Source organism: Elgaria multicarinata, chromosome 14 (assembly GCF_023053635.1).
Source record: "Elgaria multicarinata webbii isolate HBS135686 ecotype San Diego chromosome 14, rElgMul1.1.pri, whole genome shotgun sequence".
NCBI lineage: Eukaryota > Metazoa > Chordata > Lepidosauria > Squamata > Anguidae > Elgaria > Elgaria multicarinata.
The window spans coordinates 5,219,583-5,363,761 of NC_086184.1; the positions used below are offsets into that span (position 1 = coordinate 5,219,583).

The 144,179-nt window shown below is 45.0% G+C and overlaps 2 protein-coding genes across 5 annotated transcripts; one reads left to right on the forward strand and one right to left on the reverse strand.

Annotated features, from left to right (window-relative positions):
• Window positions 1-14,350: 14,350 nt before the first annotated feature.
• Window positions 14,351-40,824, forward strand: ZDHHC7 (zinc finger DHHC-type palmitoyltransferase 7). 2 transcript variants are annotated; one of them, XM_063141037.1, is made up of 10 exons: window positions 14,351-14,502; window positions 17,449-17,594; window positions 22,619-22,700; window positions 23,559-23,632; window positions 28,544-28,866; window positions 31,296-31,420; window positions 35,133-35,229; window positions 36,241-36,322; window positions 37,725-37,855; window positions 38,041-40,824. In XM_063141037.1, the coding sequence occupies exons 5-10, from the start codon at window positions 28,561-28,563 to the stop codon at window positions 38,215-38,217; spliced, it is 918 nt and encodes a 305-aa protein (XP_062997107.1). In that variant the 5' UTR covers window positions 14,351-14,502; window positions 17,449-17,594; window positions 22,619-22,700; window positions 23,559-23,632; window positions 28,544-28,560; the 3' UTR covers window positions 38,218-40,824. The 2 variants fall into 2 exon arrangements, with proteins under 2 accessions (XP_062997107.1, XP_062997105.1); XM_063141035.1 differs by lacking the exon at window positions 23,559-23,632 and having other exon boundaries at window positions 14,352-14,502.
• Window positions 40,825-42,724: 1,900 nt separating this feature from the next.
• On the reverse strand, window positions 42,725-85,964 carry LOC134408589 (hepatocyte nuclear factor 4-beta-like). 3 transcript variants are annotated; one of them, XM_063140927.1, is made up of 12 exons: window positions 85,729-85,817; window positions 68,251-68,328; window positions 66,537-66,708; window positions 65,239-65,333; window positions 61,145-61,315; window positions 57,740-57,846; window positions 53,337-53,492; window positions 52,853-52,940; window positions 51,312-51,464; window positions 48,542-48,778; window positions 46,513-46,632; window positions 42,725-44,563 (listed from the first exon to the last, which is right to left on the reverse strand). In XM_063140927.1, the coding sequence occupies exons 2-12, from the start codon at window positions 68,294-68,296 to the stop codon at window positions 44,427-44,429; spliced, it is 1,482 nt and encodes a 493-aa protein (XP_062996997.1). In that variant the 5' UTR covers window positions 68,297-68,328; window positions 85,729-85,817; the 3' UTR covers window positions 42,725-44,426. The 3 variants fall into 3 exon arrangements, with proteins under 3 accessions (XP_062996997.1, XP_062996996.1, XP_062996998.1); XM_063140926.1 differs by lacking the exon at window positions 68,251-68,328 and having other exon boundaries at window positions 85,729-85,964; XM_063140928.1 differs by lacking the exons at window positions 61,145-61,315; window positions 68,251-68,328 and having other exon boundaries at window positions 85,729-85,959.
• Between the last annotated feature and the right edge of the window lie 58,215 nt (window positions 85,965-144,179).

Sequence of the window (144,179 nt, forward strand, 5' to 3'; positions counted from 1 at the left end):
TTAAAAGCAGTAAAAGCAGTTAAAAAAATGTGCCGGTGAGTTTAACCATCAAAGGCTTTGTTAAAAAGCCATATTTTTACTTGGCGTCGAAATGCAATCAGCGTTGGCGCCAATCGGGCATCCAAGAGGAGGACATTCCACAGTCGGGGTGCCACCGCAGAGAAAGCCCTCTCCCTTATTTATTTTATTTTATTTATTACATTTTTATACCGTCCAAAAGCCGAAGCTTACTGGGCAGTTCACAAAAATTAAAACTATAACAAAACAACCAACAATCTAAAAACACAATTACAAAATACAGTATAAAAAGCACAACCAGGACAAAACCACGCAGCAGAAATCGATATAAGATTAAAATACAGAGTTAAAACAGTGAAATTTAAATTTAAGTTAAAATTAAGTGTTAAAATATTGAGAGAATAAAAAGGTCTTCAGCTGGCGACGAAAGGAGTACAGTGTAGGCGCCAGGCGGACTTCTCTGGGGAGCTCATTCCACAGTCGGGGTGCCACAGCGGAGAAAGACCTCCTCCTAGTAGCCACCTGCCTCACTTCCTTTGGCAGGGGCTTACGGAGAAGGGCCCCTGTAGATGATCTTAAGGTCCAGGCAGGTACATATGGGAGGAGGCGTTCCTTCAAATAACCTGGCCCCAAACCGTTTAGGGCTTTAAATGCTACATACCATAACTTTGAATCGGGCCCAGACCTGGACTGGCAGCCAATGAAGTTGTAAAAGGACAGGCATAATGTGGTCTCCCTTGTCCCATCCCATGTTGCATTGGTGGGATGCAGAGAAGAGCTCCTCCAACAGATCTCAGGTCTCAGGCGGGCATATATAAGGAGAGGCGCTCTCTCGAGGTCCCAAGCTGTTTAGGGCTTTAAACGTCATTACCAACACCTTGAATTCCGACCAGAAGTGTATAGGCAGCATGTATTGCCCAACACGGTATTTCCCCACCACCGTTGCCTGGACCAGAGCAAGAGGCAGGTGAACAAGCAGGTTTAAACCATCAAGAGAAGGAGCAACTCCAGGAGGCGATGCCTGCTCATGCCTACTCTTTGACACCAGCCGTGGCTGCCACTGTGGCTCTGGGGCAGATGGCGTCAGCCGAGATGTTGGAAATCTCCAAGCTGCATTCTCGCGGCAGAGCAAACCTTGAGAAGCCCTTACCCAGCTAACCCGAGAATTTACTCTCCCCTTAACGAAAGGGAAAAGAGCATTTGTCAACAATGTGTACTTTCAAAATCCCCCCATAAATGGCTTCCCCTGTTCTGCCATCATTTACGACGGGATTTTAAACGTTTGTTACATCGATGGGCCCCGAGGGAAGGGCTGCTCCGGTAAGAAAGCTTGACAGGTTCAGAGCTTTGCGGCAGACGGAGCAGCTCTGACTCCTCCGTGATTTAATGTGCATCGTGAAACTTTACTGCTGCATTAGAATGAACTTCAGTTGCACTGGATTTGGGCGGACGGCTTTCCCCCTTGCAAATATGTTAAAAATGGCACTAGAAGGAGAAAGAGAGCGCACCAAGCAGAACATATTCCCCAAATGCGGAGCCTCAAAATGCTTCTTATTAGTGCTAACAGCAGATGGATAAATGCTCCCTATCCTTTTAGCTCTTTATTTGTTTAAAGAAAAGAAAACCGTGGGTGTGCATCAGATAAAGAGGCTAGGCAACCTGGTATCTTCCAGATGTTTTAGACTACAGTTCCCATAATCCTTGATCATTGACAGACCAAACATTTGACACCTTGACCTATATGAACCCAGTCCATAAAAGGTTTTACTGTACACCAAAGGGCTGTCTTGACGTCATCTTTGCCCCAGGGTGGCTCCAAATCTGTGCTGCGTTGGTTATATGATGCAGCTGCAGATTCGAAGGCACCCCAAGGTCAAGATGCACGGCTGAAAAGTCGGAGACTTACCATGACTTTTTCAGCCAGAGTGAGGACAGCCCAGCTCTTCCTCCAGTCTCTCCTCGCTCGGAGCCACTCCAGGGATGTTCCCGGATGGAAGGCATCCTCCTGTTGGTCGCCAGAAGCCACGGGAGGGGGCAGGCCCATCGAGCTAACAGTTGCCAGAAAGCCCACGCTGACTCCCCTTGTAAAGACAACTTGCCGCCGCCGTGCAGCGCGGGGTTTGGTGGTGGTGCGGTGTCAACCTGGCTCCGGGAAGACAGCACCCAGATGAGATTAAGCACATTATATTATTGTTGTTGTTGCATTTATATGCTGCCTTTTTCCCTCCAAGGAACCCAAGGCAGCGTACATAATCCTCCTCTCCATTTTATCCTCACAACAACAACTCTGTGAGGTAGGCTGGTTTGAGTCTGTGACTGGCCCAAAGTCACCTAGTGGGTTTCCATGGCTGAGTGGGGACTAGAACCCGGATCTCCCGACTCCCAGTCTGACACTTTAGCCACTGCACCACACTGGCTCATGCATGAGCAAGCTTGTTAATAGTAGGGATGTGCTCCGCTTCTAATCGGACCGGCGAATTAGAAGCGGAGCGGGGGGCTTCGCCTGCCCTTAAGGCGGAGGCGAAGAGGATTGGGGGGCCGGTGGAGCGTGGCGAAGAAAATGGAGGTGAAGGCAGATCCTTCGCCTCGATCCGGAGCTCCGCGGGAAAGGTAAGTGGGGTTACCGGGCCCTGCCGCTGTCGCTGTCACCCATGCGGCGACAGTGGCAGGGCCCGGTAACCCCCCCCCCCGCCCTCCTCTCCCTTACCTGCCTCCGTCCGCGGTCCGTCGGCGTCTTCAATTGAGCTCGCGGTTCAACCAGGAAGCCCCCCTCTCCCTTGGTCCCTTACCGGGCTCTGCCGCCGTCGCCACATGGGCGGCGATGGCGGCAGGGCCCGGTAAACCTCCCGCCCTCCTCTCCCGGCCTTACCTGGCGCCACTCCCCTCCACTGCGGAGCTCCGATTCGGAGCCGGAGCTCCACGGCGAAGAGGAGTGGAGTATGGGCGGAGCGGCATGGAGCAGAGCGGGCCGACCCAAAATTTTCGGATTGGCCCGCAGGGCGGAGCGGGGGGTCCGTGCACACCCCTAGTTAATAGGCACTCACAGTCAGGTCAACAAACCGAACCTGAGAGCCAGTGGCCCCATCTACAACAAGCAGGATATTGCGCTATGAAAATGGTATATAAAAGGCAGGAGCCACACTACTGTTTTATAGCAGTATCGAAGTGCACTGACAACGTTTGGGGCCCATTGACACCTACCTTATACCGCTTTTATACCACTATATCCGGCTTGGTGTGGCTCCTGCCTTTTATATAATGCTTTCATGCTACTTTCATAGTGCAATCTCCTGCTTGGTGTAGATGAGGCCAGTGTGGTGTAGTGGCTAAAGTGTCAGACTGGGAGTCGGGAGATCTGGGTTCTAGTCCCCCCTCAGCCATGGAAACCCATTGGGTGACTTTGGGCCAGCCACAGACTCTCAGCCCAACCCACCTCACAGGGTTGTTGTTGTGAGGATAACATGGAGAGGAGGAAGGTTATGTACGCCGCCTTGGGTTCCTTGGAGGGAAAAAGGCGGCCTATAAATGCAATAATAAATAAATAAATAAAATAAAATAAACCTCAGAGGTAATAAACCGATTGCTTGAAGCTGGAGGCAAGACACCCTCAATAGCCCTCCTCTCTCCGTGAGCTGGCTTTCTCACTGCCATGGTCACCAGCCACTATTGCTTCTCTTCCTCTTCCTCATCATGGCTGCCACTTGTTTGCTGGACAGGCAGAGAGCCAGTGCGCAAGTCAGACATGGCATCACCTGCCCCTTCTCACCCCTACCACTGTCTGGGCCAAAGCAAGAGGCAGGTGAACAAGCAGGTTGCAACGGAATAGAGGAGGAGGCCCCACTGGGGCCCTCAGTAGCTGCCCAACCGTGCCGACCCTTTAGGCTGCCCCTGCTTATCACTCCGTCTGAATGGAGTTGGGTTCTTCTGCATAATATAAAGCAACGTTGGCTGTGGAGGCAGCGAGGGGGGAGCAGCGGCACTTTGACATCACATGTTACCCTGCACTTTACCAGGAAAGGGGGAGGAAGAAGTACGGATTTAAAGCCGCTCTGGCTTTCATAATGTCTAGACATCCATTAAGAGCTTTCTCCGGGCTTTTCTCTTTCGGAGTAAATAAATGGGCACTTGTGCTGCTTTCTGCCACTAGAGGTCACTCTGCATCTTCCCAAAACACTAGCAAGAAATTAAGAGTGCAATTCTCGGTGTGTCTACTCAGAAGTAAGCACCGTGGCGTGCCATATCGCACACTGCTCAGAAGGTCCCCAGCCCTCAAGAGCAGCTGTTCCGGGAGCACAGGCAGGTGTACTGGGTAGAGGAGATATTAGCAAAAATTGAGTGGCCGCCACCATATGCTGTTGGGGGTGTTTTCTGCTGGAGGAAAGCCAAAAGCCACCATTACGTACAACATAAGGATCCTGTTCAGACGACACGCTAAGCCACGGTGGTTAAGCATTTTGAGCTAAACTTTACGCCTTGGCATGTCGTGTGAACCATGAGATGGAAAGACCCTGGTTTGAATCTCCAAGTGGCCTTAGGCAAGCCACTCTCTCTTAGCCTCAGGCCCTCATCTGCAATATGGGGATAAAACATACCTTACAGGGTGGTTGTAAAGATTGTTGAGAAAATTAATGGGATGCACTTTGGACACTATAAAAAAATAGCATGCAAATTATTATTATTATTATTATTATTATTATTATTATTATTATTATTATTATTATTATTTATTACATTTATATACCGCCCCATAGCTGAACCTCTCTGGCAGTTTACAAAAGTTAAAAACAGTGAACATTAAAAAGTATACAAAATTTGAAACCATCAAAACCATAAAAAAACAACGCTATCCATTTAAAAACAATAGTTCTGGGGTCCGTTAAAAATAAACAACCTTAGTGTTGTTAAATGCTGTTAAATGCCTGGTAAAAAAAGTCTTGACCTGGTGCTGAAAAGATAACAGTGTTGGTGCCAGGTGAGCCTCATCAGGGAGATCATTCCATAATTGGGGGGCCACCACTGAAAAGGCCCTCTCCCTTGTTGCCACCACCGAAAAGGCCCTCTTTCTTGTTGCCACCACTGAAAAGGCCCTCTCCCTTATTAGCAAGACTGCAGACTTGAAATGCGTTGAACTGATTCATTGACTCATTATCTTGTTGTACCTAATAGGGGGAGGCAACACTAGTGCAAAGCCACTATCAGGTGCCATCCAAATATTTTGGACTTCAACTGCCATTAGCTGTTAACACTTCCACTCATGCGAAGCACCCAGTTTTCCCCAGGGGCAGGAGACTTGCCGTGGGGTGGGTAGAAATTAGCCAAAATCAAGTGCTCCGTGCTGCACCATCAGTAGTATTTTCCACTAGTGAAAAGCCGCCATTGAATACAACCTATTTACTGTTGCTATCGTTGATATTATTATTATTCTCATCGAAGCATGCCATCAAACAGGAAATGCTTATCCGAATAAGAAAGGTGGAAACAAACCCTACCCAGCCTTTCTCCAAAGTTGGCGTCCTCCAGATGGGTTGGACTGCAGCTCCCATTGTTCTCAGCCAGCATGACCAATGGCTGGACATGATAGGAGATGTAGTCCGACACATCTGGAGGGAACCAGGCTGGGGAAGGCTGTCCCTCAAAATGAGCCTGTTCACACAACCAAGGAGGGGGAAATCATAGAATCATAGAATAGCAGAGTTGGAAGGGGCCTACAAGGCCATATTGTCCAACCCCCTGCTCAATGCAGGAATCCACCCTAAAGCATCCCTGACAGATGGTTGTCCAGCTGCCTCTTGAAGGCCTCTAGTGTAGCCCACAACCTCCCTAGGTAACTGGTTCCACCGTCGCACTGCTCTAACAGTTAGGAAGTTTTTCCTGATGTCCAGCCGGAATCTGGCTTCCTTTAACTTGAGCCCGTTATTCCGTGTCCTGCACTCTGGGAGGATCGAGAAGAGATCCTGGCCCTCCTCTGTGTGACAACCTTTTAAGTATTTGAAGAGTGCCATCATGTCTCCCCTCAATCTTCTCTTCTCTTCTCCAGGCTAAACATGCCCAGTTCTTTCAGTCTCTCTTCATCCTGGTTGCCCTATGAGCCGTAGTGGCTTATTTTTCCTGCAGTGCATGCTGGGGGATTTGCATAATTACCCTCGCCAGCGTGGCTTGCCATGTTGTGCAAACCTGGTGATGGTGGTTTGTTCAAAAAAGAACCCTAAAGGGAACCAACATAGAAATAAATTCAACACATTGAATTAAATAATAAGTAATTTGTGATGTCCTTATCTTGTGAACCGGTAAGAAGAAAAAGGACTGAAAATAAGAACTGTTACCGTGGAGTAACTTTAAACAAATATGGTTATTTGGTATTATTATGTCTTACAGAGTACAAGGACCAGTGTTTTGGAAGAAGATATTTCGAAACAAGGAATAGCATGAACCTTGTTAAACAAATAATTTTGGCCTTGTTATAATGAATGATTTAGATTCAAGTGTTAAATGTGTTTGAATGTTGATGGGTCTGGATACCAAATGCAAATGTTATATGAGGAAATGCTACACAGGTGTTGAATATCATGGATATGTAATGAAATGTTATACATGTGCTAGTAGCATTGTATTGTAAAGAGGTTACTTTAGTAAAAAATTTGCCTTTTCTGGTATAGCTATTCATTTTGATGGTGGTTTGTTGCCATGATTAGCAAGTCATCCCAGAACCTTAAAATAGTCCCCCCCGTGGCTTATTTGCCCCTCCGTGATCATGCGAACCCCAAACCGAATTTGGAATCTGGGCAAGAGTGGTTTGGCCACTCCAAGGCAAACAGCTCAAGTCTGGGATGGTTTTGTCAATCCAAGTCTTGACTCAAGCACTAGGAGCACAGTATTACAAAAAATCAAAGGGCAGCAGCCTGCCGCAAGAGCGATGACAAAGCTTCAGGCGGGGAAAGGCAGCAAAAGAATCAAAACCAATTTGAAAGCGGCCAGTGATGAGGTGAGAAAAATGTAGTTTCACGCCTCCCATCTCTTCTCGATCCAGAAAAATCTGGGGGGAAACCATGTGCGAGGGAGTATTTGGAAGGACATGCCGAACCTCCAGAGCTGCTTCCTTTTAAAAAATAAATAAATTAGGAGCTCTGACTTTGGAGAACTTAACATTCCCCCCCCTCCCCACTGAAGAGGTGTGAGTTGGATACAATTTTTTGTGCCATTTTGAGCAAGAATGACAGGTGCTGCCAAAGGAAACACCGAAAGATGGAATTAGTCCTCGGGGCCAACTTATACCAAGCAAAAACAGTTTAGGTACCTGGCGTGGGAGAAACAGATTTAAAAAAAACTGGGTGGGGGAGGGAAAAACCATCTCTGCCCCGGGGAAGGGGGAGAAACTTCAGACTTCAGGTTTAATGTTCTCCATTTACCAAGCACTCCCCCCTCTTTTCTGATCCTTGTCTCTCTGGCAAGTCACTGACCCTTTTTTGTTGTTGGAGTATTAAAGAGGCAGGCAGATTGATTGATTGATTGATTGATTGCACTTTTATACTGCCCAATAGCCGAAGCTCTCTATTGGTGATTTGTAGAAGACCTGCAAGGTTAAGTGACTCCCGACATCTGAAGAATAGCAAGTCAACATGCAATATCAATATCATCATCATCATCATCATCATCTGTGATAATTGGCTGGGGGGACAGGGGGAATAATCAGTCTTGCACACAGGACATATACTTGTCTCCCTGCCCCACCTCACTTTGGCTGCCTAAGTCAACTTGCTCAACATCACTATGCAACGGGCAAAAATTATTCCAGTAGCTTCAGTAGCTAGCTGTTGCTGGGATCCCTCTTGGGTCCGTTCCCTGTGCAGCCCCCAACCGTAATTTAGGATTGTGAAGTGGGGAAAAAAAGCCAGCCAAGAGTAGGAGAGGCCAACAAAGTATACAGACTGTCATCATTACCAACAAACCCTAATATTCCCCAGCCAATCAGGCTGGGAAATTCTCCACGCTGGCTGGAGAACGCTGGGAGACATTTCTGTCTAAACATGCATAGGGTTGTGCCCTAAGTCGATCAGGGGCCACTAGTGATGATGGCTATATATTATCGCCAGTGTCGAAGACGTTATGCCTCTGTATTGCCATGTTTCTCACCTGCCCAAGGGTCTCTACTTCCCTTGCTCGGCTTCGTCCATTTTCTTCCGCTGCCCCTTACGCCTGGAACGCTCTTCCAGAACATTTGAGAACTACAAGTTCAATCGCAGCTTTTAAAGCTCAGCTAAAAACTTTTCTTTTTTCAAAAGCTTTTAGAACTTGGTCTTGATCTGACTTTTATACTGTTAGTTTTACTCTACCCTGTGCCTGTTTGGTGCATTCTCTTCCCCTTCTTACTGTTTTATTACGATTCTATCAGAATGTTAGCCTATGCGGCAGGGTTTTGCAATTTTATTGTTTTACTCTGTACAGCACCATGTACACTGATGGTGGTAATATAAATAATAATATCAACTGGTGGAGAGCATAAGCAGGACAGTGCTACTGTACTCATAGTCAGCCACCGTGCAAACAGAATCATGGACCAAATAACCCTTCAATCTGATCCAGCACAGCTCCAAAGACTTCTGCTTTACACATTTTTCAATTTCCTCAACCAATGTTCCCCATATCGCCATATTTGTGGGGGGGGGGGGAGAGAGAAAGAGGGCTGGGAGAGTATTTTCATTTATATTATCTTGCCAGGCAAGGGAGAGACCAATTCTAAAGTAACAGATGTAAAGAGCTTTGGGAACATCTGGATCCCAGCTGAGCCATACAGCTGCACTCTGTCAGACTCAAATTGCTGAACTTTACCAGTTTTGTTAGAAGCAAGGCAATAAAGGAGTTATCCATCCTGGAAATATGACGGTCCAGATCCCATCCCACAACAATTTCTCCTTATCCTGCCTCAGAGAAGCTACTGTCCAGTGGCTTCCACTTAAAGGCAGCCTAAGCCTCTATTCCAACATACAGCTAATTCAGCTTAAAAATGTCAATGTCCTCTGTGGTTCCCTAAAACCCTCGCACCAGGGCAGAAACTGAGCTTATTTATGCAGACGTCTTTGAAATAAAGGGAAGCACAGATGGTCATTGTCAGCTGTCAACCTGGAGGTTATTCCCCCCCCCCCTCCAAAGCTTAGCTTTCTCCCTGGCATGCTAGCCTTCCACATGCAGGGAGTAATTTATAAATGAGAGCATACAAACATACAACTCCCCTAAATGCAGTCGAAAGTAGTGCAGTCCACAAGCAACTATACCATGCGTTATCAATACACGCTTTGAGACTGCTTCGAGAAGCCTGCAATAACACATCTAAAGTTTGCCTTTCCGGGATGTTTCTGTATGTAGATTCAATGCACCACCTGGTGGTCATGTGCAAATCAATGGATCACTTTGAAGACTGTACCAGTGAAATCTTTAAGCCTGCAATCCTATGCATATTATATACTGGTTTTAACTTAATTGTTTAATTTGTTTTTAGCGATGTATATTTATTGTTTTATATTGTATGATTTTATCTGTACACCACCCTGAGATCCTAGTGATATAGGGCGGGATACAAATGTTTTAAATAATAATAATAATAATGACTTGAGAGTATTGCCCTTTGAACAATGCAGGACTTGCCTCCAATTAAACAAGCATCAGAACAAACTACAAACTATCTTTGGAAAACAAACATACAGTCAGATTTCTATGGATCTTTTGACACTCGAATGCCAGGCTCCTTTCTTGCCAAGAATTGTAGGAAAGGTTTCTCATTTATTTATTTAATTTCTTGAGAACCAGTGCAGTGGTTAGTGTGTCACACTAGGAGTAGGGAGACCCAGTTTGGCTCCCCGCTCAGCTGTGGGCCAGTCATTTTTGCTTGGCCTACCCTACCTCACAAGGTTGTTGTATGGATCACATGTGCATGTGGGCGTATATTACCCTGAGCTACTCGAAGGGACAGAAACTTAACTAATAAGAAATAATAATTTCTAGCCATGCATCATAATTGTACATGTGTGTTTACGAAATGATAGCTTTCATATGTATCTTTCTGGAGATCATGGGTATTTCACACATTTACTCAGGAAAAAAAAACCTGGATTTGTCACAGAGCATATTTATATTCAATAGGGAGCTGAAGCTAATTACGTTTATAAATTTATTTATGACACCTTTCCACCAAGGAAATGGGGTTCAAGGTGATAAGAACCTTGATAAGAACCAAAATTTAAAATTAAGATAAAAACATAGTTTAAATAAACATAAAACAAAAACATTAAAACCTTTCAGTAATAAAAGAATAAAAACATCAGTCAAACCAACAGAACTTACATGCCAAAGGCCCTCAATAAATAAATAAAAAGTCTTTGCCTGCAGGGGGAAGGAAAACAGAGAGAAAGCCAACCTAGCTCCCATCAGCAGGAACTTCCAGAGCCAAGGAGGGAGCCACCACTGAGAAGACCCTCTTTCGCGTCCTGACGAAACATTCCTCTGATGGTAGCAGGACCAAGAGAAATGCCTCTCCCAAAGGTCTTAAAACCTGGGCAGGCTTCTATAGGAGGTGGCGGTCTTTCAGGAGACATACTGAAAGGCCATCCTAAGGCGACATGCAGTTTTTAAAACTTTTAAAATCATATCATGTAAACAAATTAAGGCCCATTTCTGCTCTCTGACAAGCAAACATCTGTCTGTGGCAAGAAAAATAATAGTAGAGGAAGCGGTGAAAAAACACAGGATTATAAGTGCCAGATGTTGTTGCTGCCTGGAGGATCATCCAGAAAACTCTGTGAATAGGGCTGAGCAATGGCCAGACAGAAGCCTCCTCTGGAAGCAGCCTTAAACATAGAAATCTGAGAAATGCAAACAGCAAATATTTGCTTTTATTTTATTAATTGCATTTGAATACCACCCCATAGCCAAAGTGCTCTGGGCGGTTCAGATAAGTTAAAAACACTTAAAAACTAGGGGTGTGCACGGACCCCCCGCTCCGCCCCGCGGGCCGATCCGAAAAGGACTTCCTGGTTGAACCGCGGGCTCAATTGAAGACGCCGACGGACCGCGGACGGAGGCAGGTAAGGGAGAGGAGGGCAGGGGGGGGGGTTACCGGGCCCTGCTGCTGTCGCCGCATGGGCGACAGCGACAGCGGCAGGGCCCGGTAAACCCCACTTACCTTTCCGGCGGAGCTCCGGATCGAGGCGAAGGATCCGCCTTCACCTCGATCTTCTTCGCCACGCTCCGCCGGCCCCCCAATCCTCTTCGCCTCCGCCTTAAGGGCAGGCGAAGCCCCCCGCTCCGCTTCTGCTTCTCCGGTCCGATTAGAAGCGGAGCACATCCCTATTAAAAACAATATACAAAAATTAAAAACCACAAATATCCACTCAGAAGTAAAGTTACATTATGAACAGCTCAATAGGATTCACTCTCACATAAATGCATATTTTATTTCTTTGTAGAAAAGGGGCTTATGGGGTGGATCCTGGTTTTGGAAGGGGGAAGTTGCGTCCATGGGCAGGGCCGGTGCTACCATAGAGGCCACTCAGGCGGCCGCCTAGAGCGCCAAGGTAAGGGGGGCGCCGAACGCCGCACCCGGAAGCTGCTCTCCCACAGCGGCTCTCAGAGGGCGGCTTCCGGGTGTGCTATTCCGAAGCCGCCCGCCCCAGCGTCCTGACTTCACTTCGGCTGGGCGCCCAGCCAGCCGAATCGAAGTCAGGACGCTGGGGTGGGCAGGCGGTTTTGGAACGGCGCGCCTGGAAGTCGCTTTCCCAGATTAATTAGTTTTTTTAATGAGACCCATTATTTGTTGAAGATGTGGCGGTGGCGGCAGCAGCAGCAGCCAGCCAGTTTGGTCCTTCCCCACCGACTTCACCCTGGCCAGATCAAGAGAAAAATTGTGTGAGGGCTCTCAGATCTGGAAGACAAAACACACACAACACGGGTTAAGCTCCTCTGTGACCTATCCCAGCACCACCCACAACAGGACTGAGTGGAGAGTATGGGCAGAGGGGAATTGGGGGGTGGGGGGGGCACATTTAAAGCTGGAATCCCCCTGTCTTCTGTACTCCAGCTACAACTTACAGTACGCAATATATATATCAGCAGGACTAAAATGCAGGCCCTATATATGTAGAGCCAAGTGTTGCCGGTTTCTACCACCCTTGAGGGCTGGGCTCTGGTGCGGCGAGATGGCCTGCGCCATCTTGAACCACAACGGTTGCTGTTATTATTATTATTTATTTATCTAGCACCATCAGTGTACATGTTGCTGTACAGAGTAAAACAATAAAATAGCAAAACCCTGCAGCATAGGCTTACAGGGGGGCTCTCGCTACCTGCCTCTCCTCAGCTGAAATGAGAAAGAAACCAGATACAAAATGGTTAATGTTGGAATTTATTTATTTTATTTATTTGGAGTATTTTTATCCCGCACCTCAGCCAAAAGGCTCTCGGAGCGGCTTACAATGTATCAATAAAGAAGACAGTCCCTACCCTCAGGCTTACATTCTAAAAGAAGACATGACACACAAGGAAAAGTGGATGGGGAGGGAAGAGGGAGAAAATAAAAAGGAATTAAGGAGGCTGTTTAGGCTGGTGGGAAGGCCCTGCTCCGTCCTCTCATCTCCCAATGGAGGGGCAAACCAACAGCTCCTTCTTCTTCCCCACAACGTGAAGATGTTAGCCCTGGGGGGTGGGGGGGTGGGTCCAACTGAAGCAGGCTGTGATGGTCCCTGCCTGCTCCAGTCTCCCATTGGAATTACCTGTGTAGAATCGGAGCAAGGGAGGCCGCCCTTCTGAACATGGGACCAAGAATACAATACAGGATTTTAGCTCTGGGAGTCTGTTGACAGATGCCATAGGGGAAAAAAATCAATAAAGTGGGTCGGAGCCCATGTTTGCTTTTCCCTTCAGCTGTTCTCATCTGTGCTGGAACTGGCACCAATACAGCAAGCAGCACTCCTTCCTGTGCGGAGTTATTCGCTGCCCTCTCTCTCTCTGTCCCCTTTCCGCGATTTGCACTGGAAAAGTATTTTAGAGTTTCAGTTCTGTTTTGCAAGCCAATTTTTTTTTTTAATCCAGATAAAGGCCTTTTTCTCCAAAAGCAGGCACCGACGCCACCCCTTCTCCCATGTCGGCACTTTACGAGGCCCAGTATTGGGCAAAATATAATATAAAAATGAATGTAAAATTAATCATAGCAGAATTCCTCATGTTGAAAGCTGTCTGCTATTAGGGTGACCCTATGAAAAGGAGGACAGGTGTCTTGTATCTTTAACAGTTGTATTGAAAAGGGAATTTCAGCAGGTGCCATTTTTATATATGGGGAACCTGGTGAAATTCCCTCTTCATCACAACAGTTAAAGCTGCAGGAGCCCTGCCCTCTTTTAAATCTGGTCACTCTGGTATAGCTCCTGCAGCTTTAACTGTTGTGATGAAGAGGGAATTTCACCAGGTGCTGCATGTATACAAATGACACCTGCTGAAATCCCCTTTTCTATGCAACAGTTAAAGCTGCAGGAGCCCTGCCTCTTTTAAATCTGGTCACTCTGGTATAGCTCCTGCAGCTTTAACTGTTGTGATGAAATGACACCTGCTGAAATCCCCTTTTCTATGCAACTGTTAAAGATGCAGGAGCCCTGCCCTCTTTTAAATGTGGTCACTCTGGTATAGCTCCTGCAGCTTTAACTGTTGTGATGAAATGACACCTGCTGAAATCCCCTTTTCTATGCAACTGTTAATGACGCAGGAGCCCTGTCCTCCTTTTCATAGGGTCACCCTACCTGCTCTCCCACTTCCACAGCCCTGTTTGTATCCCTTGTTATATAGGAGAAAGATTAGCAACCATTATTAAAACACAATTGGGAGGGATGACCATGGATTGAAAAACCTCCAAGAAAGGAAGCAGCAAGAGATGGGAGAGGAGGAGAGGGGGGGGCGTTTCTGCAGAGCGAGCATAGAGACTAAGTGAAACACACGCGTCGCACTCGGTTACCACTTCCGGTTTCCAGTTGACTGCCGCTCCTTGCGGGGCAACAGCACACTGACGAATGGGGGAGGAAGGAAACGCTCCAGACCTCTACGCTGTTGCTTCCCGTTGGCCGCCCCCGAGATTTAGAATAAAAAACCGGGTAAATCCACCCCTCCCTACTGTCCGTCGTTAGGATGCCGTAGTTTTATCGCCGCTGCCCTGCTTTACTGCTGCCCTTTGGGGCCCGGCGCGAGGCGCACGCGCGGCCGTCCCCGTCGCCTCCCAACGGCTCCGCCTCCTTCTCCTCCGAGCCGCGCGACCGGGCGCATGCGCAGCGCTGGCTTCCTGAGCTCGCGCTGGCTCGGTCCCTCACGGCGGCGGCGGCTCCTCACACGGCCCAACGGCCTCCCTGCGGGCCCCGAGCGGACGGGCTGCTCCACCCGGGATGGGCCAGGCCCCGGCATGCGACGCCGCCCTTCCCGCTGCCGTCGGCAGAGCCTTGAAGGGACCGAACTGAGGTAAACCTGTGAGGGGAAAGACGGCCGAGGGGAGGAGTCGGCTTGGCCACGCCCATCGGAGCGACCGCGCCCTCTAGCCCCCCCCCGTCCCCAAGCCACGCCCCCGCGGCCCTTCTTCTCTCCTCCCCTTTCAGCGCAGGCTTTCCTGGCTCCGCCCCCTTTAGGCCACGCCTGCCTGCCAAGCCCTCCTTCCCTCCCCACTGTTGCCCCCTTGCTATACCTCCCCCAGCCCCACTTTCCCCTGCTTCTCCCAGAGCAGGGTGGAGTAGTGGTTAGAGCAGCCTTTTCCAACTCCCCTCCCTCTAATCTGAAGCCCCCCCCAGATATTTGGGACTACAGCTCCCACCACCCTAGCCAGCAGGGATGTTGGGAGTTGGAGTCCAAAGCATCTGGAGGGCACACCAGATTGGAGGGAGGGTTGCTCTAACCACTACGCCATACTCCTCTGGGGGAAAGTGGGACTGAGGTAGGCATAGAAGGGGGGCAGCAGTGGGGTGGGGGGCAGGAAGGAGGACTTGGCAGGCAGGTTTAGAACTAGAACTCCCACCACCCCAGCCAGCAGGGGCCCATGGGCAGGGATGTTGGGAGTTGTAGTCCGAACGATGTAAAGGTGCTAGTTTGAAGAAGACTGGCTGAGTGTTGGACTTGGACCAGGGAGGACCCAGGTTTGAATCCACACTCACTTAGTGAGGCTCACACACTGGGGGACCAGGGCCAGATCTACCCCAAGTGGGATATAATACTTTGAATATGGTATTTGTGTCCTGGGCCCAAACAGTTGTCAAATCCATTATAAAGCGTTAGTGTAGATCCTGCCTGGGGTGTGTGTGAGCGGTTGCTCTCTCTCGCCTGATCCTACCTTGCAGTGTTGTAGTGAGGATAAAGGCGGCGATTCAGGGGGAAGGAAGAGAAAGTCTCCCTGTGCCGCCCTGCTTGCTTATTTATTCGTTTATTTATTTGCATCCAAAGAGCTCAACGTGATGTGCATAGTTTTCTCACCTGCCCCAGTCTCCTACCACCGTTTTTATCGTCTCAATAACCCTGTGAGGTAGGTTAGGTTGAGAGGTAGTGACTGGCCCAGGGTCACCTGCCCAGTGAGCTCCATGACAGAGTGGGGATTTGGACCTGGGTCTTCCCTGCCCTCCTCTGACACTCAGCTGCCCCTGCTCTCCTGCCCCAGCTCTTTCACAAAACTTTCTGCCTGACAGTACACTTGCTTCCTGAGTAAACCCACTTCACTACTCTTGCTTCACTTCCCACCTGCCCCTTTTCAATTTTCTTCCCTGCTGCCCAGTCCTGTGCACGTTCACTCAGAAACAAGTCCCACAGAGTCAATGGGACCTACTCCCAAAGTGTGTGTTTATGGGATGGGGCAGGGGGCTGCTGTACTGTCACCTCAGCCTAGTCCTCACAGAGGTTATTATTATTATTATTTATTTATTTATTTAGCACCATCAATGTACATGGTGCTGTACAGAGTAAAACAATAAACAGCAAACCCTGCCGCATAGGCTTACATTCTAATAAAATCATAATTAAACAATAAGGAGGGGAAGAGAATGCACCAAGCAGGCAGTATAAAAGTCAGAGCAAAATCAAGTTTTAAAAGCTTTAGGAAAAAGAAAAGTTTTTAGCTGAGCTTTAAAAGCTGCGATTGAACTTGTAGTTCTCAGATGTTCTGGAAGAGCGTTCCAGGCGTAAGAGGCAGCCGAAGAAAATGGACGAAGCCGAGCAAGGGAAGTAGAGACCCTTGGGCAGGCGAGAAACATGGCATCAGAGGAGCGAAGAGCACGAGCGGGGCAATAGTGTGAGATGAGAGAGGAAAGATAGGAAGGAGCTAGACAGTGAAAAGCTTTGTAGGTCAACAGGAGAAGTTTATATTGGATTCTGAAGTGATTTAGTTGTGTCTGCACTGTACAACCTCACACTTGGTGTAGAAAACTAGCCAGTCAGGAAGAAGGATTCTGTCTTACCTTTCTCCCTGACATGCTGGGATGTTATTGTTTTTGTTTGTTTGTTTGTTTAAATGTGGCTTTTTATTGTTATTGCTTGTTTTCATTAAAACATGTGAGCCGCACCTTCAATCTGAATTGGTACAGCCTAGACAAAGGCTTATCATCTCAGAGAGAAATAGCCCCAGTCTCTCTGTAGACCAGGGATGTTCCCATCATGCTGTTATCCCAACACAATATAAAGGTTTAAATTCTGCCATCTGGCATAGAGATGCCCCCACACTGGTTTGGAAAAATAATGTTTCCAACTCTTAGGGACCGGCATCAAATTTCCAGGAGTCCCAGTGATCAGGTCCTGCAAATACGAATAACAAGTCTTTCTCCAGCTGTGCGGCTGTGTGCCATCTGTATTCATGAGACCCAGTTTGGAAGAAAACTGTGTTTAAATCAATGCATGATCATGGCGGAGGAATAAATCCATGGACTGTTTTGGGGTTCTGGGTGGCTTGTTCACCATGGGTTCACACGACATGGCGAGGGTAATTATGCACATAGCCCCAGCACGCACAGCGGGGGAAACAAACCGCCGTGTCTTATTTCCCCCTCCCTGATTGCTCAAACAGCTTGGGACAGTGCCTGGGACAATAGGCTTTGTGGTCTGAGAAGTCTTCGCTAAAATCATTTATTCACCTTGTACAGAAACAAAACACAACGCTGTTGTTGAGAGCCAGGAACTGATGCCTTTCTTGGCTGCGGTCTTTCCAGAAGAGAAACTAAGGAACATTGTCATTGATTTCATTAATTAGTCTCAATGTTAAGAGACACAACTCTCCAAGTCCCTTTGTACTGAGTCAGACCAAAGAGATGGTCCATCTAGCCTAGTACTGTCAGCTCTGACTGGCAGTGATTCTCTAGCGAATGACGCAGAAAGAGATCGTTTCCAGCTCAGCAATCTCTGATCTTTTTGTTTGTTTCTTTCTTTCTTTTTCACCAGGGATTGAACCTGGGATCTCCTACACATAAAGCATGTGTTCTACTGCTGAGCTCTTCAATTGCCACCAAATCACTACCACTGCTCAAGACAATCTTTCTCTTCAAGACACTATGATCTGAGATGATTTAAGCAAATGAGATTTTGAAGTAAGCATTGACCATCGATTTTGGGGAGCTTTGTGTGTGTATGGGGTGGGGTTCATACATGGCTGCTGATGTACCTGTGTGCAGCCCTTGGACTCTTGTTAGATTTTTAAATATGTTTCAAATCCTTTGGAGTGTAGGGAGAATCTGAAGGCATGAGGGCAGAGAGGTTTCGTCACAAGATGCAAAGCCTGTAGTTTTTCCTTGCTTGTTTGGCATTATTAATCCATTACCACATGGGGAGAGAGAATTGCTATAGGCAGTTCTTGCAGCAAAACTTTCCCATGGAGGAATGACAGAAAGGTTGCACTTTGTGGAAACTTTTCCCGGTGGAGCTGATGGTGTAAGCTCTTAAAACTGTAACATCCCCATGGAAGTTAACAGGACTCTTCATATGCATCATCATCATCATCATCATCATCATCTATTTATTTCTTACCCGCCTCTCCCTTTGGATCGAGGCGGGGAACAACATTAGAACAGGAATCAATACATCTTAAAAATTCATGATTTAACATTGATCTGGATAGGCCTGCCGGAAAAGGCTAGCCTTTAAAGTTGCCTTAAAATCACACAGAGAGTTAATTTTACGAATCTCCTCCGGCAGGCCATTCCACAATCCGGGGGCGACAGAAGAAAAGGTCCTCTGGGAAACTGATGTCAGCCTAGTTTTAGCTGACTGAAGTAAGTTCACCCCAGAGGACCTGAGTGTGCAGGGCGGACTATATGGGAGAAGGCGTTCCCGCAGGTAACCTGGACCCAAACCATAACCCTGGATGTGACGGAATTGACTGCGGTGGGCTTGTGGCGGTGGGGATGGAGGGGCTTTTCGCAGTAAATTCAATTACTTGACAAACGTTAGGAGTAAAATGTTCAGTTGTGATGAGTGCTCTTACTTGGACTTCGGTTCAAGTACTTCCTCAATGTTCTTTCAAGTTCTTTCCAGTGTTTTATAAAGGCGTTGATAGTGGTACATCTTAAGAATCACATGACATTTTCTTATACTGAATCACGTCCGACCATTAGTTCATCTAGTCCATAATTTTCTACCCTGATTGCAGGGCTTCAGACAAGAGTTTCTTACCAAACACTAATACCTGGTTTTGCCACAGGGTTGATCAGTGTGTGAACCAGAATGCTGGACTAGATAGACCTTTGCTTTGATTCAGCATGAGTTTCTTTATGTCCTTAAATTTGTTTTAACTGGAGACATAAGGGGTTGAACCTAGCACCTTCCCCATTTGCTTTATTGCTGAACTGTGGTCTCTGCAATCTATTCAGAAATCCAGGAAGTGGCATGGAAAAGAATGGGTAGATCTTTGTGTATACCTGGCAAATGTTTCAGTGAGAGTGATTGTTGGATGTATATATGAGATACATCAAGATATTGTAGCTTAGAGCTCTTACTGCCAGCAAGTAAGCTTTAGGAGAGGCATTTCAACTTTTCAGAATAGGAAGAAAACTAGAGAACGTGGGAAACCTTCAGACGATAGGTGGTTGGGGAAAAGGTGCTGAGGCCGGGGAAAGGTGTATGGATTGGTATTCCAGGAGGGCTGGATTTGGTCCTTCGGCCTGAGGTTTTCCACCCCTGGTGTAATGGAAGGAAAGCAGGATCACTGGATTTGCTTCTATAATGCTAACCAGAGCCAGTATGTGTTCAGTCTCAACACGTGTGGGAAGATGACGATGGTGACCCCTTCAGAATCAGTTCAACGATATCGACATAGCTGCTCTCACCATGTCGTTTGCGCATTCCAAGGCTTTTCATGTCTGTATGGTCAAGCCCTTCTAGATGTGTCCATGTCCAAAATTCTCAAATTGTGGTGGTTCTTCATCAGACCGTTAAGTGGATCTGCTTTCTTTTCCCTGCCCTTCCCACAAGGAGATTGGAGGTGACTGGGCTCTGTGACATCACAGCTTCACACAGTGTGGCTGGGGCTTGCTGCTGAAAGGGGCTGTGGACTTCAGACAAGTAGGCCCCAAGTTTGGGCAACGCCTGCCCGCCTTCCACGATGTAATGACATCATGCACCATGGTGTGGGTTGGGCAACGCGTGGGAGGCCTACAGAATCCCCCAGCCCTCGTCACTTTTGAAGCTAGAACATCTCACCCTCCTTACTTGTGAGTAGTGAGGGCTCATCTTAAAGGGCTGGTTTATTTTGTTTTTCTGGATGGAAGGGGAGGGTGCAAGACGAAAGTGAGTCGCAACTGCGTGTTCTGAAAAAGATACACAAGATACACTGGGAGGATACGCAAAGCGGAAGCTAGCATAACAGTTTAAAGATAATTATTTGATTTTCCTAAAGCGGAGCTGGTCATCTAAAAGGGAAGCTTCCATGAACAGAGAACTTCAGGATCACTCTGAATATTTAGTTACGGGAAATCCACCATTAGCTGTAGCAGAGCAACTGTGACCTTGAGTGTGAAATACTTGGAATAAATAATCAAGAGGGTCTTAATTAGATGCTTAGAGGTAGGTTGAGCCTCCTGCAGCTGCTTTCCCACAGAAAAAACTTCCCTGGATTATAGAACGACTCTTCTTCTCAAAGAGGAGATGCTGATTCGGTGGTTAACAGACCCAGTTTCCAGTGCAATTTTTTTAAAAACAGTGTCTTAACTATGTGCGACAGCCCTGCTTATGTTGTCAATGTGAATATTTTTTATTAACATTGTCACTGGTGCCCATGTTCAGGGCCTCGTGGATTTTTCTGTTCTGTGAACATAACCTTCGGTGGGGTGGGCGGGCTGATTGGGCGGCAGGGACAAAAGTATTCCTGTTCTGCTCATGGCTGGAGAATTAGATCTATGGAAGTGCTGCAGATTAAGGTGATATCTGAAGGGATGGCTAAATATGCTGAGAGTTCTGTTATTGGCTCTTTCGTGATTTTTATTTTGTAATGCAACCATGGGAGTGTGGAAGTGGATGGTTTAACCCTCCCCCTATGCTGTTTTCTCAATGAACATCCCCCCCTCTCAAAACTGCCATTAGTATCATAGGTCCCAATTGTTCAGTTTATGAAACTCTGGGAAGAGCCAATTGCAGATATGCTAATGTTATATCTAGTTTAACCCTGAGAGCCTTCCTATTTTGTACTGCTGTTCTGATTGTTTGACTTAAAATCTGGTGCAGACATAAAGCTTAATCTTGATTAGTGATAGCCATAGTGCTTTGCATCTAACCCTGGTTAATGTCTCAAACTTGGTTAACATCTCAAAGCCGTGGTTTAGTTTGATAGGATACTCCTGGACTCCACAAGTCAGGTATAATAAAGACATCTGCAAGGCTTGTTTGTTTCCTTTCAAGCCAAGAGGTAGGAGAGGAATAGAAACTTACCCATGGTTTGATTGCTGCAACTGTAAAACTACCTCCTTCCCGCTCTAGCCTCACATTCTAGATTATGGCCAATTCCTAACCATCGTTTAAGTTTTCAGAAATAATGTATTAATCATGGTTAAGGGAGACAAACCTTGGTTTAACAACAACCCATACTCTGGGTTTTATTTATGTGTGAACCAGGCTTATGGGTTGAGTATGAGTTAGAATCATAGAATAGTAGAGTTGGAAGGAGCCTATAAGGCCATCAAGTTGTCATTGTATCATGGGTTGCTGTTGAATTTTGGATTGTCATTATGTGTGAACCCTGCACTATGGTTTAACTGTGGGTTATACCATCCTTACCCAACAAGTGCATTCCACTACCACCTATTCAGTAGTAAAGCATTTTTCTCTCTCAGTGTCTCAACATTCTGTGCCATTGAGACCTTATGGGTGTGTCTTTGGGAGATTCCCCACTTAGGGGGGTTTCCCCCCTAAATTGTGTGTGTGTATGTGTGTGTGTGCTTCTGTAAATCTTGGGTCATCCTCCCCCCGCCACCCTTGTCTGCTGATACTTCCCTCTTCTGGATAAGTGCTGTCATTTTGGATACATCATGATGACACTCTGGGTTGTACCTAATGAGTTGTATCCAGTGTTATTCTAACATAAGTTCCATTTATTTTAATGGGTCTACTCTAAATAGGACTAACATTGGATACAACCCTATGTGGTGGTGGTGATGCTACTGATACCCTGCTTTCAATTTGCTGAAATTCCCAAGAAAGCTTTTTAATTTAGACGATCACAAAAATAAGTGACAATAAAACATTAATAAATGGAAAAAACACTCATGCATAAATAGCAAAAGGGCAATGTAACAAATGGTAAAATCTAAATTCCAAAATCAAACACAAAAGTAGTAGTAAACTTAAATTACTGTTCAGTTAAAAGCATGGGAAAATAAACTCATTTTAGCCTGGCACCTAAAGCTTAACAAAATTGGTGTCAGATGAGCATCCTTGGGAGTTCAACAGTTGTGGATGGAGAGAATCCCTGGGTGGAGATTATGCTGACCAGAGATAGGTTCATATGGGAGCAAACAGTCTTTGGATACCCAGGTCCCAAGCCATTAGTGTCAACACCCAACTTTTAGAATTCTGCTGGAAACACAGAGGGAGATGTTTCAACACTGGCAAGATACTTTCCAAGTCAAACTAGCCGCCATATTTTGCACCACTTGGCGATTCCAGGCCGTCTTCAAAGGCAGCCCCACATACAATATCTGCTTGTGTTTCCCAGTTATGGAATTGCTCGTCGGATGAGGAACATGGAGGCAAGGGCAGCTAAGACAGCTGGACAACAAAATGAAACAGATGGGCAGGGCAAATGGTTTGAATCCGAGATTTCCTGAAACAGCTGATGGTCGATAAATGCCTATCATTAACAGCGACCTCTATTCAGAAAAATGAAACGCCTCTCTCCCTCCCCCTTTTTCCTAGAGGTTCAGCATTTCATCCAGAGAAGAAATGTAGACGTTTGAACTTGATAAGGGCGTCAGAGGTCAGAATGGGAGCCCTATCCAAGCGAGCACAATGTTTTCACGTTCTTCAGATGCGGCTGTACTTCCATCATAGGTGACATCGTGTTCTTGGTTATATCCTAGATGCACAACAGTTGTGACTAATGAGTGGTTTTATTATGTCTGTGCAGGTTACATCAAATATGACAACGTGCGTCTTAGAAGCCCAAAGGAACGGCAAGATGTCAGACTAACACTCACACTCCTTGTCAGGTACGTGTTCATTCTGGATTCTTAGCCAGGCCTCTCCCCAAAGGCTCATGGTGGATCGCAAATAGAAACACAAGCACTTAAATGCCTTTACTTCTCTAACGGTGATCCTTTGGGTCCAGATTCAGAATGTTAAAAACAAAGCAGTAGATGAACCTATGATGCCCTCAAACACTCCAGAACACTTCAACTTAAATGCCGCTTCAGGGGGGCAGCCCCACCTGGAAAGTGGTTTGTGTGAAGTGACCTGGCAAGTGGACATAGCACTTGCCCATGCTACTTCAGACTGGCGCTGCAGAATTTGCGTGGCAAGCTGCCACGTGCAAATGACAGCTCGGTTGTCTTTTTAGGCAGTCACAGGGCTCCAGCTTGTTTGTGTACTCTAGGTGTTTGCTTTCAGGACAGATACTTTTAACAAGCATCCATCAAAAGGTCACAATTATTGTTAGGATGTTATGTTGATCGGCGTTTCTGTACTTTCACCTTAAACTGGGCAAAATTGTGGCGTTTGCACTGCTAACACTTTAGGCTGCTGCATCTTATTGTAGCCGGACCCTGCTCCGGATCTTGTGACCTATACTATACTAATGCCTCATACAGAGTTGGTGAAATGTAGTCACTGTTAGGGTTCCGTCCTTAAAGGTAGCCTAGACATAATTTTTAATAACAATAACAGCAAGCTGAAGTCTCTGGTTCAAACCTCACTGAAGTCTCTGGTTCAAACCTCACTGAAGTCTCTGGTTCAAACCTCGCATCTGCCATTAACACAGTAGGTGGCTTTAGGCAAACCATTCCCTCTCTGCCTCAATTCCTCCCCACCTCCATGCAATAATGGGATAATAATACTGACCTACCTTTCAGGGATATTGTCAGAATTACGACAAGATAATCTGTACGAGGTGCTTTGGATGTAGGGATAAGTGTACTTTTAAGTGGTAAGTATATCTTGGCTCAGGCCTTCAGTTTGTCACCCCACAGAAAGACTCAGCTGTACAATGGTTTATAGTTTTATAAGGCTGGGATCTTATAAATTGTCTGAAGGATGTGTGGTTTGGGAGTGGTGGTTTTGTGTGATCTCTGTGCCTCCAAGGAGTGATTGCTTGAGTGGATTTTCCCCTCTAACGTTTGAAAGTCTTTCTTGGCATCCAACAAGTCACACCCACTTATGCAATCTCCCCACTCCTGCCAATTGCAAATTATGCGGTACATTCAGAAAAAACAGAACAAAACTTTTGTTATGGAGAGCTACCCAATGGATTAAACTCTGAACTGTGTGCAGCAAATGGAAGTTGACTATTTGTCTCATCCTGGCCTTTATGTTGTTGCTGTTTATAGTCAGATCATAATTAGAGTGTCATGTGAATTAATGTTAATTTTCCAAATAAAGCTAAGTTGGGGATGAAGTATTAATGTGCTGCTGTAGAGGATAGTCCTGAGTTTGGATGCCTAATGATCCAAAGCATTTAGTACTCTCTTCCTAAGGAGACTTGTCTTAATTTTGTGTGGAAGCATCTTCCCTCTAAAATCCCTTATTTCGGCCAACTCGGATAGTTTAAGTTAATATTGTTATTGGGATAAATTGATCATGATGTACAAATTGGTAAGACCAAGCATTAAAACGGCATTAAATCTTGCTTGGCTGTAGGAAGGAGGAGCTAGCCTTGGGGAACGGCGAGGCATCTGCTCAGATATCGCCAAATCAATGCAGAGCTTTCAGGTCGGTCTCCGACATGCCCCTTAACAGCACTGAATCAATAGGGATTTCGAGGCTGAAAGTGCTTCTAGGGTTTCATGCTATTCCTGGCACTTTCAGGGTTACACTGCAGGGTGTTCAGAATACTTTGATTTTCTGTACAGATAGTTGGAGGCTCTCCTTTCTTTTCCTGGTGCCATTTTGATTTAATGAGGCAATATGTGACAAAATGAAGTTCATTATAGTGCCACTCAAGAGTCCACATTTTGTTCAGTGAATGCCTGGTTCCCTCTAGCAAAGCAAAAAAAATGTGTTGGAAGAAGATGAAACAAGAGCAAACTAATAGATATAGCAAGAGCTAACAGAATAGATAAAAATCAGAACTTTTTTTGTTTTCTAAATATTAATTTTTTCTTTCTTTTTAAAAATGTAACTTAGAAACATAGAATCATAGAATAGTAGAGTTGGAAGGGGCCTATAAGGCCATCGAGTCCAACCCCTGCTCAGTAGAATCATAGAATCATAGAATAGTAGAGTTGGAAGGGGCCTACAAGGCCATCGAGTCCAACCCCCTGCTCAATGCAGGAATCCACCCTAAAGCATCCCTGACAGATGGCTGTCCAGCTGCCTCTTGAAGGCCTCTCGTGTGGGAGAGCCCACAACCTCCCTAGGTCACTGGTTCCATTGTCGTACTGCTCTAACAGTCAGGAAGTTTTTCCTGATGTCCAGCCGGAATCTGGCTTCCTGTAACTTGAGCCCATTATTCCGTGTCCTGCACTCCACATAACAAAATCATAAAACTGAGTCATGATAATCTGTTGGTCATGGCTGTAGTTATGATTTGGTTACAGTAGGGTATGGGTATGGGGGCTAGAAGGTTGTGCCAAAAGTTTCACAGAAAAGGTGTGACTAGGGGAAAACATTTGAAGGAAGGAAGAGAGGCGATCTCATGGAGGTGTTCTGGGAGACGGTTCCAAGCAAAAGGCTCGATGCTAGAACCCATGGGACAACAGCATCAATGGAACATCCACTGAGCTCACACCTCCTTATTTTTATGCCCTCCAGTTATCTGTGCTTTGCATTCTGTTCAGTTCCCAAGCTATGAATAGTCGTGACTCCCAAAAACTAAACAGCACGGTTGGTTCTTTTTCATCTCATGGAGAAACACTGTTTTGCCCAGTATCGTCCAGCCTTCGCTTCTGGAAAGTTCTGGACGCTTGGCAGCCTGATTCTGTACAACATCCATACTTATTTAGAAGCAAGTCTTGTTCCGTAAGGAACGAGAGAACCTATACTACCAAGTGCCACATTTTGGAAGGCCGAGATGTGTGAGCAAAAGAGAGGACATCTGTTCCCAAGATTAAATTGCTCGCTGAAAGCGCTGAGCACGACCCCTTGCAGAGATCTAGCTGCTGCTGCTGCTGCGATGCACGCTGCCCCCTTTTCTTGCTGAGTCACTGTGTAAATCGAGACGCATTTTTGCTGTGTGTGCTTCAGCAACTGCCTCTGCTTGCCAGCACCATATGGGATCAATTGCTCCCTCTCCCTGCTCTCACATCTACACAGAAGTATATTTTGAATTTGTGATCTGAATGTAATGACTTGCCTAGTACCTCTGAGCGTTCAAAATACTCGCCGTAGCTTCTTTTGTTGTATTGCACTGAGGTTGAGAGACTTAGGCCTTAGCTAGACGAGGGGTTATCCCGGGCTGATACCCGGGATCGCCCCTGTGCGTCCAGATAATGCACAGGGGATCCCGGGCTCAGGCAGGGATCAGCCCTCCCAGGCCCCGGGATAATGGGCACCACTTTGGGCCCGGTTTTGAAGCAGCTTCTCGCGTGTAGCTGGGAGCCACGCACGGGGCGCAGCACTCCTCAGGAGCGCTGCGCCCATCGAGGGCAGGGTGGGGGGAGCGGGGAAAGTATTTTTCTTTAAAAATACCCTCACCCTTCAGTCGCTGGAGCACTCCTGCGCTGCTTCCCCTTTAAAAATTTAAAGAAAAATGGCGGGGGCGATGGCTGTCCAGAGCTCGTCGCGCCTCGCGTGTAAACGAGGGCGAGATCCCGCGATAGTTGTATCACGGGCTCTCCCCTCGTCCATCCCGGAACAACGAGAGACTTGCATAAGGTTACTTAGTTCATGTCAGAGGTGAGAGTTGAACTGCGGACTTCCTAAATCATGGTTTAGTCTCTCCACCACTGCACTACATCGGCTCCAAAGTCCTCTCGTATGCTGCTGCTTTAGGATTTTATTATATTAAGCAGTATATAAAATAACAACTAATAAAATAAATGCAAGCACTCTCTAAATGACTTATAACTTGTGCTGACGGAGGAGAGCGGGGTCCTTTCTCTGGCCCCTGGGATCCTAAAGAAACGGCTCTAGTTCCCAGAAAAATGTATTTAGGATCAGCCTCAGGCTACATACACAAGCTTACTTTGGAATAAATCCCACTGAATCCAGTAGAACTTGGTTCGGGGTAAACACAAGAAGGCTTGAACTTGTATGGCTGTGACTTCGTTCTGCCCTGCTGAGTGGATTCATAATCTTCGAACCAATGCAGTCATCTGTCTGTGGGAACACCCTCCCTCGAAGGATAAAAAGCCATCTTGTGTAGCCCTGATTTCCTTGTCCTTTGTGAACATGTTAAAGACGCAAGCTTGGGCGTGCAAAACGTAAAGTTTGCTGACCCCTCCCTGTCTGTTTGGGGGATTGCAAACACCCACACCTTCCGGCCCTTTCCAGCAATGAGGAAGGCAGAACTCCTGATTCACAATGTCTGCATTGCCTCCCTTCCTGGATTTAGAAGCACACAGTAGAGTTTGCACCAGTTGTTGAGCTAATTTGCCGCCAAGTAATTTGCCGGTGGCTACTAGGAGGAGGGCTTTCTCCGCTGTGGCACCCCGGCTCTGGAATGAGCTCCCCAGAAAGGTCCGCCTGGCGCCTACACTGTACTCCTTTCGTCGCCAGCTGAAGACCTTTTTATTCTCACAGTATTTTAACACTTAATTTTAACTTAAATTTAAATTTTACTGTTCTAACTCTGTATTTTAATCTTATATCAATTTTGCTGGGTGTTTTTATCCCGGTTGTGCTTTTTATACTGTATTTTGTAATTGTGCTTTTAACCTGTTGGTTGGTTTATTATGGTTTTAACTTTTGTGAACCGCCCAGAGAGCTTCGGCTATTGGGCGGTATAACAATGTAATAAATAAATAAATAAATAAATAAGTCAGTCATACTGCACAGCCCATTTCTCTAATCATGTGTAGGTGCGATAACGTGGAGTTTGTTGGGACTTTCTTCCTAGTAAATTTGCATAAGATTACAGAGTAAGGCTCCTTCACTGGTGTTAATTTCTTGTGAACGCCCTGTGTGCTGTTACCACCAGTGTCAGAGAGAAGGAGCAGAGGTTAGAGACTGGAAGAGGAAAAGGAGGGACTGTAAGGTTAGCGTGCACGGAGAAAAGAGGCCCGCATGGGCTGCATTGTGACAAATGAGGTGGGGAAAGAGAAAAAAGAGGTAGCTGAGAGATGGAGGTACAGGGAGACCTGTGTATGAGGAAGGAGATAGAAGATGGGATAATAGACTTGCTGCAAATGTGTGGTGGTGCAGAGAGAAGAGAAACTACCATGGTGTATATTAAAAATGGAGTAAAACAGCAAGTTTAATACAGAGAGCCCCGAAGGGGAAAAAAGAGGGCCCACTGTAGGGCACAGAGAGGAAAGAGGGTGTAAACAGAATGGATTAAAAGGAAACCTGAGTTAAAATGTGAACAAACATGCTTCCTGCTGTTCACAGTAGTGACACAGTCCTCTCTAAAGTTAATAAAAATGTATAGAAGTCACCCTCAAAATGACTTGCCGTGCCGTGGCCCTGTGGGCCACTGGGCTGGTGACACGCATGTTCTTGCAACTGTAACAAATGTACGTGCAGGAAAGAAATGGAAGCGGAAAACGTTGGGGCAGCTCTGGTGGAAGACTTGTAAGGGAATCATCCGGAGTCCCTTGCAAAAGTCTTGCCCCTTGGGGGAAAAAAAGTGGGATGTAACCTCTATGATTAGCCGGGCTTCCGTCGTCTCACGATAATCGAACCCGACATCGGCTGTCAAAGTGCCTTGGTGCATGGCTGCCCTCTTGTTATTTTCCCTCAGGGCCAGTCCAGGAAATCATGCAGTCATCTGGGCACAGGTTCCGCGACGTCGAACACCACCCGCTGCTTGCTGAAAATGACAGCTACGATTCATCGTCGTCAGAGTCCGACACGGCCGATAGAGTCTGGTTCATCCGCGACGGGTGTGGGATGGTCTGCGTGGTGATGACCTGGCTCCTCGTCGTCTATGCGGATTTTGTCGTGACGTTCGTCATGCTGCTGCCTTCCAAAGATTTTTGGTACTCCCTCGTCAATGGGGTCCTCTTCAACTGCTTGGCGGTGCTCGCCTTGTCGTCCCACTTGAGAACGATGCTGACGGATCCCGTGAGTAGCAGGGGCTCCCACGTTTGGGCTTGCCATCTTGTGGGCATAGAATTGCATCGGGCAGCGAATTCTCTGTGGGCAGAATTGTTTGGCACCTCTGTAGCACCGCTAACAAGCCTGAAAGGGAGCAGGATCCACATTCAAATAAACAAAGCTGGAAAGGGAAACATAAGAAACCTCCGGCGCATCTGCGAAATGTCGACGTTTCTTACCATTTGTGAGGCCTCGCCTTATAGTCTGACTGATTGGCAAGCAGTGACACATTGCCTAGAGCTAGAGTTTGGAACCCCTTTTTGGCCCAAGGGCTAAATTCCATTTCAGAGAAGTTCTTGGGGGTCCAGTAGTGGGCCGGCAAAAGGAGCCAGAAATTCCAGCGTATTTTAGCATAAAGTCTGTACTGCTGTTACCTAAGCTTTACAAGGGACATTTAACCTTTTAGAATTCAGGGTGGGGTGTGGGCGTATTGTACAAAAGCTGGGAAATCATTCAGCTCTCAGTGGTTGGGAAAGGGGCATGGCTGTCTGGGGGTATCCTGGAAGGCTAGATTGGGACCCCAGGCCCGACGATCTTCACCCCTCCCCTGCAGTAACCACAGTACCGCCTCCTCTGAGTGCTAGGTGTGTCCATAGCTCAATGGTTGATCACGCGTGTTGCGGGCAGAAGATTTGTTCGCTGGCATCTCGTCTTAAATGGGCCTCAGATAGAAGGCCTGGGAAAGACCTTGTTTCTGAGACCACGAAGACCAGAGTGGACAACACTGGGCCAGATGGAACAATGGTCTAACTTGGTATTAAGGCAGTTTCATATGTCGCCGTCCCCACCAATAAAAAGGCTCCTCTAGGAGGACATGCAGGGAAGGAAAGGGAGACTCTACAGCACCCATGCCTTCCTCTTTGTCACACACCAGGCTCGTCCTATCATTGACTTGCTGCTTCTGCTTGGTCTCCATAGCTGCCACACCTAAAACTTGGGACTGCATTCCTTCCAGGTCCTAGTGCCTGCCTCTTCCACTCAGGTGTCCTGCACTCTTAAGGGCCCTTCTTTAGCATCTGATGTCAGTTTTGTGTTGTTGTTGTTGTTGTTGTTGTTGTTTTTGCTTGTTTTCCAGTTTTATTTTCATCATGAGCAGCTGCCTTTCGTATTGAGAGAGCCAGTTTGCCTACACACACACACACACACACACACACACACACACACCAACAGATGTACACACCCCTGTGTGCTCAAAAATGAGAAAAACAGCGCTGTAGTGCAGGCAGTATGTCTGTAGTTCTCTGGCTTAGCTCACAGTTGTCTTTCAGCTGCCAAAGATTGAACCATCACGAAATTAGCATTGTGGCGAGACTTCAAAGAAATGACTTCAGTGTCTGGCGTGATACGGCCTAGCCAGCTCTGCACCAAAAAAAACCCTAATATGCCTGCCTTCCTACCTGCATTGCTCATGGACGTGGTGCGTTTGTCTTAGATTTATTCTCGCAAAGAATACTCTCTGTCACTTCTTAAAGAAAGGCAAGGAGCTAATCCCTTTTACATTCCTGCTTTGGAAACATACAATTAAAATGCGGTAGCGTTTTGGTCAGAACATGAGGCTTCTTAGTTGAGTAGCTTATCAACAAGGGTGGGCATTTGAGAAAATGGTAGCCTCTGGTTTTCTAAAATGTACATTTCTGTTTATATTGGCCCCCTATCTGAAGCATTCCCCAGGCCTTGCCATGGAAGCTAACCCATGGCCACCTTGAGGCCCAGTATTGGGCAAAAGGTGGGATACAAATTAATAATAATAATAATAATAATAATAATAATAATAATAATTAATATAACCCATGGACTTGTCCCTCCATACCTGTCTGCCTGCTTATCCTGCTACATCTAGGAACATAAGAAGCTACCTTGTTCTGGGTCAGATCCTTGGCCCATCTATCCCAGTATTGTTGACACTGACTGGCAGCAATAGCCATTCAGGGTTTCAGGCAGGAGTTTTTCCTGCTCCACCTGGAGATGCTATGGATTGAACCTGAGACCTTCTGCACGCAGATCACATGCCCTGCTTGCAGCCGTCACGCTTCCAGTTCTACCACCCTCACCTGCGTGAAGGTCTCCAGTTTCCATAAATGACTTTGCTCTTTCTGCCACAAACTCCATAACAACTTCATGGTGCCTTAACGTCCCTCCTCAAAACCCACCTTTTCCATGAAACGTTTAAGTCCTCACCCCCTACAGAGAAAGTAAGCCTTCGTCTTGGCCTCATTCGCACGTGTTCTTCTTGATTTCACCTTCCTATGTCAGAACAAAGCCTAAATTCTTGCGGTGGAGATCTAGCTTATGTTACTCCGTAGAAAACCATGTCTGCCATTGACACTCTATAAACAAATATCAATATTCCCAATAATTGTGCCTTGTCTTTCTATTCTGTCTGTTCCGTGCCTTAGGGGGCTGTTCCCAAAGGAAACGCCACGAAAGAGTACATGGAGAGTTTGCAGCTGAAACCAGGCGAAGTCATCTACAAGTGTCCGAAGTGCTGCAGCATTAAACCAGAACGTGCCCACCATTGCAGGTAGGGGGTTTGTTTTGTATTTTGCTGCCTTTGAATTGTCCCCGACCTAGAATCCAAGGGCCAAACTGCACATAGCATTAAAAGCAACAACAATCGGATTGTGATTAGAGTGCAAGGGAAAGGGGGAGTAATCCTTTTTCCTTCACCCTGCAGTCCCATTGAAGATCCCCTGCCCCCACCCCCAAAGCAGCTGCCCTCTTGGGGCAAATAGCAGCATGATTTTTGTTAGGACCACAGCACAGTTGGGGAAGGGTTAGCCTAGGCCCTTGGGCTGAAAGAGGTTCGACCACCCCTTGGACCAGCCCGTCCCCAGCCTGCACCACCGTCCCAGTCTGAATCGAGGCTCCCCACAGCTGCTGCGGAGAACACAGACACACAAACGCAAACGCAAAGACGCTTCTACGTTTTTTTTTGTGTAACTTGCCCCCCAAGTGGCTTTTTAAACCTCAGAGCTCTATGGGCACATCTCCCTAGAAGCATGCATTGTGTTCGTGCCGTTGCTTTCTCAAACTGAAGCGCTGCAGCATGGCTGAGGTTGCCTGCGTTTCGCCACCGGTGGTACAAAACGGAGAGACAAGGTCATTCCTTTCAAGCGGTTTCCCTTTTGTTTGAACAAGCTGAGCTGGAGAGTAGGAAGTTGTGCTACCCTAGGAGCCAGCTAGCTTCTCCGAGCGCAGCTGCTGCTTTCATTTGGCCCAAACCTCTTTCGGTACCCTCTGCTGTAATCTGACAATCTGACTGAATGCTTAAAAGCTTGCTGAGGCTTTTTGTGGTGGAAAAGCACTTGAGCCTCCTGAAAGCGAGGACCTTTGCATTCCCAGGGCCAAGCTCTTTGGTTTTGTTTTGTGAAATGTGCCACTTGAAAGCCTGCTGTAAAAGACAAGTGACAATGCAGGGCCCCCGATCTCAGATGTAGAGTAGTTCAAGGCTGCTTGTTATGTCCTGCAGAATATTTTTATTACTTGTACAGGAGGGATCTGCCACAAAGCATTGTAGCGTATTCTCATCAAATACTTAAAAGGTTGTCACACAGGATCTCTTCTCGATCCTCCCAGAGTGCAGGACACGGAATAACGGGCTCAAGTTAAAGGAAGCCAGATTCCGGCTGGACATCAGGACAAACTTCCTGACTGTTAGAGCAGTACAACAATGGAATCAGTTACCTAGGGAGGTTGTGGGCTCTCCCACACTAGAGGCATTCAAGAGGCAGCTGGACAGCCATCTGTCAGGGATGCTTTAGGGTGGATTCCTGCATTGAGCAGGGGGTTGGCCTCGATGGCCTTGTAGGCCCCTTCCAACTCTGCTATTCTATGATTCTATGATTCTAACAGGAGTCAGACCAGCCATGCCTTCATCCAGGATTCTGTGTTCTACCACTGCCTCCCCCTGTTTTGTTTTTGTTTTGTTAGTTTTCTTTTCCAAAAGGACATTCAGTATCCCTTGGTGGTTCTGGGGGTATTGCTCCCTTATGTCTGGCTTCTTTTCCCTCCGAGGTCTGGTTTTGTTTTTGGATATGTTTTCAAATCACGGAGTTCCCAGAAGCACTCTAATGCCTTTGGCTTCATTTCCTAACAGCTATTAAACTACTATTTTAAAAAAGAACAAATATGGGATGGCAAATAACAACAAAATAACAAATAAGGAAACAGGTTGAATCAAAACAAACACCCAGCAGAAACCCAAAGAATGAATGCCAGAATGCAAGGGGTCTTCCGTTCACTCTGAAATGTCATTCATATAGCTCTCCCGTGGCAGGGAGTTCCACAGCAGAGGTGAAGTGGCAGAGAAGGCCCTACTGTGCATTCCAACCAGCTGAACTTCCAATGGAGATGGGATGCACAGGGGCTTAACTTAAGACGGGGTGGGCAACTTGAGGTTCTCCAGATGTTCTGGCTTACAACACCCATCAGCCCTAGCCAATGATGAGGCATAATGGAAATTGTAGGCCGAAACATCCGGAGGGCTACAAATTGACCACTCCAATGTAAGAGAACAAGTAAGGTCGTTGGAGGTAGAATGGGTGTGTGTGTGTGTGTGTGTGTGTGTGTGTGATGGATGTGATTCTTTAGGTACAAGGCAATAAAAGTCTTTTGCTGTTGTTATAATGGTATCCCAGACATCGCCTTAATGTGAGATTTTCACGAAGTAGTGTGATTTCTGTTAGAAAAGACGCTATAATTGAAGTAGCCACATTTGCTTGTCTTACGCAACGACGAAGCCCCACTTGTGCTATAACAGTCCCGGAAGCCATGAGCTGAACTTTGTGGATGTGTGCTCCATGAGAAAACTCTACATAAGCATAATCACAACAGCAAAGCTCACGTCATGGCTTCCGGGACAGTTATAGCACAAGTAGGGCTTCAGCGTTGCACAAGACATGCAAACATGGCTAGTTCATTTGCGTGTTTGAAAAGGAACTTTGTGATATTTTGGCTAGTCAGAGAAAATTTATCCTGTTTCTGCTAGTGTTGCTCCTAGTTTGGTTGTTTGCTTGATTTGCAGCCAAGCAGAAAAGAGCAGACTATTTATTTATTTTTTATTTATTTATTACATTTCTATACCACCCAATAGCCGAAGCTCTCTGGGCGGTTCACAAAAATTAAAATCATAGTAAAACAATCAACAGGTTAAAAGCACAAATACACAATACAATATAAAAAGCGCAACCAGAATAAAAACCACGCAGCAAAATTGATATAAAATTAAAATACAGAGTTAAAACAATAAAATTTAAATTTAAGTTAAAATTAAGTGTTAAAATACTGGGAGAATAAAAAGGTCTTCAGCTGGCGACGAAAGGAGTACAGTGTAGGAGTACAGTGTAGACTAGCTTACAAGAGAGACCCGTATATACTTTTCTTTTCCCTTTTTACTTACATAAATTTGTATATATCCATAGCAACAAATGCATATGAAATGCATCTATATAAAATACCAATTTCTAGCAATTATACGTAGGCTTCAACAAAAGTGGACTAGATATCGAAATAAATATCCATTTGACAGTGGCGTAAGATCCATACACCTGATAGATGTAGACGCCAAAGCAGCAATCCAGATGAGGAAGAATGGAACAACCTAAGTCCCTCTTCCATTCCTGCTTAAAGCCGTGTGTGTGTGTGTGTGTGTGTGTGTGTGTGTGTGTGTGTGTGTGAGTGTGTATATATTTCTTCAACATTAAAAAGTATTTATGGACATGAATCATAGGTCACTTTGCTTGACCAGCCTCAGTAAGTGCTTCCAGTAATGACAGAGACTCTGATAGCGTAAAAGTGGCTGGATCAAACTTTGGTATTAACAAACGCTGCAATTGCAAGTATCGCCATTTAACCATAGCTGGCAAGAGAAACCTAAAATTGATATGGTCTCAGGGCATTGCACTTCCGTTGTATTTAAAGCCTGAGACAATTTGTCGTCGATTGTCAGTGGGAAAGCAACATTTTTTTCACTTTAACATGCAGAAAGCAAACGTTATCAAGTTGCTTGCTTCATAAGTTACTTTGCAGATCTCTGAGTGGTTCTATGACAAAAGAGAACAAATGGCCTAAATGACAAAAGATCAAACTAGTTTTGAAACAAGCTTCCATTTACCTCCTGTGTCATGCATGACAGTGTCCTAGATTTTCAGGGAAATGGCATCTTTTCCATCACCAAGGACAAAACGTCCACAAACCGCATAACTTTCAACATTTCCCCCCTCTCTTTCTGCTAGTATTTGCAAGAGATGTATTCGGAAGATGGATCATCACTGCCCGTGGGTTAATAACTGTGTGGGGGAAAAGAACCAGAGATTTTTTGTGCTTTTTACTGTGAGTAACAAAATGTTTATTTATTACTATTATTTTTTTTAAAAAAAGTCTAGCTAAATGGATGTTGGGATTTGAATATGGAAGTCAGGATATACAGAACATATGAGGAGAGACTGAAAGAACTGGGCATGTTTTGCCTGGAGAAGAGAAGATTGAGGGGAGGCATGAGGGGATGTTTTATGTGTGTATGTTCTGTGTTTTAAATTTTTAAATTTTGTATACTTGTTTTTATCTCAATTTTAGAATTTCTGTAAACCGCCCAGAGAGCTCTGGCTATGGGGGGCGGTATGTAAGTGTAATAAATATAATAGCGCTCTTCAAATACTTGAAAGTTTGTCACACAGAGGAGGGCCAGGATCTCTTCTCGATCATCCCAGAATGCAGGACACAGAATAATGGGCTCAAGTTCCAAGAAGCCAGATTCCGGCTGGACATCAGGAAAAATTTCCTGACTGTTCAAGCAGTACGACAATGGAACCAATGACCTAGGGAGGTCGTGGGCTCTCCCATACTAGGGGCATTCAAGAGGCAGCTGGACAAGCATCTGTTAGGGATGCTTTAAGGTGGATTCCTGAGTAGGGGTTGGACTCAATGGCCTTATAGGCCCCTTCCAACTCTACTATTCTATGATTCTATTCAAGTTGATGGGTAGCCGTATGGAGCCGCACCATAGCTTTTCAGTGGCACTTGGGCATCCAGTCTTTCACATGGTGTGGTATTTAGATCTTCTGCAGTTGTGTAAAAGAAGGCACACAGTAACAGAAGGCACACAGTAACAGAAGGCATGCAGTAGTGTGCCCGACAAATGGCTATGTGCCTATATTTTGTACTGTGTACAAAATACAATACTATGTACTGTATTTTGTATTTGTGCTTTTAACCTGTTGATTGTTTTATTATGGTTTTGATTTTTGTGAACCGCCCAGAGAGCTTCGGCTATTGGGCAGTATAAAAACGTAATAAATAAATAAATAAATAAACCTGATCTCCATCTCTTCCTCTCACTTCCAGATGTACATAGCTCTGATTTCAGCCCATGCTCTCATCCTCTGTGGGTTTCAGTTCTTCTCCTGTGTCCGAGGACAGTGGATTGGTAAGCAGACAGTTCTGAAAAATGAGCTGTGATTGATTGATTGATTTTAAGTTTATCTAAGTTGTTTTTCTACCAGTGCATCCCCGTACCATATAACCATAAAAGAAACTACCGTGCACCAATTGAACTTCCACATACCAGTTGAATTCGTTACAAAAGCCAGACGCAGCCACAACTGTCAGTAAAGCAGCAGATGCAACCCAAGAACCACTAAAACCGTTTTAAAAGCAGAGTAATTATTTAAAAGCCTTGTTAAAGGTCAGGCAGGATCATTTGAGAGAAGGTGGTCTTCTTAGGTACTTGAGTCCTAAGCTGTTTAGGGCCTTGAAGGTTAAAATTAGCACTTTCTGTTGAGCCCAGAACAACGGTCAACCAGCGTAGATCTCTTTCCTTCTGGGATTAAGAAGCCCTAGAGCAGCACTGGGGGTGGCGTTCTTTCAGCCCAAGGGCTGAATCCATTTCGGAGACGCTCTCAGGTGTTGCATTCGAGAGGTGGCCAGGATCGAAGGCAAAGTGGGTGAGGCTAAAAAGGGTGGTGGGGGGGAATACCAGCATATTGTAGCTTGAAGCTCTTAACAAGTAAGCCGTTAGGAAGGGGTGGGGGAACAGCACCAAGCCAGGAAATCACAAAGCGATTGGTGGTTGTGGAAAGAGGTGTGGGGCCTCGGGGAGGGGGCGTGGCCATCTGGGGAAACCCAGAGAGCTGGATTGGGGCTCCAGGTCGGCCAAATTTGACTCCTGCGCCTGTAGTTCCCCACCCCTGCCCTGGAGTCTTTAGCTGAATTCTCCTTATTCGTTTTTCCCTCACGACGTTGTAGACTCATCATTTTGCCTCATTAAGGAAGCCTGTGCAGGTTTGAAATGAGCAATTTGCTGAGCACTGGTGGGACACCTGCCAGCAAACCATCCCTTTTGCTTTGCTTTTAAAATAATTGCCTTTCTGATCGGTGTGTGTAGGTTATGCGTAGTTTGCAAGTGCTTGGTTGATAATGAGGATGACTTGTGTATCTCCAGCACACCACAGCATACGGCGTCCAACGTTTTGCCGTTAATAACGGCACTGGCATTATTTAAAGGCAGAGTGTTTGTTCCACAACTCCCATAAGCCCCAGTAAGCATGGGCAGGGATTGTGGGAGTTATCACCTGAAATATCGGGAGAGTTGCTTCTCCTGATTTAAAGAACTGGTACACCCAAACTTGAAGCTCCTGGAAGCCACTTCAGGTTTGAAGACCTCGTGGCTCATCCGAAGCTGGGAGACATTTGTGTAACGTTGCTGCCCTGTGCAGGCCCAGTCTGCTTTTCCACATGCCGTCAACCATCGAAGGCAAACAGTCCCGCTATGGATGTGTATGCATTGATTCCTCAGCCTCGACCTCTTCCTCTTCTCCTCTGCCTCTCAGAATGCAGTGACTTTTCCCCACCCGTGACTGTGATCCTGCTGGTCTTCTTGTGCCTTGAGGGTTTTCTGTTTCTTACGTTCACGGCCGTCATGTTTGGCACCCAGATCCACTCAATATGCAACGACGAAACGGTAAGACCTGCGTGGGCTTGGGTTTCAAACCGTGCCCGCCTCTGTCTGGTGAGCTCCGTGGCTGGATTTTGAGCCTACTCTTCCCACATGCTGCTGAGATGTTGAATCATGGCTAGACCTTGCCATGCTCTCTGAATTACAGAACGACAGGTTTTAAATATTTACATCTCTATCTATATTTTCAGGAGATTGAAAGACTGAAGAGCGAGAAACCCACATGGGAACGGAGGCTACGCTGGGAGGGAATGAAATCTGTCTTCGGGGGCCAACCTTCTCTGCTATGGATAAATCCTTTTGCTGGATTTCAAATCAGACGGCTGATGCTACGAGCCAAGAAAGGAGGTCCGGAGTTTTCTGTTTGAGCCTGCCTAATCATGCTGGAACTCACAAAAAAGTAGTATATTGTATTTATTGGGCACAAGCAAAAGGGGGAAAAAAATTGCTGCCCACATGTAACCTGTGACCCACAGAGATCGACACACATGAGACGTTTTGCTTGTAGCAAGCAGAATTTTATACATTTATAGTCACAGACATCTCATTAACTCTCGGAAATGTAAACTGGATATACTACCACACATGGCTTTTGAGCAAGATAAACAAACAAACAAATCAACAACTAAGGAAAGTGGAAGGTCACACCTAAGAAGCCAAAATATCGTCTTTACTACTGTAACTTATTATTTTAGAGGATTAATTAGGCATTTATTTTCTGTCAAACCCCTTTTATTTGATGTGTGTGCTTTTTTTTTTTTTAAAGAGTTGATCTCTGCTGTTTTTATAAGACTGTGTGCCGAGAGGCAGTTGTCAGTTATGATACAAATGCTGGAAATCGCTAGCCAAAAGCAATCATTTTTGTCCTGATAATTTTCAGGCAAATTAATCAGCCACATCATGTAACTTTTTCTCTTTGTTCCAAGAGTCCCCTGAGCTGTATTCCTGCGTGTGAATATCTCAACAGGTCTGTGATTCATGACTATATAACCAAAAACACAAGGCTAATCAGTATCCAGAATTTCCTTTGCCTCAGTAGATGATTCCTTTTTAGGATTAAATTTAGAATGCTTAATATGCAGCCGTCATATTGCAGTGCTATATTCCGCCCTCCAATATTTGCACCAGTTTGCTGGTCGCAACCATTTAAGGAACTCATCTCCTGCCACGATGGCGCACCCGAGGATGGCTTTTTGTCTTTATGCAAGGAAAAAGAAGGACCGAGGACAGAAGCTTCCTACCAAATGAATGTATTGCTGATTAGAAGTTTCTTGACCCAGCCAACAATCTCTGTTTCTTGCATTTCATTGCACAAATTTGTCACAATATAGGCCAGCAGGGTGTCAAACGCTGCCCATACCCCAGGGTAGACTTTGCGAACTTGATATTCCAACATAACTATGTTAAAATACTTTAGTCATAGTGTATTGCCTGCACACACACACAAATCTTAAACAGGTGTGTATTTAAACAAGCTGACTTACACCTAGATTCTAAACACACTATTTAGAAGTCCGTCTTGCTGAATCCTGTGGGTCTTAACCACTGAACTTCACGGGTGAATTGGTGTGCTCCTGCACACGCAAGCGTCCGTGTTCATTCCAACACCTCTGGAGGCATAAACGGATGGATGCTTACCTGGCACTGGCCTCTGTGTGGAAGCTGCTAAGACTCCTCTTTGTAAATCCTGGAGCTCTCCGTGCACATTAGAGCTCACACACGAACAAGGGGTCCTCGAGAGGAACTTTGAATGTGTTTAGAATTGTGCTGCCAGTCGTTCACAGTATCTCCTTGGAGCCGGGCCAACTTGACTGCTTTATTCGTCAGAGGTGCATTTGTTTGCCATTATCAGTAAGACAGACATCTTCGCAAATGAGAAGCCCAGTGTTCGACTGGCAGGAATCTGTGTAAGGAGGATTTTAAAATCCTCGGTGGCGACAGCAAAAGGAAGCTGACGTATTGCCATACTGCAAGCACAGCTGCTTACAAGCCAGAGAAATGAATTGTACAGAAGCAGCCCCTTGTAAAAAGAAGCCACCGCCTGGTCCAAATGTGCTCTTAAAGCTGCGAGTAGTGAGTTGTCATCTGAATAGAGCAATCTGAAAATAATCCTAAACTGATCTTTCCTTATCCCCATCCCCAATTCTTCTAATGTCACCCAATAATTTAGAATGGGAGGTACATTGTAAATCTTGAGCATATGTGTGCCGGGAAGGTTAAAAGAAAATAGTACTTCCTATTGTTAAAACTTGCCTTAAACATATCAGGGCTGAGTTTTTGCCTTGCTATTGGCACCATAGTACTTACGTGCTTAAGAATCTTCCATTCCAGGTGCAGCTGGAGCTTTGACAGATTCAGTGGAACCAATGACCTAGGGAGGTCGTGGGCTGTCCCACACTAAAGGCCTTCAAGAGGCAGCTGGACAACCATCTGTCAGGGATGCTTTAGGGTGGATTCTTGCATTGAGCAGGGGACTTGATAGGCTTCTAGACCCCTTCCAACTCTATTCTAGGATCATCTGAGAACCTGAACAGTTTGCCCCCCACCATCCACCCACTAAGACTCCCTACTCCCCCAATCACATATCCACGGGCGATTTGCGTGGCGCAGCCTCGGGGACCACCCCCGGCGCTCCAGCCAGGCGGGGAGGGAGGAGGCGCCGGCCGCTGTGCGCCCCCCTCTCCTCCGCAATGCCTGGCTGAAGGGCTCCGCTGCCCACCCAGAAGGGTGGAGGCTGCTGCTGCTTCTGGGCTCCACATTTCAAGAAGGACGCAGACAAGCTGGAGCGTGTTCAGAGGAGGGCAACCAGGATGATCAGGGGTCTGGAAACAAAGCCCTCTGAGGAGAGACTGATACAACTGGGCATGTTTAGCCTGGAGAAGAGGAGATTGAGGGGAGACATGAGAGCACTCTTCACATACTTAAAAGGTTGTCACACAGAGGAGGGCCAGGATCTCTTCTCGATCCTCCCAGAGTGCAGGACACGGAATAACGGGCTCAAGTTAAAGGAAGCCAGATTCCAGCTGGACACCAGGAAAACCTTCCTGACTGTTAGAGCAGTACGACAATGGAACCAGTTACCTAGGGAGGTTGTGGGCTCTCCCACACTAGAGGCCTTCAAGAGGCAGCTGGGAAGCCATCTGTCAGGGATGCTTTAAGGTGGATTCCTGCATTGAGCAGGGGGCTGGACTTGATAGGCTTCTAGACCCCTTCCAACTCCATTATTCTACAATATGATTCTATGACCCCCAACGCGTCCCACCTCACTTAGAGTGGCTTGCCTCTTCTGTGATGAAGACAATTGCGGCGATAAAAATAAGGAAGCGTTCCACCACACGTGCAAGTTTCTCTCCATGAATATCCCGCAGTTGGATTCCAACCCACATATTTATCCTCAAGTCTTGAATACAAATGTTAATTCCCTGAAGTTTCCAGCAATGAGTGACTTGTAGGAGGGCAAGTATACAGAATGGGTGCGGCAAAAGACCCTGCAAAGTCGGAAATCTATGCAGATAATGCCTTGATGTATCTTTGTAGTCTGTTCTCAGCCCATGAACAAAACTCTGCGGTTCTTTCTGATGTATATATATTCACAGCTCTTGGGTCTGTGCACGTATTACTGGAGGAACTGTCAAATAGATGCCACAAACCGATGAATGAAACTTGATACAGACGCTTAAAAACAAGGGTAAAAATATATATATGCAGTGAGCTCAAGAAGACCCTTTACCATTTATGTTTTGCACTTTCACCTAGTTTGGGAATTGGTTATATCTGCCTTTATCACAAGACTTCATATGTACGCCATTTGATAAACTCAACTGCTGGAACTCAGCAAATCCCTTTTAAAGCAGCTGAACCTGTGTGTGACTTAGCAAGTGTGTGTGTGTGGTGTGTGTATGAAAATGGAGTATCTTGGCTTTTCAGATCCTTGTTCTGTTGTAACTTTTTTAAAAATGTAAAATAAAGTAATTAATTGAAGTCTGGTTGGATATTTAACTTCATGGTTATGAAGGAGGAGAATGGCGCACGTGCTCTAAATGTGTAAGGGCCTAGATTTAGCTCCTACCATCCTTCATGAGTTTGGGGGAAATGCCTACTTAAGACCTTAAGGAGCTGAAGGCAATCTGGGTAGTCAATTTGGAGCCAGATGAACCAATATATTATCACTTCTATCTTTGTGCTCCTATATTCCCTGTGTATTTGGCTTTTAGAATATTCCTTTTCACAAGGACAGTGCTTTTGCGTTTCTGAAGCGTTATTGTTCAAACAGACTGTTAACATACACTTGTGCTCCCTTGTTATCCAATCATGTTGTTCCTTGTAGCTTGCAAGGTTTACCTTTTTTACTTTCTCTTTGTACCCACTGCCCACCAAAAGCGATTCATAGGAGAGGAGCTGGTAACAGGGTCTGTGGATGTTCATAGCAGCCCCTTCTCTCCAGCCCACAACACTGTCCCAGGATAAGACGTAACCATCTGGGTGGGCATTTTGAAAGACATACTCTGTGTGCTGCCAAGTGGTTTTTTAAAAAAACAGGAGGGTTGCACCTATTGTAGACTATAGAGAACCTTCCTCTGCTAGTAGCTAGAGTTAAATTTATCATCTGCACTGATGAATGTATTTGAATGTGCTCTCTCACACACATACACAATGGAGAATCATTCCCAATCAAAATCCTTGGAAATTGTAGAGAAGGCTTTAAATAGTTGCCGTGACCAATACTCGTGCAAAGTCATAATGGCAAAAATGCAAATATATACATTCAGAACTTCCAGACTGATGTCTTCTTAGGTGCAATCATTTACAAAGATTACCCAACCATCCACAAAAAACACCCCGGTGAAAATGCTGCTTGCCCCATATATATATATATTTCTTTGTGACTTTTATTTACTCTAAGAACATATACCTATTTTCAAATTTCGACATCTGCCTTTTAAAATGGTAAAAACAAATCTCAAAAACATTCAGTCCTAATATGCAGATCGAACTAACAAAATGGAAGAGAAATACACAAATCACAAGAAATGACATTGGGTACATTACAATTGAATTTTTTTTTGTTTCGTTTTTTTGGTCTGTGTGGAATCTCTGTTTTGGCTCATCGCCAAACCAGTCGTGTATTCAGTTTCAACAACTACGCAACAGATGGGAATGTAACAAAATGAACCACGTAATGCAAATTTTCAATGTACAGCACACTCGCTAGCAACTGAGAAGAGCTAGTAGAAATGGCCCTTATGCTAATAACGTCAATGGGTCTTGACTGGTGGATGCTACGTGAACGAGATGCAGGATATTTTACAGATCATTGGAAGCGGGCTCTGATTATGAATTGATGCTTGCTGTCTGTCTCCTTCAGCATGCAACATATTGTTAAGTTCTCATCAGAAGCAGCAGCACTGAGCCCAATGGAAGTTCATTTCTTTTTTGAAGCATTGTGGAGTTTCCCAGGGGTTGCATGAGCAGGGGGTAGCAATATGCCCATGGTGTGAATCATCTGCTATTTTTTGTACACGTCTGTTCAGGTCTGGTGTTTGAGTCTTCCAAGCCTTGCCCAAATATGGAGAGAGCTTAGAGCACATGAACAACAGCAGGGGAAAACTGAGGACCTGCAGCAGCGATAACTTGAAATACATGTGCATACCTTCTATTTAATCTCCTTTAACCAGGGGCTTGTCTATACAGTTTGTTTACCCTGACCTAAATGCGCATATTTGCTTTTCAGGACACATGACGCAGCTATCCATTCGCCGTAGCCCCGGGTTTTTAACGCAATAACGCGCACATTCATAGTTGCGATTTACCACGACTTTGGGATCACGTTCGAGTTTGCGCCACATTATGGTTATGTGTCTTTGGGGGAGTTAAATCTCATTTTGACATTTGGGTGGAGCTTTCAGGGTAGGACAACGTGATTGGCTGATTTCCCAGTTTCTCCTCTATCGGCTGCTTCTTTCCTTTGTGCCGTTTTTAGTTTGAATTCTCTGATTCTGCGGAGCTCCGCAGAGAGAGCTTACTAAGACAAAGAGGGGGGAACAGGTATCCCCCTCTGCTGCCTCGTTCCTCCCTCCCCACCACTCTCAGTTTTTCTGTTATACAAATCTGTGGAGGTCTGCATATAAAATTTGTAGGTTCCGTCATCTCTACTCAGTAGCATCTAATCATCGTATATGCGCATGTGCGCATTTATAATTGCACTATAAAAAAAAATCAGGAAATAAATCACTGTTGCTACTGCAGTGACGCTCTTTACCTACATCCGAATCAATGAAAATTCAGGTTTATATTTAATGAGGAGCAATCATGCATATTGAATATGACGTTCTTAGGAAGTGCCTGGCCCAGACACCTTACAATGCTACCTGAAGAAACAACAGCATGAAACCCTAAGAAAGGAGACACTGTTGACAGGTAAGTTCTCATTTATTCACCAAAGGGTCACGAGTTGGTTGGGTGGAAGGCTTCTGCAAGGCTGCAAGACCAGTCGCTGCTGTGGGAACAAGGCTGGTTGAACTTTAAACATGAAGACTCAAAATGTTAACCATTGATTTCTTCGGCTTGCTGGCTTGCTTTATAGAATCTCCTGTTTGGGTATAACTGCCAAAGGCAAAAGTGGTGTAGGTACCTCAGAGCCAGGGGTTGGCCCGAGCTTGTAATCTTCACTTCCCGTACTGGTGGAAGGAGAAGGAAGGGATGTTTCGGGAGACGCTGTAGAGGAGAAAAGATTTTTAAAAGGTGTCAGGCGCCGTGGTCCATATGGGATGCAGTTCACACTCTCTCCGCATGATTGGGGAGGCCCTCGGTGGAGCCCCTCCCTGAGTGGATCTACCTTCAATTCACTGCTACTGCCTATTCTCCCTCTCCCAACCTGTCCCAATCCAGTCCAAAGAGAGAGCATTCAAACCTAGTGGTGTATGGTTCTCTCTCTCTCTCTCTCTCTCTCTCTCTCTCTCTCTCTCTCTCTCTCTCTCTCTTTCTCTTTCTACACCTAAGGATTATCCCAGGAAAATGGAGGGATTGTCCCTGCCTGCTCCCGGGATCCCCTGTGTGTCAATTGGATGCACAGGGATGATCCCGGGATGATCCCGGGGGAAAAGGCAGGTGTAGAAACTAACTAACTAACTAACTCTCTCTCTCTCTCTCTCTCTCTCTCTCTCTCTCTCCTGCTTCTGTTCTCAGAGAGGACAGGTGGACAGGCAACTCCAGCATTTTCTCTACCACCAACTCTCCCTGCTGATTTATCCTCTTTCCCCTTCTCCCAGGCATTGAACGGCATTGAACGCTAAGTTTGTTTTTTAATGGACCCAGAATTGTTGTTTTGAATGGATGCTGCTGTTTTTATACTGTTGTTTTTATGTCTCTGATGGTTTTTAAGTTTTGTATACTTTTAATGTTTACTGGTTTTAGCTTTTGTGAACCGCCCAGAGAGCTTCGGCTGTGGGGCGGTATATAAATGTAATTAGGGTGACCATATTTGGGAAACCAAAAAAGAGGACACCTAGTGTGTGTGTGGGGAAGCAGCTTTCTGAGTCCTGCAGAAAGTACGTTATTCCCCCGCCACCTTAAAGAACCCGATTGGAGTGGAGGAGGGGAAAGGATTTCATTCTGCACCACCACCATCCACTCCAATGGGGCCTTTTCTATAATGTTCACGAATGACCCACTTTCCCCTTTAAGACCTCAATTGGAGCTCGGGGTGGGGGAATGATGTGCCTCAAGAAAGCATGTCATTTCCTCTTGCCATGCTAATGGCAGCCTTAAAGAGGAAGGTGTGTCATTCCAGGACATTATTGAAAATTATAGAAAATCTCCCCTGACACCATGGAAAGAACAAAAACCAGGACAAATCCGGGGAAATCCTGACAGTTGGTCACCCTAAATGTAATAATAATAATAATAATAATAATAATAATAATAATAATAATAATCTCGGGCAGGGGTCCCGCGGAGACTTCCAACAGCGTCTGTGAAGCTCTCCACACCTTGACCCCTTCAAAAGTATATTTTTAATAACAACACCAACAACTTGAAAACCCTGAGGGCGCCAGGTCCCTGTTCCTGAACCTGCCACTGATTCCATAAACAGGAAGAGAAGGAAAGTGTGGCTTATTGGCCCCACACAAAATTCTTTCCTCCTCACAGACGTCTTTGCTCTCTCTCTCTTTCTCTCTTTCCACTCCCAGCCTTCTTATTTCTCTCCTCCTCACCCCTTTTCTTGCTGTTTCTCTTCACTCCCAGCCTCTAGCCTTGCTCTTTCTCACCCCACCTTTGACCTCGCTGTTTCTCCCCCTCCTAACCACTAATCTCTCTGTCTCTCCTACCCCTTTGTCTTGCTATTTATCCTCCTTCCCAGCCTCCCTCGCTATTTCTCTCCCACAACCTCTTTTGACTAGCCACGCGGCCCCAACAGTAGCCATTGTGTGACTAGCCACATCCTCCACGAGAAACATGTTAAGGTGATGCCCAAAAGCAATTTCTCAAATTCCCAAACGTATCCACAGGTCCAAAACAGTTGGGATCCCCTAATCTAGGGCAGGGTAGCAAAGCAAAAATATTTTGGAAATATTTGCATTTCAGATTAAGGCTTTCTTGGTCTAAACAGGCCAATGTTTCAAATTGATTTCCCTGGTGAAATAGTTAGGAAATTTGACACCTACAGACTGAAACAGTGTGAATTACAGAAGCCATGTTGCTGGGTAGCACAATGTGTCCCGGAAGAGGTTCTATGTTCAGGCTGGATGGCCCTGATTGGTATTGTGGTACATCGATGCTTGTTCCTGCAGGAGAAGAGAGAAAGCCAACATCATTCTGCTAGTAGCTGACAAGCTAAAATAATAATAATAATAATAATAATAATAATAATAATAATAATAATAATAATAACCCGCCTCTCCCTCTGGATCAAGGCGGGGTACAACACAAATGCAAACACCATATAACTAATTAAAATATTTAAAACTAATACATTATTAAAAGCAGCACATTATTAAAAAGCATATTCATTCTGCGATCTTGTAAAAAAAAATATCTATAAGGTTTCGAATTTATAATTACTTAGAAAAATAATTCATTTCGTTGTGCAGCTCCTGACGAAGAATTCACAAGATCCGAAACGTTGAGCGTTGTACAAGTTTAGTTGAAAGTTTTTAGAACATTTTTTTTATATTTCGTATAAGAAAAATAAAGAAACCTTTTTGAGATTTCATAGCACCAGAGCTAGTTCCCTCTTTTCCCTATAGCCCAAAACCAACAACAACATGCCAAAAGTTCTACTAATTTTTGCCATTGGGTGCCTTTTGGTCCCAGCCGACAGAAATTATTGAAAGATATTCCATGATACAAGGAAGCAATATTAAGTATCCTCCTTCTGTAATCACACACGTGGAGCTGTTCTGGGAACATTTGACTATCCCAAGATACATTTGAATGTGGCTTAAAATAACACCCCCCCCCACCCCCAACTAAATAGCAACAAGCAATATAAGCCAATTACTTACTTATAACTAGGGCAACAGGGGGAAAAAAAATCAAATTTTCATCACTGTTCTATGCATTTTTTAAAAAAACAACAACACTGTTATAAGGGGTAGGGGAATGCAAATGCAAAAATGTATTGAAAATGATTTTTAATCTGGAATTCCTTAAATTTAGATGGCTACAGCTATGGTACCGGTACTCTGTGATGCCCCTTTCCCTTGGTTCCGTAAGCACGTGCTTATATTGCTTAAAGGTTAATCCAGGGTTGGATGGATGGATGGATGGATGTAGGCGTCTGGCTTTCGGACACCTTGCAGCATTGCTCACATCTTTAAGGCATACAGGCAGGGCCGGTGCTATCATTAAGGCTAACTAGGCAGCTGCCTAGGGCGCAGACATCAGAGGGGCGCAGACTGCCTCCTCTCCCCACTCCTGGGGTTGGAGTTTTTTTGGGGGTGGGGGCTTGGCTTGCGTGTGCCCCCACATGGTCAGTCTTTTCCTGCAGCTGCCATCAGAGGCCCCGGAAAGGCGCTGCTCGTTTCCACTGTCTGCGTGTGTGTGTGTGTGTGTGTGTGTGTGTGTGTGTGTGTGTGTGTGTGTGTTGCTTGTTGAAAAACCCTCGGAGATGACACAGAGGAGACAGAAGAGGAGTGGGACAGGGGACAGCCGAAGGCTGTGTGGGCTGGGGAAGCAGGCGAGGAGGATGCACAGACAGGCAGCCCCGGCACACCGCCTTCCCCGTTGGGGGCTGCAGCTGCTGGAGACCGAGCGGAGACTGCAGGGCAGAGACCATCCCCACCAGCCAGCCAGGCTCATTCACAGCCCCTCCTCGCAGGGCGCGCAGAGGCACAGAAGCAGTCGCATGGTCGGGGGCAGAAGTGGCGTGCCCGGCCTTGCTGCTGGGCCCCAAAGGAGGCTCTGGCGGGCTGCCCCTCCAGAGCTGGGCGGGGGATGTTGGGGTGGCCGTCGGGGAGGTGTGGAAGAAGTGGTGCCCATGAGCTGCCCCTCAGAATAAGGGGCGGGGCTGCACCCCCTATAAGCTTTCGGGCAGCACTAGTGACACCCCCTCACACACACCACTGTGAGGTAGCCCCCGTCCACGCCCAGAGCTTGCCTTGCCTAGGGCGCAAAATAGTCTGTCGCCAGCCCCGCGTACAGGGAAGGAGCATGCATTCCCTCCCTGCCCCGCGCACGGGCGTGCTTTTGTACCTCCCAAAAGCATCTCCTGCAGCAAGCTGTCAATCCTCGCCATTCCAAAGAGCTTGATGAACTGGACTTGCTCAATCATCTGCCAGGTGATGCTTTGGAGAGGAGGCAGGAGGAGCAGAATGTCGCTAAACCTCCCTCGCGAGTCGTACTGCCGGTCGTTGATGTAATCTTCCAGGTTCACCTGCACCTGGAAACGCATGTTCTTCACCTTGCCAGGCTCACTCAGGCCTTTGCAATCTGGGAAAGGGAGAGGTGGGTAGTTAGATCAGGGTTTTGTTTTGATTGGGGTGTGTGTGTGTTTTGCTTTCATGCAGCATATTCAAGCAACTGACCACTGGTTTACTGCTTAGACTGGGGCAGAATGGATGGATGGAGGTGCGGAGGTATAGAACTTTAGCCTTGGAAGCCAAATTTGGCCTGCCTGGAATCCAAATCCAGCCTTCCGTTGTCCCCCAGTGGACTCCACCACTTCCTCCTGCCCAGTGATCATTTCATGGTTTCCTTGCTTTTGTGTAGATTCTTCCCCCCCCCCTCGCCGCCCCATTTTAAAAGGGTGAAATGACCTTCCTAAGACTTAGTTACTGGCAGTAAGAGCTTTATGCTGAAAGAAGCTGGTATTTCGGGTGCCCTTGGCCCCGTCCCACCACTGCAACGCAGCCCCTGAGAGCTTCTCCAAAATGGAATTGGGTCCTTGAGCTGAAAGAAGTTCTGGGAGTTTTGAGCTTCCATGTTCTTGATCAGCAGGAATAGGTTGTTTAAATGGCTGCGTGAACATTCACTTATTTATGCATCATCCTGGGAGGGGCAATTGCTCAGTGTGTGAGAGCACCTTCTTTGCATACAGAAGGTCCCAGGTTCGATCCCTGACTTCTCCAGGTAGGGTGAGGAAAGAATCCTGCCTGAAACCCCAGAGAGCTGCTGCCAGTCAGTGCCGACAATACTGGGCTAGATGGACCAAGGGTCTGACTCTGGAGAAGGTGGCTTCTTAGGTTCCTACCTTCATGGTTGTGGTTTCAGCAGTGCCCTCCATGTATTGTTGTTGTTTATTCATTCAGTCGCTTCCGACTCTTCGTGACTTCATGGACCAGCCCACGCCAGAGCTTTCTGTCGGCCGTCGCCACCCCTAGCTCCCCCAAGGTCAAGTCTGTCACCTCCAGAATATCATCCATCCATCTTGCTCTTGGTCGGCCCCTCTTCCTTTTGCCTTCCACTTTCCCTAGCATCAGCCTCTTGCCCAGGGTATCCTGTCTTCTCATTATGTGGCCAGAGTACTTCAGTTTTGCCTTTAATACCATTTCCTCAAGTGAGCAGTCTGGCTTTATTTCCTGGAGTATGGACCAGTTTGATCTTCTTGCAGTCCAAGGCACTCTCAGAATTTTCCTCCAGCACCACAGTTCAAAAGCATCTATCTTCCTTCGCTCAGCCTTCCTTATGGTCCAGCTCTCGCAGCCATAGGTTACTACGAGGAATACCATTGCTTTAACTATGTGGACCTTTGTTGTCAGTGTGGTGTCTCTGCTCTTAACTATTTTATCAAGATTTGTCATTGCTCTCCTCCCAAGAAGTCAACGTCTTCTGATTTCCTGGCTGCAGTCAGCGTCTGCAGTAATCTTTGCGCCCAGAAATACAAAGTCTGTCACTGCCTCCATGTTTTCTCCCTCTATTTGCCAGTTACCAAAAAGCTGGTTGCCATAATCTTGTGGTTTTTTTTTGAGGTTTAACTGCAACCCAGCTTTTGCACTTTCTTCTTTCACCTTTGTCATAAGGTGACAAAGGTGGCACTTTATTTGCTTGGTCTATTTTTATACCCCACTTTTCTGCTGAAGCCTTCAAAGTAGCTGACGACAGAAATATCAAAAGGCATCAGGACATAACATAAATTAAGATAGCGGTTAGAACAGGGATGTGGAACATGTCTCCCCCACAGATGTTTGTAGACTCCAACACCCAGAAACTTCGCAGGTGCGGATTGAGAGACTAGCTCTGGTGCCGATAAAAGTAATTAAAATCTTTAATAATTCTTCTCTGTGTCCAGAATGCTCGACGTTTCGGATAAAATATAATCCTCCTTCAGGAGCTGACGCTGAAAACCTTATTCTTATATTTTAAATATTTTCTGGAGCTTTTTTTTCCTTTTTGAGCATTCTGCTGAACTGCCTCTAATCAAAGAGTTCTGGCTCGTAGCTGCAAGTCTGGATCGTGCACTCTCTCTTTGATTAGAGGCAGTTCAGCAGAACGCTCAAAAAGGAAAAAGGATCCAGAAAATATTTAAAATATAAGAATAAGGTTTTGAGCGTCAGCTCCTGAAGGAGGATTATTTTTAATCCGAAACGTCGAGCATTCTGGACACAGGCAAGAATTATTAAAGATTTTAGTCACTTTTATCAGCACCAGAGCTAGTCTCTCAATCCGCGCCTGTACAGTGGTGCCTTCTTACCCTGCCAACTACACAACTAGAAACTTTGACCGTTGGACATGGTGTTTGGGGCTGATGGGGATTGAAGTCCAATGATGTCTGGACAGCTCCCATTTCTCCCAACCTTAGTTACAGCATCAAAAAGGCAGTTAAAGCATCCAGAAGACCACGGGGAAGAACATCTAAACCACTGGAGTAAAGAGTAGAGAAGATGGTGGTACCATATCCAGATTTCAGGAGAGATTTCCAAGCACTGGGGGGCAGAAGGAGTCAGTGGAGCCTTGCTACTAACATTCCCATCAGCCCCTGATGATGAATAGGTTTTGGAGGGTGGTATGTGAGAGAGGACCATACCTGGGTCAAAGAACACGATGGCTTTAAGGCAAGCGTATTCATTCTCATCAATCTGGATTTCTCGCAAGGGCTTTACTAGTTCGTCCAAGATCCTGGTAGCTACACGAGCTATCTCCAGCTCTGGGCACTGCATAGGGATGATGAAGTCATTTCCTGAGGAGGAGGAGGAGGAGGAGGAGGAGGAGGAGGAGGAAGAAAAAGAACATCTTGCATCAACACAAATATTTACTGCCGCTATTGAGTTTCCCCTTCTTTTTAAACAGGAAATCTTTCTAATTAAGAGTTGACAAGCTTCTACATTCCACACCAGACCCTTCACCCAACCTCTGTTGGGAAAGTTAATGTACCATTTTCATTGCCCAGTCTCCTTTACAGCAAGCAAGATATAACACTTTGAAAACGGTATATATAATGTGTCCTGGGCCCAAACCATTGTCAAAACCATTATAAACTGTTATAATAAAGCAGTCGTGTAGATCCTGCCCCAGACGTATGGAAAAAGGATGAAAAAGCTGGAAGGTTTTGTCTATGAGGATCAGCTAGAGTGGAGCCAGGCAGCTAAAACTCCCATAATCCCATTGTTGTTTTGGACTACAGCTCCCATAATCCCATTGGCTATGTCGGCTGAGGCTGATGGAAGCTGTAGTCAAAAGATCTGGAGAGTGTGAATGTCCAGGGCTTTTTAGATTAGTTAAAGGGGAGGGGAGGTGACTAAAGGTGGATGTGAACCATAGAGGTCTATAAAATTATGCATGGCATAGAGGAAGTGAATAAGGAGAGGGCGATTTTCTTATATTGGGGTGATACTTTGAGATGGGATGCATAGGATGTTTTTAAAACACCGGTTTTAAAATCTCTTCACTGGCTGCTGATTAGTTTCCGAGCAAAGTATAAAGTGTTGGTTATCACCTTTAAAGCCCTACATGGTTTGGGTCCAGGCTACCTGCGGGATCGCCTTCTCCCATACAATCCACCCCACACATTCAGGTCCTCTGGGAAGAATCCACTTCAGCTAGCAAAAACCAGATTAACGGCTGTTACCCAGAGGACCTTTTCTTCTGCTGCTCCCAGTTTGTGGAATGACCTACCGGGAGAGATTCGTCAACTTAACAGTCTTCTGGAATTTAAGAAAGCCATAAAGACTGATCTCTTCCGGCAGGCCTATCCAGTGGAATTTTAAGATGTTTTTAAAATGTTTTTAGGATGTTTTTTAGGATGTTTTAAACAATGTATATTATGTTTTAATTCAGTTTTATGTATTTTATCGTTTATTGTTGCTCCCCGCCTCGATCAAAATGGAGTGGCAGATAAGAAATAAAATTATTTATGATGATGATGATGATGATGATGATGATGAAGATGAACTTAGATAGTGTGGCCTTGGGATCTTTCCAGCACTCTGCTTCAGCAACAACATAAAAATATTTTTTTTAAAGTAACACGATAATGAATCCTAATGATCTTTCTAAAATAGCGGAGAAAGGTCTGGATTGTCAAATCTGTGAGAATCAGATGATCAGATGCATTAAATTGCTTCTTACCTAATAATAGAAAATCGGTGTATGGTATAGAACGCTTTGCAACTCCCAGGAGTAAGTGTTCTCCAGCGTGGGCTCTTAGCAGGGCAACCTGTGAATCGCAAGAGAGAGAAGAAAGGGCTATTTCCTAGTACAGGAGCTGACTGGGCTGTAGACTGTTTTCCTGCTAGTGGTATAAATGAACCAGGGCTCACAGGGATGTAACCCTGGCGCTTTTTATTAGCAGGGATGCTGGCATCTGGCATCCCCCACCCACCCTCGCCCACCCACCTCCACCTGGATTTCGAAACATCAAGCCTGGTGAAGAGATCTGCAGATCTCAAAAGCTTGCACAGTTTTGTATGTGATCTTTTGGTTGATCTAATCAAGGCATTGCTGGATTTGGGGATTTTTGTTAAGGTCCACGTGGCTACCGTTCTGCCGGGAAGTTTTGCTGTTCTTTTGTTTTGTTTGCAAAAGAAGTTGCTTGTTTTTTTTTTTTTTTCACCTGGTCATCCAAAGGAAGCTCGCAGAACGCTGGGATGTATTTTGCCCACTCGACGAGTACCAAGAGCTGCTGTTTCATTGATTCACACACGTCGTTAATGGTTGCGATCTTCTTCATGGCAAGATCAGCGCTGTGCACAGGACGGAGAGCTGAATACTAGAAGAGAAAGGGCGGGGTATACATTAACTCACCCTTTCCCGGCCTCGCGCCTTCCAAATGTGTTGGACTACAACTCCCATCATCTGCAGCCAGCGTAGCCAATGTCCCCCCTCCCCAATGTATCCCATCTTGGCCCTGTGGGGAAGAAGAAGGACCAAGGGGACAGGAGCAGGCAGAAGTAACATCGGGGCCTGCTCCTGCTGGACTCTTCCCCCCCCCCCCACAGGGCAAACTGCCATCTTGGCCCTGTGGGGAAGAAGAAGGACCAAGGGGACAGGAGCAGGCAGAAGTAACATCGAGGCCTGCTCCTGCTAGACTCTTCCCCCCCCCCACAGGGCAAACTGCCATCTTGGCCCTGTGGGGAAGAAGAAGGACCAAGGGGACAGGAGCAGGCAGAAGTAACATCGGGGCCTGCTCCTGCTGGACTCTTCCCCCCCCCCACAGGGCAAACTGCCATCTTGGCCCTGTGGGGAAGAAGAAGGACCAAGGGGACAGGAGCAGGCAGAAGTAACTTCGGGGCCTGCTCCTGCTGGACTCTTCCCCCCCCCCACAGGGCAAACTGCCATCTTGGCCCTGTGGGGAAGAAGAAGGACCAAGGGGACAGGAGCAGGCAGAAGTAACATCGAGGCCTGCTCCTGCTAGACTCTTCCCCCCCCCCCAGGGCAAACTGCCATCTTGGCCCTGTGGGGAAGAAGAAGGACCAAGGGGACAGGAGCAGGCAGAAGTAACATCGGGGCCTGCTCCTGCTGGACTCTTCCCCCCCCCACAGGGCAAACTGCCATCTTGGCCCTGTGGGGAAGAAGAAGGACCAAGGGGACAGGAGCAGGCAGAAGTAACATCGGGGCCTGCTCCTGCTGGACTCTTCCCCCCCCCCACAGGGCAAACTGCCATCTTGGCCCTGTGGGGAAGAAGAAGGACCAAGGGGACAGGAGCAGGCAGAAGTAACATCGGGGCCTGCTCCTGCTGGACTCTTCCCCCCCCCCACAGGGCAAACTGCCATCTTGGCCCTGTGGGGAAGAAGAAGGACCAAGGGGACAGGAGCAGGCAGAAGTAACATCGGGGCCTGCTCCTGCTAGACTCTTCCCCCCCCCCACAGGGCAAACTGCCATCTTGGCCCTGTGGGGAAGAAGAAGGACCAAGGGGACAGGAGCAGGCAGAAGTAACATCGGGGCCTGCTCCTGCTGGACTCTTCCCCCCCCCCACAGGGCAAACTGCCATCTTGGCCCTGTGGGGAAGAAGAAGGACCAAGGGGACAGGAGCAGGCAGAAGTAACTTCGGGGCCTGCTCCTGCTGGACTCTTCCCCCCCCCCCCCACAGGGCAAACTGCCATCTTGGCCCTGTGGGGAAGAAGAAGGACCAAGGGGACAGGAGCAGGCAGAAGTAACATCGAGGCCTGCTCCTGCTAGACTCTTCCCCCCCCCCAGGGCAAACTGCCATCTTGGCCCTGTGGGGAAGAAGAAGGACCAAGGGGACAGGAGCAGGCAGAAGTAACATCGGGGCCTGCTCCTGCTGGACTCTTCCCCCCCCCCACAGGGCAAACTGCCATCTTGGCCCTGTGGGGAAGAAGAAGGACCAAGGGGACAGGAGCAGGCAGAAGTAACATCGGGGCCTGCTCCTGCTGGACTCTTCCCCCCCCCCCACAGGGCAAACTGCCATCTTGGCCCTGTGGGGAAGAAGAAGGACCAAGGGGACAGGAGCAGGCAGAAGTAACATCGGGGCCTGCTCCTGCTGGACTCTTCCCCCCCCCCCACAGGGCAAACTGCCATCTTGGCCCTGTGGGGAAGAAGAAGGACCAAGGGGACAGGAGCAGGCAGAAGTAACATCGGGGCCTGCTCCTGCTAGACTCTTCCCCCCCCCCACAGGGCAAACTGCCATCTTGGCCCTGTGGGGAAGAAGAAAGACCAAGGGGACAGGAGCAGGCAGAAGTAACATCGGGGCCTGCTCCTGCTGGACTCTCTCTCTCTCTCTCTCTCTCTCTCTTTCTTTCTCTCTCCTCCCTCCCTCCTTGACTCCTTTTCCTTGTGTGTCATGTCTTTATTAGATTGTAAGCCTGAGGGCAGGGACTGTCTTTTTTGCTAAGTGTAAGCCGCTCCGAGAGCCTTTTTTGGCTGAGGAGCGGGGTATAAGTATGATAAATAAATAAATAAATAAATCTCCCTGATTCTCTTCTCCCCACTCTTCCATCCCTGCCACCCCTCTATCTACATCAAGTTCAGTTGACGTTTACAGTATCCAAATGGGGAACCGTCACTTGTTCCAGCAGGTGGCAATAGATCACAACTATTTCATTGCAAAGTTAAAAAAAATTCGGAATGACCCAGCTCTGGAAACAAAAACTAAAAGGAAGGATTGTGCAACAGAAGTGGACAGAAGCAGGCACTGGAGTTTTTGAGAGATGTTTTGCTCTGTACAGGTGTTTACAGGTGTCTCAGGCCATCCCTCCCATTAGGTGAAGTGAGGTGGTTGCCTCAGGTGGCGAACACTGGGACGGACAGGGCATAAGAAGCAACATGATTTGTAGCTTCATCACACCAGGGTTATACTGTGCGATCACTGCGAATTGCGTGCAAAGGACTCCGAAGTTTTCCAGTTTATAATCTGCTTTGACTGTGAAGCACTCCCATGCATCCTGCTTTAATTGTGCTATAAAGTCAAAAGACCCCACCTATTTTGGTACTACTTTTGGAGTGAATCTTTTGTTGTTCTCCGAGCGGCCACTGGGGGGCGCAGGAGCAGGATTTGATACTTTTAAGCTTCAAATTAAACAAATGCTAACATCTGCGTAGGTTTTTCAGATAAAGACATCAAAATTGGCACAGTAATAGATATTAAGGAGAGCTTTAAGGATGCCAAATTTGAATCGGATTGGGTCATCCGTTGATTTTTTGTAATGATTTTTTACATTTTCCCCCTTAGCTAGAAACAACAATGACAGCGAAATGCTGTAGGGGATAATTCAAGGGAAACAGGTATGTGGGATGAAGCTCCTGAACTAGCACTTGCTGGGGAACCACAGCTGGCTGTTCGTGGGCTTCCCCTTGGAATCTTGTGGGCCACAGAAGGGGAATGAGATGCTGAATTAGGTCTTTGATTTGATCCGGCAGGCTTCTTCGGATGTTAGGTTAGGTTTCGGAAAGCATTAAAATGTGTGTTTAAAACCGAGTAGCCTGGGAATATGAAGAGTAAAAAACAAAACAAAACTGGTGCCAAAAAGACCACAATGTAAGTGGCAGACTAATCTCTCTGGGGAGGCTATTCCACTACCAGGGTGCCACCACTGAAAAGTTCCTTCCATTAGTAATCATCCACTTTGCCTCTTTTGGCAGAGCCAACCGTATACTGATCCAGGCACTGGTCCATCTATTTTCTATTCCAGCCTTCCCCAACCTGTTGCCTTGCAGATGTGTTGGACTACAACACCCACCATTGGCCATGTTGGCTGGGAGTGATGGGAGTTGTAGTGAAGCCCATCTGCAGGGTATCATGTTGGGGTAGGCTGGTTTATTCTGCTGGTCTTCAAAATCTTCAGGTCCCAAACAGAGAGAGGGTCCACCCCACCCCCCACAGCCTTGCCGTCTGAGATCCTGAAATAGAAGATTCTCTCCCACTGACTTGCAAGCCTTCTCAAATCTCACAATATTTTAATAAGAAATGTAGTAAAACACAGGCACAATGAATCAGTTGATGGCTCCAATTTCGGCGAGACTGTGAGGTCATTCTGGGTTTTAGTCAGGACCATCCAGAACTCTAAAGAGCTATCCAAGGTGCTGAAGCCTCTCCCCAAAATAGCTTCAGCGTCTTGGATAGCTTCTTTAGAGTTCCGTCTGCTTCTGAATGAACCCCAGAATGGATCTGCAGACCCACTGAAATTGGAGCTACCAGCCTCCGTTGCAATAAATTGTAAATACTGGCATCTGAAATCTACTTTCTCTGCCCATCCTGCCACTATCACAAGATGTGGTACAGTCTGGACACAGGGCTGCTGTCGTCTCACCTGCTCTCTTGGTGAGACGTGGCCCTTAATTTTGTGTGGTCAGCACCCACTCCTTTGGGGAGACCCCTCCTTATTGTTCTACTATGATTTTATTAGATTGTAAGCCTATGCGGCAGGGTCTTGCTAGTTACTGTTTTACTCTGTACAGCACCATGTACGTTGATGGTGCTATATAAATAAATAAATAAAATAATAATAATAATAATAATAAATGACTGCAAGAAGTCAGAAGAGGTGTGTGTTTTCCTACCTGCTGTGCCATTGCCTCCGCTTGGGTCAATATAGTGATTGAGAGGGCTCCGTTGTCTTCATAGCTGCTTCGGCGGATACTGATCCTGTCGCGCTCATTCTGCACGGCTTACAAGAGAGAGAGAGAAATAGCAGCATGTCAGGAAGGGGTTGGCTTGGGTGGTCACACAATCTATTGCTTATGGATGAGTGGAGGGATAACTTGCACCATCACTAACACAATTCCACTGAATGTCCCCATCCCCGTACAAATGCAGTTGCTAAGAATCCTGAAAATTAGGGTTCTCTCCAATTTCACAATAGGATATTGGAGAGGGCAGAGTTCGAGTTAAGCAAAAAGGCTCAATATGTGCAGATTCATTCGTATTGCACAGTTTGGATAGATATCCAAATTGTGCAATATGAATGAATGAATCTGCATAAATGGAACTTTTGGAGACCCCTGCATCCGTACTGCAGGGGTCTCCAACCTTTTTGAGTCAGCGGACACTCTCACAAAATGGCTGTCACTGAGGCTTGCCCATGCAGTATGTGGCTCCCATGATGGACATGGCCAGTCACACAACAGTCATTTCCCAGAAGGCAATCTGGTGAGACTAAAAGAGAAGTAATTTCCCCAAGAACCTTAGTGCAAGGTGGAGATAGAATCTGAACTCCAAACACAAAACCGCTTTTTTAAATGCAAATAAAGATGGAGCTGGGGGGAAACACTTTGCTTTGCAACATGCCAGCATCTCAGTATGATGTTGTCGTTGTCGTTATTGTCATCGTCTTTTTTCTAGCTCATGGTGATTTTTCTAGAACGGACGTGATGGGCTTTGCCAGGCCATGTTGACTTTTACTTATCTAGGAATTCCCCGACAATTGAGCATGTTTTAAGCATGACTGCTTTCTGGATGGTGGTATGGATGTATTTTGGTAAGCCCAGTTTCTGAAGGTTTTCTGTATAGTTTTTTGATGTGATGCCAGTGACTGATGTGACTAACAGAATAACTGTGACATTTTCCTGTTGCCATAGTTCTTTAACTCCCATGGCCAGTGGTGTATATTTCTCTCTCTTTTCCTCTTCCATTTCTACAACATTTTTGTCATTAGGTATTGCTGTGTCAATGAGGTAGGTGTTTTTTTCTTTTTTGTCTGGACAATTGCAAAGTATTGTCTTGTCCGTATGAATTGTTCTGTCCCAGTATATTTTATGATCTGCACTTTCCAAGATTGTTTGGGGTGAGTATGCCTAGTATGGTATTGGTTGTTTGATGAGGTTGAATTTGATGGCCAGTTGCTGGTGAATTATTTTTGCAGCTGTATTGTGGCTGCACGTATAGTCCATTCCTGCCAGAATTTTACATCCCCTTGTTACATGGTCTATTGTTTCTTGGAATTGATGACATTTCTGACATAAATCTGTTGTGCATTATTATTATCATCATCATCATCATCATCATCATCATCATCATCTGAAGCAATAAAATAAAAATCAGGAGTTCCAAAGAACTTGGCAGTTGCTAAGAAAGTAGCCTGTAGACGCCAAACTGGAGATCCCAGCCCCTGATCCTCGTCTAAAGCATCCTGTAGAAACTGTTCTAACCATGAGGTCATTGTTCCTTTCCAGTGATGAGTCACACAGGTAGATTTCTTTTCTTTTCTTTTTCCTTTAATTTCCTGTAAAACATCTCTAAGGAAGGTGGTTTTTTTAGTTTGAAGTGCGATATTGGCTACTGTGAGCTAAACTTTACTTATAAACAAACATGATTTCATTAACAAATATAGAGTTCTAGAGGCAGCTGAACACATTCATTGTAGGCTTTTGCGGGGGAGGTCCCATTTTGTCAGGTGTATGATCACCTGAATCTGTAGGTATCAATACCCTGAGTGCAGAAAGGAGAAGAAATATTGTTTTATGACAAGGTGAGGCCAAAAGGTAATCAAATGCAAAAGATTACCGTACAGGTGTGTCTCACAAAGCACAAGTGAATAGAATATCTGATATAATAAATACAAGATCTAAGCCCAGTTGGTTTTATTAATGCTCGTATCAGACTCACACCCTTTCGAGAGCAAAATGAAGCATTGTTTATGGCCCATAGTTTAGTATTCTCCTTTTTTGTGTCGATAACAACCATCAAGCCTAACGTATGATCTTCTTGAGATGGTTTCGGCTTTATGGCAACAAGTGCATTGGAAGAAATGCCCTAACTTGCCAAGTATAGTTAATCTTTTACCTACTGTGAAAGTAAGTTATGATTAAGTGGTGAGTGTATTGCAACTTCTTTCTTGTACTGGTGGGAATGAAGGCAAAAATGAGATTGAACACTGTGGCACATCTGAAGTGCTGGATGGATGTGACATCTGGGGTCACTGCAAGTGTTGGATGATCATAGGGCAAAGTTTGGACCAGTGACTAATTTAGGCAGAATGTCTCCTATCAGAATGTCTCCTATCCCCCTCTCTCATGGAAGGCAGATCCTGGATCCAACCTTGGAGATTGTATTTACTGTTGAGCTGGAATGCATCTTGGAAGGGGAATCACCACGCACGCTTGGCTCAAAATCCACCGTTCAAAGTTTCGTGATGCAGTGGATTAAATCAGAACTGTGGTGCCTGTGTTTTCTTCTTCTTCACGGTATTTGCAACTCCCCTAAAGTAGGGGTGGGAAGAAGGTAGATGTCCAAATGTTTTGGACTTCAACTCCCAGAAGCCCCTACCAGCATGGCCAATGGGAGTTGAAGCCCCAAAGAGAGCTACTTTCTGCCCCCTCCCCCCGCCCTACAATGTCCTTGTGAAAGACAGTTCAAGTCTTCTCACATCGGAGAAGACTTGAACCTTAAGGTGGAGGTGAAGAGGATTGGGGGGGCAGCAGAGCGTCGTGGAGCAGATCGAGATGAAGGCAGATCCTTCGCCTCGATCCGGAGCTCCGCAAAAAAGGTAAGAGGGCCTTACCTGGCGCTGGTGCTGCCCGTGCGGCAATGGTGATAAAGCCAGGTAAGGGGGCAGGAGGCGGGTCTTACCTGGTCCGTCGCGGCCCATCGCCGGCTTCACTAGAGCCAGCGGCTCAACCTGGAAGTGTAGGCTACAGTTCCAGGTTAAGCCACGGGCTCTAATGAAGCCGGCGACGGGCCATGATGGACCAGGTAAGTGGTGTGCACGAGGGGGGGTTTACCTGGCTCTGCTGCCGCCGCCGCCCATGCAGCGATGGCGGCAGAACCAGGTAAGGGGGCAGGGGGGCAGGGTCTTACCTGTGTCTGTCTGCGGTCCAGCAGCGGCTTCAACTGAGCCCGAAGACTCAAACTGGAAGACCAGGCCGCTGCGGCCTGGTCTTCCTGTTTGAGTCCTCGGGCTCAGTTGAAGCAGCCGCCGGGACTGCAGACTGATGTAGGTAAGGGGGGAGGAGGGAGGGGGGCCTTACCTGGCAGTGGCGGCGGCGCTGCTGCGGAGCTCCGATTCAGATCCAGAGCTCCGCAGCGAAGCGAAGAGGACCACTGGCGGATCGGCACAGAGCGGAGCGGACCCGATCCGAAAGTTGCGGACTGGGATCCGAAGCGAATCGGGGGATCCGTGCACAGCCCTAGTCTTAAACCTAGATGCCAAAGGGGTTTTGGAGGCAAAAGGGCCTCATTTAGATTTCTCAGAGAAACGTGCAGCCAATTGTAACAACCTCAGAGGAAATCTGACCATATTATTATTATTATTATTATTATTATTATTATTATTATTATTTACATTTCTATACTGCCCCATAGCTGAAGCTCTCTGGGTGGTTTACAAAAGATTAAAACATTCAACTTTAAAAATTTATATACAAAAATATATAAAAAAAACCCAAAAAACCCAGACAGCTTACAAAGACAACATCCATTTAAAAACAACGTTAATAATTAATTAATTAAATTAATTACATTTATATACCGCCCCACAGCCGAAGCTCTCTGGGCGGTTTACAACTATTAAAAATAGTAAACATTAAAAGTTGAGCTCTCAGCCAGGCCTAAAAATAGATCTGGGGTCAATTGAAACCCAACATATGCTGCTAAATGCCTGGGAAAAGAGAAAAGTCTTGACCTGGTGCCAAAAGGATAACAATGTTGGGGAGATCATTCCATAATGGGAGGCCACCACTGAGAAGGCCCTCTCCCTTGTACAAATTGTTACACAGAATGGGCATGGTGGTGGTGGTGGGGGTACAGGTGGGGAGAGAATGTTCACCTGGTCGTCATCTACACCAAGCAGGATATTGTGCTATGAAAGCGGTATGAAAGCAGTATATAAAAGGCAGAAGCCACACTACTGCTTTATAGCAGTGTTGACGTGCACTGACAACTGTTGGGGCCCATTGGCACATACTATATACCACTTTCACACCACTATATCCTGCTTGGTGTGGCTCCTGCCTTTTACATACCACTTTCATGCTGCAATATCCTGCTTGGTGTAGATGAGGCCCTGGGTTCATGCTGAGTCAGAGGCTCACAGTCTTGTAACTACCCAGAGAAGAAAGGGCATTGCCTGGCATGCCACCAACAAACCTTGACACGGTGGATCTTTTTTAAATGCAAAGTGACTAGCAAACATGTCTCTTTTTTACAGATGTAAACAAATGGGCTGGAAAATGCCTTCATCTGTAGAGAGACACCTCATGCGTAAGCTGTCTCAAGCCCTGCTTTCTGTGAATTTTGGTGAGCATTCTGCAATAGAGTCCTGGAGAACCTCGGGGCACCTTCCACGCCGGAAAGCTTGAACAAACAGGTCTGTGTTTGCTTACCCGCTCTGCGCTGCAACTGCAACCAACCAATTGGCTGCATTTCCCCCAAAACTTTCTGTCTCTCTTGCATTGCCACAGAGGACAAGGGGGTGGGGAGGGGAGGGGCCAGGGATTAGAAACCGCGGGGGAACGGGGGAGATCAATACATGTCCCAACAGAGGTTACTTCTACGTCAATGGCAGCAAATCAGTAATTTTCCTAAATGTTTGCTAGAGAAATGTACCCTGATCAAATCACGAGGCATCTGATTCTAGTTTGTTTACCTATGTGAGTACCCCACTTTTCCATCTATAGTCTCCAAAATATGACAACACTTTTAAAAAGGTAACATTGATTTGATGCTGCTTTGATCCTTGCTTTGGTCCTTGTTTGACCTGACTGTTTTTGACTGAAACCTGGCGCAGATTCATCGCCCCAATGACGTCAGAGCCACCAGCCACCACTGGTTTTGCTGGTTTTGTTTTAATGTTTTTATGATATTTATCATTTGTATTTCTGGGCGCAAAGATTACTGCAGACGCTGACTGCAGCCAGGAAATCAGAAGACGTTGACTTCTTGGGAGGAGAGCAATGACAAATCTTGATGAAATAGTTAAGAGCAGAGACACCACTCTGACAACAAAGGTCCGCATAGTGAAAGCAATGGTATTCCCCGTAGTAACCTATGGCTGCGAGAGCTGGACCATAAGGAAAGCTGAGCGAAGGAAGAGAGATGCTTTTGGACTTCGGTGTTGGAGGAAAATGCTGAGAGTGCCTTGGACTGCAAGAAGATCCAACCAGTCCATACTCCAGGAAGTAAAGCCAGACTGCTCACTTGAGGGAATGCTATTAAAGGCAAAACTGAAGAACTTTGGCCACATAATGAGAAGACAGGACACCCTGGAGAAGAGGCTGATGCTAGGGAAAGTGGAAGGCAAAAGGAAGAGGGGCCGACCAAGGGCAAGATGGAGGGATGATATTCTGGAGGTGACGGACTTGACCTTGGGGGAGCTAGGGGTGGCAACTAGGGATGTGCTCCGCTTCTGCTTACAAAGCATCAGGTAATGAAGGAATGAAATCTTTATTGCAAAAAGTGATAAGCCGTCACAATTCGACATCATAAAAACAAGTAAGAAAGATGAGCTAAAATAAATAAGTTGAATAGGTTAAAAATGGATAATATAAAGTAAAATTAAAATAATCAACACAATTGGAATATAAAGATAAAAATTACATTAAGAACTCGTGAGTGGGGAACTAGATCAGTACATATATCAGAACAAAAACTCGAGCTCTCCATTATGAAATTTGTTGGGAGTCTTGGCGCCTAGCTCTCAACTTACTTATAGCTAAGGTGAATTTTGCAACCAGATCAGTAATAAATACATTATTGCCAGCCAGCAATATACAGATTTGCTCAAGGGAAGGTCGGTGAGAAAGATAATGAAGAATGTAATCAAGAAATTTTTGTCTAGGTGATGTATATATAGGGTAATGAAATCTCTCCGGGTTCATTGCTGCCCCTTCCATGAAGATGGAAGCCCTGTGGGTGAGTGGTTCCCGAGTCCGGGAGACAGGCTCATTGCCTGTTCTGGATGGGGTTGCTCTGCCTCTGAAAGAACAGGTTCGTAGTTTGGGGGTACTCTTAGACCCATTTCTGTCGTTGGAGGCTCAAGTAGCCGCCATGGCACGGAGTGCCTTTTACCATCTTCGGTTGGTTCGCCAACTATGGCCTCTCCTGGACAGGGATAGCTTGGCCACGTAGGTACAGGCATTGGTAACCTCAAGATTGGATTACTGCAACGCGCTCTATGTGGGGCTGCCCTTGAAGCTGCTCCGGAAGCTGGAGCTAGTGCAGAATGCTGCAGCTCGGCTGTTGTCTGGAGCTGCCCCTTTCCAGCATGGAACTCCTCTGCTGAGGGAACTGCACTGGCTGCCTATTCGCTACCGGGCCAGGTTGAAGGTTCTTGTACTTGTGTACAAAGCCCTAAACAACTTGGGACCAGGATACCTGAGAGAGCGTCTTCTCCCTTACCAACCTGCCCGGTCACTTAGGTCATCTGAGGGCCTGCTCCTGGTGGTTCCACATAGACCCATCCTCTGATTGGAATCCACCAGTGGAAGAGCCTTCAGCGTGGTGGCGCCCCTCCTGTGGAACTCCCTGCCTCTGGAGGTCAGGCAGGCTCCGACCTTGTACTCCTTTCGGCACCTCCTGAAAACATCTTTATTCCAAGAAGCCTTTCTTTAACATGCAGCCTTGGATTTCTGATTTTTGCTTCTTTTTAAATTTTGTTTTAACTGTTTTATTCTGTTTTTATTTTCATTTTACCTTGTACACCGCTCCGAATTTTTTCAATGGGGAGCGCTATATAAACATTCTAAATAAATAAATAATAATAAATAAGCAAGGCAAAGCAGAATGTTTCAGGCGGCAGATGGACTGATGGGAATTCATGTCTGAATGGTGCAGGAGGACTTATTGAAGTATTAGCCCTAATGTGGTTGGCACCATCTGGATGCACAGTATTTGGGGCTGGCACCGTCTGGTGCCCTAAAACCTCCCAGCAGAAACAATCCTATTCTGCCTCTCAGGGGCTTGGGGCTCTCATCATAAACGGCACTGCCGAGGAATGTGTCAAGGTACAAGTCAGCATGACTCAGAAAAACTCACCCTGCAGCAATCGCTAGCTGGTGATTTACAAGGCTAAGCATCATGACATGACATGAGACTCTGGACCATGAGATAGTTTTAGGCCACTTACCTTCTTTCTTCATTCCTGCCCGGAAACATTTCTTCAGCCGGCAGTATCGACACTGGTTCCTCTTGTCCTTGTCTATCACACACTGTCGGCTGAACCTGGACAGAGAAAGAGGCAAAACCACCTGAATAGGTAAGGACATAAGAAGAACCTTGCTGAACCAGAGCAGTCCAGCAGTGGCCATCCAGCAGACTGTGTGAAAGCCACAAGTAGAACATGAGTACAAGAGCACCATCCCACTTGTATACCCCAGCAACTGGTGTACACAGGCATATTACTTGTGAATTTGGAGGTAATATGCAGCCATCGGGACTAGTAGCCATTGATAGCCTTCTCCTCCAAGAATTAACCAATTCCCCTTTGAAAGCCATCCAAACTGGTGGCTATCACTACATCTTGTGGTAGCGAATTCCATAGTTTAAGTATGTACTGTGTGAAGAAGTCCTTCCTTTCATCTGTCCTGAATCTCTCACCATTCGGCTTTATGGGATGTCCCCATTGGTTTCTAATGTCATGAGAAAAAAATGTCTCCTTATCCACTTTCTCCACACCATGCATCATTTTGTACACTTCTATCACCTCTCCCCTCACTCCGCTTTTTCCAAACTATACCAGATGTCAAAACCTCACCTCATAAGGGAGTTATTCCATCCCTTGATGGTTTTGGTCATCCTTTTCTGCACCTTTTCCCAAATTATTCCATATCTAGCCTCCCACTTTTGCCTAATAGTAATATTTTGTGACCAGTCACCTTCCTATATATTCCAGGAAAGGAAAGGAAAGGAAAGGAACCTCTCGTGAAACACTGAGTCATTACTGACTCTTGGAGGGATGCCAGCTTTCGCTGACGTTTTCTTGGCAGGCCTTTTAGCGGGGTGGTTTGCCGTTGCCTTCCCTGGCCATTATTACCTTTCCCCCAGCTAACTGGGTACTCATTTTACCGACCTCAGGAGGATGGAAGGCTGAGTTGACCTGAGCCGGCTGCCTGAGAACCAGCTTCCGCTGGGATTGAACTCAGGCCGTGGGGAGAGTTTCAGCTGCAGAAACTGCTGCTTTACCGTTCTGCGCCACAATGGAAGACAGATTAAATTACGAAGAAGAGGGCATTTTTCTTGAGTCATTGTCCATAGATAGATAAACTTCCCTGCAAATAGCAAGGGGCAGTGTAGATGCTTGACATCTTCACCTATTTTATTATTTTATTTTTTATTTATTACATTTTTATACCGCCCAATAGCCGAAGCTCTCTGGGCGGTTCACATGGGGAAAGCCCAGGATTCCCTACCCAACCATAGAGTTACCTGCATGAATAGACATGATTCTTACGGACGCTCCTTCTGAAGAACCCTTTGCAGCCATCGCAGCTGGAAGCCCCATAATGCTTCCCGGTCGCACGGTCTCCGCAGATGGCGCACAAGGAGCTTATCCCATTCGCCAGCAAGCTGGTGTTTCCCGAATCAGAGACAATGGCATCTACAAAGACAAAATGTAGTCAGAGGTGTTTCAGTAAAGGGAGAGTTAAAGGGTGTCGTAGAGATGGAAGGGAGCGAAACCATCGATTCCATGGGGATGTCCGACTGCAATCTAGTAGAACCTTAGATTTTGTTGTGTTGCTAAAGCAGGGTTCAAATGGTTCGCCAATGGGTTGTAACCATTGTTAGTCCTACTTAGAGTAGACCTAATGAAATGAATGGGAGTTAAGTTAGACTAACACTGGGTGTGTGATTTTTACAAAGCAAAGTTGCATGCTTAGAAGCCCTTTTTAGACAGTTCCTCTATGTCATGGGTTGGCAATCTCAGGACAGGGGTCCAAATACAGTGCTTCTGGAGTCCCAATCCAGTCCTCCAAGGTTCTCCAGATGGTCACACACCTTGCTCCAACTACCAATTTTTTGGCGATTTCATGGCTTTTGTTCAGTTCCCCCCCCCCCCCCGCCACACCTGTTCTAAAAGATTGAAATGCCTCTCCTAAGTTACTGGCAGAAAGAATTCTAAAATAAAACAAATGAATGTTTCTTTTATTTTTAGCTCCACCTCCTCGGCTTTTGGTCCCTCCCACCGCTGGAATGTGGCCACCGAGAGCTTCTCTGAAATTGAATTTGGGCCGTGGGCTGAAAGAGGTTCAACACCTCTGCTCTCTGTGTATGGAAGCACGTGGCAGATGGAGTGGGACCAGGCTTCCAGGTTAGGGATGTATGAGAGTTCCATTTGTGTGGTGTGTGTGTGTGTGTGTGTGTGTGTGTGTGAAAACTCGACATATTTTTCCAGTTCAGCCTTGCAGATTTTGTTCCATTTTCCCCTGTTGGCATTGACTCAATCTGTAATGAGTCAAGTCAATATGCATTTTCTTTTCTTTTTTCTTTTAATGTTGGCAATTTGTGCAAATTGCTTTGTTTTGTGTGTGGGGGGGTGTCTTGAAATTTGTGCAAATGGTGTCACTATTTTTTTTAATGGCACAAGTGCACACCATTGCAAGTCAGCCTTTCTACTATGTAACCCCAGAGAGACATATATTCCCCTCTTGCTAATATCCTTGTCAGTTCCACTATTGCATTTAGCTTGGCTGAGACATATTCTTTAGTTGTCAAAGGACTTGTCAATTCCCCCAAGTGCCAAAGTGGGGGATGAAATTGACAATCAGTGGTGACACCAGGAGGTGTGGCCCCACTGCATCCTCTTACATGTGAAGAAAATGCCTGAAAGGGTTTTTTAGCTATAGGTAATCTCAGGCCATAGCTAGACCTAAGGTTTATCCCAGGATCATCCCGGGTTCATCCCTGCCTGAGTGCTGGATGCCCTGTGTGGCACTTAGATGAACAGGTTTGACCCCAGGACAATCCTGAGATAAACCTTAGGTCTAGCTACAGCCTCAGTTAAGGACAGGACCAGCCCTACTGTTCGGTAGAGTGAGAGTTGCCTTAGACGGCAGATATTGGGAGGCGGCAGCGAGATGATGAGGAGAGAGCTATATGTCATGCAGCATGTGGGGGATGCTTTCTCAGTTGGCTTTTGTACCTGGAATGGGACAGGGCACCATCTCGTTCTTCCCCTCAGGAAGCATAATGTCTTGAGTCAGCCCTGGTTAAGGGATTCCTGAGAATGTAACAAGGGGATCAGATCAAAGTCCACCTATGGCAGCATCCTTATGAAAAATTCAAAGAACCAGCAGGCACTCGGCGATCCATCAGAAATCAGCCAGTGGTCCATGATCTGCCATCTGCCCACTCTAGTCTGGTCTGATCAGCCTCCTGTAAACCAGCTGGCACAATTCTGGGGATAATATGGCAGAAGCACAGAGCAGGGGTGCAGCAAGAGGCACTCACCTCTTGAAAAGAAAAGAAAAATATTTAAGAAGTTGTTGATAATTACAGAGTCATAGAGTTCCAGGTGGCTCCCACAACACAGACAATCTGCATCTTCCAAGAGAAGGGAGAACAAACAAGAAACCCAGGGTCAGCAGCCAACCCGTCCTGGTGGTTTATTTATTATGGGCTGGATCCAGAGATGCATTAGTGGGGGGAAACACCTGTGGCAATGGTGCTATTCCATGAACTGTTGTGAAAGAGCGAATGGAAGGCATTGCACGACGTTGCGCAACGGCACATGCAAATAGCCACACACCTCTGGGTGTCACTTATCTTGTCCTGGGCAAGGGCCTTGCATTGAGACTTTCTGCTCACAGGGGAGGTTTTCCACTGGCACCAGGGCATCTCTGGCTCCAATCCAATAAGTATTTTTTTATATACCAAAACAACAATTAAAATGTAAATACCACAAAAGAAAAGAAAAAGCTAAAACAGCAGGATTATAATGTAGTGGCTTTTAGTTTTTGCAGTGTGTGTGTGTGTGTGTGTGTGTGTGTGTGTGTGTGTGTGTGTGTGTAAAATAGCAGGATTAAAGTTGCATCTATTCAGCTCAGGAAAATTTAAAAAATTATTTACCTGGCACCAAAAGGGAAATACAGACACTTGGTAAACCTCTCTGGGGAGAGTGTTCCACAACTGGGATGCCACTGTTGAGAAAACCCTTATCTTGTAGACAACCAACTTATCTCAGATGGTTGGAGAAGGCTGGTCCAGGTCTTATCATCTACCTACAGGAGTTTTTTAGATGGTTGACTTGATAGACTCGAGGGATGGATTGGGTCCAAGTCTCTTTAGACACAGAAGCTTTGGGAACCCACATGCTGCAGATAAGCTAGTATAACATGGGGTACCTCTCCGAATCAAAACATAAAAACATCAGAAGAGCCCAGCTGGATCAGACCAAGGGTCCATCTAGTCCAGCATTCTGTTCACACAGTGGCCAAGCAGCTGTCAACCAGGAACCCACATCGAAACATGGGTTCAACAGCACTCTCCCACCCATGTTCCCCAGGAACTAGAGTGCATAGGCTCAATGCCTCTGATACTGGAAACGTTTCTGTTTCTTCTTCTTCTTCTTCTTCTTCTTCTTCTTCTTCTTCTTCTTCTTCTTCTTCTTCTCTTTCTTTCTTTCTTTCTTTCTTTCTTTCTTTCTTTCTTTAAAAGGTAATATTTTGTTGATAATTACCATCTGTCATTTAGTTTAACTCAGCTAAATAAACATTAGCTTGAAGTTTACAATGATGACATTTTATTTGGCCATAAATATTACTCCATGCTTTTAGGATTTTGGTTTGTTTTAATAAAAATGAAAAATCTGGCAGATTGTTTTAAAGAGGGAAATAATAATAATATTGATGCTGTGGTGATGTCAGCAATGAGATTTCTCCCCATTATTCTAACTGCTTTATAAGAATGAAGGGGGGAAGGAGAGGATTTTATTTATTTACTTATTTACTTAATTGCATACAAATGTAAAAGATGTATATACTGCCCTTCAGCAGAGCTTCCAGGGTGATTTATAAAAGCAAGATAAAATAGACAAATAAAATGTAGTAAGAACACATTAAAAGAGGAAAAAATGGCCAGATCTACACCAAGAAGGATATGACACTTTGAAAATGGTTTGAAAACTGTCTATGGAGTGTGTCCGGGCCCCAACAGTTGTCAATACTGTTATAAACTGTTTTAAAGTAGTTGTGTAGATCCTGCCCCCAGTAAGAAAATAAATACTGCAGTCTTATATGCTCTTGGGAGTAAGGCTACAGCTAGACCTAAGGTTTATCCTGGGATCATCCAGGGTTTGCCCCTGCCTAAGCACTGGATCCCCTGTGTGTCACCTAGGCCGTAGCTAGACCTAAGGTTTATCCCAGGATCATCCTGGGTTCGTCCCTGCCTGAGCGCTGGATGCCCTGTGTGGCACTTAGATGAACAGGTTTGACCCCAGGACAATCCTGGGATAAACCTTAGGTCTAGCTATGGCCTTAGTCTCATTAAACTCAGTGGTACTTGCTACTTAATAGACAAATGGAGGATTGCACTGTAAAATATATTACGAAGTCTAGGAGAATTAAACTTTAAAATACCCAAAAGATAATGTTGTCACCTTTCAGACATCTCTGGGAAGGGAGTTCCCAGAGATGGCTTGGGACCACAATACCTGATGGAACGCCTCTCCCGACATGAACCTACCCGTACACTGCGCTCAACATCTAAGGTCCTCCTCCGAGTGCCTACTCCAAGGGAAGCTCGGAGGATGGCAACAAGGGAGAGGGCCTTTTCAGTGGTGGCCCCCCGACTGTGGAATGATCTCCCCGATGAGGCTCGCCTGGCGCCAACATTGTTATCTTTTCGGCACCAGGTCAAGACTTTTCTTTTCTCCCAGGCATTTTTAACAGCATTTTAACAGCATTTAACAACGTTAAGTTTGTTTTTAATGGACCCCACAATTGTTGTTTTTAAATGGATACTGTTGTTTTTATACTGTTTTTATGTGTGTGTGTGTGTTTTTAAATTGTATACTTTTAATGTTTACTATTTTTAAATGTTGTAAACCGCCCAGAGAGCTTCGGCTGTGGGGCGGTATATAAATGTAATTAAATAAAATAAATAAATAAATAAATAAATTCCAGAAATGGGTGCCACTACAAAGAAGGCTCTTCAGAGAGATCTGTAGGAGAGCCTCTGAAGGACGTTCAGTGCACAGGCAGGTTGGTATGGGAGCAGGTTTCCTTCAGGTAACTTGGCTTTTAGTTCACGAATGAATTAAAAGTAAGTTTGCGAACCACGATTGTGCTATGTTGTCCTAGCTCCTCAAAGCAACCATTTGCTTTGAGGAGCTAGCACAACATAGCACAATCGTGGTTTGTAAACTTACTTTTAATTCATTCGTGAACTAAAAGTCAAGCGTTTAGTTCATTGATAAGACTGCAAAATCGCAAATTGCCTTTGAGTTCAATTGTTAGAGTGGACAAATCACAAACTGGCTTCAAGTCCATGCGTGAGTCTGGAGAAATCACGAACTGGTTTATAATTCATTTGCACAATGTTATTAATTAATTTATTTATTTAAAACATTTCTATCCCACCCTATATCATTAAGATCTCAGAGTGGCGTACTGAATGGCTTGCTGGCGAACTGTACTGAATGGCTTGCTGGCCAACTTTTATATCTCTAAAAGCTCCTCTGCACAATGCTGGCCCTGTCTCCAGTGACCCCTTGGCTCCGCCTTGGCTAACATACTTTCTGCCCCACCAATCACCCTTGCCACAAGTCGCCACAGTCCTTATTCTTCTCTTCTCCAGGCTAACCCTTCCCAATCACTGTAACCGTTTCTCATCAGACGTGGCTTCTAGATTCCCCATTCTAGATTCCCTCTGCTCCCCCCCCCTCCTTTTCAGGTACTTCAGGCCTCCAGTTTGCTGCAGTTTGCAGTTTGCAACTTGAAGAGGAGAAGCCACTTAGCTCTCTGAGAAGCCATTGAGCAGCATTGACTAACTGCCATTGGTCTGTTTGAATTGCAGCTTCTGCTCCTCCCCCCTCCTTTTCAGGTACTTCAAGCCTCCAGTTTGCTGGAGGCGCGAGCCGAAGGGCGAGAGCACAAGGGCTCTCGGCCTGTGGCTCTCAGCCGTGGGGCGAAGCCGGTCAAGCGGATCCTCTACTCTGGAGGAAAAACCCCAGCCACGGTCCGGTCGCTGCCTCTTTCTGATTCAGGTCACGATCTTCTCATTGTCTCCTCTCAGTTCTTTTCTCCTCATATCTGTTCCTTATGGCTCGTTCCAATCTCGTCTCTCCTAACTTAGTTCCTATCCGGTGTCTCCCCTCTTCTCAGCTGCCTTTTTCGTGTTCCTTATGGAACTGTCGCTCTCTTGCTTCTAAGGCCCCTGTCATCCAGGACTTGTTTATCTCTAGGTCTCTCCACCTCCTTGCTCTTACTGAAACCTGGCTTCCTGCCCATGATACTGCCATCTCTGCTGCCCTCTCTCTTGGAGGACTCTCTTTCTCTCACACTAGTCGCCCAGAGGGTCGGGGTGGTGGTGTGGGTCTTTTATTATCTAGTTTGTGCCAGTTCCAGCCTCTTTCCATTCCACCTTCACATTGCTTCTCCTCTTTTGAGGTACATGTGGTGAGGCTCTTCGCTCCACTGCGACTGCGGGTTGCAGTTCTGTACCGCCCCCCAGGCTCGTCCTCAAAATTTATCTCTGATTTTGATTCGTGGCTGTCCTTTTTCCTCTCTGACAACTGTCCTACTCTTATCCTGGGTGATTTCAACATTCATGTGGATGACCCTCAAGATGCTGCAGCTCTACGATTTCGCTCATTATCTTCCTCTTATGATCTTAAGCTTTGGTCTGATGCACCCACACATTCCCTTGGACACTGTCTGGATCTTGTTCTCACTCGGAATTGCTCTGTGTTGGACTTTTCTACTGCTCACTTTCCGCTGTCAGATCATCACCTAGTTTCTTTCAATATTACTCATAATCCTCCTCCTTCACGTCCCGCTTCTCGCTCTTGTCGTGACTTGCAATCTATCAATTACGAGGCTTTTTCCCAGTCCCTAGCCTCCTCCCTTCCTTCTGTCTGTTCGGCTGTCTCCTTGGACTCAGCTGTCTCCTTCTTTAATTCCTCCTTATCTTCAACTCTTGATAATCTTGCTCCATCTACAACTCGGATAGTTCACCCTTCTCAACCCCAACCGTGGCTCACCTCTTCCCTCCGCTACCTTCGCTCTTGTTCCCGGGCAGCTGAACGCCTTTGGCGTAAGACCAGGGACCGGGCAGACTTTGTCCATTACAAATTTGTACTTTCCTCTTTCTCTTCTGCCATCTCACTGGCCAAACAGCAGTACTACTCAACGCTGATCCAGTCAAATGCTAGGCATCCTCAGCGGCTCTTTGCGTCCTTCAATTCTCTTCTGAAGCCTAATCCGCCATCTCTCCCCGCCTCTCTGTCTGCTAACAACTTTGCCTCTTTTTTCAATGCTAAAATCCAAACTATCCGCTCTGATCTGGCCAGCTCTGCTCCTCTTCCAGTTCCTGTTCCTCATCTGTCAGCTCCTCCTGCAAATTTCTCTGCGTTTCCTTCGGTCTCTGCGGATGAACTGTCTACAATACTGCGCTCTTCGAAGCCTTCCACTTGTTCTCGTGATCCGATTCCTTCTCGCGTCTTTATTAATCTTATTCCTGCTATCCTCCCTTCCTTGCTACATATTATTAATCTTTCTCTGTCCTCTGGTTCATTTCCTTCTGCTTTTAAACATGCTACAGTCTCTCCCATTCTCAAGAAACCTACTCTTGATAGGCTATCTCTGTCTAACTACCGACCTGTCTCTTTGTTGCCGTTTGTTTCAAAGATCCTGGAGCGTGCGGTCTACTCTCGCTGTCTTGACTTTCTTTCTAGTAACTCTGCTTTGGATCCATTTCAATCTGGATTCCGTCCTCTGCATTCCACCGAAACAGCCCTTACTAAGATCACCAATGATCTCCTTACTGCCAAGTCTAAAGGCCATTATTCCGTTCTTATTCTCCTTGATCTAACTGCAGCCTTTGACACGGTTGATCATGATCTTCTCTTAGATTCCCTTCATGACCTTGGATTTTGTGGCTCTGTCTATAACTGGTTTGCCTCCTATCTAGCGGGTCGCTCTTTCAGCGTGTTGACTAATGGCAGCTCGTCTTCCTCCTTTCCCCTTTCAGTAGGGGTTCCGCAAGGCTCGGTGCTTGGCCCGTTGTTGTTTTCCTTATACATGTTGCCCTTGGGCAAGCTTATTCAATCTCATGGTCTCCAATATCACCTGTACGCCGATGATACACAACTATATCTGTCATCTCCGGAACTTTCTCCTGATGTTCACGATCGTATCTCGGCATGTCTTTCAGATATCTCAGCTTGGCTGCTTCATCGTCGCTTGAAGCTTAACATGGCAAAGACTGAATTGCTTGTTTTTCCTCCTAAACCTTCTCCTCATCTCTCATTCTCTCTTACTGTCAATGATGTTACGCTTACTCCGGTCAAGGAAGCTCGTAGCCTTGGCTTTATCTTCGACTCCTCGCTCTCCTTTATTCCTCATATTGAGGCAGTAGCTAAATCTTGTCGATTTTTCCTGTATAATATTGCCAGGATTCGATCATTTTTGTCTGTCTCTTCTGCCAAGACGCTTGTTCATGCACTGGTTATTTCACGGTTGGACTACTGCAACCTTCTTCTCTCTGGCCTTCCTTCTTCTCACATCAGCCCGTTGGTTTCTGTTCACCACTCCGCCGCAAAGATCATCTTCTTAGCACGCCGCTCCGACCATGTTACTCCGCTTCTGAAATCTCTTCTTCATTGGCTTCCAATTCACTTCAGAATCCAATATAAACTTCTCCTGTTAACCTTCAAAGCTTTTCACGGTCTAGCTCCTTCCTATCTCTCCTCTCTCATCTCACACTATTGCCCCGCTCGTGCTCTTCGCTCCTCTGATGCCATGTTTCTCGCCTGCCCAAGGGCCTCTACTTCCCTTGCTCGGCTTCGTCCATTTTCGTCTGCTGCCCCTTACGCCTGGAACGCTCTTCCAGAACATTTGAGAACTACAAGTTCAACCACAGCTTTTAAAGCTCAACTAAAAACTTTTCTTTTTCCTAAAGCTTTTAAAACTTGATGTTGTGCAGACTTCTACTGTTACTTTCTACTGTTAGTTTTTCCCTACCCTGTGCCTGCTTACCCTTCCCTGTACCTGTTGGCATTCTCTTCCCCTCCTTATTGTTTTACTATGATTTTATTAGATTGTAAGCCTATGCGGCAGAGTCTTGCTATTTACTGTTTTACTCTGTACAGCACCATGTACATTGATGGTGCTATATAAATAAATAATAATAATAATAATAATAATAATAATAATAATAATAATAATGAAGCCCTGTAAAAAGGTGGCTTTGTTCTGAGTAGTTTTGGGGACAGGAGAAGAATTCTTACACTTAAAACAAAAACGGGAGTGTCTCTGAGATGTATTTGTGGCCAGAATTCTCTGGCAGAAAAATCTCCCTCTCTGTCCAAGGTCCACAAGTGTTTTGGCTGTGATGAACACTCCACGTGCCATTTGAGGATTTACAACCCAGCCTTGGGGATGGAAAGGGATCCTTTAAGGAAGTGCGTACTAGATCGTAGATCTTCAGTATGTACAATGCATGGAACATTGGGGCACAACAGGGTCTGGTATTTAAATGTGGAAACATGCACTTTGTGGTTAACATGGTCAGCAACACGGGCTTAATTCCTTCTTGGTCAACTAGCTTTCTGTATAGCAGGAGAGTCGAACCTCAGGGCCAGCCCCCCCCCCCCCAAAATGCCCCACTTGGGTTTCCAATCTGGCCCTCCAAGATTTCCCAGGGGGCCACACACCCTTTCTTCTGGCCACAAAACCTTTTCCTGTTCACCTATTATTTCGTGATTTCCCAGGTTTTGCACACTTTTATCCCATCCTGAAATGCCTCTCCTAGGGATCCGCTACTGACAGTAACAGCTTTAAACTCAAACATGCCAGCATTTTTAGAATCTGGCACTGATGCTTCTGCCTTTGCCCTGCCCATTTTTGCTTTCGAAACCGCAGCAACAAGCCACACGTTTCCACACGGACTCCGGAAAAACCGGGCCCAAAGTGTAGGGCGAGATCCCGGGGCAAGGGAAGGATCATCCCTCCATGATCCCGGGATCCCCTGTGCGTCATGTGGACTCAGCCCCATATAGCTAAGGCCTCAGACTACACAAGCTTCCTTTGAACTCCATAAAACTGTGGCAGAATGCACCAAGCAACCTACATGGGTTTGGTAAGGCCAACCTTCAGGCTAGGCAAAAGACCTAAATCAACTCCAATTTATTTGAGAAATAAGCAGAGTGCAATTAAGAAATGGTTCATTTTTTAAAATTAAGAGAAATGTGGAATTAGCAAACTAAGAGTTACTTATTGAGATCCTAAGAATAATGCACAAAAGCAGCTTGTAGCTGGGTAGAGGGCTAGGCCCACCTGGGACTCCATGGCCTGGCTTAGTCTAGTCTTGACTCTTCGTCAGCCACTCAAAAACAGAGGAAGTTTTCACACATTTCTATGGGGGCTGGGCCCAACCAGTGCCAGAGATGACCTGATTAGGTGTCCTCCAGATGATACTTCGCCTGGCATGAACCTACCCATATACTATGCTCATCATCTAAACCCTTCCTCCAGGTGCTTCCTCCTAGGAAGGCTTCAAAGGGGACAACAAAGGAGAGGGACTTTTTGGTGTTGACCCCCTGATTATAGAACTATCTCCCCAGGGATCAAGCAAGTGGCAGTAATGATGGGAAAATTGAAGATGAGCAATAGGGCTCAGGCCGTTGCCAGACCACGGGTTAGCGTGGTGCGAGGCCCGTGCTTGTCCCTGTGCGTCCAGATGACACACAGGGGATCCCAGCCTCAGCCAGGACTCGAGCCGCCCTGGCGCCACGCTAACAGGAACCGCTTGTAGCGAGGTTCTTCCCGCAGTCCCAGCCTCAGGTCGGGCTGAGGCCGGGACCGTGGGCGTGTGGACTGTTCTGTTGCTTTCCCCAGCTACTGCACTTACGTGCGAGTAGCCAGGTAAAGCGGCGGATGGGCTGCAGCGCTCCCGCCCCCTTCCCCCAATTCCCCCCCCACGACCGCCCCTGGCCTCCGATCCCTCCCTGTCTCCACGTGCATGTCTCGCCACCCCCCCTTGTCCCCACCTGCTGTGTCCTCTGCTGCCGCCGCCACCACCGATGTCCCCAGCCGCCCTGTCCCACTGCTGCCACTGTCCCCAGCCGGCTTTTCCTGTTGTCACCATGTCCGGCCTGCAGGACATGGTGATCCCTGCCACCATGTCCGGCCTGTGATGCTTGCTGAGCAGGCATCACAGGCCGGACATGGCGACAACAGGAAAAGCTGGCTGGGGACAGTAGCAGCGGCAGCGGTGGCAGCAGCGGGACAAGGCGGCTGGGGACAGCGGTGGCAGCAGGACACAGCAGGTGGGGATGGGGGATTGGAGGCCAGGGGAAGTCGTGGGGGGGAATCGGGGGCAGGGGTCCCTTTTTTTTTAAAAAAAAAAAAAACCACCCTTACCTTGGCCGTTGGTGCGCTCCTGCACACGCGGCCACTTTAACTTGAACAAAAATGGCGGACGCAACGGGGCTTCCCTTGGCCCCGTCGCATCTCACGTGTGGACGGGGCCTACAGGCCATGCTACTTCTAGCGCAGCTTGGCCCCTCCTCCCACATGGATTCTAAGGTAGGTCAAACAAGGCCCTCAGTGACAACGGCGGCAAAAGGGTAAACTCACTGAGATAAGGGTCCCCTTGGGGGTGTCTTGCCCAAGGGAGCCAGCATTGCCATCATGAGAAGAAGGAATGGGCAAAAGTGGAGTCCTTTTCGGTTCAAATACCCCAATGCTCTTCTCTGTAAATCAAGGTCATACTTGAGAACACCCATGGGTCTGATTGCAGCTGCTGCCTCCAATGACTTCTCTTATCAAAAGGTCACACTGAACTTTTGGGATGGAGAAAATACTAAACAAAGGAACATTCCCATAACTTCTGCTTATGAGCCAGTTGTCAAAATGATTCCAATTAATGTAATATTCAGCCAAATATATATTTTAAAAAGTCATAAAAAGAACAAGTGTGAGGAAATATGGCACGGAGCAGGTATTAGGCCGGCATGAACGATGGAACACAAGATGGCCAAGGCAGCTAAAATGGTACTGAAGGAAAAAACAAACAGGCATTGCCTGGTGGAGAATTTTTGTCAGGTTCATACAGCTTGGTTTGGAAAGGAAAGGACAGGGGGCGAAATCACTGTTCAAGACGCTTTAAACCACAATACACCATGTTCTTGTTCATCCATTTTTGATGATGCAACAAAATCCCAAAATCCACTGAAAGGAGAAGTAGCATTTATTCATTTATTCTCCAAATCTATGCTCTGGTTTACTATTAAAGATTCAAGATGGCTGAGAATTTGGGGGTGGGAAGCAATATTTATTTATTTAAAATATTTATATCCCGCCCTATATCACTAAGATCTCAGGGCGGCGTACAGATAAAAACACACAGTATAAAACAATCAATATACACAGTTAAAAACAAATTAAACCATGATCCAAGTTAAAACAATATATAATTTAAAAGCAATAGATACAGCTAAAACAGTTAAAACAATGTGCCAGTGAGTTTAACCATCAAAGGCTATGTTAAAAAGCCACGTTTTTACTTGGCATCGAAATGAAATCAATGTTGGCACCAATCGGGCCTCCAAGGGGAGGGCATTCCACAGTCGGGGTATACAATAATAAATCATAAAGCAGCAACTATTCCAATCAAACCGACTAAACCAAACATTCTAAAATGGTAGTCACAGCATAAAACCATCTTATAACCACTATTCAGAAAATATTCACAGAAAGAAAAGCTGTTTTGCTAATTATCTAAAAATGTGGAGCAATGGGTCTAGGCTTCTAATGACCACCCTTGGGGAGTCAGTTTTATGATTTATTTATGATTTATTTATTTATTACATTTTTATACTGCCCAATAGCCGAAGTTCTCTGGGCGGTTCACAAAAAATTAAAACCATAATAAAACAACCAATAGGTTAAAAGCACAATTACAAAATACAGTATAAAAAGCGCAACCAGGATAAAACCACGCAGCAAAATTGATATAATTTTGATATAATTGATATAATGATGATGTCACCAAGTCGGAAGTGGACACATGTGAGTCATCTGATGGCAGGGAAGGCCATAAAATGTCCGGGGACTAGAGAGCTGAAGGGAAGCACACTCTGCCTACTGTCACCTAGGGCCGCTGGGAGGCTGCACCCCTTACTTCCCAGGAAAAACTTCAAGACAGGGGGAAGGGAACGCACCCATTTATCTATTATCCAGAGAAGGTTCAGTTGCAGGTTGTTCGCTTCCCACAATCTGCCAGAAAGAACACTCTCAGCTCCGTCAAACAGTTGCTCTGCTCTGGGGGAAGCACTCTCTGGCTCCAAACATCATCCAAAGAACTAAGAGCCACCAAGATAGCCTAGCTACAGTTATCCATGCTCTAATAACCTCTCGTTTGGATTACTGCAATGCGTTATACGTGGGGCTGCCTTTGAAAGCGGTCCGGAAACTTCAACTGGTACAAAACAGGGCAGCACGCTTACTAACAGGGACTGGCCGACGAGACCACATCACGCCAGTCCTTTTCCAGCTTCATTGGCTGCCAGTCCAGGTCCGGGCCCGATTCAAAGTGCTGGTATTAACATTTAAAGCCCTAAACGGCTTGGGGCCAGGCTATCTGAAGGAACGCCTCCTCCCATATGTACCTGCCCGGACCCTAAGATCATCCTCAGGGATCCTTCTCCACGAGCCCCTGCCAAAGGAAGTGAGGCAGGTGGCTACCAGGAGGAGGGCCTTCTCTGCTGTGGCACCCCGGCTGTGGAATGAGCTCCCTAAGGAGGTTCGCTTGGCACCTACATTATATGCCTTTAGACGCCAGGTGAAGACCTTTATTCTCCCAGTATTTTAACAGTCTATAAATTAACTTTTACCTTGCTGTTTTAAATTTGTATTTTAATTTTGTATTTTTGCATTGCTGCTGTTTTTATCTTGGTTGTGTTTTTATACTGTATTTTATATTATGGTTTTATACTGTTGTTTTATGCTTTGAATTGTCTCAATTTTGTAAACCGCCCAGAGAGCTTCGGCTATTGCATAGAAATGCAATAAATAAATAAATAAATAAATAAATAAATAAATAAATAAAGTGCTATTCATGCCAGAACATCAGCAAGGGAAGGTTAGCTTGGCCCAACGTGCACTTAGCTCACCTCGGTGTCCCGGTCTTTCTAAACGGACCTCCCTCCTTTTCCCTGCACTCTCTCTTTCCTTTGTGTGTGTCTTGTCATTTTCGTTTGTGACCATCTTCCTTTTATTGTAGTGAGCCACTTTGGGAGGCGGCAATTGTCCGAAAAGCGGGATAAAAATTCAGTTAGCTAAATAAACAGGCCACTGAAGTTGATGGGATTATGGCAGGTTATGGGGATCACCATCAACCAAGACCTTCACCGGGTTCCATCTTAATTGGACTATATGTTGAAATTCAGCAGTGGAAGACACGCTTTCGGCTTCGACAAGGGAGGATCATTCAACTGGGACAAATCGAAAGCCTTTCCGCATGATTTGTTTATCAACAAACAAGTGGACAGATGTTACTCATTTCTTGTGTGAGATGCAGTCCCCACATTTTCCATGGACAAAGTGTCCATTTGTTTCAGGGATGTCATATTTTCCTATTTCTCAAAACTGAAATATATTGCAGCTGTGGAGATTGGGGGGGGGGGAGGGGAGGATTAATTTATTTCTTAATCCAGCAACTTGGACACCAGCCTTGAGTGTGCTTGTGCCAATGTCACGAGATTATTATTATTATTATTATTATTATTATTATTATTATTATTATTATTATTTTCATTTCTATACTGCCTAATAGTCCAAGCTCTCTGGGCAGTACACATGAGTTCATAAGATAAAATATAGCATAAAAATATAAGTTGACAAAATTTAAAACAATTTAGAAACTAAAAACAGTTTCAATAGAAGACTAGGCCTGTTTAGATGGCTGGAATAATGCTCCATTATTTGCCATTAAATGGCTGGGAGAAGAGGAGAGTGTTAACTTGGTGCCCCCAAAAATGACAGTGTTGGTGCCAGGTGGGCCTGAGTGGAGCTCATTCCACAGTTGGGGGGCCATCACTGAAAAGACCATCTCCTTTGTCGCCACCCTGTGAGCCTCCCTCAAAGGAGGCATTAGGAGTGGGGCCCAGATGTTGATCATAGTGTCCAGGTATGAACAGGTTGGGAGAGGCGTTCTATCAGATATTGTGGTCCCAAGCCATGTAAGGCTTTATAGGTTAAAACCAGCACCTGGAATCAGGGTCAGAAGCATAAAGGCAGCCAATGCAAGCAGGCCAGAATTGGTCTTATTAGAGAGATTGTCTGTGGTGTGATAAACAATCAGGATTGCTGTCAGGAGTAGGTATGCTTGGGCACCTGCCAAGGGCCAGCAGGGCCCACCAACAAGAGCCTCCTGGACTTGCTCCTCCTCTTCACCATCAGAACCACGTTGTTCATCTGCCTCTTGCTCTTGCCCAGACAAAGGGGGAGGTAAGAAGGAGGAGCAGGAGATGTCACTGTCTCCTTGCTCCCTGGCTCTCTGCCTGTCCAGCAAGCAAGTGGGAGCCATGATGGGGAAGAGGAGGAGGAACAAGAGCAGCTGGTGGCAATGGTGGTGAGAAGGTAGACTCCCCGAGGGAGAGAGGCCATTCAGAGCATCTTGTCCAAGAGCCCTTAAACCTGGAGCTGGCCCTGGTAACCAATGCAACTTCTCCTCCCCAAGTCAACACCGTTTTGTTACCATATATATTGCTTTTCATAAAGCCTACCTAGATACTTCCCCGCTCTTCTAACCACCCACCCATGTAGTCCATTGCAGCAGCCTTTCCCAACCCAGTACCCTCCAGATATGTTTATAATCAGACTGCAGCTCCCATCATTCTCAATCAAGCTGCTTTGAGAGTAAGCAGATGCAAGACCAGCAAAGCTACCCATTCCCTGTCTGCAGTGGTCCGCCATTTTGTAAGCTTGTCTGAATTGTGTTTCAGTGGCAACTTCCATTCAAGCGTCAGTGCTGTAACATTCCCCACTCCTCTTGCCCAGTTTCCAATCACAACAGTGAAAGTTTATCAAGGGCGGTTTGGCTTTGGTTAAACACCCTAGTGAACATTCTGAAGCAAGGGTGGCCAAAAGTAAAGATTTCAATCCACCCGTGTGATATGCAGTAGTTTGCCAAGGATTCCTGGCTTCAGATTACTTCAACAATAGTAGCAACAAAATCAGCTGAAATGAAGACATCTTGGAATAACAAGGAAGGGACAGGGAGCTCCATTCAGGTCTGGTGCTCAAAACAAACTCATGGGCACAGAATTCTTTAATTCCAAGAGTTTGTCTTTTGCACCAGGCAGGTAGAGCTCCAAATTCTAGTAAAACAAACAAAGTAGATTCCACAAGCCTGAAATCTGAGCAGACTCATCTACACCAAGCAGGATATTCCGGTATGAAAGCGGTATATAAAAGGCAGGAGCCACACGACTGCTTTAGAGAGGTATTGAAGTGCACTGACAACTGTTGAGGCCCACAAGACGCATACCATATGTTGCTTTCATACTACTTTCATAGTGTTATATCCTGCTTGGTGTAGATGAGTCATGGGCTCCAACAGTTGTCAGTGCACTTCAGTACCACTATAAAGCAGTAGTGTAGATCCTGCAGTGCACTTCAATAGTGCTTTAAACCAGTAGTGTGGCTCCTGCCTTTTATATACCGCTTCCATAGTGGAATATCCTGCTTGGTGTAGATGAGCCCTAAATCACTACAAATGGTAACGATGAGGCGGTGAGAGATAGCACAACATGAGATGAAGTTCGTTCGTTCGTTCGTTCTTTCTTTCTTTCGATTGGTTGGTAATCCTTTCGTTTGTGTAAACTCTTTCCTTAACTTAGGGTGACCCTATGAAAAGGAGGACAGGGCTCCTTCATCTTTAACAGTTTTATGGAAAGGGAATTTCAGCAGGTGTCATTTGTATATATGGAGAACCTGTTGAAATTCCCTCTTCATCACAATAGTTACAGCTCCAGGTGAACTGCCCTCTTTTAAATCTGGTCACTCTAGTATAGCTCCTGCACTTTAACTGTTGTGAGGAAGAGGGAATTTCAAATAATAATAATAATGATAATGATAATGATAATAATAATGATAATAATAATAGGTTCTCCATATATACAAATAACACCTGCTGAAATTCCCTTTTCTATGAAACTCTTAAAGATACAGGAGTCCTGTTCTCCTTTTCCTAGGGTCACCCTACTTAACTTTCTCTATTGTAATGGTTCGTAAAGCTCATGGATGGACTTCCTACATTGGGATCTCTTTGCTAATGGGATTCACCCATGTCTGAAGGTTTTGGCTTGGTGTTTTGGGTTTTTTTAAAAAAAAAAAATCTGTTCTGACAATTTTTTAAAGAGGATGCTTACCCAAGACAAACAAGCTAATTTCAAAACAGCTAGTTTCTGAGCAAGATGGTTTACTTATTAACAAGTAAGCAAATACCGCAATGCCAACTTGAAACAGCCTTCACCTTTAGGAAAAACTAGCATGTTATTTCTACAATATGATATTGTATGTACAATATGATATATCTATCCATCTATCTATAAAACTATCTATCATATATAATTCACACACACACAAACAAAACCCTATATACATGCACATACATAAACACAAAGAGAGTCACATACAAATACATTAGGTGGGATAATTTCAAAATCGTGTTGAATTTGCAGGCAATTCAATAGAGAGGATGAGAAAACAAGAATTCTGTTCTTTCTTCCTTTGCCCTTCTATGCTTCCTATTCATTAGGCCCAAGGAAGATATTCCAAAACACCTGAAGAAATTTCACTAATGTTACTGAAACTCTTAGTTTAACATTAGTTTTTGTATATATGTCGTCACACAGAGGTATCTACAAGTTATACAACACACATTTAAGATCAAAGGTGTAACCTTCAGGCCAATCAACCTAAAACATAGATGAATCAGGAATTATGAAATTAATTCAACAAAATTCAATATACATTGTGTCCAATTAGCTGTAAAAATGCCATGTTTTTGCTGATTTTCTTTAGTCCTTCTATCATATTGATATCATATGTCTATTGCCGTGAAATCCAATACGTTTGCTACTCATTCTTTTAAAACCTCTATGCACTCCAATCCTATACACATTTACTTGGAAGTAAGGCCCCTTGATTTCAACAAGGTTTACTTTCAGGTAAATGGGTACAAGATTGCAACCTGAGGGTTGGTCGGTGTCTGTCTCTCTCTATCTTTTATTTCCTTCAAATTTTCTGGATTTTCAATCAAGCAGGAACTTCTACATTTGCCATGAAAAATTGCTTTTAGTAAAATTTGGGGCAACAGGTACACCACAGAGTGAAAGCTGTGACCAATCTTTTGCCATAAATGATGGCAAAATGATATTTCAGTGACGATTACGTAAAGCTTGAGGCCTTCAGTGAGGCCTGAACTCAAGGTTGTAAGAAAAAGAAAAGTTACTGTAAAAAGAACACCAGTTCAAGTTTCTGGCTACAACCAGGCTTTGGTGTTAAATTCACAAACAAATGTTCATCATGTCATTTTGAAAAACAAGAAAGAGCCCTGTGGTGATTTAAGGGCTTACAATTTATTATAGCAAAAGCTTTTGTGGACTGTAGCCGACTTCAGCAGATACATGGAATGTTATTCTCAACTGGTAGATACACGGCTATAGAGAAAAGTGAGGACAGGTAGCCATGAAATCCAAGTGGTGCAATTTGTACCAATTCTACATGAAATTTAAATGTATACAAGACAAGCACGGCGATTATTCACAACAAACGTGAACAATCGAACCAAGATGGCCGTGTCTCCCCTCCTTTCAAGGAAATTATCTTGGGTGGGTAGTAGGGAAATTATTGGAAACTGAGAAAATTTAAAGGCTAAGCTACCTATTCCTTGAAGGATTTGTTTAATACATAGGATTGTTGATAAATATTTCCTTCTCTCTTTTTCTCTCCCTCATTTTCAACGGTACATCACAAACACTATTGGCAGCAGTATTTGACAACTGCGCCATAAACACAGATGTGAGAACGCAGTTCCTTCCAAGCTTAAAAAGCAATAGTCACCAATGGAAGTCAATATTGGGATGCCATGTTAAGTGGTAATCGGGGTGGGTGGGAACAGCCATTCCTATTGTTTATGGATCAGTTTTCTCAATCCTAATTACATTTAGCTTTTCAACACAGGTCCTTTATCTGCAATATAACTCTAGGCTGTGGTATAACCCCCACCCCCGCCAATAAAGTCCAGCCTCGAAAGAATTCCAAGAGTTCACAGATACAAATGGGACACCCTCCACCCTTTGCCCCCCAGTCCTCCATGTCCACCCAGGAGGGCAACTTTCGAACCATGGTGACAGAGGGTGATGGGAGGGTGTACCGAAACGTATCCTCACCTGACGAGTTTGTAGGCAGCACCCTCAGGTTTTCAAACTCCAGCATGGTGTATGAGGAGTCAAGAGACTCAGCATAATCTGGCATTTCCATGTCCGCTAAGCTTTGACAAATCCTCATTCTTACTGTCAACAGAGACAGGCAGGGCCCCCACTACCCTGCAGTCAATCACAGCTAGGGTTTCCGGAGCATTAGATTTGACTACCACCCGAAGCTCCCAGGATGACAAATCATTACCTAATTCACCAACTCCTCCCTCCCAACATTATCAGAAGGTTGGAAGGTAGAAATGACCTGGTCTTTATTGCTCTCTCTCTCTCTCTCTCTCTCTTTCGCTCTCGTCCCCTATGAGTCTGTGCCCTGTATGATGATTATATGATATAGATAAGGCCTGGTCTAACTCAACGGATTGCATCCTCCATTCAATAACATGTGGTTTATGGCAATCCTTGAGTAAACATTTTGAAAACTTCAGGCAAGGAGAGATGTTCCAAAGGAGCTCTCACTCCACCCCACCCCAAGGTATGAACGGTGTCATGCACTCGTTACATTATTTGCGTTGTTTTGGGGTTATGTTTCCCTGCAGGTTTCATCCTCGATGTTGATAAAAGAGAGCCTTCCAGAGGCTATCGTTTTGTCTGAGACGGTGTTCTCAGTCATGAGGAGGGAATTTCATAAGAGGCACACGCATGTAGAGAGCATGTGAAGCCACAGGCAAAATCCATGATTCACTGTAAAACTACAAATTAAAGTATGGGGTTCTAATTGGAAAATATAGGGTTGGATCCACACATTTAGTCATTCTGAATGCAGACACGTTGAAATTAATAACTGTTTATTTATTTATTTATTTATTTATTGCATTATACCGCCCGTTAGCCGAAGCTCTCTGGGCGGTTTACTAACTTAAGTTCCATTGGTTTCAATGGGTCTACGCTAAGTCTGGATCCAACCCATAATTTATATCCCACTGGAAATTCTGGTCCCTAAACCAGGATGGTAAACTTCACCTTGATCATTTCTGCTGTTGTTCTATACATATATACAGGGTTGGATCCAGACTTAGTTGCTGGCAGAAGCAAATTTGCTGATCCCTTCCTCCCCATGGTAGCCCTTCCAGCCTCAGAAGGTCAGGGGACCCTGCTGAGTGCAGTGAGCTCTGGTGCAGGGCAAGTGGAGGATCCCCAAAAATTACGTGGGGCCCTTCAGTCAGTGGAAGGCAGATCCTAGATCCAACCCATTTGGGGGTGGGTGGGTTGCTGCCTCTGTAGAAACCATTATTGGCTTCTAGGTGATCTAACATAGTGGCTGATATGTGTTCAGACTTCTATCATTATATTAGGGTGACACGTCATCTGGTACTAGTATCTGCATCAGTCTTTAGGTCTGGGCATTTGGGCTTGTCCGAGTCATTGTCCTCATTGTCCACATTAATGAGCATGCATGCACATATGTAAAAATGGCTACCATATTTGGCACCCACAAAGGTTCATACCGTTGCCTTCCACTGACTGCTGCCATGCTGTTACATTTGTGCATGTGTAAAAATGACCCTCAAATGGAAACAAATCATGGTGAAAATGGCATGTTTACGTACAGTACCAATCTTTACAACTGTCCATATGTTCAAGTACAATGCAATAAACTAGACAACAAAGGTGGATGTAGGAGCAGAATCAATTATGGGAAACAAGGACTAGTGGCAAACTTTTGTCAAGATGAGGCCCATTCTCCAAGGTGTGGGTTCCGAATCAGACCCAAAGGCTGAAGATGGAGAACACCAGCTGAATCAGGAAGCAGGGAGGAAATTCTCCAAGATTCCCCAGGAGTCATGGAGGAATCTTCTCAAGAGCTGGTACTAACACTCAAAGCCCTAAACAGCTTGGGGCCAGGTTATTTGAAGGAATGCCTCCTCCCATATGTACCTGCCCGGACCTTAAGATCATCCTCAGGGGTCCTTCTCCGTGAGCCCCTGCCAAAGGAAGTGAGGTAGGTGGCTACTAGGAGGAGGGCTTTCTCCGTTGTGGCACCCCGGCTGTGGAACAAGCTCCCCAGAGAGGTTCACCTGGTGCCTACACTGTACTCCTTCCATCGCCAGCTGAAGACCTTTTTATTTTCTCAGTATTTTAATACCTAATTTAACTTAAATTTAAACTTTGCCATTTAAATTCCGTATTTTAACCTCCATCAATTTCTGCTGTGTGGTTTTACCCTGGCTGTGCTTTTTATATTGTATTTTGTATTTGTGTTTTTAGATTTTTGGTTGTTTTACTATGCTCTTCATGGTTTTAATTTTTATGAACCGCCCAGAGAGCTTCAGCTATTGGGTGGTATAAAAATGTAATAATAAATGAATGAATGAATGAATGAATGAATGAATGAATGAATGAGAGCATATCAAACAGGAGGTGCAGGCTCAGAGATCATTTCCTTCCCCCCACTGGGAACTCAGTCTTTATCAGAGATGGAGGGAGCATGACAGATCTCAGAGTCTGCTGCAGGGTCAAGCAGGCGGAGCTGAGAGGAGATCCACGAGGCTGACCACTCACTAGAGGTTACACCTTGAAGACCCTCCCTAAAGGAGGGGTCAGGTAAAAGCCTGTCAGCCATGGCTGGAAACTGTCCATTTAGTTTATAGGCAAATGTCTTGCTTTGTTAGGCTAAGTTTAGAGTATATCTCCTAGCATTCATACTCCCTTCGGGTGTGGAGAGGTGCCTATTTACTGAGTAAAGGTTTAATGGGTTGCACAACAGACCTCTTTACTGTCTCGCATCTCGGTGGGAGGGTTTGGAATCATGACAGCGTCGAAACCGGGTGGACGGTAAGAGTGGAGTTTTGGATCTGAAGTAGTGCACACACTGCCTGAGATAGAGTGAAGACTTGCATGGCAATTTGTAGGTGTTCCGCAGAAAATACTTCATTTTCTCCTGTGTTGCTCCCAAACTCTAGAACACCCCCCCCCTTTGGGGTTGTGACACTCCCCACTCTCTCCAGATTCAGGCAGGCGGTCAAGATACATCTTTTAAACTTGGCTTTTTAAATGGTTGTTATGGCTTTTTCATGTTTTACTATGTGTATACTTGATTATGGTCTTTATTTTTGCCTTAGTTGGCTTTGCAAAGGTGGTATAGTAATACAATAAATAAACAATGCATTACACTAATGGAGGGGAAAGTGTTATTTCAACTCTGGATCTTCCTATCCTGGAATGTATTGGGTCCAGGCTACCTGCGGGATCGCCTTCTCCCATACAATCCACCCCACAGGCTCAGGTCCTCTGGGAAAATTTTACTTCAGCTAGCAAAAACTAGATTAACAACTGTTACCCAGAGGACCTTCTCTTCTGCTGCTCCCAGACTGTGGAATGGCCTGCCGGAGGAGATGTGTCAACTTAACAGTCTACTAGCATTCAAGAAAGCTAGAAAGACTGATCTCTTCTGGCAGGCCTATCCAGTGGAATTTTAAGATGTTTTTAGAACGTTTTTAGCATGTTTTAACAATGTATATTATGTTTTAATTCAGTTTTATGTATTTTATTGTTTATTGTTGTTCCCTGCCTCAATCAAAATGGAGAGGCGGGTAAGAAATACATTTGTTGTTGTTGTTGTTATTCATGCTGTAAGAGAAAGGGATCTTGAGAAAAGAAGGTGATGCAATTTTCAGAAGGAAAATTTGGGGCCGAAAGAAGAGGACTGCCAATTGCTTTCCCTGTAAAATTGTCTGAACTCTGCTTCAACCCCATTAAGAAGGAGGCCTCGTTTAACCTAATACAGCCTCCAATAAAACAAATAATGGAATGAGATAAAGCCATCATTTGAAAAGATTGAGATGTTCGCGTTCTTCTTTGTGACCTCAATCCAATTCAGGATAAACTTTTGCCAGAGCTTGCTAGGCTCATCCTATGACGGCTGCCTCTGGCTCTTAGAAAATCAAGATGGGGAAAGAACTAAAACATCAGAAAACATATTATATCCATGTCAACATGTAACCTGTGAAAAACACAAGGCAGGGTCTGTTTGGTCTGCCACTAGACAGTGTGAAAACTAAAGCAAGGGCCACCCAAAAATCTAACTTCCAGTGAGAACATTTGATTGAGTTTTATTATCAACATACGTGAGTTATAAAATAATTAAATTGTGCAACCAATCCCCCTTTGTCTGAAAGAATAAGCACAGTGCAAATGGTTTCTTGGAAAGATAAGAGTTTATGTGTTGTTGTTTTTATCCTTGGACTCTGCACCGAAGCTTCCAACATCAGCTCAAGTAGCAGTTGATTAGCTGTTCTGATTTTGCTCACTACTCCTGTAGAGAGTCTTGCTGGGTTAGGGAACCCTCAACCAGGAAATGTGTGTTTTCCATATGCAGAGATTCCTCATGACCAGTGACGGCTCCAGGTTTTTGAGAACTCTTGGGCAAAACACCCTCCATGGCCCCCTCCCTCAGTGAGTCTACCTTCTCACCACCATGGTTGTCAGGTGCATTTGCACCCCCTCCTCTTTCTCATCCTGGTTCCCACTTGCGTGCTTGACAGGCAGAAAGCCAGAGAGCAGAAGAAGCATCTGCTGCTGCTCCTTCTCGCCACTTCTGTTGTCTGAGCCAGATTGAGAGGAAGATGAACAAGCTGATTGGTGGGAGATCCAGGACAAATAAAAGGAACTCCTTCTTCACAGAGCACATAGTTAAATTATGGAAGTCACTACCACAAGATGTGGTGATGATGGCCACCAATTTAGATGGCTTTAAAAGGGGGTTGGATAAATTCCTGGAAGAGAAGGCTGTCAATGTCTACTAGCCCTGATGGTTGTGTGCTACCTCCAGTATTCAAGGCAGTAAGCCTGTGTGCACCAGTTGCTGGGGAACATGGGTGGGAGGGTGCTGTTGCACCATGTCCTGCTTTGTTGGTCCCTGGCTGATGGCTGGTTGGCCAGTGTGTGAACAGAGTGCTGGACTAGATGGACCCTTGTTCTGATCCAGCCTCAGGGCTCTTCTGATGTTCTTAAGCAGTTCATCACCAAGTTTGATCTTTTTGAAATATCCCTAGGTTCAAATCCATAAAGAACTCTCCCCTCTGAAAGCATCCCACAGGTTTCAGATCAAAAGAAGAACTTGGTTTTAGTGGCTGAAGATTTTCATGCCCGTGCTGGCTGGGAAGTTGGAATTTTCTGAAAGTCCATTTCATCCGGTGGATGTCACCAGTCTGGGGATGTATGAGAAATTTGTTTCAGTTTTTTTCTAAACAGAGTTTACATCAGTCACACCTTCCAAATGTGAGTGCAATCTACATAGTCAAAGCTTGCATATTCCTGAGCTTGTGATGTTGGTCCTGGGGGCACGCATTAGAAAATACACATGGAAAGAAAATGTGTACGTTTAAAGTATATGTGTGCAAAATGTGTACTTTTTAAAAAAAAAACAATAAAAAATGAGTACTTTTTAAAAATACCCATGAAAAAATGCATATATTATTTTTAAAAATGTGCACAAAGATGCTTTAATCAATGGAAGAAGATTGAGTACTTTTGAATGTTTGCCCTCAGGAATGCACTCAGGTACTTATTAAAACATTTCTATCTCGCCCTATATCACATGATTATTTCATGTTTTTTGCTTGAAAGGAAAAAAGAAAAAGAAAGAAAAACTGTGATACGGGCATGAGTTGGACAGAGCTTCATGGTGGAGCTAAGACAATCACTATAAGCTCAGGTTCTGATGAGTACCATGTTACTAGTTTACCAACTACCCCCTTATCTGGACAGACATAGCCTAGCTACAGTTATCCATGCTCTGATAACCTCTCGTTTGGATTACTGAAATGCATTATATGTGGGGCTGCCTTTGAAAACGGTCCGGAAACTTCAGCTGGTACAAAACAGGGCAGCCCGCCTACTAACAGGGATTGGCCAATGAGATCATATTACGCCAGTCCTTCTACAATTTCATTGGCTGCCAGTCCAGGTCCGGGCCTGATTCAAAGTGCTGGTATTAACATTTAAAGCCCTAAACGGCTTGGGGCCAGGTTATTTGAAGGAACGCCTCCTCCCATATGTGCCTGCCCGGACCTTAAGATCATCCACAGGGGTCCTTCTCCGTAAGCCCCTGCCAAAGGAAGTGAGGCAGGTGGCTACTAGGAGGAGGGCTTTCTCTTCTGTGGCACCCCGGTTGTGGAATGAGCTCCCCAGAGAGGTCCGCCTGGCGCCTACACTGTACTCTTTTCGTCTCCAGCTGAAGACCTTTTTATTCTCTCAGTATTTTAACACTTAATTTTAACTTAAATTTAAACTCTGCTGTTTTAATTTCATATTTTAACCTATATCAATTTTTGCTGTGTGGTTTTATCCTGGTCGTGCTTTTTATATTGTATTCTGTATTTGTGTTTTATATTGTTGGTTGTTTTATTATGCTCTTCATGGGTTTTAATTTTTGTGAACCGCCCAGAGAGCTTCAGCTATTGGGCGGTATAGAAATTAATTAAATAAATAAATACAACAAATTGTCCCCTTCTCCCTGGGTTTCTGCGAGGTTGGACTAGTTTGTATTCACAAAAACATTGTATTCTGCAGATGAGGAAACTGGCCTGACCCCAAATCAAATGGATCCTCTCTGGATAAAATCAATAGCATAAATACAGAAGCCAATAATGATGCCTTTGGAGGAAACGTATAATTAGAAACACTGGGCCACGGTGGTAATCACTGGTGTGAAATCAAATCATTAGAGTCTAATTTTATAGCTACAGCCACAGCAAATTTACCCAAACCAGATGGCTGTGCAATCGTTCGCTGTGCCTCATTCCTATCATTTTGAACAGCTTGAGACGTCTTCGGGGCTAAAGGGATTCTTGGAATTTTGTTTAGCAGCCAGCCACCTCTCACTGGTATCAGTGATTTCTCCCCCATCGCTAGCAAAGCTGTCATTAAACTCGAGTTATGGCGTGAATTCTAAAAGACCACATTGAATTGATGATTCCTTTGTGTGCATGCCTAAGGCTGAGCAAATGTTCCCCTCCTCTTCCTTCCAGGGCGTCTGCGTGCCATATGTTCCACCACAGCCATTTCTACACCTGCCTTTTCCCCCGGGATCGTTCCTGTGCATCCAAATGCCACACAGGGGATCCCAGGAGCAGGCAGGGACAATCCCTCCATTTTCCTGGAACAACCCTTAGGTGTAGAAAGGGCCCACATAAAATCATAGAATCATAGAATCATATAATAGTAGAGTTGGAAGGGACCTATAAGGCCATCGAGTCCAACCCCCAGCTCAATGCAGGAATCCACCCTAAAGCATCCTTGACAGATGGTTGTCCAGCTGCCTCTTGAAGGCCTCTAGTGTGGGAGAGCCCACAACCTCCCTAGGTAACCGATTCCATTGTCGTACTGCTCTAACAGTCAGGAAGTTTTTCCTGATGTCCAGCTGGAATCTGGCTTCCTATAACTTCAGCCCGTTATTCTGTGTCTTGCACTGTGGGAGGATCGAGAAGAGATCCTGGCCCTTCTCTGTGTGACAACCTTTCAAGTATTTGAAGAGTGCTCTCATGTCTCCCCTCAGTCTAGTCTTCTCTTCTCCAGGCTAAACATGCCCAGTTCTTTCAGTCTCTCTTCATAGGGCTTTGTTTCCAGACCCCTGATCATCCTGCTTGCCCTCCTCTGAACACGCTCCAGCTTGTCTGCGTCCTTCTTGAATTGTGGAGCCCAGAACTGGACGCAATATTCAAGATTAGGCCTAACCAGGGCTGAATAGAGAGGAACCAGGACCTCACGTGATTATAAATACGGTTTCAATCATTAATTCCAAAAATGGAAAGATGTCCAATTCATCACTGATCCCAGGCCATTCATTTCATGTGTATCTTCCCCATGTGCTGGAATGTGAGTGGTGTCATGGAGGAGCTCATCATGATAAACTCAGTAGACAATACTGGGTTAGAGGGATAAATCATCTGATCTGGTATAAGACAACTCCTATATTCCCCCCACCTCTTCCCTACACATCCCTTTTTCCTTGTGTGTCATGTCTTTTTAGATTGTAAACCTAAAAAGGGGCTGCCTTGTTTTTACTGATTGTTCATAAGCCACTCTGGTATCTTTTTTAGCTGAGGAGTGGGATAAAAATACAAGCAAGCAAGCAAGCAAGCCATGGCATATGCATTCAACCCAGGGAAAGAAACCACATGAAGCCATCAAGGCTTTTAACTCATTGTTTAAATGAGAGGTATTTTTGCAATGATTCCCAATCTAGTACAATCCACAGTTTCCTCTAAATAATAATAATAATAATAATAATAAGAAGAAGAAGAAGAAGAAGAAGAAGAAGAAGAAGAAGAAGAAGAAGAAGAAGAAGAAAGAGGAGGAGGAGGAGGAGGAGGAGGAGGAGGAGGTGGAAGAAGAAGAAGAAGAAGAAGAAGAAGAAGAAGAAGAAGAAGAAGAAGAAGAAGAAGAAGAAGAAGAAAGAAGAAAGAAGATTATTATTATTCCAGAATGACTTGGAATTTCAACTGCCACCCAATTTTGGTTAATCTTTGGCAGTCCTGGATTCTTCAAGGGAACTGCCCTAGGCAACAAGAGGTCCTCATGTCCATCAATTGTACCCATCAGAAGACACATTTAGACACACACCCCCAAGAAAGAATACTAAAAGGAATGTAGTTGTCATAATGAGCTGAGCCTAACTGTTTCTATTTCTTCCACAACAGAACTGATCTAATTCAAGAAGAATTAATTAAGAGGAAGATAAGTGTGGGGGAGTATATCCCCCACAAACAAAAGGAGAATAGTTCAGTGTTAGTCACGGTTTTTCATAATCATTTGTAACAGTCTTGAAAAACACCACCATTTGTGACAGTCTCACAATCAATTATCCTGGTAAGGATGTAGGGGGTTTCCCCCCTTAGTGCAGAGACATCTTTGGATGGTGATGCTTCCAAAATTCACTAGCTTCAAAGGTGGATTTCCATGGGCCCATATTGCTCACCACACTACAAGGCTGTAGAAGAGCATCAAGCTTGCTTCCCTTCCACCCCAACCACCATCCTACCTCCAAGCCCCCTCTCATGCCTCACTTTCTTACTGCTCCAACAGCGGTGGGCATTCCCTCTCCCCTCTCTGCTCTGATGCTTGGCATGCTGCTATTGCTGTTGCCAGGCACAAGGTGTGCTGGGAAATGTAGTTTTTCCAGTGCTGAAGCCAGACCAGCCAGGTGCATTGGAGGATGAATTTGACACTTTCATCCTTCCATGGACTGAACGAGGAGCAGAACAGGAAAGCGGGTTCAGAATGTACCGAGCCATTTCCAAGCCTGAATGGGGGAGCTTTGTCCATCACTAATTCCAAGGGATCAAGGCAGAACTGAAGTGTGAGACCAATAATTTTCCCTATTTATTCTACCTTTCCTCTTATGATTAGACCTGATAGTTGGGAGGCTTTGAGTAGCCAAAGCACCATCATTTGATTCCACCATATGGACTATTCTGAGTAACAGTTAGGAATGTATTTGGTGTTGAATGCACTGGACAGATGCTATGAAGCATTTGGCATTGCTTAGAATTTTTTCCTTGGTACGTTATATAGAGATGGCTATGTTTAAAGTCATTTCTGGGAAATCGCAGATCCATTTGTCTTGCTCCAACCATCCAGTCGTCTTTCTCTATGGAGAGAAAGAGGGGGGGAAATAAAAGAACTGAACCAGCAACAACATAATCTTATGCAATTTGGAGGATCAACAATTCCTAGGAGCCAAGGGGGGGAAATGGATTTATCTCATCAATGGAAACCATATGTATTTTAGAAACACCAGTCAGTACTAGTTCACTGTTCTTTAGACCGAGACACCAGATTAAAATATTTCTCAAATGATAAAGATTTTAATATTTCTCTTTGTACAATATTCCCTCCCCATAGGCAGCATTAAGGTGACCACACTAGAGGCATTCAAGAGGCAGCTGGACAACCATCTGTCAGGGATGCTTTAGGGTAGATTACTGCATTGAGCAAGAGGTTGGACTCGATGGCCTTATAGGCCCCTTCCAACTCTACTATTCTATGATATGCTTTGGACCAATATGCTACAAAGGATCTTCCTTAGAAACAATTCTCTATGTTATGAAGAAAAGGTATAGGGAAGGTATAGATTAATTCATATATGAAACATAAGTAAAATATCTAGGCTTGGATCCAGATGGAAATGGACTTCTGATATGCTAAGGGCTCATCTACACCAAGCAGGATATTCCACTATGAAAGTGGTGTGAAAGCGGTATATAAAAGGCAGGAGCCACACGACTGCTTTACAGTGGTATTGAAGTGCACTGACAACTGTTGGGGCCCATTGACACATACCATATACCACTTTCATACCACTTTCATGGTGTTATATCCTGCTTGGTGTAGATGAGCCCTAACTTTTTATGTACAGGGAAAGTTTTGCACATGGCAAAGGGTTCAGTCATGTCAACCTTCCCTTGGAGAATGAAATGATCCAGTCTAGAAAAGGTGATGCAGTGATCAACCTGGATCCTGCAGTATTATTATTATTATTATTATTATTATTATTATTATTATTATTATTATTAATAATAATATTAATATTATTATTATTTGTATCCCGCCTTTTGCCCAATGCTGGGCCTCAAGGCGGCCTTACAAAGTTTAAAATATACGTTGGGGGGAGGGAAACAAAACCATAAACAATTAAAAAATACACAACAAAATTATAAGACATTAACATAGATGGAGGGCTGGATTATTCTCCAAAGGCCTGCTGGAACAAAAAAGTTTTAGCCTGCTTCCGAAAGCCCATCAAGGAGGGAGCCAGCCTAGCTTCCCCGGGAAGAGAGTTCCAGAGCACCGGAGCAGCCACCGAGAAGGCCCTCTCCCATGTTCCCACCAAGCGTGCCTGTGAAGAAGGTGGGACTGAAAGAAGGGCTTCTCCAGAAGATCTCAAAGCACGGGCAGGCTCATAAGGGAGAATACGTTCTTTCAAATAACCTGGACCCAATCACACATGGCACTTATAAGCACTTACAAGCACAGCACTTATAACTCAAATTACTGTGTATCAATACTGTGATGGAGAACTCAACAAAGTGCCATAACCCTCCACCAATTGTCAAAAGAGATATCATATCTCAAAGAAAAGCCCTAGGCTTGCTCTATTCTTGGGTTTCTATGTTGCCCATCCCATCCTACAAATCATTAATAGATATTGCATGTCTAATCATTAGCTAGACATTATTGGGTGTTTTTGACATGCCATCATAAAATATCTAAATCTTGGCCAACCCTTTGTGCAGAATATGCTATAAACTGGCTGCCAACCACTGGTATTATGCTTTTGAACTTTTGTGGAGTCCTTGATTTATTTTCAGGGTTTGGCTGAAACTGTGTAGATTTAAGTGGGCTGAGAGAGAAGCCAATTGACAATCACGATATGCATTTCGGATGACATCTTGCCATGCATTGCTAAACCTCAGAAATGCAAATCCTAGACAGCAACCTAATCCTGGGTTGCAAAATAAATACGTTTGAGATTAAAGCAATAATGAGGAGGGATTTTGAGGAAATGCTGCTCTCAGGAATCTGTCGGCACACGTATAGTAAACAGGGTGGATAGACGGGGATTGCAGATAAAAACAAACCCCAAAGATGTACCACGTCCACGTGTCACACCTTGAACTCTTGGAACAGCAGAGAACAGGCCTTCCCGTTCTGGTTTTGCCTTCTTTCTTTTTCTTTCATGAGACAAGAGTTCCGTTTCCTGCCAGCGGTCCACAAGACCTCACAATCCAGTGGCATCAGAAAGGCTAGGACATTTATTTCAGTATGAGCCTTCCTATTATTATTATTATTATTATTATTATTATTATTATTATTATTATTTATATAGCACCATCAATGTACATGGTGCTGTACAGAGTAAAACAATAAATAACAAGACCCTGCCGCATAGGCTTACATTCTAATAAAATCATAATAAAACAATAAGGAGGGGAAGAGAATGCACCAAACAGGCAGTATAAAAGTCAGAACAAAATCAAGTTTTAAAAGCTTTAGGAAAAAGAAAAGGTTTTAGCTGAGCTTTAAAAGCTGCGATTGAACTTGTAGTTCGCAAATGTTCTGGAAGAGCATTCCAGGCGTAGGGGGCAGCCGAAGAAAATGGATGAAGCCAAGCAAGGGAAGTAGAGACCTTTGGGCAGGTGAGAAACATGGCATCAGAGGAGCGAAGAGCATGATAGTGTGAGATGAGAGAGGAGAGATAGGAAGGAGATAGACAGTGAAAAGCTTTGTAGGTCAACAGGAGAAGTTTATATTGGATTCTGGAGTGAATTGGAAGCCAATGAAGAGATTTCAGAAGTGGAGTTACATGGTCAGAGCGGCGAGCCAAGAAGATGATCTTAGCAGCAGAGTGGTGAACAGAAACCAACGGACTGATGTGAGAAGAAAGAAGGCCAGTGACAGGTGGTGTACTTTGATTCTCAATGTGAAGGATTAATGAATTACTTAGGGCTCCTTTAAAGTTTCAGACGTAGCACTTTCGTCTTCCCTCCCCATTCCTTCCCTCACCTTTTGGATTGGGTCCAGTGCCAGTTTCAGGTCTTGGAGATACTTTGGGCAACACTCCCGCAGTGACTCTACCTTCTCATCACCGTTATCACCAGCTGCTGTTCTGTCCCCTCTTCCTAGTAATTACTGCCAACTTCTTGCTTCCCAAAGAGTGAGCAAGGAGGCAGCGGCATCTACTCTATTGCTCCACCATCACACAGCCACCATTGTCTGGACCAGAGAGAAAGAGAGAGATGGTTGAACAAGAAGATTGCAAAGATAAAGAGGAGGGCCAAGACCAAGGGGCTCTTGTCAGTGGCCCCTTGGCCATACCAATCCGTGACGCTGGCCCGAATTGTGTCCATTAGATTGTGAGCTGGCCTTATTTTTCAATATCTGTATGGCAAATAGAAACTTTTAGATACTTGATGATGATATTTGTCCATAATGATGATAATGAATGATGATGATGATGATTGCAGTTGCTGAGGAACAACCTCAGGATTGGGCTATTTCCCCTTTTCAGGCTTCCCATAGGCACATGGTTGGCCACTGTGGGAATGGGATGGTGGAGTGGGTCGTCCTTTGCTTAGATCCAGTAGCAATATTCTAATCTCCTGTGTTTGATCTTCTGATCTTATGCTCGCTTTCTATGCCTGGGATGTATCTGCCGTGGCAACCATCCCAAACCGATAGTCAAGCTATTGCGAGCACCAGGAGCAGAGTAGAAAGCGGGAAAATGTCAACGAGAGCCCTCACAATCTACAAATACACCTCTCTGGACAAGAACATTTGGTTCCTGTCCAGTCATATTTGCACAGGCTGATTACAGGAATGACTTGTCTCAAGGTTGCCTTATTGGAAAAGATAAGAGGAAGAGAGCATCTTACAAAAGCTGGTCTGCTGTGCACGAAATGTGTTTGCTTTAAACGTCTGTCGCAGATTCCCCTTTTAACTTTTAGCCAACCCTCCTCTCCGCCCACCCACCCACCCCCGCAACCAGGCCAAGTCACTTGTGTTGTTATGTTGGCTATTTTTATTTTCTAAACTGAACTAAACTCAAACTGATGATGCTCCATGCAGCTCATGTTGGCTCTTTATTATTACCTTTCATGAAGTCTCTGCTAACTGCCTTTTTAACGGGAGGCAGCAATGCCAAACGTTTCCCATCAAAGTCTTTGTGTGGTCATGCAACGCCCCCCCCCCCCCCGCTCCCACCTATAGCCTGAACTTTACAGCCCAAATAGAGATAGACAAATCCATCTGCTGTGTCTGAGAACTATGCCAAAGAGACATCCATTGTAAAACATACCAGCCAATAATATGGACAAAAGTAGCCTCCTGTTATAATGAAATGCATATTATAGAGATGCCGAATCAGGATCAAATCCAAATATATGAGCTCCATCACACCAGCGATTTATCGCACACTCACCATTCCTGGTATGTGGTTTTGCAGCACAGTACTCGCATGAACCCGTCCCTGTCCTACACTCATCTCACCCCTAGCCCACTTTGTTGCGTTTTATTTTGGTGTGAGGAAAGTCTGGATTATTTTCCCCTCTCACTTTTTCCTTTTTTGGGCCGTGTGCTAGTGGAGTCTTGCTGACAAAAGGGGAGGGCGGGGCGGTTCTCCTCCAGCACGGTTGTCGTAGGGAGTTGCTAGTTGTTCCTAATTCCCAATGCTTTGAATACACATAATTACTTGTACATCTTGAGAAATTATCATCTATTGAAACATATTGGGTTGGATTCAGACTTAGTCACACTTAGGCCTTAGCTAGATCTAAGGTTTATCCCAGGGTTGTCCCTGCCTGCTCCTGGGATATCCTGTGTGTCATTTACATGAACAGGAATGACCCCGGGATGATCCTGGGATAAACCTTAGGTCTAGCTAAGGCCTTAGAGTAGATTCGTTCAGCTCAATAGGACTTGTTAGTCAAGTCCTAGTGTAAGTCCCATTGATTCCTGTGGGTCTACTCTAAGCATGACTAAGTCTGGATTTCGCCCATTGGGAGGGTGCTGTTGCACCCATGTCTTGCTTGTGGATCCCCAGTGGGCAGCTAGTTGGCCAATGTGTAAACAGAATGCTTGGTCAGATCCAGCATGGCTTTTTAAAATGTTCTCATGAATTTAAAAACAATTCACCAGATGTTTCTTTATTAAAATATACAGTTTTGCAGACCAAATTTAATTTTTCTTGTAATCACGCAGAAGCGGAAGGTTATTCCAAAGGATATGCTTTTGAAGGCAATCTTAATCATAAGCATATAACAGGTGGCTGGGTGGGGGAAAAAGATTAAGGATCACTCCAAAAATTATTTTCATTTGCCTGAAAGGTAAACGATTCTTCGAAACCATCTGGAAAGGATTTATTCTTTTCTGAGCTTCCATTGTTGATTCTCAAACCAGTTGTAACTGTATCCACTTCTAATGTGGTTTAGGAAAGACTCCAGGCATAAGACAGGGGTGTATGTGGGGTGGGTGGGAAGAGAATTGTTCCCAAGACAACCACTTAGCATGATGAGACCCTCAGAACCAAGGGGATCTTGGCAAAAGTAGTTATTTCCTTTGAAATTGTATGCTTTGGGTTGGGGAGAAAAAACAGATTGTTCCAACGGCGTTTTCTGCAAAAGCAAAAAAAAAGGCAGTCACCAAGTTGTATGTTGTTTTAAAGAGAAAGGTATTTCTGTTGAGTCATGCATTTCATAAAGCTTTGAACATTCAAAGGCCCAGAGTTCACAGGAATGCAATTCCTGCGGAAGTCAGGGAAATAAGCAAATTCTCTGTTTAAGGGCCTGCTCACCTGCAGAGGTAGGAGTGGGTGAAGTGCCTCACTGTGGGTTTCCGGCGGCCAAAAGCCAAATCTGGATTGAGTCCAGCCAAGGGCAAAGACATGCACACCACTGTGTTGGCAAAGCTTGTTGGACAGGAGAACGGTTTAGCTTCTGCCACCCCACTCCCTGTGGCTTCCGAAATAACGTGGATCAGAATTAAGAGGTGAAGGGCTCCTCTACATGAGCAATTTATTCCACACTTGTGATTGGCCACTCAGAGATGTTTTCTGGGTGATTTCATGATGTCACCAACAACCAGTACATCTCCTGTGGAATCCTCTGGAAATCCCGGGATAAAAGGAACCACTTTTAAAGTGGAAATAGCTGGGAAACAGCAGGATTTTTCCACCACTAAATGGTGCTGTCTCAATAGAACTGAACGAGGGAAAGTATTCAATTCAACCCCCTTGTCGCCCGACTTCTCCTGTGTAACGCTTCCCATAAGAATCACACCAATGAACCAGGAAGCACAAAAGCCCCGGGTAAAGAACACAAATTTGCTTTATGTAGAGATGCTCAAAAAGAAGAACCAAGGACAATTTAATGCAGCCAAACTTGCCAAAGTAACCCTTGAATCTATATGCCCCCAAGTGCATGTCTGAAGTCCAAATGCCTTCAGCAAAATCATAAAGTAGAGCTCTCCTTGGACTCTATTGAGACTGAAGATTGGGGATGGGGAAGTGGTATAGTCAAGGAAGGACTGATCTTCCTTCCTGCTCTGTTATTGTTTCTCCTTGCATTTTGAAGGTGTATATTATAGACGTCTCTTTCTAATTTGTGGGGAAAGAACTTGCAATGCTTTTTAAAACACGACGTCAGCTGTGCGGACAGCTCCGTCTGATCTATCAGAGGGGATATAAGTCTTAGTAATGAAATGAGGTTTGAGTGTTTCCTTACATTAAGGAAACCTCCCTTGACGTAGAAAAGTGATTGCCTTGACATCTTTCTGCCATGCTAGATTTCTACATGCAGATGATTTTTCCTGTTGGGGAAGCACTTGGCAATTCAATCTCCTACTTGTACTCTTAAGTCAAGGCAGGGCTCTACCACACAGTTGAATGACTGGGCCAGCCATGACCTGGCTTGAAATTGTGACCAGATTGGGAAATAAAGAGATGAGACATTGCATTGGGAGAACTAGGGCCTCATTCCCCTTGCACTCTGGGCCTTTCCAATTAGATATATTTTTCAAAGCCGGCTTTGGCTCTTGGCTGAGTGCTGGACCAACAACTGGAGACCCTCGGGATGAGGATGTATGCTCTTTCATTGCCTAGAAGATAAAGTCAATGTTTCTTCAGAAATCACAGTGGAAAAGAAATCTGCAGCACCAAGAAAAAGGAATGACAATACTCAATTCCCCGGTTTTCTCTGCCTCTTCCCCCAAATGTCCGGACTCAAGACTGTTTCTTTTCTCTATTCCTCTGATTGATTGGTGGACGTCCCACCAAGGTCCAATTAGAAACAGGAGTGTTTGTGGGTTTCTGCTTTTGAGATAAGAACGCCATTTGTCTAACTCTGCCCATGCCATGGGATTGCCAAAAGAGGTCAAACGGTGCTTCAGGCTCTTCCTTCATCTCTGGAAGCACATGTAGGGGCTGATGCATTATTTTTTCCCTCCCCATGCCTTCCATCCACACCTCCCCATCTCCATTCTAGAAACAGCTGGAGACAAGTGTTGCACTGCCATGAACAAATTTCTAGAAAGAAAAGGGTAATCCAAATCACAACAAAACAATATAGCCATCTTGAATGCAGACCACAAGCATCAACCTTTTTTCATACAATAATATAAGTGTGCGTGTGTGTGTGTGTGTGTGTGTGTGTGTGTGTGTGTTGCAGCTTCATCTCTTTGCTTCTACATAATGTCGTGGGTGCTACTTAGATCTTAGTAGTCACCTCCTATATAGTCAGGATGGGGGCGGGATTGTTTGGTTCGCATTTTGGTGAATTTTGAATGAAATTAATGTCACACTTGTCAACCAATGTGAATTGAAACTCCATTATCCTTTGTGATTCACATGTCTGTGAATTTTGCAGTGGTGTTCTGCGATAGAAAAAAGATGCATGTATACGTGCACTCAGAAATGCATGTATTCATGAAAACAATGTTCAAGATGTACTATATTTGGGAAATTGCTTGAAAAAAATATGTGTTATCATGTCCCCCCTCCGTCTTCTCATCTCAAGGCTAAACCTGACCAGTTCTTTCAGTCTCTCCTTGTAGGGCTTTGTTTCCAGACCCCTGATCGTCCTGGTTGCCCTCCTAAGGGATCTTAGCCTCGCCGTCTCAACATAAACGGCGAGATCACATTACGCCAGTCCTTTTACAACTTCATTGGCTGCCAGTCCAGGTCCGGGCCCAATTCAAAGTGCTGGTATTGACATTTAAAGCCCTAAACGGTTTGGGGCCAGGTTATCTGAAGGAACGCCTCCTCCCATATGTACCTACCCGGACCTTAAGATCATCTACAGGGGGCCTTCTCCGTGAGCCCCTGCCAAAGGAAGTGAGGCAGGTGGCTACTAGGAGGAGGGCTTTCTCCGCTGTGGCACCCCGGTTGTGGAACGAGCTCCCCAGAGAGGTCCGCTTGGCGCCTACACTGTACTGCTTTCGTCGCCAGCTGAAGACCTTTTTATTCACTCAGTATTTTAACACTTAATTTTAACTTAAATTTAAATTTTACTGTTTTAACTCTGTATTTTAATCCTATATCAACTTTGCTGTGTGGTTTTATCCTGGTTGCGCTTTTTATACTGTATTTCGTAATTGTGTTTTAAACTGTTGGGTGTTTTACTGTGGTTTTAATTTTTGTGAACCGCCCAGAGAGCTTCGGCTATTGGGCGGTATAAAAATGTAATAAATAAATAAATAAATAAATAAATAAACAAGGAGAGCAGGCGAACTTCCATTCGCAGGGATTCCTTTGGGAGGGATGTTCCCATTAAGCCTGTTTCATTTTATAGTGGAGATATGTTCTTAGATGCAAACAGGGAAATGTTTTCTTTTGTTTTAGCTATGCAGCCTTGGTTTGTATAGAAGAACAGAAACATCTGTTCTCTCCTCTTTGATGATGATAATGACGACAATGATATTGTATCATTTTAACTGTGTTTTATTGCTTGTACCCTGATTTCAGATTGTTTTATAATGAAAAGCAGGTATGAAACTTCTTGAATAAATAAATAGATAAATAGATAAACCTGTTTATGACAAGAATAGAGACATCTAGTGGCTGAAAAATATATTGTAATTACATACCAACATGCATCCATGCACACTCTCACACAGGCTCATGTGCAGAAATTATTATTATTATTATTATTATTATTATTATTATTATTATTATTATTCAGCACCATCAGTGTACATGGTGCTGTACAGAGTAAAACAATAAAATAGCAAAACTCTGCCGCATAGGCTTACATTCTGATAGAATCGTAATAAAACAGTAAGAAGGGGAAGAGAATGCACCAAACAGGCACAGGGGGAGAGTAAAACTAACAGTATAAAAGTAAGATCAAAATCAATTGCTTTAAAGTTTTAAAAGCTTTAGAAAAAAGAAAAGTTTTTAGCTGAGCTTTAAAAACTGCAATTGAACTTGTAGTTCTCAAATGTTCTGGAAGAGCATTCCAGGCGTAAGGGGCAGCGGAAGAGAATGGACGAAGCCGAGCAAGGGAAGTAGAGACCCTTGGGCAGGCGAGAAACATGGCATCAGAGGAGCGAAGAGCACGAGCGGGGCAATAGTGTGAGATGAGAGAGGAGAGATAGGAAGGAGCTAGACTGTGAAAAGCTTTGTAGGTCAACAGGAGAAGTTTATATTGGATTCTAAGGTGAATTGGAAGCCAATGAAGAGATTTCAGAAGTGGAGCAACATGGTCAGAGCGGTGAGCCAAGAAGATGATCTTAGCAGCAGAGTGGTGAACAGAAACCCACAAACTGATGTGAGAAGAAGGAAGGCCAGTGAGAAGAAGGTTGCAGTAGTCCAACCGAGAAATAACCAATGCATGAACAAGAGTCTTGGTGCATACTGGCATTTTTAGCCCTCAGTTATTTATTTATTTATTTATTTATTTATTTATTTATTTATTTATTTACAATATTTATATACCACTCCGCAGCTAAACAGATTCTGGAGGGGTGAATTATAAAAGATAAAAAGAATAAAGAATATTAAAACATTTAAAGAATAAAATAACATCTTAGAAGTTGTGGGGTTTTGTTGGTTTTTTTAATAAGTATATATTAAAAAAAATGCCAGGGCTTGTCAATCAAGGAAGGCTTGTTGAAATAAAGATGTCTTCTGCAGGTGTCACAAATGGCACAGTGTTGGTGCCTGCCTGACCTCCAGAAATTCCACAGAAAGTGAGGCCCACAGATCCATGTGGAACCACCATGAGTGGAACAACCTCAGATGACCTCAGCGACCAGGCAGATTGGAAAAGGAATGCCCCAGGGGAAGTCTCAGCCTGAACAGGAAGTCTTTACAGCCCATCCTGTTGAGGAGAACCAGTGGCTAGCTGGCTGGGGGTAATCACACCAATAACTGGGAAACCTTTACAGACTAGCTACTGCAGGAATGGGGACACTTTTTTCTTTCATTCCAAGGGCCAAATTCCCATCTAAGAAAGTTCTCGGGGCTTTTGGGCAGGGCAAAAGGCAAAGTGAGTTGGAACCAAAATGTGATTTTTACTGATTGGTGGTTGGGGAAAGGAGGTGGGGTCAGGGGAGGTGTGTGAGGCCATCTGTGGAAGCTTGGAGGCTTAGATTTGGCTGACAGGGTTGAAGTCCTGCACCCTTGACTTAGCAGATGGCTTCCAATTCCCAAACACAGCTCAGACACACCTTTGGAATGAAGATGTTGTGGTCATTTTATTACTGTGGACTCCCAGTCAACCAGGTTTTCTCCTTCCCTTCTTTTTTTGGTGTGTGTGTGTGTGGTGTGTGTGTATGTGTGTGCAATTGTTCATTTGTGCTTGCCTCTCAAGAGAAAAGACTCCACAGCTCCCAGGCTCCTATTGTCCCCCTGAGGAGATGAAACAGAATTAAGCATAAACTGCTGCTGAATCATAAGATCTTTGTTGAGGGTTGGCAGACACAGGCTCCATCTGTCTCTCTCTTGATGCAGATGGATTTGTTGGCACTCATCCCAGGTGTCTAGCACCCGAAGCCACCCTCCCCGCACAGTCAAAAGAAGGCAGCCATGGACATTGGTTCTCAACTCCAGGATGTTAAGTACTACAATGATGCCACTATAGAAGCCATTCGTCTTCAAGGTTTGCATTAAAATGTGTCCGCTCAGCGTCATAAATGTGACTGGTGCCATCTGTTGGGCATCAGAGGAACATCACCAGAGATGCCATGATGGTATGATCTTCGGTTTATTGAGAACTGTTGGGGCCCATCACACATTCCATATACTGCTTTCAAACTGCTTTGAAAGTGTTATATCCTGCTTGGTGTAGCTCTGGCCAATGACTCAAGAGCAGGAGCTGTGTTCCAAAAATGGCCCGTGCTTTCTACAGATCGTAACGGTAGGTTCTGTGGACAGGCACAGTCTCATTGGCTGCTTTGAGGTGATGTGACATCCCAGTGGGACACCTTTCACTGCTGTGTGGGCCAAAGTTTCACACATGTCCACTGCAAGATAAAACGTGTCAAGTGACATTTGATGAAAGAAGGGGTGAAGAACACCAAAAACAGGGGCCAAATTTGACCTGCCTGGGATCACAGGGGCATGTCTACACCATGCCTTATCCTGGGGATCGTCCCGGGATCATCCCTGGGTGACCACATGATGCACAGGGGATCCCAGAGGCAAGGAAGGATGATCCCTCCATTTCCCGGGATAACCGGGACGACTTTTAGCCGATTCTTCCTGTGGTCTTGGGATTGTCCCAAGACAACAGGCAGTGTAGGCGGCCGTCCCAGCTTCGTCCCGCCTCCTTAAGAATAAACATGAGGAGGCAGGAACCAGCATGGGGCACGGAGCTCTTCAGGTGCTTTGTGCCCAACAGGGGGTGGGATGGGGGAGTGCAATCAGGTATTTATTTATGGAAGGCAGGTATAAAAAAATTCCTTTATGCAAAAGATGCTGCCCTTGTAACGAAACTGAAGTAGAAACCATTTTTGTGAACCGCCCAGAGAGCTTCGGCTATTGGGCAGTATAAAAATGTAATAAATAAATAAATAAATAAACCATTACCCACGTCTTGTTTTTTTGTAGCATCTATTTCTGTTTTATTGACTATTCTAAAGCCTTTGACTGTGTGGATCATAACAAACTGTGGCAAGTTCTTGGTGGTATGGGGATACCAGTCATCTTGTCTGCCTCCTGAGGAATCTGTATAATGAACAAGTAGCAACGGTAAGAACAGACCACGGAAAAATGGACTGGTTTAAGATTGGGAAAGGAGTACGGCAGGGTTGTATACTCCCACCTTACCTATTCAACTTGTATGCAGAACACATCATGCGACGTGCTGGGCTTGAGGAATCCAAGCCTGGAGTTAAAATCGCAGGAAGAAACATTAACAATCTCAGATATGCAGATGAGACCATTTTGATGGCTTAAAGCAAGGAGGAGCTGAGAAGCCTTATGACAAAGGTGAAAGAAGAAAGTGCAAAAGATGGGTTGCAGTTAAACCTCAAAAAAACCAAGATTATGGCAACCAGCTTGATTGATAACTGGCAAATAGAGGGAGAAAATGTGTAGGCAGTGACAGACTTTGTATTTCTGGGCGCAAAGATTACTGCAGACGCTGACTGCAGCCAGGAAATCAGAAGACGTTGACTTCTTGGGAGGAGAGCAATGACAAATCTTGATAAAATAGTGAAGAGCAGAGACACCACACTGACAACAAAGGTCCGCATAGTTAAAGCAATAGTATTCCTCATAGTAACCTATGGCTGCGAGAGCTGGACCATAAGGAAGGCTGAGCGAAGGAAGATAGATGCTTTTGAACTGTGGTGTTGGAGGAAAATGCTGAGAGTGCCTTGGACTGCAAGAAGATCAAACCAGTCCATACTCCAGGAAATAAAGCCAGACTACTCACTTGAGGGAAAACCGAAGTACTTTGGCCCCATAATGAGAAGACAGGACACCCTGGAGAAGAGGCTGATACTAGGGAAAGTGGAAGGCAAAAGGAAGAGGGGCCGACCAAGGGCAAGATGGATGAATGATATTCTGGAGGTGATGGACTTGACCTTGGGGGAGCTAGGGGTGGCAACTAGGGATGTGCTCTGCTTCTAATCGTACCAGTGAATTAGAAGTGGAGCGGGGGGCTTCGCCTATCCTTAAGGCAGAGGCGAAGAGGATTGGGGGGCCGGCGGAGCGTGGCGAAGAGGATCGAGGTGAAGGCGGATCCTTCGCCTCGATCCGGAGCTCCGCCGGAAAGGTAAGTGGGGTTTACTGGGCCCTGCCACTGTCGCTGTCACCCATGCGGCGACAGCGGCAGGGCCCGGTAACCCCCCCTCCGCCCTCCTCTCCCTTGGTCTCTTACCGGGCTCTGCCACCGTCACCGCATGGGCAGCGACGGCAGCAGGACCCGGTAACCCACCCACCCCGCCCTCCTCTCCCTTACCTGCCTCCGTCCGGACCAATGCAATGCAAAATTACAAATTTAAAACACCAAGTTAAAATTTATCTATAGACTGTTAAAATGCTGAGAAAATAAAAAGGTCTTCACCTGGCATCTAAAGGCATATAATGTAGGTGCCAAGCGAACTTCCTTAGGGAGCTCATTCCACAGCCGGGGTGCCACAGCAGAGAAGGCCCTCCTCCTGGTAGCCACCTGCCTCACTTCCTTTGGCAGGGGCTCACGGAGAAGGACCCCTGAGGATGACCTTAGGGTCCGGGCAGGTACCTATGGGAGGAGACGTTCCTTCAGATAGCCTGGCCCCAAGCCACTTAGGGCTTTAAATGTTAATACCAGCACTTTGAAAAATAATAATAATAATAATAATAATGATGATAATAATAATATTACCCGCCTCTCCCTCTGGATTGCTGTTACACCACATCACTGTGTGAACAGAGTGCTGGAGGAGATGGACCCTCGGTCCAATCCAGCATGGCATTTCTTATGTTATTATGTTCTGATTATTTATGAATCTTTACTAAAAACATTTATATGTGGTCCTTCCAGCCTATCTCTACTACTAATTGGTTAAATCTTACCAACACGCAACAACAGCATAAAGAGTGCTGTCCTATGCATATCTACTCGGAAGTAAGTCCCACTGAGTTCAATGGGGAGTTCAATCCCCAACTAAAATGGGGATAAGACTGCAAAGTAAGGACACAGGAAAATGTAGAAGCTTCAAATTTCTGAACAATCACTCCTTGCCAGTTCTGCTTCCAGACACCCGTGAAAAGAAAATAATTGGCAGATAACACAACGGTGGCCTGTCAGAATTATGGAACAATCCTCCAGTCTACTTGCTCCCCCCAAAAAATGAGTGTTTTTTGGACAGGCTGTGGCAGCACACCGCAAAATTATCCTGTTGGAAACACCGACGGGATTTACACCGGGGGTGTTTGTTTTTCTGGGAACGTTGATACATCTGGTCTATCTCATCTCGTAATATACTTCTGCTTTCTGAAAAATGTTAGCATGTTTGCGTTGTGTGTGTTTGGCCATGTGATTACTAGGAATGGATCTATCGGGATGGTTTTTCTTTATTGTCACCTGATGGTTGGCCAAGAAAGTCTTGACCTTAACAGCTGTGGATGGTTTTCAAAAGGCAGTGCCTGGCCCAGGTTTTTAAGGGCTCTTCAACAAGGCAGCCAGCCTCAAAGGCTCCCCTCCATGGGTGGGTTGACTTTCACAACACCATTGTCACCACCTGGTATTGCTCCTTATGCTCTTTCATATCATTGTTATCACTTGCTTACTTGAGAAGCAGAGAGCCAGTGAGCCACTAGGCAGGAACATCTACTGGGTCTTCTTTCTCACCACCACCATTGTCTGGGCAAGATCAAGAGGCAGATGAACAAGCAGGGTGCAGTGGTAAAGAGGATGAGCAAATCCAAGGGGTTCTTGTCAGTGGGATCCTGCTCAGGTGCGACCCCTCTTAGAATCATAGAATAGTTGAGTTGGAAGGGGCCTACAAGGCCATCGAGTCCTACTCCCTGCTCAATACAGGAATCCACCATAAAGCACACCTGACAGATGGTTGTCCAGCTGCCTCTTGAATGCCTCTAGTGTGGGAGAGCCCACAACCTCCCTAGGTCATGGGTTCCATTGTCATACTGCTCTAACAGTCAGGAAGTTTTTCCTGATGTCCAGCTGGAATCTGGCTTCCTGTCACTTGAGCCCATTATTCTGTGTCCTGCACTCTTGGAGGATCGAGAAGAGATCCTGGCCCTCCTCTGTGTGACAACCTTTCAAGTATTTGAAGAGTGCTATCATGTCTCCTATCAGTCTTCTCTTCTCCAGACTAAACGTGTCTAGTTCTTTCAGTATCTCTTCATAGGGTTTTGTTTCCAGACCCCTGATCATCCTGGTTGCCCTCCTCTGGACACGCTCCAGCTTGTCTGTGTCCTTCTTGAAGTGTGGTGCCCAGAACTGGATGCAATTCTCTAGATGAGGCCTAATCAGGGCCGAATAGAGAGGAACCAGTACCTCACGTGATTTGGAAGCTATACTTCTATTAATGCAGCCCAAAATAGTATTTGCCTTTCTTGCAGCCACATCGCACTGTTGGCTCATAATCAGCTTGTGATCTACAACAATTCCAAGATCCTTCTCGTTTGTAGCCTTGGCAGGTCCCTAACCATGCCTATCCTTGACACCATTGTTTATCATCAGAGAAGCCATGGCCACTCTTTCCAATAAGTGTCTCTGACCCTGACAAGCACACTTGTCACAACTCTCCAAGCTGCTGCATGAAGACACCAACTCATCTGTCCCCCAAGCAGTAGGAAAATATGACATTCCTCAAACAAAAGCACGTTGTCCATGGAAAATGTGGGGACCACATCTCACACAAGAAATGAGTAACATCTGTCCGCTTGTTTGTTGATAAACAAATCATGCGGAAAGGCTTTCTGTTTGTCCCAGTTAAATGATCCTCCCTTGTCAAAGTCAAAAGCATCTTCCACTGCTGAATTTCAACACTTAGTCCATTTAAGATGGAACCCAATGAAGATCTTATTTAATGGTGATCTCTACAACCTACAATAATCCCATCAACTTTGGTGGCCTATATATTTACCTACTGGCTGATTTTTAAAGTCCATTTTTCGGACAATTATTGTCTCCCAAAGTGGCTCACATCAAAGAGAGAGAGAGAGAGAGAGAGAGAGAGAGGCTTACAAACAGGGCTGGCGCTACCATTAGGCCAACTAGGCATCCGCCTAGGACGCAGACCTCAGAGGGGTGCAGTACTGCCCTTTAAGGGTCACAGTTTTATACAAATTAGCTGTTTTAAGAAAAAAACATAATAAAAGGAAAATATAATAGTTCAGAAAGTCTTCTTGAACAGCTGAATTGAAGTTGGCAATATATATTTTTTGGGGGTGCAAGTAGCACAACTTGCCTAGGGTGCAAAATAGTCTGGCACCAGCCCTGCTTACAAATTAAAATGACCTCAGGGGGAAGAACACAACTGCGTTCGAAACACGTTGGCATCTGGCACTTTAATAAACCTTTTACTAACAATATTATTGTGGAAGATTCCTTGGTTCCGCCCTTGCCTTTGGCTTATTTTTTACTCCTGTTTCCTGTGATACACTTTTTTTTGGCAATCGCTTTCCCCTAAAATGTGCCATTTTGTATGCTATATTTTGTTTCCAAATATGTACATTTTTATGTGCATTTTCCCCTAATGCACATATTTTTATAGGCATGTGTTTAATCAGAGGATTATGGAGAAGTGTAAAAATAAAGGTTAATCCTTTGTTCACATATTTGTTTGGAAAAAGTGAATTAAGATGGTTATTATTTATTTATTTATTTATTTATTTATTTATTTATTTATTTATATAGCACCATCAGTGTACATGGTGCTGTACAGAGTAAAACAATAAAATAGCAAAACCCTGCCGCATAGGCTTACATTCTAATAGAATCATAATAAAACAATAAGAAGGGGAAGAGAATGCACCAAACAGGCACAGCGTAGAGTAAAAGTAACAGTATAAAAGTAAGATCAAAATCAAGTTCTAAAAGCTTTAGAAGAAAGAAAAGTTTTCAGATGAGCTTTAAAAACTGTGATTGAACTTGGGCTAAAATGCAAACTGAATGAATTGCTCCCCTTTCCCTCCATTGCAGTCATATCTTCCCATCACCCTGCAGATATTTTGTTCCTTTAGAAAAGGGGCCATGGGTAGATTTGCAAGAGAGTTAATGAAATCGCCATGGAGGGAGTGTGGCTTGAGTCAAGTATAAAGGTCTGCTCTTGAGGACCACTTCCAAACACATGTTATGTGCCATCTGCAAGCTGTCCAGGGAAAATTGCTTGAAAGAACGCAAGCCATTATCATTATCATAACTTACTGGAGAGTTTCCAGTAAAGCCCCAACACAAAATGATTCACCAAGTTAATGCAGTTGTGCAATGGTTCTTGGATGTCCTCGACAAATAAGACCTTTGATTTGGATTCTGCCTGGAGGCCCCTCAAGTTTCTGTCCTTTTATAACATAGGAAGGATTAAGTGACATCCGGATGTGCTTCTCTGCAGAAAAAGGCGCTGCAGGAATGACGCACACATTCTTTTTTTATGGCTTGTCCAGCTGGAATTGTTGGCCAGTGGGAAGGAATTGCTCTGCTGCTTGCTGAGTTGCTTTCTGTACTTTCCGTGGCAAAAAGCAGAGATGAGGAGGGAGGGTTTATTTATCTATTTAAAGAAAACCTCTCTCAATTTCAAATCAATCAAACCCTCTTTGGCAAATGGCAATCTTCTGCTACACCTGCTAGACCCATGCAAAATGCAGAAATTCCTGGAGAAGGCTATCCATGGCTACTAGCCCTGATGGCTGTGTGCTACCTCCAGTATTCAAGGCAGTAAGCCTGTGTGCACCAGTTCCTGGGGAACATGGGTGGGAGGGTGCTGTTGCACCATGTCCTGCTTCGTTGGTCCCTGGTTGACAGCTGGTTGGCCAGTGTGCGAACAGAGTGCTGGACTAGATGGACCCTTGGTCTGATCCAGCTACAGGGCTCTTCTGATGTTCTTATGTTCTTAAACTCCAGTGGAGTCTTTAGCAAACATCAGGGAGGAAAGCAAAAGAGATCAAAGGGATCAGGAAAGAGAACATGTTTGGTATGACCATGATATGGAGATTGGTGTCCTCCGTTGAAGGAAGTCTGATTTTCCTTTGAGCTTGGAATATTTTCTTACGCTGCACAGGATTTGCTCACATATTACATCTCTAATGGTTGTTACAAGGGACTCTTAGTGGTGTCCCCTGCATTCAAATTACTAATCAAGCCCAAATTTGCTTAGCCTCTTCAGCAATGCTTCGGTATCTGGTGTTGCCAGGCCATTCTCTGGACCTGCTCAGGGATTACGGTTTCTCAAACTAGGGGAAACCAGGAAATTTGGTTACATTTCCAATTTGGTGAGATTTCCAGGGCATGCAAAATTGCACAAGGAATGGTTACATCTGTTGTTTGACCTTTTTAACTTGAGAATGTGCTCAGGGGCTCCAGCCTTCCTTGCGATTAACAAAGCCATTTAAAAACACAAGATATTTTGTTTAGTGGAAAGGAGACGCCAAAAAAAGAAAAGGAAAGAAAGAAAATAACCCACGTCAGTACTCAGTTTTAATGCTGCTCTGTTAAAAAGCCAAACCCTTTCTTAATTATTGCCCCCCGAAAACCACAGATACTGCAACACACCATTTCAGTTTTGCAAGTAACAAGCCGTCTTTGCTAACTTGGAGGACAACCAGGGGACAGAAGGCTAGAGTCGCATTTCTGCATATCTCTCTTTCTCTGTCCTGCCCTCCTCTAATTTTTAAAAGATGGATGTGTGCTCCGTCTTTCCAGGAGAGGGAGCACTCAGCATTCAAAGAGGGATTTGCATCTGAGCTCTAAGTGGCTATTTGAAGCCCCTTGACCATTTTGCTCTCAGCATCTGCAAACTCCAGGCGAAGTCTGAAGTCTGAAGGTTATCTACCGGGGATTAAATTGTCAAAGGGATTATCTCTTTGTTGATCGGAGGTGCTCTCGGTTCCCACTCCCATGCAAATTTCTCCTTGGAGTCAGAGCATCAGGGTGCTTCCAAACAGACAGACCTTAACAGACAACCAGTGTGGCCTAGTGGCTAGAGTGTTGGACTCGAACCCTGGGGATCTGATTTCTAGTCCCCTCTCGGCCAGAGAAGCTTGCTGGGTGACTTTAGGCCAGTAGTTGATTCTCAGGGTGAAGAAGTCCTTCCTTTTATCTGTCCTGAATCTCCCACCGATTTGCATCATCATCATCATCATCATCATCATCATCATCATCATCATCAGTCAGTTCTGGTATCATGGGAGAGAGAGAAACATGTCTCCTATCCACTTTCTCCACTTCATGCATCATTCGGTATGCCCCTATTAAGCTGTCTCCCTTACTCCCCACCCCACCCCGAACGTTTTCTCAGAGGGAAGTCGCTCCTGGATCATTGGGTTTGCCCTTTTCTACACTTTTCTGGCAAACAACTTTTAAGAGCAAAGGAACCCAAATGAGAATGGTACGCTTGTTCTCTTTCTGTTCACCACCAGCCTTTACTTGCGCAAAGTTAGATGGATGGAACCTCTATCTTCTCTCTCATCTCTTTTATACAGGAACCGCTTTTCAAAGCTTTCCACCTCCAGACCCAGTAGAGCCAGGAATTTTCTTATCTAGCAAGGGTGTTGTTGCTGTTTTGAATTAATGCACACTGATTAAAATGGCATTGTTCCCTTTCCTTCCCGAGCCGGTAGCTTTAATTGCTGCCGATAACCTTTGCATGGAAAAATTACACAGAAGGTTTATCTTTAGGGGTTTATTTGGAAGGCTGACATGAATGGAATTGCATAAATTATCTGATTTTGAAATGCCTCTCCTGAGACTTAAATTGCCTCTTATGAGTGAGAGGAATCTAATGCAGTCAAGCCCTGCATGTAGTCTTCCCTTAGGCATCTAGATGAATGTTATGGAAACAGAATGCTGGCCTGATCCAGCAGGGCTCTCCTTATGTGAGACCTCCTCGGAAAGATGGGTCTTGGCGGGTGCCCAGTGATGCCAAACCTTGATGTTGGCTGTGCTCCAAAGAGTCCCCACTAAGGGCAGATTCCCAGTTGCCTGCTGTATTGTGGGATCCCCTTTCCATTGAGATGATTCCAGGTTACCTTAGGAGTGCATATATGATGGAACAACACCCCAGTGGTTCCTTTATGGACACGTTCCCAGAGGAATGTGGAATTACACCATGGGGAAACAACCCCAACCCCTGGAGTGGGTCACTTTGAATTTAGATAAGCCTAATGGGAACATTAGAGCCTCGTGTGGCGCAGAGCGGTAAAGCAGCAGTTTCTGCAGCTGAAACTCTCCCCACGGCCTGAGCTCAATCCCAGCGGAAGCTGGTTTCAGGCAGCCGGCTCGGGTCGACTCAGCCTTCCATCCTCCTGAGGTCAGTAAAAAGAGTACCCAGTTAGCTGGGGGAAAGGTAATCATGGCCAGGGAAGGCAACGGCAAACCACCCCGCTATAAGGCCTGCCAAGAAAACGTCAGCGAAAGCTGGCGTCCCTCCAAGAGTCAGCAATGACTCAGTGCTTGCACGAGAGGTTCCTTTCCTTCCAATGGGAACATTACCATGGGAACAAAACAACTCACTCTTCTGAGAAATCATTTGCCATGCCATCAGTCTAGTCTGAAGACGGACATCATCTGTTTTTAGTCATCTAAGAGCAGACTCTTCTCCATACTCTTCTCCTAACTACTCTGACTCATGGAGCCGAATGTCGTGATGAAACATGGAACCCATTCATGTAATGTAGCCATTGGAGCTGGTAAGAGAAGGATTATAAAAGCCTCTGAAGGAAGAGGAATATTTTAATTTAAATCAGGTTGAGTTCATGGAGGAGAATAATGATTACACAAGTGAGGTATCCAATGCACATTTTCCAGAAATTTCCAAGTCGAGATTTCCCTAGCACTTTTTCAATACCTGGCTCAGGAAGAGGAGAAGGGACTCAGACTCTGTCTCCAACCACAGGGCCTGGGGCCACTGGGAGGCGGCCTCCTCTGCCTCCTGGGAATATCATCAAGCCAAGAGAGCGGCCAACCTGGCCCGTCCATGAGCCAGAGAAAGAGTAGTTGCAGGGAGCTCACTTTCCACTCCCCACCAGAAAGAACACCTGGATCCAACTGACAATTGACCTGCTGGGACTGCTGAAGGAAGGGGAAAGAACGCTTTGGCCCCCTCCATCAGCCAAAGGAACAAGAGCCACCAAGAGTTATTCAAGCAAGAACACCAGCAAGAGAAGATCAGGAAAGGAAAGAAACCTCTCATGCAAAGCACTTGAGTCATTGCTGACTCCTAGAGGGACGCCTGCTTTCGCTGACGTTTGCTTGGCAGACTTTGTAGTGGGGTGGTTTGCCATTGCCTTCCCAAGCCATGGTTACCTTTCCCCCAGCTAGCTGGGTACTCATTTTACCGACCTCAAAAGGATGGAAGGCTGAGTTGACCTGAGCCCTGAGCCGGCTGCCTGAGAAGCAGCTTCTGCTGGGATCGAACTCAGGCTGTGGGGAGAGTTTCAACTACAGTAACTGCCGCTTACCATCCTGCACCACACGAGGCTCTTAGGGAAGATCAACCTGGCCCCAAATGTGTCTAAATGCCCATTTACAGCTCATCACCTTGTTCTGGGCTGGATCTACACACATATATAAAACATCATTTTTTGAGTCATTAAATGTATTGTTTTATTATGATTTTATTCGTCCCCGGGCACATGTATTTCTTAAAACGTTTCTTACCATTGTGTTGTCCTTAGATATGTGCTGATCTGGGGCACACAATGTATTTTTAATAGTTTTTTCCTCAAATTTGGCTCACTTAAGGTCTTATTGCAGCCCTCCAGAATTCCCCTGGTGGCTACAAACCCTTTCCTCTGATCACCAATGGTTTGGTGGTTTCATGGCTTGTGTGTCATCTTTTCCCCAGAGGGAGAAAACATGGAGGCAGTGACAAACTTTGTATTTCTGGGTGCAAAGATTACTGCAGACACTGACTGCAGCCAGGAAATCAGAAGACGTTGACTTCTTGGGAGGAGAGCAATGACAAATCTTGATCAAATAGTTAAGAGCAGAGACACCACACGGACAACAAAGGTCCGCATAGTGAAAGCAATGGTATTCCCCGTAGTACCCTATGGCTGCGAGAGCTGGACCATAAGGAAAGCTGAGTGAAGGAAGAGAGATGCTTTTGAACTGTGGTGTTGGAGGAAAATTCTGAGAGTGCCTTGGACTGCAAGAAGATCAAACCAGTCCATACTCCAGGAAATAAAGCCAGACTGCTCACTTGAGGGAATGGCATTAAAGGCAAAACTGAAGTACTTTGGCCACATAATGAGAAGACAGGACACCCTGGAGAAGAGGCTGATGCTAGGGAAAGTGGAAGGCAAAAGGAAGAGGGGCCGACCAAGGGCAAGATGGATGGATGATATTCTGGAGGTGACAGACTTGACCTTGGGGGAGCTGGGGGTGGTGACGGCCGACAGAAAGCTCTGGCGTGGGCTGGTCCATGAAGTCACGAAGAGTCGGAAGCGACTGAACGAATAAACAACAACAAAAAGGGTGAAATTATTCCCCTAAAGCCTTCAGTACTAGAAGTCAGCTAGATGGAGTGAGCTCAGAAAACAAGAGCATAACAGAAATCTGAAGACTGATGTTGTTGCTTCTTTCCCCTATGCTCGGTTGATGCATTATACAATCCTTCAGCTCAAAATACTGCAGCCAGTTCTTGTAATTCCCAGTTTTTCCCTGGAGATTATGGTGCTGAACGGACAGCTCAGCTTTGCATTCAGTTTGGCATCTTCAAGTCTTGCACAAGTAGAAATAGGTGTGGCTGAGCTAAACGTTCTTCAGTGCATATTTTCAACACAAAAAGAGATTAACAGTTTCCCGAAACAGTTATGAAAGCTTATGGACGGGGGTTGGGGGATGTTCCTCTGCACAGCCCTGACTGACTGCTATTTCTGGGCATTTTAAAAAATGCCTGACATAGGAACTTAAGAAGCTGCCTGATACTGAGTCAATGCCTTGGTCCACCTAGCCATGTATCCTCAATGCTGACTGGCAGCAACTGCTCTCCAGGGTTTCAGTCTTTCCACTGGAGATTCTGGAGATTGACTCTGGGACCTTCTGCATGCAAAACGTATGTTCTACTGTATTTCTAAGCTGTGCCCCCACCCCCCGATCTACCGTATTTCTTCAATTCTAAGACGCCATCGATTCTAAGACACACCCCATTTTTAGAGATGTTTATTTGGGGGGAAAGGGCATCTTAGAATCGAAGAAATACTTCCCTCACCGCCCAGCCAACCTCCTCCTCCCCCCCCTCCGCGCTTTCTTCTAATGGTTGTGTCCTTTTCTTTTTTCCCTCTGTGAGAGAAGAAACTGCCGTTTGCGCGGGAAGAAGGGGGGGCATTGAAAAAGAGTAAACAATATTTTTGGGCGGGGAGAGAGAGGAGAAGACGCGATTAAGGAGCTAAAATGCTTAACTCTCCAGTCCCGCTCTTTACTTGTCTGTGCACCAGGGGATGACGACACGCGAGTAAGTCCCATGGGACTTATGAATAAATTTGCCTAACAAAAAACCAGGCGCTTACCCAACCAGCTCCTCCTCGCTCGCATGGCTCGAGGCTGCTGCAGGAGCTTCCTCTTTTCCTCTTACCGTATTGCTTCGATTCTAAGACGCCATCGATTCTAAGACGCACTCCATTTTTAGAGTTTAGGGAAAAAAGTGCGTCTTAGAATCGAAGAAATACGGTAGTACCATTGATGTTGTCATGTAGCCAATCTGACTTGGCTATACGTTGATGTCACTGAGGACAAAGGAAAGCTAATTCAGAATGAGGGCAATCACAGATCAGAGATAGCAAGTGCATTCTTCTCCCTGCCTCCTCTCCAAGCTCCAGGTAGCTTCCGCACCAGGGGATGCTGCTTTGGGAAGGAAGGGGCCCATGGAGGGTGTCCAAGCCTCTGTGGGCCAGATGAAGCCTGCGGGCTGGAGATTCTCCACCCCTGCTTTAGAAGATGGTGTTTCTAAGAAGCCAGATACTCTGGACATCTGGTGTATGTCCAGCCACATACTTTGGACTAGATATCAACAGAGACAGGCCCATAAGTTTCACAGCAGCCATGAAATTCTGAGCCACCCAAGACAAAGTAGCTTCAATATGTTGAAATCTCTCATGACCCCAAGCTTTGGCATCTTCAACATCACCTCTAAAACCTTCTTGATCAGCAGCAGCAGAGAGACTGTTGAGCAGAGGGGCAGTAAGTGCCCCAACAGAATCCCCATCCTGTTTTGAGTTGCCAGCACCAAGTGCAGCCATTCAAAACAAGGTGACTGTTCAATGGATATAGGGCATCTGGCCAGGGAGATGAAATCCTTATAACCAAGGCCACAACCCCACCCAGTTTGGCGATGCATCCAATAAACTGGTGGAGACATCTGGAAGAGATTTACACTTCCCCACTCATCTGACCAGGTTTCAGTTATACAAGCCAGGTCACCACATTCTTCCTCCATTAGATCACAGATGGTCATCACCTTTCTGTTGGCCAACCAGCAACTTAAGACTGAGGGGAACTCCAGATTAGCCACCAGAGTTTGAGGCTAGAAGATGAACTGGAAGAAGAGATGGCACATAAATCTCTGGCTCTCCTTCCTTCCACTCGATAACTCTGCCCAGTAGTGCAGTGGAGCCAGGAAACACAGGGTCAAAGTGATGGGACTTCTTGATTAGCAGGGACAATGACATCATCTGCCACCTCCTTCAGGCTTCCCTGTTCCCTCCGAGATTAGCTCTAGGGGAAATGGATTTTCCCAGCAACAATACATTATTGTGAGTGAGCTATCTTATCTTTTAGGGTAGCTTGGTCTTGAACGGGCAGTTAAGATCCAATAACTTTATAAAAGGCCTGTTCCTGGTGGAGATGAAAGTGTCTACAATGGGTTTATTGATATGGATCAACACAACTGCCTGCATTCTTGGACTCTCCTTGAGTCCATGCTCAGCACGTGCACTTCAAAAATCACCCCTACCCCACTGACTCCATATCCCACCACCACTTAGCCCCTTGCAAACCTAATGATGGTTTCTTCTCCATCTGTTCTTCTCCAACTTATTTGTGGTCAGTTGCATTCAGTTGCAATCAGCCCACATTTTATATGGATATATTCCCTTCAATGGTTGTTTGTGGATTTCCCAACAATTCTTATTGTGACGAACATGTGTGGTTTTTTTGTCATGGTTGGAAGAGGAAGGGGGAAACTCAATTGAATAGCACATATTGATTGCTCAGGAAGGATTTTGACGGCTCCACGCTGCTGTCTTCTGAGCCTTCAAGAGTATCATTTCAGCTTGTGCCAGACCACCGTGAGTGGAGTGCTACAGAAAAGAACTCCGATTCTCCTGCATCCAGATGGAAAGAATCAAATATTCCCAGGACTTGATGGAATTGTACAGTGCTTTTTAACCTCTATAATATTAATCAGGATGCAAAGAGTAGACATTTCTACATGGGATGGTATTCAGCTCATCTGGAAAAGTTTAATTCAGGAACTGCTCTCCTGGAAACAAAAGACCTTCCATCTTTGAGTTCACACATGCATGGTTAATGGTTTGTGACCAGTGAAGACTTGTACATCTATGAAAGCAACCACAGACCAAAAAATCACGTAACTGACCTTTCGTGTCATCGGAAACACAGTGCTTTGGAGGCCATTCACATGGTCCGCTGAACAGTAAGATATTGACTGGGTACTCCTCCACGTATGAATCAGCCCTTAAAGTGGCTTTGTATTTTGCAGAGGCGAAGGACATGTGAGTGATTGTACAAGACTGCAAAAGATCAGGCAGGTGGATAGACCTGGAAAACATGCTGAAGGGATAAACCAAATGGTCAAGTGGTTAAAGCGGCCAGTTCTATTGTAGCCAACGGGAAAAAGTTGCAATATTGGGGCTTTAAAAACAAAACCAAAGAGGGGAGAATATGATAGCAGTGTATGAAATGATGCATTGTCTGGATAAAGTGATAAGGGAGAAGTTTTTCTCTCATAATACTAGAACCCAGGGTCGTCCTATGAAGCTGAACGGTGGGAAATTCCGGAGAGATAAAAGGAAGGACGTCTTCACAGAATCAGCACATAATTAAACTATGGAATTTGCTACCACAAGATTTAGTGATGGCCACCATCTTGGATGACTTTAAAAGGGGATTAGACATGGTGGATACAGATATCTATGGCTAGTAGCCTTGATGACTATACATTACCTCTGGTTTCATAGCAACATAGGAAGCTGCCTTATACTGAGTCAGACTCCTGGTCCACCTAGGCTAGTATTATCAACTCTGGCTGGCAGCAGATCTCCAGGCATTCCAGCAGGAACTTTTCCAGCCCTACCTGGAGATGCTAGGGATTGAACCTGGGACCTTCTACCACTGAGCTATGCACCCCTCTGTATGCCAGTCGCTGGGAAATATGAGCAGGAAGTGGTTGTTGTGCTTATGTCCTGCTTGTGGACTTTCCACAAGCTTCTGGATGCCAATGTTGGAACAGAATTCCAGACTAGATAGGGCTTTGACCTGATCCAGCAGGGCTCTTGTTACATAGTCATGATGCAAGTTCCAGTGGCTTGGAGAAGCTGGTGTTTTGGAAGATTGGGATTAATTTCTACTATGAAGGTGAGGGATCAACCCTTAGCACAACAGTTCTACCCATCCCTGATTCACTCCGTTATTAAAAACATACATATCTTGTGGCATCTATCCATGCCACCAAGCATCCTGCACTTAGATGGTGTTCAATGTGATTCTTGATGGCATATCAGCCTCCTAAAAAAAAACCAAAAACCTTTGTCCCCATAAAAATGGCTGGATGTAGGAACAACATTTCGAAATTTCTTTCAGCCTGACATCGTAAACACCCAAGGGAGGGTGGGTAGAGCGGCATGACTCAACTTTGTGAGTAAAGTAGTGGTGAACTTTTCATCCACAGGAACAAGTGTATGCTTTCTAACCTCTACCCCCCCCCCTTTCCAAACAATAACAACATTGAGAAGAACAAAAGAGAACTTTCTGCAGATGTTGTTGAGAAAAAAATTGGAGCCAACGATACAAAGTTACGCAAACGCCATAAATCCAGCAAGAAATGAGCCATAAAATGCACTGTTAAGAAAACATCGTTGGAAGTATAACCGACCTGAATTTATTGGTGGTTACTTCGGCAAATTATTAAAGGCATGGATCTGAAATCCGATGCTACCCAAGCCATGTATTTAGGGAGAGCGTTGCAGTAAACCTCTTGCTCTTTGTATATATCTCATGGATTGAAATCTCTTTGTATGTGAAAGCGAGGTTTTTCAAAACCACCGCAAAAGGAGAGGTGAGGTAAACATCCGTGAATGTAAAAAAAAAAAAAAAACATCCTGGACAGAACAACATTCTCAAGGTTTTTTTTGTGGATGAGTGACTAATGAAAACTCTGGCTGACTTGCATAGGTTAGAAGGGTGCAGTTTGGTGTTCTATTGCTGCATTAAGCTTTTGGACACAATCCTACTGTGTGTACATACACAGCAGCCAAAATTGTGTATGAGTAGCTCTTGTCAAATACAAAACATGCTGTTGACCTGTCTGGTGGGGAAATGGCTGGAATAGCATTAATGTTCATACATGTCAGCTACTAGCCTTAACATCCACAAAGAACTATCTATATGTATCGGGTGACCCTATGAAAAGGAGGACAGGGCTCCTGTATCTTTAACAGTTGCATAGAAAAGGGAATTTCAGCAGGTGTCATTTGTATATATGGAGAACCCGGTGAAATTCACTCTTCATCACCACAGTTAAAGTGCAGGAGAATGACCAGATTGAAAAGAGGGCAGGGCACCTGCAGCTTTAACTGTTGTGATGAAGAGGGAATTTCACCAGGTTCTCCATATATACAAATAACACCTGCTGAAATCCCCTTTTCAATACAACTGTTAAAGATACAGGAGCCCTGTCCTCCTTTTCATATAGTCACCCAATATATGTATGCACACTTATCATTTCCTTCCTTCCTTCCTTTCATATTTACTTAATATATTCCTTATCCACCTTTCAGGATCACAATCTTCCCCACATCCAATTCAACATCAAAGTAACAACTTCAGAAAAATCATACATTTTGCTTTAGCCAACAAAAGCATCATCTACAATTAAAAAAAAACACCTTTCAATTAAGGTCCAAAAAACCCGCACAAATACACATATCTTTAAAAAACAAAACAAAAACAGCAGCAGATAGTGTCAGCTGTATATCTGTCAGGTAGAAATTCCATAGGGTAACGCTTACTACGGAGAAGGCCCAATCTCTACTGCCATGCAACCTTATAGATCTTAATAATGGACCAGCAAACAAGGCCTCCGATGGTGATCTTAACACATCACAGGTTCGTAACGGTGAAGGTGGTCAAACTGGGCTCAAACTGTTTAAGGCTTTATTGGTCAAATTCAGCACTTCGATTTGGACTTGGAAACACTACAGCAACCGGTGCAGCCAGTACAGAATTTACATCCCATGCCTATCATGGGATGTAATGCCAATCCATCTATCTAATCCAAAGGTGGACCTGAGCTGCCACATTCTGCTCTTCGATGAGAAGGAGAAAGCACTAATTCAGGCAAAGAAAAGGAGAGGGATGTTCTCTGGTGCCATGAAAACCCTGTGTCTTTAATGACGAATCTAAAAAGCTCAACGTTTCGGATATACCATCCTTCTTCAGGAGCTGAATACGGATACACGATGTTAAAATTCAAAAAGAAGAGTAACGGTACTTTTTGAGTAGTCTTAATCCTTTGCGGTGTTCCTGCTAAGAGCTGTGTTTGCTCTGAGAATTTCCATCTGCCAGCCCCACGAAGAGCACATTAAGGTAGTTCAACCAGATGTAAATAGTGCATGCATCACTGAGACTAGGGGCCACTTTCCCTAGATAGGATAATACCAAATGAAGTTGGTTAAACATACTCCTAGCAAGGGATGGGGGAGGAACCTGCTGTGGATTCCAATGAGATTCCACTGGACTGCCACCACCCCTTACCCGTGAGTTCTCTGGGTTTTGTTTTGGGCTGTCTTCTGGCTTTAAAAGAGGCAAGAGACTCCAATGGCAGCTGCCATTAGCCTATCATGGGAAATTGCAGCCGTAATTTGTATATTTTACAACATTTACAGCTGTAAGCACTTACTTCTACATAAATTGTGGCCATAAAGCACTAGCTTCTATGGAAATGCTTTATGACTGCAATTTATTTAAGTTCTTCATGGCCACAAATGCTGTAAAATATGCAATTAAGACACCCTGGAAAATCTGCCTGATGCACCAAGGATCTGGGGAAATCTGGTAAGTTCTAAGCAGTGTGGATTTCCTCGTGGTGGACTCCCCTCCAGTGTGGACATTAGGAGGTTGGCCCATCTCTACTCTTGGCTACTTCTGCCACCTGTGCTTCCACAGACAGTGTGTTTATGCTATTCCAGAAGCTAATGACTTCCAACCTGACCATCGAGATAGAAGACATGTAGATCATATTCAACAACAACGAAAATTCTATTTAATAAGATTCACAATCCTTGCTCCACTAGTAGCTGTCAATGTTCAGCAATAAAAAACTCAGCAGAATATGAATCAACCTCAGCTGTCAATGCTTACGAAACTTTCCTTCTTAACTCCATTATCCGAAATATGATTTGTGATTATGGAGCTCACTAAAATCTTTAAATTTCAATATATTTTATTTATCAGCTAATTGCTCCTCTAGACTTTCATGGCCATATAGACTAAGTTGAAGCAGTGGTGGTGGTGGAATTTTAGCCGGAACTTTTATAGAAGTTTTATAGAAGACAAGAAAACCCTCAATATAAATCCTTCATACTGCGATTTGTAACAACTTGGAAGAAGCAGAAATATAATTAGCAGCTACTTAAAGAGCGTTCATTACACCCATCCATTACAGCTTGAAGGCCAGTGGGGAAAAAATTAATTAGCAGCAGCTACAGTTTCATAGAAGACGCTAAGTGTGTCAGTTTACAACAGCTTAGGAGCAGCGAAAGGATAATTAGCAGCAATTTTGTGTGAAGTGCAAAGAGGCTTAAAATTATTATTATTATTATTATTATTATTATTATTATTATTATTATTATTATTAGGCACATGAACATATAAAGATGGGACCTCCCTACTCTCCAATATGATCTGCCCTATTTCTTGCCAAATTATTTGCCCTTCTAGCCTATGCTTGTCTATGTTCATTTGTTGTTTATTCATTCAGTCGTTTCCGACTCTTCATGACTTCATGGACCAGCCCATGCCAGAGCTGGTTAACCATTAGTTCCTTGAGCCCCACCAGTCCTTCCTTAACAAGGCTCTTTGATTCCGAACCCTGGCTCACTTCTCCTAGCTGTCAACTCCCACCTGTGACTCCTGGTTCCTGGCTTTCACTCAACAGCTGCCTTCAGCACAGCTGTGACAAGGCATCAATTCCAATGCAACCCCTTCAGGCTCTAATATCCGCAAAAAACAATATTGCAAACAGAGTGCCAGTGCAATAGATATGTCCAGATATGCTTCAATAGAAAGAAACGCGCAACCAAATAATACATGGGATAATGAAACAGATTCTATTCCAACAAATGGATAAAGGAACAAATTCTGAAATTTTAATGAAAGAATTTTTTATGACAAAAATCTATGGACCGATGATACAGGGGCAAAACCCCCCACTATTGCTCACCTATAAACACCATTATATTTGTGTACATACTTAACCATTTCGTAACCACACAATAGTTTAAGCTATCTAACATTAAAGATAGAAGCCACATTGGCTTGGAGGAACACCTGCGGCAACTCAAGCACTGGAAGTATTCTTGGAATCTGTGAGGACCAGAAGTCTCTATATAGACTTTCTTGCCTTTATTTATTTATTTATTTATTTATTTATTGTACTTATATACCGCTCCCATAGCTGGGGCTCTCTGGGCGGTTTACAGAAATTCTAAAATTAAGATAAAAACTATACAAAATTTAAAATTCTAAAACACAGAACATACACACATAAAGCATTAAAAACAGTTTAAAAACTAAACATGTAGGTGATTAAGATGTACCGCCATATGCCTGGGCAAAGAGGAAAGTCTTAACCTGGCGCCAGAAAGATAGCAGCGTTGGTGCCAGGCGAGCCTCGTCAGGGAGATCATTCCATAGTCTGGGGGCCGTTGCCACACTCCGAGCCTCTCTCGGAGTAGGCACCTGGAGGAGGACCTTAGATGTTGAACGTAGTGACCGGGTATATTCACGTCGAGAGAGGCGTTCCGTCAGGTATTGTGGTCCCAAGCCATGTAGGGCTTTATAGGTCAAAACCAGCACCTTGAATTGGGCTCGGAAACATACAGGCAGCCAGTGCAAGTGGACCAGAGCAGGTGTTATATGGTCGAAACTTCTGGTTCCTGAAATCAATCTGGCCGCTGCATTTTGCACGAGCTGCAGCTTCCGAAAGGTCTTCAAAGGCAGCCCTACGTAGAGCGCATTGCAGTAATCTAACTTGGAGGTTACCAGAGCATGGACAACTGAAGCCTTTCCCTCGCTCTGTCCTTGCCTTCTTTACCATGCCAACTGTAGCCACAATTATTTCAAATTCTTCAATCATCTGAAATGAAATCGTACCATATGTGTAAGTTCACTTCATTTTGGAGACAGCTCAAGAGTCTAAAGAACATAAGAACAGAAGAGCCTTGTTGGATCAGACCAAGGATCCATCTAGTCCAGCATTCGGTTAACACAGTGCCCAACCTGTCGTTGACCAGGAACCCACAAGCAGGACTTGATGCAACAGCACCCTCCTGCCCATGTTCCCCAGCAAGTGGCGTACATAGGCTTACTGCCTCTGCTTCTGGAGGTAGCACGTAACTTATTGTAACTATTAGGACTACCTAAAGCAAAGGACAAAAATGCTATCTGCTTTCTGCTCATTCCCGCCCCCAGGGCTGGTGCCAGACTATTTTGTGCCCTAGGCAGGCGCGTCGTACTGAAGCTGCTGCCCCGCCCCCCAACCCCAGCGTCCTCCTGGCTTTGAAACCAGGAGCAGCTTCCGGTCAGGCGCTGGCTTCAAATCCAGGATGCTGGGGTTGGGGGGCGGGGCGGCGGCTTCAGAACAGCGCGCGCGAAAGACGCTCTAGGAGAGTAGCTTCTGGGCGCACCGTTCGGCGCCCTCCTTTGGTTGGCGCTCTAGGCCGCTGCCTTAGCTGCCTCTATGGCAGCGCCAGCCCTGCCCACCCCAATGACAGAAATGAGAAGGTGAAAGTTAGGACAATGGTGCCTCTCTCTGCAATCTGCTGCCTGAAGCAACAGTTTATTGCCACTCCATGGTAAGGCTAGCCCTGGTTCATTATCTTTATGATAAGAGTGGAAGATTCATTCCTTTGGACAGAGAGTGGCTTCTTTTGGCAGCTCTAATTCATTGTGGTCTTCAGGCGTTCTTCAACGCAGATAATAATAATTATACCATCAGTCATTTGCAATTGCTTTTAACATGACAGATCCCTCCCTCTCTGGGCGTCAGTGGTTTGGCAAAAGACTTTGCCGAACACATTCTTGTACACAACTGTGTTCCCACTGGAGCAACTCCTACTTTTAGCAGATGGACAGAATGTACCGGTTTGCAATCCAATTCAATATTTTGGGCTCTATTCTGTGCCTTATTGTATGCTGAGCTGGACCGGTGGTGTCGTCTCTGTCTTTTGCTTTACATCTTCTTTCTTGCTCATCTTCTCCCCACACTTTTGAAAAAAACTTTTAAGGACATAGGAAGCTGCCTTATACCAGGTCAGACCACTGGTGCATCTAACCTAGCATTGCTAACACTGGACCTGTTCAGAAGACACCTTAAACCCTGCTGGTTAAGGCTTTTGGTTAAGCAGCAGGGTTTAAGGTGTCTTATGCAACGCATTTTGCTAAACCCTGCTCACTCAACTAACCACAGTCAGACTGTCTGCAGCAGGGTTAATGGCTCTAACCATGGCTTAAAGTGTTGTGTGTGTCAGCACGGCTTGCGGCTAGTGCTAACCCCAGAGAACCGCAGTTTCTCTAACCACAGCCCGAAGTGTTGTCTGAACAGGCCCAATTATTGTGATCATGGTTCTCCAAGGTTTCAGGCAGGATTCTTTTCTAGCCCTATCTGAGGAAGTCAGGGGTCAAATTTAGTTACCTGCGGGATCGCCTTCTCCCATACAGTCCGCCCCGCACACTCAGGTCCTCTGGGAAGAACTTATTTCAGTCAGCCAAGACTAGGATGACATCAGTTTCCCAGAGGAGCTTGTCTTCTGTCGCCCCTGTATTATGGAATGGCCTGCCAGAGGAGATTCATAATATTAACTCTCTCAGTGATTTTAAGACAGCTTTGAAGACTAACCTTTTCTGGCAGGCCTACCCAAATCAATGTAAAATGAAGAATTTTTAAGATGTGTTGATTCCTTTACTAATGTTGTTCCCCGCCTCAATCCAAAGGGAGAGGCGGGTCAGTAATAAATTATTATTATTATTATTAATATTATTATTATTATTATTAAAGCAGGTGCTCTGCCATTGAGGTACAGCCTCTCTTTATACGCTTATCATAAGAGATCACACAATCACAAAATTATTGAACAAAATGGACTAACAGATGTATTGTGGCATAAGAATATTTATTTTATTTATTTATTACCTTTTTATACTGCCCATCAGTCGAAGCTCTCTGGGGAGTGCACAATATAACAAGTATAAATTTAAAACATGAAAAAGTTAAAAAGGCAATATAAAACCAGCTACGTTAAAGACCAGGGAAAGCCTATGTAAAAAGCTTATGTAAAAATGTCTTCAGGGGGCATTTAAAAGAAGCTACATTTTCTGCCTCCTCAACCGCACAAGGGAGGTTCCTTCAGAGGGTGGGGGCTGCCACAGAGAAGGCCCCACCATTGAGGTTCTTCATGGCAGCATTCCAGTGCAGCAGTTAATGATGAAGTGGGCACCCCTCGTGACAATCCCCATAGCCACGCCCCCAAAGAGAGTCGAAAAATCAAAACAGCTGTATTGATCTATGTCAACTATCCAGTTCTAGCAGTTTTCTTTTCAGCTCCTCCAGATGCAGCTCTTTGGTAAAGTTCTTGGGTCTTCATGGCCCATTCAAGACCAAGGCCATAGCTAGACCTAAGGTTTATCCCCGGATCATCCAGGGGTCAAACCTGTTCATCTAGGTAACACACAGGGGATCCACTGCTCAGACAGGGGCGAACCCAGGATGAGCCCAGGATAAACCTTAGGTCTAGCTGTGGCCCAAGTGGCACCCAACATACTTTGCATTACAAAAGCAATAGCTCACAAGTATATATTGTTGCTAAGAAAATTCATTCGCCCGCCCTACTCCAGTTTCTGGGAGGGTTGAAGCTAAGCTCAGAGGGAACATGGGATTCTGAAAGGGAAGCCAGATGATGTAATTGTCTCTGCAAGCCTTGACTCCACCACACCACTGCTGGGGAGTAACAGTTGGAGAGGACTGTGGTCTTCATGCCCTGACTGCGGACATCTGGGCGCATTCTGCTGGCCACTGTGGGAAGCAGGATACTGCTTTGGCTTGATCCATCTGGGCTGTTCTTATGCTCCCAGAAAAGAGTGAGTCATTTATGTTCAGACCTTATGAAGAACAGTTCATTTGCATGGGACAGGAGGGTTAAACACCAAACGCTTCATACGAGCAAGTCTGCTGTAAACAGACTTGTGGAACATAAAGGTAAAAAGGCCAGGTGGAGCATCCAAAGTTCAGCTGTACCATGTAACGTGGGCTGGACATCTGACACTTCCGTTGACCTTTCCCAAAACTCTCATCTTGCAAATATCTTATCGTAAAAAATTTGAACCCTCCAGTCGCTCCAGGGCTAATAATCAAATAAACTCAAATCTCCACCTAACTTCCTGTTATGCAGTGTAGTTTTCTTCCTTTGCAATAGGAAAAAAAAAGCATAGAGATTTAGATAACGGCATGAAGCATATGAAAACTTACTTTTTTGTATTGAAATTTGATTCAAATGTCTTCAAAATGCAGAAGAAGACGGAGGAGGAGGAGGAAATAAAGGATTCTCAAATGATTTGGGAATTCCCAAACAATATTAATCAGGAAAGTTGTCAGTCTACTTAATGGGCCAGTCTCTCTCTTTATAACCCAATAGGATCTAGGTGCTTCCATCATATGTCTATGAACGTTCACCTCACTGCTCAGAGAAGTGCTATCAAAGATGGATCATGGGTAGGATCTATTCATGTCTGGGGTCAGAGGTCATCAATGCCACCCATTATTCTCTGTGGGTTCCCCCCACCCCCATGCCTGCCAAACCAGAGGGAAAATGTCATTTGGTTCTGTTTTTGTCAGTTGGCTGTTTCATCAATAAATCTTTCCAGATTTCCCTTGCACAATTTTGTGGAATGTCAGAATTTCCGATACAAATTTACTTCTTTCGGGGACATATGGTTTGCCTTGCCAATGTTTGCTCTCTTAAAGACAAAGGTTTGGGCTATGTGCTATGCCTTTTTCTTTACCTTTAAGTCACCTGGATGAAATGAATTGATATAATTAATTTAGAACTCTGTTGCCACTTGAAAATTACGATTGCATGCAAAAGTTGGTCTTCAGTATCATAGTAGCTATAAAACTGATATTGATCAGTGTTATCTTCAGCAGTTCCCAAGTTCCCAAACTGTTACATAAGGGGAAATAATAACTGTATTCTATCTTTGTTCAAGCATCACCAATTGGATCAACCTTTGAAGTAAATCTAGGGTGACCATATGGAAAGGAGGACAGGGCTCCTGTATCTTTAACAGTTGTATAGAAAAGGGAATTTCAGCAGGTGTCATTTGCATGCAAGCAGCACCTAGTGAAATTGTCTCTTTGTCGCAACAGTTAAATCTGCAGGAGAGCTGCCCTCTTTTGTATCTGGTCACCCTAAGTAAATCATAATCTTCTCTTCTATTGCACTGGAAAGTCAGAGAGAACGAGAATAGAAGGATCATAGAATCATAGAATAGCAGAGTTGGAAGGGGCCTACAAGGCCATCGAGTCCAACCCCCTGCTCAATGCAGGAATCCACCCTAAAGCATACCTGATAGATGGTTGTCCAGCTGCCTCTTGAAGGCCTCTAGTGTGGGAGAGCCCACAACCTCCCTAGGTAACTTGGATTAGGCACTCTTAGGAGGACCTTAGATGTTGAGCGCAGTGTACGGTTAGGTTCATGTCGGGAGAGGCGTTCCATTAGGTATTGTGGTCCCAAGCTCTGTAGGTATCCAGAGCTCAGATTATCTGGAGGACCATTTCCTGGATTGGCAAATGGAACACCTACCTGAAATAGTAATGAGGGTGTCTACTCAGAAGTGAATTCAATTAAAGTTGCAGACCTATCCACCCTTACCTGATAGTAAGTGGCACTGAACTTAATGGGACTTAATTCCAAGTAGACCTGCATAGGATTATGCTCTAAGGGGGAAATGATCCAGTGCATGGTTACACATGTGGTATCTCATTGAATGCAAGCCCTCTTGAACTCAACATTGCAACCAGTTCAGCTTCGACATTGACTCCAGGGGGCAGAAAGATGGAATATAAATATACGTAATCCAGAAAGAAAACAAAAGGATAACATTAGCTTACTTCAGCACAGAGAACAGTGTGCTCAAATGCACCTTAACTGGGCACCTTATTGTGGCCTGTAAGTTTGTAACCCCCTGCATCCTTTGAGCACTACAAAAAAAGAGGATTTGTTCTACTGCAGGTGCCTGTGAAATGAAGGCTTCAAGCAATGCTTCTGAGCTCTGGATACCAGAACACCTGTTGGTTGGGATTAATCTAATCCAATTTTGATTATATACATTCTCTTACTGCCTTGGGGCTGTGTGGGTAGAAGCAAGATGGCCCCAGTTTGAGATGAACTGTGCAATAAAACCCAACAGGTGCTAAATTTAGAAAAACAGGACAAAGCAGCTGGATGGATTCTCGAAAGAGAGATGTATAAGGAAGATGTATGACTCAGCAACCTCCGAGGAAGGTGTCTTGCAGAGAAACCATACCTTACTTCAAGGCGTACTAAAGAATTTCCTTCTGCCACTTCAGAGCAGATTGCAGTGGGTTTATACATACCTAACTCTGCATGCTGTAGAAAGACAACCAACTATCTCTGGCCTGTAGTAAGTGGAGAATCTGAAGGGTAGCTAATTGAGATGCACTAATGTATGTATTTGCTCCCGGAAATGTATTCGTGTCTCAAGCTGGTGTAGCACAGAGGTTAAGCTGTAAATCAGGAAGTCCTCAATTTGAATCTCGCTTCAGTGATGAACTCACTAGGTAGCCTTAGGCAAGCCACACACACTCTCAGCTTCAGTCCTCCCATCTGCAACATAGGACGGGAAATAAAAATACTGACTTACTTTATAGAGTGGTTGTTGTCCTAGCTCAAGGTTCCCGGGGAGGCCAATCCAAAGCAGCGGCATATACTAGAATGGCAGCATCACATCCAATGGGGCAGCATCACATCCAGCTATGCAGGGTCATAATAGGCCAGACCAAGCCAGGACAGCTCTCAGCTGGCTGGAACTCACCCAAGGAGAACTGTTGTCTCAGCAACATATAGAAGCCTTACTGTAACTAAGCCAAGTACATGTGATTGAAATAATAATATTTTCTTCCCCTACCTACCCATGCCTCCATTTCCCTGCCCCACTCCTGTGGTTTCTCTACATCTATTTGAGATTACAAAGCTCCTTGAAGAGGAACCTATCATCTTGGTCCTTTGAAAAGTGCCGTGAACATAGTTAGTAAATAATTAACCACCTTCTCTTTGTCTCACCCAATAGAAGACAGATTCCTATAACTGTTCGTGCCTTTATCTAATATTTATCACCTCCTTAATTAAATAAGCATTTTGAAGTGCAAACCTTTTTTAGGGATTGGGGGAGGTTTCTTCTTGACATCATCAGAGGTGGCAGCCAATCAACACTCTGCATTCTAGCTCCTACTTCAAGCTTGCAAAATGATGGTGTGTAGCTGTTATTTTCCCAGGACTCAACTGTGGCACAGAAATGTATGCTTGGGGTAGCACCACAGCTACAAAATATTACATCTGTCTTCACCCAAAAAGCTTGACAGAGATACCCTAAAAACGAGGTTGATGCCCACTTCTTCCACTATAGTCTAACTGCCAACCCATCGGTTTGCACACCAAATACAGCTCAGTAAATTGGCATCATAAAGTTACCATAATCAAAATAACCTTGCAATGTGCTCTACTGCCAAAAGCAATTTGACAAGAAGCTTTACAGTCCCACAAAAATAAACTAGAGGGAAAGTTGCTACTTCTTCAATTGAGGTAATCAATCAACTTGGTGTGACTCATCTGGGTGGGAGGGTTTCTGGTTTAATTGGAAAAAAAGCAAGCAATGTTGTTGTTTTTTAAAAGGGGGGGGAGTTAAAGACTGCCAAATTGTACATAACCTTACTTGACATTGCATGCTTTGTCAAGTGTGCAAAAAATATTTAGTAGATGAATTTCTGCAGGACACCAAAAAAGAAATAAACAAACTCACTTTCCCTTCCACTCACTAATGAAGCTTTAAAAAGTGAAACTGTTCAGTTCCTGAACCCCCGTACTGTTTAAAAACAGGCTTACATGGATGAAATAGAAACAGAACTTCTATAAACTTCATCCAATATTCATTTTGGAAGCATCTGGTCAAGAATAAAAAAATCCAGTTATGATCTCTGAAGCCAGAAAAAATAATTTATGTTATGATAGGGCCTATATACCTATGTTTCGTAAACTTACTCCTATGTGTTTGTTGAATTTATGTATTTATTTGCTGTTCTTATGTGCCACTTTGTGCATATTTTGGAAAAGTGGCATAAATATAAATTGATGGTGTTCTACCACCATCCTTGGAGGAATCTAGGATCCTTAAAGATAAAGTGAAATGGCAAAATCCCTACTTCTTCCCTGGAAGACCTAAAATCTAGATCTAGGGAAGCCCCACAGTTCTGTTCCCTTAGGTATGTCTGAATTTGTATGTCTAGTGAGTGCAGAATGTTGGAGTGAGTGGGTGTGGCTGATGATGCTGTGAAAGGGGAGGAGTATAAATGGGAGGAGTCTAGAGTTTAGGAGTGGTTGGTTAGTTGGTTGGGAGTTGGGAGTGTCAGTTAGGATTGTCAGTGGTGTGGAGAGTGAAAGGAGATAAGATTTTAAGAGACTTAAGATTACTGCTTTTATTAAAACTAGTAGATTAAACAGGTTAGCTTGAATTTGAAGTTACTAAGATCTGTTAAGCAAAAATAAACATTTTATTTTGTTTTGTTACCTCAAACCACGTGTCTGCTTGGCTTATCACCTGCTCTACAGTTACTATCGAAAACACCTTATAGAAATAAATATATTGTTATTATAACCTTCAGCTTATTACATTCCCAGTAAAACCTTTTCAGATTCTAGCCTTTACCCTCTCGTAGATTGTGTTCCCCCCTACCCTCAGGTTGTTCAAGTGGTGGTGCTTGGCTTGAGGAAGGTTTGTGTGCGACAAGGCCTGGTGTGTGAGGCCTGTGTCGTGACAGTAGCCCAACATAAATTTGTTCAGATGTTAAAAGAATGCGCACACGTTCCATTTTGAAAGCATTGATTGGCTATCAATATGTTGATTGGTCAGATCAAAGCCCTATGAAGAGAGACTGAAAGAACTGGGCATGTTTAGCCTGGAGAAGAGAAGATTGAGGGGAGACATGAGAGCACTCTTCAAATACTTAAAAGGTTGTCACACAGAGGAGGGACAGGATCTCTTCTCGATCCTCCCAGAGTGCAGGACACGGAATAATGGGCTCAAGTTAAAGGACGCCAGATTCCAGCTGGACATCAGGAAAAACTTCCTGACTGTTGGAGCAGTGCGACAATGGAATCGGTTGCCTAGGGAGGTTGTGGGCTCTCCCACACTAGAGGCCTTCAAGAGGCAGCTGGACAAGCATCTGTGGGGATGCTTTAGGGTGGATTCCTGCATTGAGCAGGGGGTTGGACTCGATAGCCTTGTAGGCCCCTTCCAACTCTGCTATTCTATGATTCTATGATCTCTTAGAGTTCACACACTGCCATGTATCCCTACTGTGGTAATTTCAGATCCATAAAAGTTGTATGGACGATCAGAGATGTGATACCTTTTTATTCACTTTCCCATGAGATCTTTTTTTTAAATGCAAAATATTCCACCAGACTCAGCTGTTCCTCAAGAACAAAAAAAAGGAACATATGTGTATGCCTAAAACACATCTTCCACACAGAGTTGGATCCAGGCTTATACTTAGAGGAGGCCCACAGGATTTGAGTTCATCAGGGCTAACTTAAGTCTATTCTACGTGGATCCAACTGATGTGTGCAACTGTTGGGCCTCCTTATTAGTCATTGGCTAAAGGCACAACAAAAGTGACGTCCAAAGCCATTGTGCCAGGAATCTTCTCTGTCTTATGTGTTTTGAGTGTTCCATGGCTTGCAAAACTGTTTCCTCTGTAATGCATCCAAGTGCCTCCTATTCCCCTATCTTGTAAATCAGTTTCTCCCATCACAGCAATTGCTTCTTCCTGCTGCCAAAATGGATGCCATCCATTTCACCTGGACTCCATTGGCTTGTGGTGGGTGTGTACAGTGCAGCACAATATGTACACTGATGTTTCTTGATGTGGGTTATCTATCTGGAGAAAATAGATGTTCTCCAAGTGTCCTCAAATATGAACACACCCCATATTACGTCTCTGTGTGTGTTGGCTTCTAGTGAAATTAGAAACAACAACAACTTCACGGAAAACTACAGAAATGAGTGGTTGGAGGAAATTGGGAGAGAAATGTAATGTTTAACTCCATTCATCAGCCCACCATAATCTTTTCACATTCTCCTGGGATTTTGGTAAAGCAAAGAGAACTATGCTTCCAGTGCCAAGTACATTACAGTTGAGGAGTTTGACATAGCTTGTCTTCCACTCTTATTTTCTTAATCCTGGCTATTCCTCTGGGACAGAACAAGACACAAGAAGTAGTGATCAGCTCTGCTTAGCTAGAAAGGAACTAACATTTCAGCCAGATCCACACTAACCAGGATATAACACTTTGAAAATGTTTCGAAGACTGTATAGGAAGCGTGTCCTGGGCCCCAACAGTTGTCACTACTGTTATAAACTGTTTTAAAGCATCAGTGTAGATCTTGCCCTGGTATCTTTCAGCACTAAGGCTTTAGATTGGTGTTCAAGACTGGTGTTCTTAGAAGGGGGAAGGAGCCTCGTGTGGCGTAGAGCGGTAAAGCAGCAGTTTCTGCAGCCGAAACTCTCCCCACGGCCTGAGTTTGATCCCAGCGGAAGCTGGTTTCAGGCAGCCGGCTCGGGTCGACTCAGCCTTCCATCCTCCCGAGTTCGGTAAAATGAGTACCCAGTTAGCTGGGGGTAAGGCAATAACGGCTGGGGAAGGCAACAGCAAACCACCCCACTATAAGGCCTGCCAAGAAAACGTCAGCGAAAGCTGGCATCCCTCCAAGAGTCAGTAATGACTCAGTGCTTGCACAAGAGGTTCCTTTCCTTTCCTTCTTAGAAGGGGAGAAAAAACCCATCTTAAAAAGGATTTCCCCCCGCAGGAATACATTCCAGTAATAACCTTCATACGTAAAAGGCATTTACCATGCTGTTGCAACCTCTCTCTCTCTCTCTCTCTCTCTCTCGATATTGTTTAGCTGATAAACCAGTGACGTTAAAGCTAAACTGACTGTATAAGGGTGATAACTGCAAAGCTCTGAAATGAATGATGCTTTAAAGAGCTATAGATCAGGAGTAGGGATATTTTTTTGTGCCTGAGGCACAATTGTTCCAAGTGGCCACATTGGAGGATGCATAATATGAGTCCAGAGTGGACACTCTCACTGTAGGTATGACACCCCCCAATGTGCTTGCCTAGACACACACAATCATCATTTCAGACACCCAATTCATGTACATGCTTAAATGACTGTAGCATCAAATCCAAGAGATCATCAGCATGGTCAATAAACAATGCCAAAGGGTCTATTAGAGAAAAGAAGGCTCCATTTAGAAAATGGTCAAAGAATTTTTTAAATATATCAGAAGCATGTGTTGGCAGCTGCTTGGCCATGTTGAGAACAGAAGGCTGGACTAGATTGATCTTGGTGTGATCCAACATGGCTCTTCTTACGTTCTAGTCCTCAAGAAAGAACTGCAGGTTCCAAACGTCCCCTGCATGAGTGCCTAAGCTCAGCGTGCCACTTCAGGTCTACCTGGTGGCTCTTTCACAACTTCCATGCAGGTCCCTTCTTGCTGTATATGGTTCCTTTCTCCTTTAGTACTGTTGTATTGCATGAATCTTAAGACACCAGAGACATCTTCTTAAACACTACTTTATTCTCGGCCTAGATTGAAACTCTAACAAAACACACTCCAATCTTCCTGACTCCACCCTTCACTTCCTCTTCCTCCCAGCTCCCCTCCATGCCTCTCCTACAACTCCCAACATGCAATTCACCTACCACAATACCACAAGTACCCAACAGAATTAGGTTTCTTTCCACCATTAAATCTGTGCTGCCCAAGCCAGATGTATATAATCTGCCCTAGTAGTCAAACATAAGGATTGTTGAGAAAGCCAAAGACTATTTAAGTCCAATGTCATGCAAGGCCACCGTCATATTCCCTCAATAAACTGAGGCAATCCACACCAACAGTTCAGAGGCACGGAGCAAGCAGGTGGTAGAAAGCTCACTCATGCAAGGAGACTATTGAGGGTTGATTGTAGTGGTTCAAGCTCACTCATGCAAAGAGGGCGAATAAGGTTTTGTTCCAAGCTATTTTGAGCTGCTAAAACAGGAGAGGGATTTGGGAGTCTCTGTTGGCAGTATTACCTGATTCATATTTCAGAGGAAAAATCAAAAACACACACTGTAGGAGGGCAGCCAATTAGCACTGGCTTTATAAACAATCTGTAATGCAAACCATATTCTCATCTTCCTCCTAATGGAGGTGTACAAAATTTTGCATGGTGTGGAGAACGTGAATTGGGAGACATTATTCTCCCTCTCTCATAATACTAGAACCCAATGAAGCTGTTTGGTGGGAGAGTCAGGACAGATAAAAGGAAGGACTTCTTGACACAGTGCGTAGTTAAACTGTGGGATTCGCTACCACAAGATGTAGGGACGGCCACCAATTTGGAAGGTTTTAAAAGGGGGTGGGTAAATTCCTGGAGGAGAAGGCTACCAAAGACTATTAGTCCTGATGGCTATGTGCTACATCCATCATCCAATGCAACAAACCTATATATGCACCAGTTGCTAGGGAACATGGGTGGGAGGGTGCTGTTGCACCATGTCCTGCTTGTGGGTCCCTGGTTGACAGCTGGTTGAACAGAGTGTGAACAGAGTGCTGGATTAGATGGACCCTTGTTCTTATCTTAAGCTGCTCTGTGCCTTCACGTCTGGCCTATAAGTGACTCAGAAGAGATAAGAGTCCAGAGGAGAATTTTAAGCATGCTCCAGCAATTTCTGGGATGATGATGATGATGATGATGATGATGATGATGATGATGATGATGATTTTAAGAAAAGCAGGCATGGGGGAGTGTGCCCCATTCAGCATAGTGACTCAGCCTGTGCTGTATGGGTTAACCAGCCTTCCCCAACTTGGCACGCTCCAGATGTGTTGGGTGGGTGGGTCATGCTGGGAGCTGTAGCCCAACACATCTGGATGTCATCAAGTTGGGGAAGGCTGGGTAACACTACTTCTGAAGACTATAGCCTTAGCTAGACCAAAGGTTCATCCCAGGATTTTCCCAGGATCGTCCCTGCCTGCTCCCAGGATATCCTGTGTGTCATTTACGTGAACAGGGATGACCCCGGGATGATCCTGAGATAAACCTTAGGTCTAGCTAAGGCCTTAAGCTCACCATTTGGGTGGACTCATGGACTTGGCCCTGAACCTGGATGACCAGGTCTCAGAGGTGGCCAGGTGTCTACTTGCACAGCTGAGGCTTGTTTTAACAGCTTCACTGGCTTCTGGTCTCTTTCTGGGCACAATTCAAACAGTTAGTTAAGCCCTATATGGCTTGAGACCATGCTACCTAAAAGACCGCCTTCACCCAGACAAGCCTGCCCAAGCCTTTAGATCTTACGGGGAGGCCCTTTTTTCAGTACCACCATCTTTAGAGGTACGTTTGGTGGGGAGGCAAGAGAGGGCTTTCTGAATTGTTGCTTCTCTTGCCAGGGGAGGCTATATTGGGTCTCTCTCCTTGCTGGTAGGCAAATATTTTTTTTGTTCAAGTGGGCCTTTGGCAGGCAAGTGCGCTGCCAGGTTGGACGCTGTTCTTATTCTCTTATTGTGTTCTTAATTGCCTTTTAATGTATTTGTTTTATTATTGAGTCAACATCTGGTGGGCAGATGTTGTTGCACTCATGCTACCCACCTTGTGTGCCATTTTCTTGGGCCACAGCTAGACCTAAGGTTTATCCTGGGATCATCCAGGGTTTGCCCCTGCCTGAGCACTGGATCCCCTGTGTGTCACCTAGATGAACAGGTTTTACCCCTGGATGATCCAGGGATAAACCTTAGGTCTAGCTATGACCTTGGTTGAAAGGTGGAGTACAAATCAAGTGAATAAAACTTGTTTTTTTCTTTTTTATTATTTAATTGATTGATTGACTACCTTTCTATACTGCCCCCTAGCCAAAACTCTCTGGGCGGTTCTTCCTGGGAACTTGATCTCAGCCAATTATGGGTTACATACCAGGCAGACATGGCTAGGTGATGCCATCTTAAAGTCACTTCCGAGGGAAGCCAATGCTTCTGGGGTCAGCAGTGCCCTCGCTCCGAATGGCAAAATTCTATCCCGCCTTTCCAGCCTAAAATAAAATCCTGCAGTTGCCTAAAAAACATCATAAAATCAGCAGTATGTAAACAACAGAAACTCTACCTGATTTTTGCTATATTAATTGGCTTTGGAACAGCCTGCCTTCTACTAATCTGAAAGCCAAAAGACCACTCATGTTAGAGATGCACTAGGAGAATGTATTTATTTATTTTATTGCATTTCTATACCACCCAATAGCGGAAGCATCCCCAAAATGAAGAAATAGGCACAAAACAGGGGCAGTAGTATCCTTCTATCTTTCTATCATAGAATCATAGAATAGTTGAGCTGGAAGGGGCCTATAAGGCCATCGAGTCCAACCCCCTGCTCATTGCAGGACTTCACCTTAAAGCATCCCTGACCTATGGCTGTCCAGCTGCATCTTGAAGGCCTCTAGGGTAGGAGAGCCCACAACCTCCCTAGGTCATTGGTTCCATTGTCATACTGCTCTAACAGTCAGGAAGTTTTTCCTGATGTCCATCTGGCTTCTTGTAACTTCAGCCCGTTATTCCATGTCCTGCACTCTGGGATGATCAAGAAGAGATCCTGGCCCTCCTCTGTGTGACAACTTTTCAAGTCCTTGAAGAGTGCTATCATGTCTCCTATCAGTCTTCTCTTCTCAAGGCTAAACAGGCCCAGTTCTTTCACTGTCCTCATAGGGCCTTGCTTCCAGACCCCTGATCATCCTTGTTGCCCTCCTCTAGACCCCTTCCAGTTTGTCTACATCCTCCTTGAAGTGTGGTGCCCAGAACTGGATGCAGTACTCAAGGTGAGGCCTAACCAATGCCAAATAGAGGGGAATCAGTATCTCACGCAGGTAGATAACACCAAACACACCCACTCCTGTTCCAGCTGGACTCTTTCTGCCACCAGGGTCACCTTCCACCAAGAGTCCGGTGGGACAGTTCTGGAGGGTTTTCATTTGTCTGTTTCTTTTATTTCCTGACATTGTTCGTTGTGATTATTTGTATGCTATTTGAAAGCTGCCTTGGTAGGGCTTGTAGCCTGAAAGGTGGCATATCAGTTAACTGTAATCAATTAATCAATGAATAAATTGTGGTATCCATCCATCCATCCATCCATCCATCCATCCTTCTAGTTAGCTACTATCTTCCAGTACTAGGGGCAGTACACCTATCTGCACTAGTTGCTGTGGAGCATGGATGGAAGGATGGATGTCCTAAATGGATGGATGTCCTGCTTGTGGACATCTGGTTGGCCGTTGTGTGAAGAAATTGCTGGACTACATAGGCCTGTAGTCTCATCCAGCCAGGCTCTCCTTATGTTCTTATTTAATGAGGACAACTCCAGAAAGGGACCATTATTGGTTGTGACATGAAGAGGACCAACTCATTCATGTTTAAAGAACCACTCAGCTAAAGAACCACTTGCCAGCCCCTTCCTTATAAAACAAATAATCGAAAGACAAATGGAGTTATTTTTTTAATCAGCAAACATCTGTCCAACAGCTGTTTCTGTTTCGTGCTTTACCCTGTCCCATGTAGATCTTATTTCTGGATCTTATGTAATTTGCACAGAGCTCGTAAACACAAAACAAAAATCAAGCAAACAATTAGGCCTACGCTTAATATAATTATGGGGAAGAGAGGGGAACGAAAGAGACGCTTCTTTGCCTCTCCTCAATTAATTGGTCAACTGTATCTTCTTCTTGCACTCTGGCTGTGCAGTGGTGGTTGTGGGGACGGACGGACGGACGGACAAAGAGACAGTTGTGATCAAACACATGCTGCCCACGTACTGCTTTCACGCCTGCTGAAGCTGTGATGCTTCGGCTCACTCTTCCAATGGAAACAGGAAAGCACCTATCAAAACTCACAAGACACGGGCTTTGCTTGGCAGTCTCCCCTCTGCACTCGCACGCTCTGGTTTGGCCACTTCGTCGTCACTCTCCCATCTCTTTTTCTGCCACACCAGCAGTCAGAAAGCTTGCCAGCTTCAAGGAGCAGCAAAGAGCTTCTGTTCTCTTCACGCCTCAGTGAAAAGAAATTGTTCTTCGCAAGGAAAACACCCTTTCAAAGTGCAATGTCCCGGTGGCCTTGTGGTTTCTGACCCGCAGTCCAGGGACCTGGGATCTTGTGAGTTGATTTAGAGCTGGCCTTAGGCCTGGTCCACATACGAGCAATGCACACGGCAAGTTGTTCTTGGATATTTATTTATTTTATTTATTTATTACATTTCTATACTGCCCAATAGCCGGAGCTCTCTGTTTGGGTCATCCAATCCAGCCTTCCCTGGCCTGTTTCAGACTACAACTTCCATTAACCTTAACCAGCATGGCCATTGGTTAGGGATAATAGGTAGCTGAAAATATCAGAACATAAGAACATAAGCAGAGCCCTGCTGGATCAGACCAAGTGTCCATCTAGCCCAGCATTCGGCTCCCACAGTGGCCAACCAGCTGCCTACAGGAAATCTGCAAGCAGGACCCTCTCACCCATGTTCCCCAGCAACTGGTATACATAGCCATGAACGAATTGAAATGAATTAGTTGTTGAAATGACTAAATTGTTCTGCAATGCAGAGTTCTGGATTTTCATCCTGTTTTTGTCGTTGCAGTTTCTGATATTATCATATTTGTACATCGTTTTGGAATATATATATATATATATATATATATATATATATATATGTAGCACAGAAATATTTTAAATAAAAATAAATAAAAACACATCCCCAATTAAATACATTTTCATCAATTACTCAATTAAGGCCGTAGCTAGACCTAAGGTTTATCCCAGGATCACCCCGGGTTTGTCCCTGCCTGAGCACTGGATGCCCTGTGTGGCACTTAGATGAACAGGTTTGACCCCAGGACAATCCTGGGATAAACCTTAGGTCTAGCTACGGCCTAACAGCCCAATCCTATACATGTCTTCTCGGAAATAAGCTCACAGGTAAGTGCAGTCTAAAAGTTGCAGGTGTAACAACATCTGAAGAGCCCTGCTGGATCAAGCCAAACGCTTATTTAGTCCAGAATTCTGCTTCCATAGTGGCCAAGCAGTTGTCCTGATGAGAAGCCCACAAGCAGGATATGAGTGTGATGATCCTTAGTGTGGTCTGAAAGCCACAGCCTCTGATTTAGCAGATTACTCATAAATCCAACGATGTGACTTTCAGACCACATTAAGACCCATATTCTTCTATTTTTGAAATATAGCCTTCGAACAACTTTCTCAAAGGCAGGCCCTCACCCAAAACTGGCAAATTGGCAAATGGCCTTCTGTGGATGTTCTTAATCAAACAGTCACTTCATTTGTCCTACTTGATTTCTGCATTTATGGTCCTAGAAATCTGGACCGGAAATTTTAAAGGAAGGACATTGAGCCCTAGAGCCGGAAGATGTGCTGGTTCCTGTCCATAGTTCACTTTGAAGTCTTTTCTTTTCTAATGGGCCTTGACGTCAAAATTGCCAGAAATAATTACGAGTAGCCTTTCTGACTGTCCATCCACCAAGTGTGCCTGCCCCAGAAGACCTGCGAAGGGTCTGCCAAATCTGAAGTGCCTTTGGCAAAGAGTGGTGGAGAAGGAACAGACAAAAATGATAGCTTAGTCTCGGGCACAGTGTCAGAAACAACAAAAGAGGGTCAATTCACACAGACGGGCCATTTGCTGTATTGCCTAGAAGAGGTTTTGAAAGAGAAAGCAGTTCTGTTATCTTTAAAAGTCATGCAATGGATTTAAAAGCCAACGCTGCCTTGATCTAACAGAAGTTGATGGGGTTGTTCCAAACTGTCATTCTGGTGACAAAAGTCTAACAAAAGCCGATGCCAGGAGCATAAATCTGTAATAAGAGAGGAGCATATGTGACTGTCTATCTCTCCATCCACCAGCACAATAGCGACAAAACTGTGCAATCTAAACCTTGAAACTTGTCATGCTAAGAGGA

What these genes read in the sequence shown, in the direction of transcription:
- ZDHHC7 (XM_063141037.1), top strand. Translation starts at nt 28,561, where the DNA reads ATGCAGTCATCTGGGCACAGGTTCCGCGACGTCGAACACCACCCGCTG. An exon ending in GAACGATGCTGACGGATCCC is followed by an intron (nt 28,867 to 31,295) that starts GTGAGTAGCAGG and finishes TCCGTGCCTTAG; the next exon opens with GGGGCTGTTCCCAAAGGAAA. An exon ending in GATTTTTTGTGCTTTTTACT is followed by an intron (nt 35,230 to 36,240) that starts GTGAGTAACAAA and finishes TCTCACTTCCAG; the next exon opens with ATGTACATAGCTCTGATTTC.
- LOC134408589 (XM_063140926.1), bottom strand. Translation starts at nt 85,846, where the DNA reads ATGAGGATTTGTCAAAGCTTAGCGGACATGGAAATGCCAGATTATGCT. An exon ending in AGCTTCCTTTGGATGACCAG is followed by an intron (nt 52,941 to 53,336) that starts GTGAAAAAAAAA and finishes TGCGATTCACAG; the next exon opens with GTTGCCCTGCTAAGAGCCCA. An exon ending in CATCGTGTTCTTTGACCCAG is followed by an intron (nt 48,779 to 51,311) that starts GTATGGTCCTCT and finishes TCCCTTTCCCAG; the next exon opens with ATTGCAAAGGCCTGAGTGAG.